General features: G+C 41.7%; 2 protein-coding genes and 1 pseudogene across 5 annotated transcripts; 1 reads left to right on the plus strand and 2 right to left on the minus strand.

The window, feature by feature from the left end:
• Window positions 1-1555: 1555 nt before the first annotated feature.
• On the minus strand, window positions 1556-1999 carry LOC309796788 (peptidyl-prolyl cis-trans isomerase FKBP1A-like; annotated as a pseudogene). Its single transcript has one exon. The product of its transcript is annotated as a peptidyl-prolyl cis-trans isomerase FKBP1A-like (transcript).
• Window positions 2000-47262: 45263 nt separating this feature from the next.
• On the plus strand, window positions 47263-88206 carry ZC3H12B (zinc finger CCCH-type containing 12B; the record flags this gene model as incomplete). Its single annotated transcript, XM_082610131.1, has 5 exons — window positions 47263-47870; window positions 83049-83188; window positions 84617-84851; window positions 85513-85619; window positions 86786-88206. 5 exons carry the CDS (start codon window positions 47263-47265, stop codon window positions 88204-88206), a joined length of 2511 nt encoding a protein of 836 aa, XP_082466257.1.
• An 8995-nt stretch (window positions 88207-97201) lies between these two features.
• LAS1L (LAS1 like ribosome biogenesis factor) lies at window positions 97202-115041 on the minus strand. Of its 3 annotated transcripts, XM_082609476.1 has the most exons (14): window positions 114606-115041; window positions 113705-113830; window positions 112629-112698; window positions 111718-111799; window positions 110984-111268; window positions 110653-110699; window positions 109678-109787; window positions 107855-107940; window positions 107442-107492; window positions 106900-107106; window positions 106396-106543; window positions 102544-103091; window positions 99535-99685; window positions 97202-97596 (listed from the first exon to the last, which is right to left on the minus strand). In XM_082609476.1, exons 1-14 carry the CDS (start codon window positions 114794-114796, stop codon window positions 97464-97466), a joined length of 2235 nt encoding a protein of 744 aa, XP_082465602.1. In that variant the 5' UTR covers window positions 114797-115041; the 3' UTR covers window positions 97202-97463. The 3 variants fall into 3 exon arrangements, with proteins under 3 accessions (XP_082465602.1, XP_082465603.1, XP_082465604.1); XM_082609477.1 differs by lacking the exon at window positions 107442-107492 and having other exon boundaries at window positions 114606-115040; XM_082609478.1 differs by lacking the exons at window positions 106900-107106; window positions 107442-107492 and having other exon boundaries at window positions 114606-115040.
• Between the last annotated feature and the right edge of the window lie 29138 nt (window positions 115042-144179).

The following is a 144179-nucleotide window of genomic DNA, read 5'->3' on the forward strand; positions in this document are numbered from 1 at the left end:
TCCAGAGAGTACCCCAGCATGCTCCTGCTTCTCAGACCAATACTTTAAAATTAGCAAATGAGTCTCCTTAACATACACCTGGGCACTTTTCAAAAGGCTGCTGGACCCTAAGGTAGGTGAATCTGTGCACAAGCCCTTTAAGAGCCATTTCTCAGTTCGCCACAGCAACATGTCTCATGGGCATGAGTTTTCAAAGTTAGATGTTTTGAGGGCTCATCTCTCAGGAGCTGGGTCTTAAAAGATGTGGTGCCCAATGTGGGATATGAACCCTATGCCCCTCAGGGTGAAGTTCTGGGTTTTGAGTTCCCTCCTGATTGAACGTTGCCCCACCAGGGGTGGGGTTTACAGTAAGATTGTTTCTCAGCCTTTCCTATCTGTTTCACTGTGTGTGTGTGTGTGTTTGTTTTCTCATTTTCCCAACGTGAAGGGGTCACGTTGCCAGCCTTTAATTTTTTTCCTGAGGAAATTGTTCTATATATAGCTGTAATTCAGTGTGTCTCTGTGAGATGGTGAGTTCAGGATTTTCCTACATCTCCATCTTGAATTGGAACCTTCAACTGTAATCTTTTGACCTTTTTCTTTTGAGAAAAGCCAGCATAAAGCACTTTTATTGAAATAATAAAACTTGAAATTCATATGTAGTGCAGGCGGAGAGGGGGAGTAGGCAGCAATTTATTTCACCAAATCACTACAAAGGACAGCAAAGGGGTGAGAAGGGGGAAGGAGAAGAAGCCAGGAAACTGTGAGATCAGCAGGGGAAGCTAAGCAACAAAAAACAGGAGATGCTGAAGCTGTGCTGACCAACATCATTTTCTTAAGAAAACACTCAAGGATTTGTCATGATGGCTGGGCTTTCATGGGTGTTAACTGTCTAAGAACAGCACCGCCAATTTAACTTTCGATTAAAGTTCTTAAAATTTAGGAAGTGGAGCTTGGATAGCTATGAGGTTACAAAAATCCTGAATATCCATTAGAAAAACCACAGGATGGAAAAAGCCAGGCCATGAAGAAGTCTTCAGAGGTCCCTGCTGGCCTGGGGATAGACACCTGTAGAGTCCAACATCTCAGTGAAAATGATCTCCTTTCAGAAGGCAGAGGGTTTAAGGGGAGGGTGGAAGTGGGGCAGTGGAGACAAAGGTTCTCCCCCTTCCCACTTTAGTTTTGAGTAGGGCTTTTAATTCAACACAAGGACATCTCTCAACTTGGAGAATAATTCGGCCCTCAAAAGCGCCTCATATCTGCTATGGCTTTGCAGCACAGCAGCAATAATATTTAATATATAGTAGATAAAACTTTCATCCAAAATAAAATAAAATAAAGATTCTTGCACACCCCCCATACCAATTCCTATTCTAAAGTTAACCCATGACTTGTGCTGGTAATACTTGACTAATACTTAACTGGAAATCTAGATCCAAAGGACTGAAACTCAATTTCACCTCAAAACAAAAACAAACTAAAATGAGTAACTTGAGGTTTATGGCATATAGTTCAGGTCAACACACATATGAAGATAAAGGGGAAAAGCAAAGCTGGTGACAGAACACATTGTCAGGGAAGATGTTTATACAGTGTACTGGAACATCAGGAAAAGCTCCGTATGGACTCACTGTGTGCATCTGGAGGCGCCAGATCCTTCCATGGCACATCCAAGAGTGGGGAGCTCAGGGAGGAGGCCATTCTTGTCATTCCAGTTTTAGAAGCTCCACACCAAAGAAGAGAGTGGCATTTGGTGGGAGGATGCTTGGGTGCCCAGTGGCATCATAGGCATAGTCTGGGGAGATAGCTTGGCTCTCTGACCCACGCTCATCTGGTCAACCCCTTCTTCCCAGCCTCGGATCACCTCCTGCTTGCCCAGCACACACTTACTGGACTTGTTTCTGTCCAGGGACGAATAGAATTTCTTTCCATCTTCAAGCATCCCCTTATAGTGCACCACGCAGGCCTGGCCGCACTTCGGGAAGGTAAGCCCATCTCCGGGAGAGATGGTCTCCACCTGCACTCCTATAGCGGCGTCGGCTGTGGACGCTGGGCGAGCTGGCCTGTAATTTTTTGACCTTGACGACTGCATATTTTTCATCCACACTTACAATGTTTTCAAATTATGCCTGCTGCTTTTCCACTCTGAGTTGCAAGTTAGGCGAAACAGATACGAACACTTTGCATCACTCTTTCAGGTAGTCTTCAGGCAGGTTAGAAGAGACTAACACAATAATTTGCAAATGAGATTTTGTCTGCTCCCTCTGCAAACAGGGACCAGGGTCTCACACTGGGAATAGGGGCTTCCATCTTCAAGACTACAGCTGATCTGGGGGTGGGTGAGGCAAGGTGAATAAAAACACTATAAAGCTTTTCCACAATTTTTAAGTTGGCTTTTTCTTGATTCCCCATTTGCTTGGTTACTATAGACATTTGACTATTTTCCACAGTTCTGACAAAGTTAGTTCTGACTGTTTCTACTTATTTTTCAATGTTTCTATAGGGGGATAGGAGTTTGGAGCTGCCTACTTCACCAATTTTACTGATACGACTCCATACATAAATAGCATAATAATTTCCAAATTACTGGCAAAAAAATGGTGGTTGAATTCCCAGTCCAGTCACCACTCTTCCACCACCAAAACCTAATAAACCTATAAATATACCTCAATAGATTCACACCCCCAGGAAAATAATTGTGTCTGGTATATTTTTGTACTTCCAATTCCTAGTATAATGCCTGTAATAAAGCAAGTGCTCAAGAAAAGCATTTTGAATAAATGAATAGTACTATAAAATCTAACTATTAGTAATAACAGCAATTACATAGTAACATGTGAAATGCCAGGGATGCAGAATATTGTATTAGCAAGCAAAATTTATACCCATACACTGCTTTATATTTTCCAGAGAAATTTCATATTTATTACCCCTTCAGACTGTCATAACCATTCTTTGAGGTAAAAATGATAGGGATTATTACTCCATTTTATAAATCAGATACAAGAAATGATGTTCTATGCCATCATCTGTAATTGGCAGTGGTAGGAATGTTGTCTAGGTCTGCTGCATATAAAATCTCTGCTCCTTTTATTTTTTTCCAGTTTCTTTCTTTTGATAATCACTACGGAAGAAAATAAATCTTTTTTCTAAGTTGCCCATCCTGAATGAAGCAACTACACTTCTCTTTTGGAGGTTTTGAAAAATACCAACCACCAACAACTACAAGAAACAGCAAATAAAAGAGTTCCTACTCTAAAGCATTCCGTTTACTTAGCTCTCTCAGAACAACTGAATGTGTGCATATGTGTGAATGGTGGGGCCTGAGTTCTTGGAGAAATAAAGAAGCATTTGTATTCCAGTGGACCACCAGCCTCAGTGTTTGAGGCCCTTATCATAGGAGTGTGATGAGGCTGTGAGGAATTTGAATTCCCCATAGGGGAATGGGAGAGGAGAAACAGCTACACAGGCCTTAAAGGCTTTCTCTCTCCTTGTCTCTGATTGCCTCTCCTATCCCCACTAGCCCCTCTGTGATTTCATTGAAAAATTGGAACCTGGGGCAAGAAAGATTAGGTGTAGGAAGAGGTAGGAGTGACTCCAGGTAACAGTGAAATCCAAAGTGGTAAATGAGAAAGAAAGGGAATATTGTAAGTTATGGCACACAGAAGCATTAAGGGAGTTCTTGTGGTTTCTGTAAGTGAAAGAAACTGGGAAGGCTAATAAAGTTTGGATGTCTGTCTTACAGGAAGCTCTACAAGAAGTATGGCCTGCAGAAACCCAAGAGAACTGTCTACATATCCAGTTTCTCAGCCTGAGCCTTTTTTCCCCTATAAAGAAAGCAGAATAATATAGAGAAATAGAGTCATATAGGCCTAAGTTGAAATTTAGTCTCACTACCATTTAACTACCTATGTGATCTCAACAATTTGATTCACTTTCCTGAATCTTAGTTTACATAGCCATCCTCTAAGAAATGGTGATAATGTGTCTCAAAGTATTATTGTATTACATGAAAAAATGAATTTGGTTTATAAATGTTAGATATTGTCATTATCACCTTTGGATTGCCTGAACTCCAGTGTTAGATAATACTCATTTATCCTGCATCATTTTAGAGTGGTTTTCAAAAGTGAATTTATCAGACAACTTAAGCGTTAGTGTTTAAAAGTTGACCCTCGATGGAAATATTTCTAAAATATATTATACAATTCTATACCTGCTTAAACAGTAAACTAAACAGAATTAAGCATCTTCTCGATGGCTGGGGGGTCATTATTAATGAACATCTCACATTGCTGTCATATAAGATACAATGATAACCCTCAAGAACTAGGAGACTGGTAGTCGTGGGAGTGGGATGAGAGTGAGACACAAGGTTTTTGGCACTTGCACTCAAAAAAATATGTTTATTTCTATGTCTCTCTCTCTCTTTTTTTTTTTTTTTTTTTTTTTTTGGTGTACGCGGGCCTCTCACTGTTGTGGCCTCTCCCGTTGAGGAGCACAGGCTCCGGACGTGAAGGCTCAGCATCCATGGCTCACGGGCCCAGCCGCTCCGCGGCATGTGGGATCTTCCCAGACCGGGTCACAAACCCGTGTCCCCTGAATCAGCAGGTGGACTCTCAACCACTGCGCCACCAGGGAAGCCCTCTATGTCTCTTTTTATAGTTACTGTTTTCCCCCTCATTCTCAGCCTATCAGATGCTGCTTCTTGCTGCTATCAGTATAATGCCTCTGACTACTCCCCTTCTAATTGTTCCTGCTAGTCTAGATTGGACAACCAGATAACTAAACTTGTTAAAATTATGTCCAAGCAGTGGTTCTTTCATTGTGGTCTTTGGACCACTAGCATCAACATCACCAAGAAACATGTTAGAAATGCAAACTCTCCAGACCCACCCCAGACTTATTGAATCACAGAACTCTGGGGTAGATCCCAGCGGTCTGTGTTTTAATAGGCCCTCCAAGTAATTCTGATGCATGCTCAAGTTTGAGATTTACTGCCCTACTACACTTGTTAATAATGCACACTCCCAGGTCCCACTATGAGAGATGTGATTTAGTAGGTCTGTGGTAGGGCCCAAGAGCCTTAATTTTTTAACCAATAACCTGGATTATTCTGATGAAAATAAAGACACACTTAGGCAAACATTTCCCAAGCCTAAACCAGTGCTTCTTAAGCTTACTTAGGGACTTTGTTAAAATGCATATTCTGATTTAATAGGTCTGGGGTTCAGCATTTTAATGGTCTCCCAGGTGAAACCTATACTGTTAGCCGGTGGGCCACGTTTGAGCAGTAAGATCCTAGAACCTTATCTAGTAGGTGATTTATAAGAGTTTTTATTTTACTTTGTTTTTGAATGCTTTTTAACTCGAATTTTTCTATAAACAAAAATAATATGTCTTCCTTGTTTTTGCAAAAAATATCATTTTCTTTAAAATAAAATATTTTTCAATGGTGCATATTCCTAAATTTAAAAAATGATTTGTTTTAATCATACAATATGAGTTGGTTGGCTTTAAATACAGAATGGAGGAACTCTCCATTGAATAAAGTTCTATGAGCTTGAGTTTCTAGACTCAGTGTCATCTTTTCAGGCTTTTCAGAGGGCTTTTATTCTGTCCTTCTATGTTTTAAGTATACCTCCAGTAGAAAAGGGGTGGCAAAGCTTCCCTATCATGAAGGTCAAAATTCTGTGACAGATCACATCTTTCTCTTTGGAGCTAAAATAGATGCTGTCCTTTCTCTAGTCTAAGCTCTAGTGTCAGCATTTGTCTCCTCCCTGAAGGGTATTGATTGATAAACCACGGCTTTTCCCACAGGTGAAACCATTTGTTCCCTCTGAATGAGCATCCTGAATGTTTCATCCTTTCAAGAGGGAATGAGCCTCTGAGGAAGGCCTTCATGCTGACCCCTGGTTTGGGCAATCTCTGGACTTCTCCTTATGTAAATGAAATGCCTTAACAGGGAACCAGTCATGGAAACTCCTTATGTGTCACCTTGTGGATTACTTTATTTTTATTTTTTTTACATCTTTATTGGAGTATAATTGCTTTACAATGCTGTGTTAGTTTCTGCTGTATAACAAAGTGAATCAGCTATTCGTATACATATATCCCCATATCCCGTCCCTCTTGAGCCTCCCTCCCACCCTCCATATCCCACCCCTCTAAGTGGTCACAAAGCACCTAGGTGATCTCCCGGTGCTGTGCAGCTGCTTCCCACTAGCTATCTATTTTACATTTGGTAGTGTATATATGTCAATGCTAGTCTTTCACTTCAACCTAGTTTCCCCTTCCCCACCACCCACCATGTCCTAGGGAGCTTGTGTAGGTTGCTGGCATCCCCACAAGGAGGAAAAGCAAGGTAAAGGATGTTAACCTAGAAATCTTTTTATTTCTCCCATTTGGAGTTGGATAAATGACTCCAAATCATGAGCTCTAAAGTGAAACTAGTACCCCCCAAATATCTCAGTATGGCAATTGTGCCTTCCAAAATAGAGTCTATTGATTTTCAGGATTGATGGAGTTGAAGCTATTTTTATGAAATGGACTTCAAAAATTATTTTAGTTTATTTTCTGGACAATCCAACCTTAAGGCTGTTGTACATAAGCTATAATGTCATGCACTTGTTACTACACTCTCCGTTTTTACTCCTTCCCTCTCTTATTTACATGCTGTTATTATAGTGTAGTGGATCTGGAATCAGACAGACCTGAGATTCAAATTTAAGCATCTGCTCTTTTCTAAGTATATGGACTTGGGCAGATTACTTAAACTTTCTGAGCCTTAGTTTACTAAACTGTGAAAATAGGATAATAACAGCTATATCACAGGGTTGTTGTAAGCACTAGAGATAATATAAGTGAAGCATCTAGCAATGATGTCTGGTACATAGTAAGTGCTTAGTCATTAGAATCTGTCATTATTGATGGTAACTTTATTACCTGCCCTCTTTATTTCACAAAATTTTTATGAGGATGAGCTCAGATATGTGTAAACTCTTTGCAAATTATAAATTACTATACTCAGGATAGTACTATATCTTATTATTACTTAGCCATTATTTTCTATTAATCCATAACATATACTGTCCACTCCAGGTGGATCTGTTCACTGTACGATCGAACAATTTTTCTTATGCTATCTTTATGCTATTCCTCATCTGCTTCATCTTTTTCACCCATCCCTGTGAGTCTCAAATGTGTTCTGACAGCAGAGCACCCAAAGTCATAATTCACTCTGTAGAATATCACAAAATAACTTTATTAAACATAAAATAGCTAACTATGTGATTGTGCTAAATTCATTATTATCGTATTCTGTGTTTTAATTTAGAAAAGCTGTAGCAAGTGTCAAAGAATTAAAGAAATCTGTGGAGGGGAAATTTCAAATTAAGAGAACATTATCATAATTGTTTTGAATATTGAGAAGTGATTACTAGTTCTTTAGCTAAATAGTGGGGCACCCTGGCCCATTGTTCAAAATCCCAGTGCTCTAATAGAGGATTTTGAGATACACTGGAATATCCACTAACGTGAAACTCAAATCCCACTTTCTTCAGGAAAACTTCCCTGATCATTGTAATCCTCTCACTGATCTGTCTTTCCTTTTTTTTTAATCAATTTATTTATTTTATTTATTTATTTTTGGCTGCATTGGGTCTTCATTGCTGCATACAGACTTCCTCTAGTTGCGACAAGCGGGGGCTACTCTTCATTGCAGTGCACGGGCTTCTCATTGTGGTGGCTTCTCTTGTGGGTGGTTGTGGAGCACGGGCTCTAGGCATGCAGGTTCAGCAGTTGTGGTTCTCGGGCTCTAGAGCACAGGCTCAGTAGTTGTGGCACACGGGCTTAATTGCTTTGCGACATGTGGTATCTTCCCAGACAAGGGCTTGAACCTGTGTCCCCTGCATTGGCAGGCGGATTCTTAACCACTGCACCACCAGAGAAGCCCTGATCTGTCTTTTCTGAATGTTTCCCTATGTATAATTTAATACAATGAAATAGACTGACTTGTTCTCTGAGAGTTTCATGGTTACTAATTTCTTCACTGTGATTATAAAAGAAAAGGAAGAAAAAGAACATCTACTGAATATCTACAGTGTTCTAGTCAATGTGCTAGCTCCTTCATATACATTACCTCATTGTCTTCTCATAAGAATACTTTGATGTAAGTTTTATTATTCCCATTTGCAGATGAGGAGCCTAAAGCTACAGATCACACAAGTAGCAAGTTGCAGGTTCAAAATTTGAAGCAGGGTCTATATGATTCAAAATAATTCAAATATTGAGTTAGGGAAAGAAAAGAATTAATGTGTATGTGACAAGCTAAATTATTTTTTATTCAGCCATTTGTAGCTGTTTTTTTAAAGCATTTCATAAACTGTATATTAACATTTGCTTGTATGGCAAGGTGTGATAAGAGTAAGAAATATACTTAACAGATTAGGTTCAAGTTGCTTTCTTCCTTCATAGTATATTTATACAGCTGTTTTTGTCTGACTTTTCAAAGAAAATATTCTGAGTCCCAAGACTTTTTTGCTGACTACAGTATAATTTAATATTTTGGTTTTCCAGGTAGACAAAGGGCTTGGGCACCAGTGAGGTAGCTCCTGTAGGGATCATCAAGAAGCTCAGAGCATGCTTTCTGACTTGATACTGATTTCCTACTGCCACAACTGCCTCAACGACTCTACTTTTATATAACAAAGGAGACATAGAAAAAATATGGAATATCAATTGGAGGAGGGATGGGAGGAAAGAAGAGGCAAGCATCAGGTGGTAAGTGGCAGGGTCTTGGTGAGAACATGGTTAAAAAATCTTGCCCAAGTGTGAAGTTTCCTAGTTCAGTTTATGCCTCTGAGTTAACATTAATATTATTAGTAGAAATGTGAGACTCTTAGTCTCAAGGTTGAGGGCTTGTGCTCCAACTTGGGCACCTCATTTGAAGCCTGGTATAATGGAAAGAACAGGATATTTGAGTCAGATAACCATGTAACTCATTTCACCTCTGTATTGGAGATTTGAATTACAGTTTTCTCATCTGTGAAATGAAAATAATAGTATACTGCCCAGACCCCCTTCCTGGGTTTTTGTGAAGATCACATAACATAGATAGATACAAATGTTTAATAAATTCTGAAGTGTGCTCAATTTGTTCATTGTTTGACATCCATTATGTTCACCTACAAAGGGCACAAGGCTGAGCATCCAGGCACTTGGATTCTAATCTTCTACTTCTGCCCCTAACTAGATAATCCTTGAGGGCTAAGCCTGCTTTAAAGTTTTTTACTATTCTTTTGACACTTTTTGTTATCAAAAGGAGGACAGATCCTAACACTCACCAAAAAAAAAAAGAAAAGAAAAGAAATCAATCAGAAGTCCAATGTATTAGCTTCAAGGGTTATCTTCTACTGCTTGAAATATATATATATATATATATATATATATATATATATATATATATATATTTTAAAATTTTTATTTTGGCTGCACCACGTGGCTTGTGGGATCTCAGATTGAACCCAGGCCATGGCAGTGAAAGTGTCGAATCCTAACCACTAGACCACCAGGGAAAAATATAATTTTTCATTATGAGACAAGTTCACTGGATATAATTTGTTGTTAAGGTATAAAAGAATAGATGGTGCAGGAGTTCTCCTAGACACTTCATTATAGTCTCAATAAATGTAAGAAAATAACTACTTTAATAAATGTGAACCAAGATTGAATATTAAGGAAATAAGCTTCCAGCATAATAGCATGAGGAGCTCTGCTGACCTTCTCAGTAAAACTGGTGAAAACTTTTTTGAAAACAACCTTTTAAAGCCTCTGGAAAGTGTCTTAAGAGCAAGCAGCAAATCAAGAAACATCTATTCAAGAAAATCTATAAAAAATATATTAAGAAAGGTGAGAGATTCTGTGGTATTTGATCCAAGACTGCTCTCTTCCTTTCCCCTCATAGCTCAATGAAGCAGAGACTACTCCAGACTGCTGCAACCAAGAACACAGGGCTACCTCTCCCCAGTTTCCAGCCAGAGGGCTTTCATTCTGGGAAAAGCCAGACCTCAATATTTTCCATCCTGCCCTCAGCTACACATTGTTGTGGCTAAGTCCTAAGCAAGTACAATAAAAAAGAGGTGGGCTCCTTTCTTCTGTCCCACCCCACTCATGGAACAGAGCTTTACCTCGGACATAGTGCAGTAATTATATTGGGGCTCTGATAGCCATTCCACAGCTCATGAGTCAGTGTTTACACAGGAGGAGAAGCAAGCCAAAAGGACCTCAGTCTCCTGCCCCACCACTACTAGGCTACTACAGTGAGAATGTCATTCAGAAAGAAGTTTGCTATTTTTCCCCACCTCCAGCTCCACAGCCCTGGCACAGAGATTTTGCCATAAAACAGATAGCTTGAATCTTTTCCTAAAGGAGCTAACTTCATTTGCAGCAAAGTGAGGAGAAGTTTAATCCTGAGGGTAATCTCAACAACAGTGGAGGTTGGTGAAGGACAATTGGAAAGAAATGTAGATCTAATGAAAATACAGGCTAGACTGTAGGCCAACAAGCTCACAAGAGGAAAACAGGGAGTAAGACAGCTAAAAAGAGGCCTGCTAGTGTGAGAACAAGTGTCAAACATTGACCTCAGACCCTATTTCATCAAAGGAGCTATAATTTGATTGGATTTATTTGTAAAGTAACTTATGCCCCAGGGCACTATTAAAAACAATAAGGCAATCAGCGAGCAATTAGTGGAGTCTAACCACTCGGTATGTGGTCAGGGAAAGAGAAGAGAACCCTGCCAGTACCACTGGCATCCCAGGGTGACTATGGATGTACCAAAAGCTGTGCCTACCTGAGGAATAATATCAGAGGCTTGACATTGGGAGTGGAGGTATAGACTTCACTAAAATAATCCAGTCACTCAATAAACAAATAAACAAGGAAATAACAATAAAAGCCCCTGGAGAGGGGACCATTATCCAGATTTGCTACAACATATTATCTAAAATGTCCAGTTGCCAACAAAAATTATGAAGCATACAAAGAAACAGAAAAGTATGACCCATATACAAAAAAAAAAAAATCAAGAAACAGAAGCTGTCAGTGAGAGCAATCAGATGTTGGAGTCAAAAGAAAAATATTTCAAAGTAGCTTTTGTTATGAGATGAATTGCATTCCCCAAAATTCATATGTTGAAGTCCTAATCCTCAGTACCTCATAATGTGACTATTTGGAAATAGGGCCATTAAAGGTGAAATTAGTTAAGATGAGATCATACTAAAGTAGGGTGGGTCCCAAATCCAATATGACTCATGTCCTTATAAAAATGGGAAACTTGGACAGAGACAAGGCATTATAGGAGAATTCCATATGAAGACTGGAGTTATGCTGCCACAAACCAAGGAACTACCAGAAGCTAGGAGAGAGGTCTGGAACAGGAACATTCATAGCACCTTCAGAGAAAGCATGGTCCTGCCAACACGTTAATCTCAGACTTCTAGACTCTATAATTGTAGACTATAAATTTCCTTTTTTTAAGTGACTCTGTTTATTGTACTTTGTTACAGAAACCACAGGAAACTAAGACATCTTTATAAATATGTTCACAGAAATAAAGGAAATCATGATTAAAGAAATAAAGGAAGGTATAATGCCTCAGAGAATATCAATAAAGATAGAAATTATTTTTTAAAAAGGATAAATAGAAACTATGGAGTTAAAAAAAATAAAAGTAATGAAAACAATCACTAAAGGAGCACAACAGATTTGAACTGGCAGAAGAAAAAAATTAGCAAACTTGAAAATTGATCAGTAGAGATTATGCAAGCCAAAAACAAAGAACAAAAATAATGAAGAAAAATGGACAGACCTTGAAAGAAATGTGGAATACCATTAAGCACACCATATAAACACAATGGGGGTACTGAAAGAGTGGAGGAAGAATGGAAAGGAGAAGAAAAAATATTCAAAGAAATACTGGCTGAAAATTTTCCAAATTTATTGAAAGATGATAACCTATAAATCCAAGAAGCTTAATAAGTTCCTAGAAGGATAAACACAAAAAGACCTATAAATTAACATATCATATGAAAATTTCTGAATGTCAAAGCAGAAAATGTTGAAAGCATCAACAGAAAAATGACAGGTCAGAACATAAGAAACCCAATACGATTTATGGCTGACTTCTCAGCAGGAGAGGCTGGGAGGCAGTATTATCACATATTTAAATTGATCAAATAAAAAGCAGTCAACCAAGAATATTATATCTAACAAAACTATCATTCCAAAATGAAGAAGAAATAACAAACTTTCTCAGATAAACAAAAACTGAGATAATTTGTTGTTAGCAAGACAACTTTACAAGAAATACTAAAGACAGTTTCTTCAGAATGAAAGCAAGTGATCCCAGGAGGTAACTGGAATCTACATGAACAAACAGCACCAATAAAGGTAACTGTGTTATTATAAAAGACACGATGGGGGAGGAGTCAAGATGGTGGAATAGGAGGACAAAGAATTTGTCTCTCCTCACAAGTACATCAAGAAACACCTACAAATGGGACAATTCTCACAGAGAGCCTGATGAATATTAGAGGAAGACTTTGTACACTTAAAAAGACAAGAAAAATCTCATCACAACAGGGTAAGATGAAAGAAAAAAAAAAAGAAAAGAGTAATCAAAAAAAGGACCAGCAACCCTGGTGGGAAGCTGAAGTTGAAGAGAGGTTACCACACTCAGAAAAACCCCCTCATGGTTGGGAAATCAGCTAGGACATAAAGGGAACTTTGGGGGATTGAAGGGGAACACAGTGGACAGTCTGTGGAAGGCAGGACAAAGTAAGAACTGAACACATGGTCTGTGCCACAGCCCTGCACACCCCAGCTTGAGTCTTGAGTCTCCTGTTGTGGAAGGGGGCTGGGTGCTGGAAAGTGAGTTCAGAGTGCAGACCCAGGGAGGGGACAGCTGTTGGCTGTGAAAAGACAGCCTGAAGGGACAGGAGTAAGGAGCTCCACAACTGGGAAGGTTTGCAGAAGAAACCCAGGAAAACATAGAAGCAAGGTATCATTGCTGAGTGGCACACAAGGGGCAAGGACACCATTGCAACCCCCTTCAGCCTCCATGGGCACTGGGAGGGGCACCCATCTGAGCAGCCTTGCCCCCCACTCAAGCCAAGGCCTCCTCTGTCCCTGTAGGCTCTGGGGTCTTGAGCACCATCCATGCCAAAGCCTTCTTGGGAATCAGCACTGGGCATCCCTGCCTGAGACAGGAATCTGCCAAAGTGGTGTGGCTGAGTGCTAAAGCATGGGGTTAAGATAGTGGATCCAAGAAGAGGAGAGATGTTGGCTGTGCAGAGACAACCTGAGGGAACAGGAGTGAGGGACTCCATGGCAAGGAATGCCCCTAGAGGAAGCGTGGTCTGCTTAGGAAATGAGGTGAGATTGTTGAGTGGTGTGCAAGGGGCAGGACTGCCACCACCACCACATGCCAGCTCCTGCTTCTGTGGGCACTGAGAGGGACTCCCACCATAGTGAGCACACCCCAGTCTGTTGCAACTGCCTACTGGTCTCCACTGCCACAGGAACTGTGTGCACATCCCTGTAATGGCTGCCGTACCCCACCCCAGCCTGAGTGCATAAGTGTGCCCCAATCAGCCGCTTCTTTTTGCTCCCTCTAGCCTGGGTGGGGAAAAGACACCTGAGGATGGTACACATGCAGAGTTGGGGCTAAAACCAAAGCTGAGTCCCAAAGGTGGTGCAAATAAGGAAGAGGAATAGAAATATCTCTGTGCAGTGGCACAAGCAGTGGATTAACTCCCTCACATTGGCTTGGTAATCCCTGCAACTGTGCAATATCTGAATAGACAATGAGAGTTCCCACAACTGAGACTGGTCTAGCTATAGCAGCAATGGACTTTGGGGGCAAGTACACGCAGGAGTTGGGCCAGATCAGAGACTGAGCTGCCCCCACAGTGCCCACAGCAGGTCCAGAGACATACTTAGAGGTATAGGAGGGCCTCCTGGAGAGGTGAGGGTTGGCTGTGGCTCACTGTGGCAGGAAGAAAACTGAAAGCAGAGGCACCAGGAAAATATTCTTATTATTATTTTTTGTTTGTTTTGTTTTGTTCAGTGGTTGTTGTTGTCACTTTTATATTTTTATTTATTTATTTATTTATTTATTTATTTATTTTTTGCAGTACATGGGCTTCTCACTGTTGTGGCCTCTCCCGTTGCGGAGCACAGGCTCCGGACGCGCAGGCTTAGCAGCCATGGCTCACAGGCCCAGCCGCTCTGCAGCATGTGGGATCTTACCAGACCAGGGCACAAACCAGTGTCCCCTACATCAGCAGGCGGACTCTCAACCACTGCGCCACCAGGGAAGCCCCTATTACTTTTTTATTTTAAAAAATTTACTATACATTTTTATTTTTTTATTTTTACTTTGTTGTTGTTTTGGGTCTTTCTTGTTTTTGTTCTTTGGGGTTTTTTTAAATCATTTTTGTGGGTTTGTTTTATGTTTGCTTTTTTAGTTTGCTTTCTATTTTTGTTTACATTTTTATTTTTTTGTTTTTCTTAGTTCAATTTTTATTGCCTGTTTTCATTTTTGAGTTCTCTTGTTTTTTTGTTTGTTCTCTTGTTTTTTGTTGCCTTTCTTTTTTATTGGTTTCTGTTTGTTCGTTTTGTTTTTATTATTTATCCTGCATTTGGTTTGTCTGTTATCTTTCTTCTTTTTTTGTGTTGTTGCTGCTCTTTGCTTTTGTTTTTCATATTTGTCTTGTGTTTTCTTTGTATGTTTTCTTTCTTTTCTTTTTCTATTTCCTCTGGCTGCACTTCACAGCTTGCAGGCTGTCAGTTCCCTGGCCAGGGGTCGGGTCTGGACATCCAGAGTGGGAGTGCCAAGTCTAGGAGGCTGGACCACCAGAGTATTTCCAGGCCCAGGGAATATTAACCACCATGTGCTCCCCAAGAAGGTATAAATCTCAACACCAAGATCTGGCTCCACCCAACTGCTTGAAGGTTCCAGTGCTGAAAATGTCATGTCAAACAACCAGCAAGACAGGAAAATAGCCCCACCCACCAGCAGACAGGCTGCCAAAAGTCATACTAATCTCACAGATACCCCAAAAGACACCCCCTGATGCATCCCTGCCCATCAGAGGGAAAAGATTCAACTCCACGTATCAGAGTGCAAGCACCAGTCCCTCCCACAAGGAAGCCTACACAAGCCCCTGGACCAACCTCACCCACCAAGGGGCAGAAAACAGAAGCAAAAGGAACTACAACACTGCAGCCTGAAGAAAGACCATAAATGCAGTAAGTTAGGCAAAATGAGATGACAGAGAAATATGCTGCAGATGAAAGAGCAAGGTAAAAACCCACAAGACCAAATAAAAGAAGATGAAATAGGCAATATACCTGAAAAAGAATCCAAAGTAATGATAGCAAAGATGATCCAAGATCTCAGAAATAGAATAGTGGTACAGATCGAGAAGGTACAAGAAATGGTTAACAAGGACCTAGAAGAACTAAAGAAAAATCAGTGATGAACAACACAATAACTGAAATGTAAAATACACTAAAAGGAATCAATAGCAGAGTAACTGAGGCAGAAAATGAATAAGTGAGCTGGAAGCTAGAATGATGGAAATAACTGCTGTGGAGAAGAATAAAGAAAAAAGAATCAAAAGAAAAGAAGACATTCTCAGAGACCTCTGGGACAACATTAAGTGAAACAACATTTGAATTGTAGGGGTTGTAGAGAAGAAGAGAAAGAGGAACAGTCTGAGAAAATATTTGAAGAGATTATAGTCAAAAACTTCCCTAACATGGGAAAGGAAATAGTCACACAAGTCGAGGAAGCACTGAGAGTCCCATACAGAATAAACCAAAGGAAAAACATGCTGAGACACATATAAATAAAACTAACAAAAATTAAATACAAAGAAAAAATATTAAAAGCAACAAGGGAAAAGCAACCAATAAAATACAAGGGAATCCCTGTGAGGTTATCAGCTGATTTTTCAGCAGAAACTCTTCAGGCCAGAAGGGAGTAGCAGCATATTTTTAAAGTGATGAAAGGAAAAAAGTACAACCAAGATTACTCTACCCAGCAAAGATCTCAATCAGATTCAACAGAGAAATCAAAAGCTTTACAAACAAGCAAAAGCTAAGAGAATTCAACACCACCAAATCAGCTTTACAACAAATGCTAAAGGAACTTCTCTAGGTGGGAAACACAAGAGAAGAAACAGACCTACAAAACCAAACCCAAAATAATTAAGAAGATAGTAATAAGAACATACGTATTGATAATAACCTTAAATGTAAAAGGATTATATGCTCCAACTAAAAGACACAGACTGGCTGAATGGATACAAAAACAAGACCTGGATATATGCTGTCTACAAGAGACCCACTTCAGACCTAGGGACACATACAGACGGAAAGCAAGGGGATGGAAAAAGATATTCTGTGCAAATGGAAATCAAAAGAAAGCTGGAGTAGCAATACTCATATCAAATAAAATAGACTTTAAAATAAAGACTATTACAAGAGACAAGGAAGGACACTGCATAATGAATAAGGGATCAATCCAAGAAGATGATATAACAATTGTAAACATTTCTGCACCCAACATAGGAACACCTCAATATATAAGGCAAATGCTAACAGCCATAAAAGGGGAAATCAACAGTAACACAGTAAGAGTGGGGGACTTTAACATCACACTTATATCAATGGATAGATCATCCAGACAGAAAATTAATAAAGAAACAAGTGCCTTAAATGACAAAGTTGACCAGATAGACATAGTTGATATTTATAGGACATTCCATCCAAAAGCATCAGAATACACATTCTTCTCAAGTGCACATGGAACATTCTCCAGGATAGATCACTTCATGGGCCACAAATCAAGCCTAACTAAATTTAGGAAATCTGAAATAGTATCAAGCACCTTCTCCAACCACAACACTGTGAGACTAGAAATCAATTACAGGGAAAATATCTGTAAAAAACACAAACAGATAGAGGCTAAACAATATGCTACTAAATAACCAAGAGATCACTGCAGAAATCAAAAAGAAAATCAAACAAAGAAAAACTTAGAATCAAATGATAATGAAAACACAATGACCCCAAACCTATGGGATGCAGCAAAGAAGTTCTAAGAGGGAAGTTTATAACAATACAATCCTACCTAGAGAAACAAGGAAAATCTCAAATAAACAACCTAAACTACACCTAAAGCAAATAGAGAAAGAAAGAAAACAAAATACCAAAGTTAGCAGAAGGAAAGAAATCATAAAGATCAGAGCAGAAATAAATGAAATAGAAATGAAGAAAACAATAGCAAACATCAATGAAACTCAAAGCTGGTTCTTTGAGGAGATAAAAAAATTGATAAATCTATAACCAGACTCACTAAGAAAAAAAGGGAGAAGACGCAAATCAATAAAATTAAAAATGAAAAAGGAAAAGTTACAGCCGACACCACAGAAATACAAAGGATCATAAGAGACTACTACAAGCAATTATATGCCAATAAAAAGGACAACCTGGAAGAAATGGACAAATTCTTAGAAAAGTACAACCTTCCAAGACTGATCCAGGAAGAAATAGAAAATATGAACAGACAAATCACAAGTAATGAAGCTGAAACTGTGATTTTAAAAATTCCAAAAAACAAAAGTCCAGGACCTGATGGCTTCACAGGCGTATTCTATGAAACATTTAGAGAAGACCTAACACCTTTTCTTCTCAATCTCTTCCAAAAAATTGAAGAGCAAGGAACACTCCCAAATTCGTTCCATGAGGCCACAATCTCCCTGATACAAAAACCAGACAAAGATAAGAGAAAAAAAGAAAATTACCAACCAATATCACTGATGAACATAGACATAAAAATCTCAACAACACACTAGCAAACAGAATCCAACAACACATTAAAAGGATCATATACCCTGATCAGGTGTGATTTATCCCAGCAATGCAAGGATTCTTCAATATACACAAATCAATCAATGTGATACACCATATTAACAAACTGAAAAATAAAAATCATATGATCATCTCAATAGATGCATAAAAAGGTTTTGAAAAAATTCAACACCAATTTATGATAAAAACCCTCCAGAATGTGGGCATAGAGAGAACCTACCTCAAAAATTAAAGACCATGTATGACTAACCGACAGGAAACATCATTCTCAATGGTGAAAAATTGAAAGCGTTTCCCCTAAGATCAGGAACTAGACAAGGGTGTTCATTCACTACTATTATTCAACATAGTTTTGGAACTCCTAGCCAACACAATCAGAGAAGAAAAAGAAATAAAAGGAATCCAAATTGGGAAAGAAGTAAAACTGTCACTGCTTGCAGATGACATGATATTGTACATAGAATATCCTAAAGATGCCACCAGAAAACTACTGGAACTAATCAACGAATTTAGTAATGTTGCAGGATACAAAATTAATACACAGAAATCTCACATTCCTATACACTAACAATGAAAGATCAGAAAGAGAAACTATGGAAACACTCCCATTTACCATTGCAACAAAAAGAATAAAATACGTAGGAATAAACCTATCTAAGGAGGCAAAAACCTGTATGCAGAAAACAATAAGACACTGATGAAAGAAATCAAAGACAATCAAAGAACACAAACAGATGGAGAGATATACCATGTTCCTGGATTGGAAAAATCAATATTGTGAAAATGACTGAATTACCCAAATTAATCTACAGATTCAATATAATCCTTATCAAATTACCAATGGCATTTTCCACAGAAAATCTTTAATGATATTTAAATGTTACATATAAAAATATTCAATAAATGCAAAAGAAAGCAGTAAGGGAGGAATAGAGAAGGAAAAAGAGGTGAGACATAGAAAACAAAAAGTAAAATGGCAAATGTAAATACAACTATATCAGTAAGCATTACAGGTGTATGAATTAAGCAATTCTATCAAAAGGCAGAGATGGTCAGACTAGATAAAAATACATGCTCCAACTATTTATTGACAACAGGAAATATACTTTATTTTTTTAGATCAAGTATTAGTATGTATTTATGCACAATAATAAAAACAGATTTACAAGTTGAACTGGAAATTGAAACATAAGAAGTTTAACAGCTTTTGTTTATTATATTAAATAACCAAACTCCCTTTATTCCTAAAATGGGTAAAGAATAAATAATATAATTTACAATATGGTACAAAAATAATCAGGAAGGACAGGCATTCTGCTTTATACAAACACTGCATATGTATGTATATATATATATAGATAGATAGATAGATAGATAGATAGATAGATAGATATAATCTATAAAACAAGTTCACTTCTCAAACAAACCAAAAACCTTAGATGAGATGGCTTAACGATTAAAAAAAAACAGCAATAAGTTCTGCTGTCCAGAAGCTCTAGAGCCAGTTATCCTGTTATAGAACAAAGGGCACAGGCTGCTGTAGTGCTTCCAAGACTTACCTCACGTAACATGACTTACAAGTTACTGTAGGATTAGGAGAGTTTTGACAGTCAGGAAAGGTTTGCTGTGGGTTTCTTTCTTTCTTTTTTTAGGAAATACACTTTAAATTCAAAGACACAAATAGTTTGAAAGTAAAAAGTTGAAAAAAATATTTCATGTACAGAGCATCACAGGGAAACGAGTAGCTATAATAATATAGAATATAGACTTTTAAAAGAAGGTTACTAGAGGTAAAGAGGGACATTTTATAATGATGAAAGGATCAATCCATCAGGAAGATATAACAATTATAAACATATGCATCTAACAAGAGAACATGAATATACATAAAGCATAAACAGAAATGAAAGAAGAAATAGAAAATCTACATTACATTCAGCAAGGTTAGAATAACTAGACAGAAGATGAAGATCACTAAGGAAATCGAAGACTTGATCAACATAAAAAATGAACTAGACGTAGCAGACATTTATAGACCACTTCACCCAACAACAATATAATGTACATTCTCTTAACTGCGTATGGAACATTCTTCAGGATAGACTATATTTGTGGCCATAAATAATAATAAAAAATATGTTCTCTGAACACAAAAGAATAAAATTAAAAACCAACAACAAGAAAAAATTAGGAAACTCACAAATATGTGGAAATTAAACAGCACACTCTTAAAACAACCAATGAGTCAAAGAAGAAATAAAAAGGGAAATCAGAAAGTGCTTTGAGGTGAATGAAAAGGAAGACACAAAATGCCAAAGGCTATGGGATGCAGCTAAAACAGTGTTCAGAGGGGAAATTATAGCCATAAATGTCCATAGTGAAAAAAAGGAAAAATCTAAGACACTGGAGAAAAAACAGCAAACTAAATGAAATGCAGGAGGAAGAAATGAAATAATAAAGATTGTAGTGGAAATTAATGAAATAAAGAATAGAATAACAATAGAGAAAATCAATGAGACCAAAAGCTGGTTCAACAAAATTAACAACCCTTTGTCTAGTTTGACCAAGAAATACTCAGATTACTAGAATCAAAGATGAAAGAAGGAATGTTGCTGTCAACTTTACAGAAATAAAAATGTATTATAAAGGAATCCTATGACAATTGTATTTAAAGAAATTAGAGGACTTAGATTAAATGGGAAAATTCCTAGAAAGGCACAAACTACCGAAACTGGCTCAAAAAAAAGACCATCTAAATAGACATTTAACAAATGAAGAGATTTCATCAGCAATAATAATAATAACAATATCAAATATCATCATAATAATAACTATGCATGAAGAAAAACCCAGACCCAGATGGCTTCTTGGCTAAATTTATCAAACACTCAAAGAAGAATTAATACCAATTCTTCACACACTTCCAAAAAAATAGAAGAGAAGGGAACACTTTACAATCATTTTATGAGGCCAATATCATTCCCCATATGAAAAGCAGACAAAGACATCACAAGAAAACTACAGGCCAATATATCTTATGAATATGGGCACAAAAATCCTCAACAAAATACTAGCAAACAAAATCCAGAAACATTTTTAAAAGAATTATATATTATGATTAATTGGGATTTATTCCAAGCATTTAAAGAACACTTACAACTTAATAAAAAAGACAACCCAATTTTTAAATGGGCAATGAATCTGAATAGACATTTCTCAAGATATACAAATGGCCAATAAGCATATGAAAAGATGCTTGGCATCATCAGGGAAATGCAATTCAAAACCACAATGAGATACTACTTTGCACCCACAAGGATGGCTAGATTTTTTTTTAATCAGGTAACAACAAATGTTGACAAAGATGTGGAGGAATCAGAAGCCTCCTACATTGCTGGTGGGAATGTTAAATGGTGCTGCCCCTTTGGAAGACAGTATGGCAGTTATGCATTCTATTAAACATAGAATTACCATAAGACGCTGAAACTCCATTCATGCATTTATACCCAAGAGAAATGAAAAAATGTGTTCACACAGTCACTTGTATGTGAATATTTATAGCAGCATCATTTTCAGTAGCCAAAAGATGATAACAACCCATGTCCATCAGTAGATGAATGGATAAGCAAAATGTGTTACATCCAGACAATAAAATATGAATATCCACACATATTCAACCATAAAAAAGATTATGTACTGATGCATGCTATAGCATGGATGAATCTTGAAAACATTACACTAAGTGAAAGAAGCCAGTTACAAAAGAATAGATATTACATGATTTTTTTCATATGAGAGTCAGAACAGGAAAATCTATAGAAAATTTATTAGTGGATATTTAGGGTTTGGAGTGAGGATGTGGGAATAGGTGTGTGAAAGCTAAAGGTTTCAGTGTATATATATATTTTTTATTTTTACTTGTGGTTAAAAGCACATTACATACATTTTACCATCTTAACCATTTTTTAAAATTTAAATAGACTGTCTCTTTCTCATTCTGTCATAACAAGCCATGTGCATTGGAATTTTAAAATTTTATTTAAATATTTGTTTCTGGTAAAAACCACATAACATAAAATTTACCATGTAACCCATTTTTATATGTACAGTACACTACTAGTACCTATAAACATATTGTTGTGCAGTAGATCTCTAGAAGCTGTTAATCCTGCAAAACTGAAACTCTAAATCCATTGAACAACAAATCCCCTTTTCTCCCTTCCCACAGTCCCTGGCAACCACAATTCTACTTCCTGTTTCTGAATTTGTCTATTATAGATATCTTATATAGGTGGAATTATGAAGTATTTGTCTTTTTGTGACTGGCTTGTTTCATTTAGCATAATGTCCTCAAGGTTCATCCATGTTGTAGCAGGTGTCAGAATTTCCTTCCCTTTTAAGGCTGAATATTCCATTATATGTGTATACCACAATTTGCTTATCCATTCATCCACTGATGGAGAATTTGGTTGCTTCCACCTTTTGGGTATTGTGAGTATGCTGCAATGAACATGGGTGTACAAATATGTCTTTGAGAGCCTGCTTTAAATTCATTGGTGTATATACCCAGAAGTGGAATTGCTAGATCGTATGATAATTCTTTTTTTTTTATTTTTTGAGAAGGCTGCATACTGTTTTCCATGGTGGCTGCACCATTTTACATTTCCTGAAACAGTGTACAGACTTAGAATTTCTCCACATCCTTGTCAACACTTATTATTTTCTGTGTGTGTGTGTGTGTTTGTGTGTGTATTTTGATAATAACCACCCTAGTGAGTGTGAGGTGGTATCTCATTGTGGTTTTAATTTTCATTTCCCTAATGATTAGTGATGTTGAGCATCTTTTTTGTGCTTATTGGCCATGTCTCTATCTATGGGAAATTGTCTATTCACATCTTTTGTCCATTTTTAGTTTTTTTGTGGAGTTTTAGGAATTCTTTATACATTCTGGCTATTAATCCCCTTTCAGATATGTATTTTACAAATATTTTCTTCCATTCCATAGGTTTCTTTTTTCACTCTGTTGATTGTGTACTTCGATGCTCAGAAGTTTTTAAGTTTGATAGAGTCCAATATATTTATTTTTACTTTTGACGCCTATTCTTTGGTGTCATATCAAAGAAATTATTGACAAATCCAATATCATGAAACTTTTCCTATATAATTTATTCTAAGAATTTTATAGTTTTAGCTTTTACATTTAGGTCCATTTTGAGCTAATTTTTTGTATGTTATTTGGTAAGGGTTCAAGTTCATTATTTTTTATGTAGCTATCCAGTTTCTCCAATACCATTTGATGAAAAGACTGTCTTTTATCCCATTCAATGGACTTGGCACCCTTGTAGAAAATAGTTTGACTGTATATGTGAGGGTTTATTTCTGGGCTGTATGTTGTATTCCATTGGCCTATATGTCTGCCTTTATCCCAGTGCCACACTGTTTTTATTGTATAACTTTGTAATAAGTTTTGAAATCAGGAAGTGTGAGACCTCCAACTTTGTTCTTCTTTGTCAAGATTGTTTTGGCTATCCTGGGTACTTTGAGATTCCTTATGAACTTTAGGGTGGATTTTTCTTTTTCTGCAAGAAATGCCATTGGAATTTTAATAGGGGTTGCCTTAAATCTGTAGATCACTTTGAGAAGTAATGATGTCTTAACAATATTAAATATTCTAATCTATGAACACTTGGGGGTTTTTTATGAGGTGATAAAATGTTCTAAACTTTACTGATGATGGTTGCACATATCAGTGAATATACCAAAAATCATTAAATTAAATAATTTGAGTGAATGAATTGCATGGTATATGGGTTGTATCTCAATAAAACTCTTTTAAAAAAGGAGGTTGAATATAGTTCCCACACCAACATCTACTACACCTATTGCTTTTATGTATGTAAAGACATAGTGACAGTTTAGTGTGCTGTAGATGAACTCAGAATATGCTACTTAACTTTCATAATAAAAGTGGTTTTATTATTATAGTTTATATCAACTTACCTTCAAAAAATCAGTTTCACAATGTAGGGAATTTATCATTATCTCTACCTAACATCAGGAAACTAAAATGCAATGAATTTAGGGGAATTATATAAGATCCTTTGCCTGAGGAATAGCAGAGCTAATAAGACTTAAACATAGTCTCTGACTACAGTGTCTGTGCTATTTGCACTCCACTTGTAAAGATTCATTAATTTTGTATATTTTTTGAGGTCAGGGGCTGTTTATACATCTTTGTATGACAAATAATGCCTGGCCTATATCAAGTACTTCATAAATATTTATTGAACTTTTAAACTGATTCATGATTTATAAATTTCATTACATTTTTTGTCTTATTTACTCTTTACCATGAGGTAGTATTATCACCACTTTACAAATGTTAAAATTGAAGCTCAGAGAGGCTAGGTAAGTTTTTCAGTTTCATAGCTAGTAAGTATAAGTAAAACTATACTTTTGTAATAACAATTTTCTAATTATGTTCTTTTACACATTGTTTTGGCTATTCAGGCTTGCATTTCCATATAAATTTTAGGGTCAGCTGATTAATTTCTGCAAAAGATATTCCTGAATTTTGATAGGAACTGCATCATGACTGTAGATGTTTTTTTGTAGTATCACCATATTAACAATAAGTCTTCCAATCCATAAACAGAGGATGACTTTTCATTTATTTAGGTCATTAATGTCTTTCTATGAGGTTTTGGAATTTTCAGAGTCTATGTCTTGCACTTACTTGTTAAGTTTATTCCTAAGAATTTTATTATTTTTGAAGATATTATAAATGGAATTTTCTTAATTTCATTTTAAGATTTTTTATTGCTAGTGTATGGAAATATAATTAGTTTTTGTATACTGATCTAATATTCTGCAACACTGCTGAATTTAGTTATTAATTCTAATCATTCATTCATGGATTCCTTAGATTTTTCTACATAAAATATATCATCTGTAAGTGGAAACAGTTTTACTTCTTCCTTTCGAGCTTGGATGGTTTTTCTTTCTTTTGCATGTGTAACTGTCTTGGCTATAACTTCAATAACAATGTTGAATAAAATTACCAAGAATATTAATACTTGTTTTCTTCCTGGTATGAGGGGAAAGCTTTTGGCCTATCACCATTAAGTATGTTAACTGTGGGTTTTTCTTAGAGTCCCTTTATCAGCTTGAGGAAATCTCCATGTATTCCTAGGGTATAGTTTAATTTTATCATGAAAGAATATTAGATTTTATCAAATGTTTTTTATTTGTCTATGAGACTATCCTGTGGTTTTGTCCTTAATTTAATCAATATGGTATATTACACTGATTGATTTTCATATGTTGAACGAAACTGACATTCCTGAGATGATTCCCATTTTATCATGGTGTGCATTTTTTTTTTAATGTTCTTGGGTACATTTTTGTTGCGGATTTTTGCACCTGTATTCATAAAAGACATTGGTCTGTAGTTTCCTTTTCTTGATATATCGTTTTCTGGTTTTGGTGTCAGAGTAATACTGGTCCCATATTTGGGAAGTATTTCCTCCCATTCTATTTTTTGGAAGAGGTCTTAAGACATTTGGTGGTATTTACCAGAGAAGATATCTAAGTTAGTTTTCTTTTTTCTTTTTCTTTTTTTTTTTTTTACATTGGAGCATATTTGAGTTACAATGTTGTATGAGTTTCAGGAGTACAGCAAAGTGATTTAGTTATACATTTACATATCCTTTTTCATATTCTTCTCCCATATAGGGTATTGCAGAGTATTGAGTAGAGTTCCCTGTGGTGTACAGTAGGTCTTTGTTGATTATCTATTTTATATTGATATATAGTAGTGTATATATATTAATCCAACCTCCTAATTTATCCCTCTCTCCCCCCAGTCTCCCCTTTGGTAATCATGTTTGTCTTCTAAGTCTGTGAGTCTGTTTCTGTTTTGTAAATGAGTTCATTTGCATCATTTTTTAATATTCCACATATAAGTGATAGCATATGTTATTTGTCTTTCTCTGACTTAACTTCATTTAGCATGATAATCTCTAGATCCATCCATGTTGTTGCAAATGACATTATTTCATTCTTTTTTATGGCTGAGTAATAGTCCATTGTATATATGTACCACATCTTCTTTATCCATTCATCTGTTGATGGACATTTAGGTTGCTTCCATGGCTTGGCTATTGGAAATAGTGCTGCCATGAACCTTGGGGGACATGTATGTTTTTGAAGTATGGTTTTCTCCAGATATTGCCCAGGAATGGGATTGAAGGATCATATGATACCTCTGTTTTTAGTTTTTTAAGGAACCTCCATACTGTTCTCCATAGTGGTTGTACAATTTACCTTCCCACCAACAGTGTAGGAGGGTACAATTTTCTCCACACCCTCTCCAGCATTTATTGTTTGTAGACTTTTTGATAATGGTCATTCTGACCAGTGTGAGGTTTGATTTGCACTTCTCTAATGATAAGCGAATTTGAGCATCTTTTCATGTGCTTTTTTGGCCGTCGGTAAAGTCTTCTTTGGAGAAATGTCTATTTAGATCTTCTGCTGATTTTTTGATTGGGTTGTTTGTGTTTGTTTTTTGCTATTGAGTGGCAAGAGCTGTTTTTGTATTCTGGAGATTAATTCCTTGTTGGTTACTTCTTTTGCAAGTAATTTCTCCCATTCTGTGGGTTGTCTTTCCGTTTTGTTTATGGTCACCTTTCATGTGCAAAAACTTTTAAGTTCAATTAGGTCTCATTTGTTTATTTTTGTTTTTATTTCCATTACTCTAGGAGGTGGATCCAAAAAGACATTGCTGTGATTTATGTCAGAGAGTGTTCTGCCTATGTTTTACTCTAAGAGCTTTGGAGTATCCAGTCTTATATTTAGGTTTTTAATCCATTTTGAGTTTGTATTTGTGTGTGGTGTTACAGAATTTTCTCATTTTATTATTATACATGTAGCTGTCCAGTTTTCCCAGCACCATTTATGGACGAGACTGCCATTTCTCCGTTGTATATTCTTGTCTCCTTTGCCATAGATTAACTGACCATAGGTGTGTAACATCATTTCAGGGATCTTTATCCTGTTCCATTGATCTATATTTCTGTCCTTGCACCAGTAACATACTGTTTTGACTACTGTAGCTTTGTAGTATAGTCTGAAGTCAGGAAGCCTGATTTCTCCTGGTCCATTTTTCTTTTTTGGGTTTTTGGCTTTTCTTTTTTCTTTTTTGGATCCATTTTCTTTTTCTTTTTTTCTTTTTCTTTTTCATTTTTCTTTCTTTCTTCTTTGGCTACTCATGGTCTTTTGTGTTTCCACACAAGATTTAATATTTATTGTTCTAATCTGTGAAAAATGCCATTGGTAATTTGATAGGGTTGCATTAAATGTGTAGATTGCCTTGGATAGTATATTCATTTTATCAATATTATTCTTCCAATCCAAGAACATGGTATATCTTTCCAACTGTTTGTGTAACCTTTGATTACTTTCATCGGCATCTTAGTTTTCAGACTACAGGTCTTTTGTCTCCATAGGTACAAAAACTTTCAACTAACAAAGTCCAGGACCAGATGGCTTCACAGGCGAATTCTACCAAATATTTAGAGTAGAGGTAACACCTATCCTTCTGAAACTCTTCCAAACAGTTGCAGAGGCAGAAACAATCCCAAGCTTGTTCTCTGAGACCAACACCTCTCTGATACCAGACAAAGATACCACAAAAAATAAAAAAATCAGTATCACTGATGCACATAGATGCAATAATCCACAAGAAAATACTAGCAAACAGAATCCAACAATATAATAAAGGATCAATCCACCAGGGGACAGACAGCAGAAGCAAGAACAACTACAATCTTGCAGCCCACTGAATGAAAACCACAATCACAGAAAGACGAAATGAAAAGGCAGAGAACTATGTCCCAGATGAAGGAAAAAGAAAAAAAAAAACGGAAAAAAACTAAATGAAGTGCAGGTAGGTAAGCTTCCAGAAAAAGAATTCAGAATAATGATAGTGAAGATGATCCAGGACCTCAGAAAAAGAATGGAGGCAAGGATCGAGAAGATGCAAGAAACATTTAACAAAGACAAACAATAATAAAAAAGCAAACAAACAGAGATGAACAATACAATAACTGAAATGAAAAATCCACTAGAATGAATCAATAGCCAAATAACTGAGGGAGAAGAACAAATAAGTGACCTGGAAGACAGAATGGTGGAAATCACTGTCGTGGAACAGAAAAAGAAAAAAGAATGAAAAGAAATGAAGACAGCCTAAGAGACCTCTGGGACAACATTTAATGCAACAACATTCTCATTATAGGGGTCCCACAAGGAGAAGAGAGGGAGAAAATACATGAGAAAATATTTGAAGACATTATAGACAAAAACTTCCCTAACATGTGAAAAGAAATAGCCACCCAAGTCCAGGAAGTGCCTAGAGTCCCAGGTAGGAAAAACCCGAGGAGAAACAAACCTAAGCACATAGTGATCAAATTGACAAAAATTAAAGACAAATAAATATTATTAAAAGCAACAAGGGAAAAATGACAAATAACATGCAAAGGAACTCCCATATGGTTAACAGCTGATTTCTCAGCAAAAATTCTTCAAGCCAGAAGGGAGTGGTATGATATATTTAAAGTGATAAAAGGGAAGAACTTAAAACCAGGAATACTCTACCAAGCAAGGATCTCCTTCAGATTCGATGGAGAAATCAAAAGCTTTACAAACAAGTAAATTCTAGGAGAATTCAGCACCAAAAAACAAGTTCTACAACAAATGCTAAAGGAACTTCTCTCGGCGGAAAACACAAGAGAAGAAAAGGACTTACAGAAACAAACAAAAAACAATTGAGAAGTTGGTAATAGGAACATACATAAACATAATAACCTTAAATGTGAATGGATTAAATGCTCCAACCAAAAGACAGAGGTTCACTGAATAGATACAAAAACAAGACTCATATATATACTGTTGACAAGAGACCCACTTCAGACCTAGGAACACATACAGACAGAAAGTGAGGGGAAGGAAAAAGATATTCCATGCAAATGGATATCAAAATAAAGCTGGAGTAACAATACACATATCAGACAAAGTAGACGTTAATATAAAGAATGTTAAAAGAGACAAGGAAGGACACAACATAGTGACCAAAGGGTCAGTCCAGGAAGACAATATAAAAATTATAAATATATATGCACTCGACAAGGCAAGTGTTAAAAACTATAAAAGTGGAAATAGACAGTAACATAATAATAGTGGGGGACCCTAACACCCCACTTACACCAATGGACAGATCACCCAGACAGAAAATTAATGAGGAAATACAAACTTTAAATGACACAATAGACCAGATAGATTTCATTGATATTTATAGGACATTCCATCCAAAAACAATAGATTAAACTTTCTTCTCAAGTGCACACGGAACATTCTCCAGGATAGATCACATCTAGGGTCACAAATCAAACCTCGGTAACTTTAAGAAAATTGAAAGCATATCAAACATCTTTTCTGACCACAACACTATCAGACTAGAAATAAATTACAGTAAAAAAAAAAAAAACGTAAAAAACAGAAACTCATGAGGCTAAACAATATGCTACTAAATAACCAAGATATCCCTGAAGAAATAAAAGAGGAAGACAAAAAATACCTAGAGACAAATAACAATGAAAACAAAATGACCCAAAACCTATGGGATGAAGCAAAAGCAGTTTGAAGAGGGAAGTTTATAGCAATAAAATCCTACATCAAGAAACAAGAAAAATTTCAAATAAACAATCTAACCTTACACCTAAAGGAATTAGAGAAAGAAGAAGAAACAAATCCCAAACTTAGTAGAATGAAAGAAATCATAAAGATCAGAAAAGAAATAAATGAAATAGAAACAAAGAAAACAATAGAAAATATCAATAAAACTAAAAACTGGTTTTTGAGAAGATAAACAAAATTGACAAACATTAAGCAAGACTCATCAAGAAAGGAAAGAGAGAGGAATCAAATCAATAAAATTAGAAATGAAAAGGGAGAAGTTACAACAGACACCGCAGAAATAAAAGTAGCATAAAAGAATACTATAAGCAACTATATGCCAATAAAATGGACAGCCTGGAAGAAATGGACAAATTCTTAGAAGGGTATAACCATCCAAGACTGAACCAGGATTAAATATAAAATATGAACAGACCAATCACAAGTAATAAAATTGAAACTATGATTAAAAACCATCCAACAGGGCTTCCCTGGTGGGGCAGTGGTTGAGAGTCCACCTGCCGATACAGGGGACACGGGTTCATGCCCCAGTCCGGGAAGATCCCACATGCCGTGGAGCAGCTGGCCTGTGAGCCATGGCCATTGAGCCTGCACTTCCGGAGTCTGTGCTCCTCAATGGGAGAGGCCACAACAGTGAGAGGCCCACATACTGCAAAAAAAAAAAAAAAAAAAAAAAAAAAAAAAACATCCAACAAACAGAAGTCCAGGCCAGATGACTTCACAGGTGAATTCTATCAAATATTTAGAGAAGAGCTAATACCCATCCTTCTCAAACTCTTCCAAGAAATTGCAGAGGAAGGAACACGCTCAAACTCATTGTACAAGGCAACCATCACCCTGATAACAAAAGCCAACAAAGATACTACAAAAAAAGAAAATTACAGACCATTATCACTGATGAATATAGATGCAAAAATCCTCAACAAAATACTAACAAACAGAATCCAACAATACATGAACAAGATCTTACACCATTATCAAGTGAGATTTATCCAAGGGCTGCAAGCCTTCTTCAATACATGCAAATCAATCCATGTGATACACCATATTAACAAATTGAAGAATAAAAACCATATGATCCTCTCAATAGGTGCAGAAAAAGCTTTGGACAAAATTTAACACCCATTTATGATAAAAAAAAAAAACTCTTCAGAATGTGGGCATACATGGAACCGACCTCAACATAATAAAGGCCATATACAACAAACCCACAGCAAACATCATTCTCAATGGTGAAAAACTGAAAGCAATTTCTCTAACATGAGGAACAAGACAAGGATGCCCACTCTTACCAATACTATTCAACATAGCTTTGGAAGTCCTAGCCATGGCAATCAGAGAAGCAAAAGAAATCCAAATAGGAAAAGAAGTAAAGCCGTCACTGTTTGCAGATGACATGATACTACACATAGAGAATCCTAAAGATGCCACCGGAAAACTACTAGAGCTAATCAAAGTATTTGGTAAAGTTGCAGGATACAAAATTTATGCACAGAAATATCTTGCATTCCTATACAATGACAGTGAAAGATCAGAAAAAGAAATTAAGGAAACAATTCCATTCACCATTGCAGCAAAAAAATAAAATACCTAGGAATAAACCAACCTAAGGAGATAAAAGACCTGTACTAAGAAAGCTATAAGACACTGATGAAAGAAATGAAAGATGATGCAAACAGATGGAGAGATACACCATGTCCTTGGATTTGAAGAATCAATATTCTGAAAATGACTATATTACCCAAAACAATCTACAGAGCCAATGAAATCCCTATCAAATTACCAATAGCATTTTTTACACAACTAGAACAAAAAATCTTAAAATTTGTTTGGAGACACAATAAACCCAAATAGCCAAAGCAATCTCTTTTTTTTTAACATCTTTATTGGAGTATAGTTGCTTTACAATGGTGTGTTAGTTTCTGCTTTATAACAAAGTGACTCAGCTATACATATACATATATCCCCATATCTCCTCCCTCTTGCGTCTCCCTCCCACCCACCCTATCCACCCCTCTAGGTGGTCACAAAGCACCCAACTGATCTCCCCGTGCTATGCAGCTGCTTCCCACTATCTATTTTACATTTGGTAGTGAATATATGTCAATGTCACTCTCTCACTTCGTCCCAGCTTACCCTTCACCCTCCCTGTGTCCTCAAGTCCATCCTCTAGTAGGTCTGTGTCTTTATTCCTGTCCTACACCTAGGTTCAGCAGAAACTTTTTTTTTTAGATTCTATATATATGTGTTAGCACACAGTGTTTGTTTTTCTTTTCCTGACTTATTTCACTGTGTATGACAGACTCTAGGTATATCCGCCTCACCACAAAAAAACTCAATTTTGTTTCTTTTTATGGCTGGGTAATATTCCTTTGTATATGTGTGCCACATTTTCTTTATCTATTCATCCATCAATGGACACTTAGGTTGCTTCCATTTCCTGGCTAATGTAAATAGTGCTGCAGTGAACATTGGGGTACATTACTCTTTTTGAATTATGGTTTTCTCAGGGTATATGCCCAGTAGTGGGATTGCTGGGTCATATGGTAGCTCTATTTTTAATTTTTTTAAGGAACCTCCATAATGTTCTCCATAATGGCTGTATCAATTTACATTGCCACCAACAGTGCAAGCACGTTCCCTATTCTCCACGCCCTCTCCAGCATTTATTGTTTGTAGATTTTTGATGATGGCCATTCTGACTGGTGTGAGGTGTTACCTCATTGTATTTTTGATTTGTGTTTCTCAAATGATTAGTGACGTTGAGCATCTTTAAATGTGTTTCCTGGTCATCTTTATGTCCTCTTTGGAGAATTGTCTATTTAGGACTTCTGCCCATTTTTTTATTGGGTTGTTTGGTTTTTGATATTGAGCTGCATGGGCTGCTTGTATATTTGGGAGATTAATTCTTTGTCAGTTGCTTCATTTGTAAATATTACCTACCATTCTGAGGGTTGTCTTTTCTACTTGTTTCTTGTTTCCTTTGCTGTGCAAAAGGTTTTAAGGTTCATTAGCTCCCATTTGTTTATTTTGTTTTTATTTCCATTTCTCTAGCAGGTGGTTCAAAAATTATCTTGCTGTGATTTATGTTATAGAGTGTTCTGCCTATGTTTTCCTCTAAGAGTTTCATAGTGTCTGACTTTATATTTAGGTCTTTAATCCATTTTGAGATTTTTTTTTGTATCGTGTTAGGGAGTGTTCTAAGTTCATTCTTTTACATGTAGCTGTCCAGTTTTCCCAGAACCACTTATTGAAGAGGCTGTCTTTTCTCCATTATATATTCTTGCCTCCTCTAACAGAGATAAGGCTACCATATGTGCATGGCTTAATCTCTGGGCTTTCTATCCTGTTCCATTGATCTATATTTCTCTTTTGTGCCAGTACCATATTGTCTTCATTACTGTAGCTTTGTAGTATAGTCTGAAGTCACAGAGCCTGATTCCTGCAGCTCCGTTTTTCTTTCACAAGATTGATTTGGCTATACAGGGTCTTTTGTGTTTCCATACAAATTGTGATATTTTTTCTTCTAGTATTGTGAAAATTACACTGGTAGTGTGATAGGGATTGCCTTGAATCTGTAGATTGCTTTAGGTAGTATATTCATTTTCTCAGTGTTGATGCTTCCAGTCCAAGAACATGGTATATCTCCCCACCTGTATCATCTTTAAGTTCTTTCATCAGTGTCTTATAGTTTTCTGCATACAGGTCTTTTGTCTCCTTAGGTAGGTTGTGGGGTTTCTTTTAACATCTTTACTGGAGTATAATTGCTTTACAATGGTGTGTTAGTTTCTGCTTTAAAACAAAGTGAATCAGTTATACATATACATATGCTCCCATATCTCTTCCCTCTTGCACCTACCTCCCTCCCATCCTCCCTATCCCACCCCTCTAGGTGGTCACAAACCACCTAGCAGATCCCCCTGTGTGATGTGGCTGTTTCCCACTAGCTATCTATTTTACGATTGGTAGTGTATATATGTCCATGCCACTCTCTCACTTTGTCACAGCTTTCCCTTCCCCCTCCCAATATCCTCAAGTCCATGCTCTAGTAGGACTTTGTCTTTATTCCCATCTTACCCCTAGGTACTTCATGACTTTTTTTTCCCTTTAGATTCCATATATATGTGTTAGCATAAGATTTTTCATTTTCTCTTTCTGACTTACTTCACTCTATATGACAGACTCTAGGTCCATCCACCTCACTACAAATAACTCAATTTTGTTTCGTTTCATGGCTGAGTAATATTCCATTGTATATATTTACCCTATCTTCTTTATCCATTCATCTGTTGATGGACACTTATGTTGCTTCCATGTCCTGGCTATTGTAAATAGAGCTGCAATGAACATTTTGGTAAATGACTCTTTTTGAATTATGGTTTTCTCAGGGTATATGCCCAGTAGTGGGATTGCTGGGTCATATGGTAGTTCTATTTGTAGATTTTTAAGGAACCTCCATACTGTTCTCCATAGTGGCTGTATCAATTTACATTCCACCAGCAGTGCAAGAGTGTTCCCTTTTCTCCACACCCTCTACAGCATTTATTGTTTCTAGATTTTTTGATGATGGCCATTCTGACTGGTGTGACATGATATCTCATTGTACTTTTGATTCGCATTTCTCTAATGATTAATGATGTTGAGCATTCTTTCAGTGTTGTTGGCAATCTGTATATCTTCTTTGGAGAAATGTCTATTTAGGTCTTCTGCCCATTTTGGATTGGATTATTTGTTTTTTATGTTACTGAGCTGCATGAGCTGCTTGTAAATTTTGGAGATTAATCCTTTGTCAGTTGCTTCATTTGCACATATTTTTGCCCATTCTGAAGGAGGTCTTTTGGTCTTATTTGTGGTTTCTTTTGCTGGCCAAAAGCTTTTAAGTTTCGTTAGGTCCCATTTTTTTATTTTTGTTTTTATTTCCATTTCTCTAGGAAGTGAGGCAAAAAGGATCTTGCTGTGATTTATGTCATAGAGTGTTCTGCCTATGTTTTCCTCTAAGAGTTTGATGGTGTCTGGCCTTACATTTAGGTATTTAATCCATTTTGAGTTTATTTTTGTGTATGTTGTTAGGGAGGGTTCTATTTTCATTCTTTTACATATAGCTGTCCAGTTTGCCCGGCACCACTTATTGAAGAGGCTGTCTTTTCTCCACTGTATATTCTTTCCTCCTTTATCAAAGATAAGGTGACCATATGTCCGTGGGTTTATCTCTGGGCTTTCTATCCTGTTCCATTGATCTATCTTTCTGTTTTTGTGCCAGTACCATACTGTCTTGATTACTGTAGCTTTGTAGTATAGTCTGAAGTCAGGGAGCCTGATTCCTCCAGCTCCATTTTTCGTTCTCAAGATTGCTTTGGCTATTCGGGGTCTTTTGTGTTTCCATACAAATTGTGAATTTTTTTGCTCTAGTTCTGTGAAAAATGCCAGTGGTAGTTTGATAGGGATTGCATTGAATCTGTAGATTGCTTTGGGTAGTAGAGTTATTTTCACAATGTTGATTCTTCCAATCCAAAAACATGGTACATCTCTCCATCTATTTGTATCATCTTTAATTTCTTTCATCAGTGTCTTATAATTTTCTGCATACAGGTCTTTTGTCCCCTTAGGTAGGTTTATTCCTAGGTATTTTATTCTTTTTGTTGCAATAGTAAATGGGAGTGTTTTCTTGATTTCACTTCCAGATTTATCATCATTAGTGTACAGGAATGCAAGAGATTTCTGTGCATTAATTTTGTATCCTGCTACTTTACCAAATTCATTGATTAGCTGTAGTAGTTTTCTGGTAGCATCTTTAGGATTCTCTATGTATAGTATCATGTCATGTGTAAACAGTCACAGCTTTACTTCTTCTTTCCCAATTTGGATTCCTTTCATTTCCTTTTCTTCTCAGATTTCTGTGGGTAAAACTTTCACAGCTATGTTGAATAAGCATGGTGAGAGTGGGCAACCTTGTCTTGTTCCTGATCTTACTGGAAATGGTTTCAGTTTTTCACCATTGAGGACGATGTTGGCTATGGGTTTGTCATATATGGCCTTTATTATGTTGAGGAAAGTTCCCTCTATGCCTACTTTCTGCAGGGTTTTTATCATAAATGGGTGTTGAATTTTGTCAAAAGCTTTCTCAGAATCTATTGAGATGATCATATGGTTTTTCTCCTTCAGTTTGTTAATATGGTGTATCACATTGATTGATTTGCGTGTATTGAAGAATACTTGCATTCCTGGAATAAACTCCACTTTATCACGGTGTATGATCCTTTTAATGTACTGTTGGATTCTGTTTGCTAGTATTTTGTTGAGGATTTTTGCATGTATGTTCATCAGTGATATGGGCCTGTAGTTTTCTTTCTTTGTGACATCCTTGTCTAGTTTTGGTATCAAGGTGATGGTGGCCTCATAGAATGAGTTTGGGAGTGTTCCTCCCTCTGCTATATTTTGGAAGAGTTTGAGAAGGATAGGTGTTAGCTCTTCTCTAAATGTTTGATACAATTCGCCTCTGAAGCCATCTGCTCCAGGGTTTTTGTTTGTTGGAAGATTTTTTTTTTTTTTTTTTTTTTTTTTTTTTTTGCGTTACACGGGCCTCTCACTGTTGTGGCCTCTCCCGTTGCGGAGCACAGGCTCCGGACGCGCAGGCTCAGCGGCCATGGCTCACGGGCACAGCTGCTCTGTGGCATGTGGGATTTCCTGGACCGGGGCACGAACCCGCGTCCCCTGCATCGGCAGGCGGACTCTCAACCACTGCGCCACCAGGGAAGCCCTGTTGGAAGATTTTTAATCACAGTTTCAATTACAGTTCTTGTGATTGGTCTGTTCATATTTTCTATTTCTTCCTTATTCAGTCTTGGCATGTTGTGCATTTCTAAGAATTTGTCCATTTCTTCCAGGTTGTCCATTTTATTGGCATAGAGTTTCTTGTAGTAATCTCTCATGATCCTTTGTATTCCTGCAGTGTCAGTTGTTACTTCTCCTTTTTCATTTCTAATTTTATTCATTTGAGTCTTCTCCCTTTTTTTCTTGATGAGTCTGGCTAATGGTTTATCAATTTTGTTTATCTTCTCAAAGAACTAGCTTCTAGTTTTATTGATCTTTGCTATCATTTCCTTCATTTCTTTTTCATTTATTTCTGATCTGATCTTTATGATTTATTTCCTTCTGCTAACTTTACGGGTTTTTTGCTCTTCTTTCTCTAATTGCTTTAGGTGAGCGGTCAGGTTGTTTACTCGAGATGTTTCCTGTTTCTTAAGGTGGAATTGTATTGCTATAAACTTCCCTCTTACAACTTCTTTTGCTGCCTCCCATAGGTTTTGGGTCGTCCTGTCTCCATTGTCATATGTTTCTATTTATTTTTTTATTTCGTCTTTGATTTCTTGAGTTATCACTTTGGTATTAAGTAGTGCATTGTTTAGCCTCCATGTGTTTGTACCTTTTACAGATCTTTTCCTGTAATTTATATCTAGTCTCATAGCCTTTGTGGTTTGAAAAAATACTTGATACAATTTCAATTTTCTTAAATTTACCAAGGCTTTATTTGTGACCCCAGATATGATCTATCCAGGAGAATGTTCCATAAGCACTTGAGCAAAAGATGTATTCTGTTGTTTTTGGGTGGAATGTCCTATAAATATCAATTAAGTCCTTCTTGTTTAATGTATCATTAAAAGCTTGTGTTTCCTTATTTATTTTCACTTTGGAAGATTAGTCCATTGGGGAAAGTGGGGTGTTAAAGTCCCCTACTATGAATGTGTTACTGTCTATTTCCCATTTTATAGCTGCTAGTATTTGCCCTATGTATTGAGGTGCTCCTATGTTGTGTGCATAAATATTTACAATTGTTATATCTTCTTCTTGGATCGATCCCTTGATCATTATGTAGTGTTCTTCTTTCCCTCTTGTAAAAGTCCATTTTTTCTGATATGAGAATTGCTGCTCCAGGTTTCTTTTGATTTCCATTTGCATGGAATATCTGTTTCCATCCCCTTACTTTCAGTCTCTATTTGTCTCTAGGTCTGAAGTAGGTCTCTTGTAATTAGCATGTATATGGGTCTTGTTTTTTTTATCCATTCAGCAGGTCTGTGTCTTTTGGTGGGAACATTTAGTCCATTTACATTTAAGGTAATTATCTATATGCATGTTCCTATTCCCATTTCCTTAATTGTTTTGGGTTCGTTATAGTAGGCCTTTTCCTTCTCTTGTGTTTCTTGCCTAGAGAAGTTCCTTTAGCATTTGTTGTAAAGCTGGTTTGGTGGTGCTGAACTCTCTCAGCTTTTGCTTGTCTCTAAAGCTTTCAATTTCTCCATCAAATCTTAATGAATTCCTTGCTGGGTAGAGTAATCTTGGTTGCAGGTTTTTCTCCTTCATCACTTTAAATATGTCCTGCCAGTCCCTTCTGGCTTGCACAGTTTCTGCTGAAAGTTCAGCTGTTAACCTTATGGGGATTTCCTTGTGTGTTTTTTGTTGTTTTACCCTAGCTGCTTCTAATATGTTTTCCTTGTGTTTAATTTTTAACAGTTTGCATAATATGTGTGTTGGCGTATTTCTCCTTGGATTTATTCTGTATGGGACTCTCTGTGCCTCCTGGACTTGATTAATTATTTGCTTTCCCATATTAGGAAGTTTTCAACTATAATCTCTTCAAATATTTTCTCAGTCCCTTTCTTTTTCTCTTCTTCTTTCTGGAACCCCTATAATTCATATATTGGTCCATTTAATGTTGTCCCACTGGTCTCTGAGACTGTCCTCCGTTCTTTTCATTCTTTTTTCTTTATTCTGTTCTGCAGCAGTCATTTCCTCTACTTTATCTTCCACGTCACTTACCCGTTCTTCTGCCTCAGTTATTCTGCTATTGATACCATCTAGAGTATTTTTTATTTCATTTACTGTGTTGCTCATCATTGCTTGATTCATCTTTAGTTCTTCTAGGTCCCTGTTAAATATTTCTTGCATTGTGTCTCTTCTATTTCCAAGATTTTGGATCATCTTTACTATCATTATTCTGAATTATTTTTCAGGTAGACTGCCTATTTCCTCTTCATTTGTTAGGTCTGGTGGGTTTTTATCTTGCTCCTTCACTTGCTGTGTGTTTTTCTGTCTTCTCATTTTGCTTATCTTACTGTGTTTTGTGTCTCCTTTTTGAAGGCTGCAGTTTCATAGTTCCCGTTGTTTTTGGTGTCTGTCCCCAGTGGCTAAGGTTGGTTCAGTGTGTTGGGTAGGCTTCCTGGTGGAGGGGACTAGTGCTTGTGTTCTGGTGGATGAGGCTGGATCTTGTCTTTCTGGTGGACAGGTCCACATCTGGTCGTGTGTTTTGGGGTGTCTGTGGACTTATTATGATTTTACGCAGCCTCTCAGCTAATGGATGGTGTTGTGTTCCTGTCTTGCTAGTTGTTTGCCATAAGGTGTCCAGCACTGTAGCTTGCTGGTCGTTGAGTGAAGCTGGGTGCTGGCATTGAGATGGAGATCTCTGGGAGATTTTCGCCATTTGATATTATGTGGAGCTGGGAGGTCTCTTGTGGACCAGTGTCCTGAATTTGGCTCTCCCACCTCAGAGGCAAAGCACTGACTCCTGGCTGCAACACCAAGAGCCTTTCATCCACACGGCTCAGAATAAATGGGAGAAAAAGTAGAAAGAAAGAAGTAGTAAAACTAGAAAGAAAGAAAGAAAGAAGGAAAGAAAGGAAGAAAGAAGGGAGGGAGGGAACGAGGGAGGAAGGATTGAAGGTAGGAAAAAATGAAAGAGAGAAGATAAAGTAAAATAGAATAAAGTATGATAAAATATAATAAAGTTATTAAAATAAAAAATAATTATTAAAAAACTACAGACAGATGGAACCCTGGGACAAATGGTGGAAACAAAGCTATACAGACAAAATCTCACACCGAAGCATATACATACACATTCACAAAAAGAGGAAAAGGTGAAAAAATCATAAATCTTGCTCTCAAAGTCCACCTCCTCAATTTGGGATGCTTCGTTGTCTAAAGGAGAGAAGGAAGGAAAGAAAGAAAGAAAGAAAGAAAGAAAGAAAGAAAGAAAGAAAGAAAGAAAGAAAGAAAAAAGAAAGGAAGGAAGGAAGGAAGAAGATAACACAAAATAAAATAAAGTAAGATAAAATAAAATAAAGTTATTAAAATAAAAAGTAATTATTCAGAAAAAAAACGGACGGATAGAACCCTAGAACAAATGGTGGAAGCAAATCTGTACAGACAAAATCTCACACAGAAGCATACACCTACAGACTCACAAAAAGAGGAAAAAGGGAAAAAAATCATAAAACTTGTTCTCAAAGTTCACCTCCTCAATTTTGGATGATTCATTGTTTATTCGTGTATTCCACAGATGCAGGGTACATCAAGTTGATTGTGGAGCTTTAATCTGCTGCTTATGAGGCTGCTGGGAGAGATTTCCCTTTCTCTTCTTTATTCTCACAGCTCCCGGGTCTCAGCTTTGGATTTGGCCCCACCTCTGCACGTAGATCGCTGGAGGGCGTCTGTTCTTCTCTCAGAGAGGACGGGGTTAAAGGAGCAGCCACTTCAGGGACTCTGGCTCACTCAGGCCTGGGGGAGGGAGGGGTACGGAGGGCAGGGCGAACCTGCAGTGGCAGAGGCCAGCATGACATTGCACCAGCCCGAGGCACGCCGTGCACTCTCCCGCGGAAGCCGTCCCTGGATCCTGGGACCCCGGCAGTGGCGGGCTGCACAGGCTCCCCAGAAAGGGGCATGGACAGTGACCTGCACTCGCCCACAGGCCTCTGGGTGGTGGCAGCAGCAGCCCCAGCGTCCCACGCCCTTCTCTGGGGTGTGCGCTTTTAGCCGCATCACGCGCCCGTCTCTGGAGCTCCTTTAAGCAGCACTCTTAATCCCCTCTCCTTGTGCAGCAGGAATCAAAGAGGGAAGAAAAAGTCTCTTGCCTCTTCGGCAGCTCCAGACTTTTCCCCTGACTCCCTCCCGGCTAGCCCTGATGCACTAACCCCTTCTGGCTGTGTTCACGCCACCAACTCCAGTCCTCTCCCTGCGCTCTGACCGAAGCCTGAGCCTCAACTCCCAGGCCCGCCCATCCCGGCGGCTGAGCAGACAAGCCTCTCGGGCTGGTGAGTGCCGGTCGGCACCGATCCTCAGTGCGGGAATCTCTCTGCTTTGCCCTCCGCACCCCTGTTTCTGTGCTCTTCCCCGTGACTCGGAAGCTTTCCCCCTCTGCCACCCACAGTCTCTGTCCATGAAGGGGCTTCCTAGTGTGTGAAAACCTTTCCTCCTTCACGGCCCCCTCCCACTGGTGCAGGTCCCATCACTATCATTTTGTCTCTGTTTATTCTTTTTTCTTTTGCCCTACCCATGTACGTGGGGAGTTTCTTGACTTTTGGGAGGTCTGAGGTCTGCCAGCGTTCAGTAGGTGTTCTGTAGGCGTTGTTCCACATGTAGGTGAATTTCTGGTGTATCTGTGGGGAGGAAGGTGATCTCCGCATCTTACTCTTCTGCCATCTTCCGAAGGGTTACCTCCTTGTCTGTTTTTTCACCCTACCAGCTAACATGTCTCTTGGTACATAGCACTAAGTAGATGTTAATTAATTAATTAGTCAGAAAATTACTCCAATTATTGTATCTTTCTTGAATTCTTCATAATCCCTTCAACCACTACACTCATCTCCCACCCTGTGGATAGAATTGAACATTCCCACTTCTGTATGTCAATGGAAATTTTCAAGTAACTTGAAGGACCAACCATATATCCATATTTGCCTGTGACTTCCCCAGTTCATGCCTATTGTTCTGACATAATTATTAGTAATGATCTTTCATTCTCAAAGTTGTCCCAACTTGAACTAAAATTGATATGATCACCTTCTATAGAATTGTGTTTCAGCATTCCCTAGGGACATTTATAGCCATTTTAAAAATTAGTTTGAGAGTTCTTTGAGGACAGGATCAATTCTGATCTCTCCTTCTAGACCCAGAGCTTATCACAGTCTCTGGCGCTCAGTGATTGTTCTTTTGAAGGAAAAGACTTTCCTGCTATCTTTGCCTCAAGAAGTTTGCATTGTAAAACAACACACACAAAAAAACCACATGATACTTACATACCTATGTAGCTCTTAGGACAGACAACCAGCATTTCTCTTAAAAACTTGCTTAAGGCTTTAAAAAGTAAATCAAAGTTTATGTCTGCCAAGTCATTTATTTCTCTTCTACATTAGGTTATTGAGTAAGAAAATTTCACAGTAATAACTAGACATTTGGTCTCCTTGCTAAGAGCAGTCAAGTTTGTCTTTTACAGGTACCTGTCATTTGCCAGGAAAATACACATTTAGTCTTACAAACAGTTGTTAAGTGACTTTGGAGCTTTGAATAAATGCAAGAGGAAATTTCTCAATTTCCTGTGTGCACTAGAAATTATTTTCAAGAGAATAAAATGTAAGTCAGTAGTAAATATGGAACTTATAAGGGAAATAGGATTTAAAATTTATATAACAAAGATTAATGGAGAAGTGACAGTGAAATGGGTGTCTATGTGTCTATTCATTAAGGGAAAAATTTGAAGTAACAAGTGGTGATATAATCATTAGAGAAGTCACTGTATGCTGCCTGAATGTCAGGTCTGAGATGTCAATTCTGTGTGCATATATTGTTTCCAAACGTGACTTTCCTAAGATAAGTATGCAGTTATCTATATTATTCTTAGATAAAACTACTGATTAATTTTCTTCTTGTTTAAATGAATAGAATTAAAGTGTAACTGGAAAATCCTAGTACACTAGTTACACAGATAGTCTGGTTTTAGATTAGTGAGCACAGCTGCTACCTGAAGAGCTTATCAATGCTCACAGGTCTATAGTCTTGCCGCACTGTCAGTCTTCTCTTTTTTTAAACCAAACTTCTGGTGGTGTCTGTTGTACCCTTTACATATATTGAGAGCCTACTATGTTCTGTTCACTTTTCTAAGCACTTTCCTTACTCATTTAATGTAATCCTTGTTCTGTGAGGTAACTATCCATATCCTCACTTCATATATGAGGAAACTGAGGCTCAAAGTAAAGGAAACACCTTGGACAGGTTAGAACTCAAACCTGAGGGGACAGATGATGTAGGTGAAAGGAGTTTAGAAATAAAACACTCCTATTTCTCTTCTGTAATTAATGTTCTTTTAAAGTATTCTAGTTTCTCATGCAAAGTGAGTTGATTTTCTCCTTTTTACAATATAATAAATAAAATTACAATAGATAAAAGAGGCTGAAGATACAACTCATGAGTGTGCACACACCTTTTTTTCTTATCTGGAGCACACGTCTCTATTTGTGACCCTTATAGCCAGCTTCAATTGCTTTAAAGCAATTTTAATGGTTTACCAGTCTCCCCAGTAGATGGGGACCCTGATATTTTGGAAAAAGTAATGCTAGAGGAGTTGTCCTCTTCAGGAGTGGAGTTCAGCTTTAGCTAGAAGAATATGGTGTGGTATTCGGAGAATTTACCTGGCAGAAAGTAAAAAAGAGTTCTTAAAAGATGTATATGTTTCTGCACCCTGTTGAAATACCATGTTTCTCTTCCTTCGTTTTTGTGATAAGCAGTTAACTTTAGATATGATTTTTGTTGGGGGGGGTCCTTAAAGCACTATGGCCACCACTGAAAATTTTGTGTCTAGATTTAGAGGAGAATTAGAGACCCTTAGGTGGCTCTGTAGTGCAATGGATAGAACATTGGACTTCTCGAGACTCTATTTTTTTTAATGTGAGTCCAAGCATTTTTTTATTGAATTATAGTTAATGTTCAATATTATGTTAGTTTCAGGTTTACAACGTAATGACTTGACATTTAAATACATTACAAAATTATCACCCCAAAAGTCTAATAACCATCTGTCACTATACAAAATTATTATGACATTGTTGACTATATATTCCTTATGCTGTTTATTGGATCCCTGTGACATTTATTTTATTATTGGAAGTCTGTACTTCTTAATCCTCTTCACCTGTTTCACCCAACACCTCACTCTCACCACCCAGCCCCAACCAGCAACCACGAGCTGGTTCTCTGTATCTATTAGTCTGTTTCTGTTTTGTTATGTTTATTCATTTGATTTGTTTCTTAGATCCCACATATAAGTGAAATTTACAGTATTTGTCTTTCTTTGTCTGACTTATTTCACTTAACATAATACCTTCTAGGGAATTCTCTGGAGGTCCAGTGGTTAGGGCTCCATGCTTTCACTGCCAAGGACCCAGGTTTGATCCCTGATCAGGGAACTAAAAACAAACAAAAAACAACAACAACAAAAATAATACCTTCTAGGTCCATTCATGTTGTCTCAAAAGGCAAGATTTCATTCTTTTTTATAGCTGAATAATATTCTGTGTGTGTGTGTGTGTGTACACAAATATATCTCACAGCTTTTTTATCCATTCATCTATTGATAGACACTTAAGTTGCTTCCATAGCTTGGTTACTGTAAATAATGTTGCAATGAGCATAGGGGTGCATATATCTTTTTGAATTGGTGTTTTTGCTTACTTTGTGTAAATATCCAGAAGTCGAAATGCTAGTAGTTCTATTTTAAATTTTTGGGGGAACCTCCATGTTATTTTCCATATTGGCTGTGCCAATTTACATTCTCACCAACAGTGCAGGAGTATTCTCTTTTCTTCACATCCTCACCAGCACTAGTTATTTGCTGTCTTTTTGATGATAGCCATCCTGATAGGTGTGAGGTGATAGGTGTGAGGTGATATTGTGGTTTTGATGCGTTTTGTTGATGATTAATGAAGTTAGGAATATTTTCATATCTCTGACCAGTTTTTAATCAGAAAGTTTGGGGCTTTTTGTTATTGAGTTGTATGAATTCTTTATATATTTTGAATATTAAGCTCTTATCTAACATGTCATTTGCAAATATCTTCTCCTATTCAGTAGGTTGCTTTTCTTTTGTTGATAGTGTGCAAGTACTTTTTAGTTTGATGTAGTCTCATTTGTTTATTTTTTCTTTTGTTGCCCTTGCCTGAGGACACAGATCCAAAAAAATGTTGCTAAGACTGATGTCAAAAAGCATACTGCTTATGTTTTCTTCTAGGTGTTCTATAGTTTCAAGTCTTACACTTAAATCTTTAATCCATTTTGAATTTATTTTTGTATATGGTGTAAGAAATTAATCCATTTTGACTCTTTTACATGCAGCTGTTCAGTTTTCCCAACACCATTTATTGAAGAGGCTGTCTTTTCCTTATTGTATATTCTTGTCTCCTTTGTCATAAATTAATTGACCCAATAGACTTCAGTTTATTCTTCAGCTCTTTATTCTCTCCCATTGATCTATGTGTCTGTTTTTGTACCAATACTATACTATTTTAATTACTATAAATTTGTAGTAAAGTTTTAAGTCAAGGAGCATAATACATCCAGCTTTGTTCTTTTTTCTCAAAATTGCTTTGGCTATTCAGTGTCTTTTTTGGTTCCATATAAATTTTACAATTATTTGTTCTAGTTCTGTGAGAACTGCCATTGATGTTTTGATAGGGATTTCATTGAATCTGTAGATTGCTTTGTGTAGTATGGACATTTTAACAATATTAATTCTTCCAATCCATGAGCAAGGTATATCTTTCATTTGTTTGTGTTGTTTTCAATTTCTTTCATCAGTATCTTATCCCGTTCAGAATAGAGGTCTTTCACTGCCCTGGTTAAATTTGTTTCTAGGTATTTGATTCTTTTTGATGCAATTGTAAATGGGATTGTTTTGTTAATTTATCTTTCTGATAGATGGTTTTTAGTGTATAGAAACACTAGAGATTTCTGTATATTAATTTTGTATCCTGCAACTTTATTGAACTCATTTGTCAGTACTAATAGCTTTTTTGGTGGAGTCTTCAGGGTTTCTATATATAGTATAATGTCATCTGCAAGAGGTTTTACTTTTCTTTCCAATTTGGATTATATTTATTTCTTTTTCTTGTATGATTGCTGTGGCTAGAGCTTCCAATACTGTGTTGAATAAAAGTGGTGAGAGTAGGCCAACTTGTCTTGTTCCTGACCTTAGAGGAAATGCTTTCTGGTTTTCACAATTGAGTATAATGTTCGTTGTTGGGGTATATATGGCCTTTATTATGTTGAGGTATCTTAACTCTATACCCACTTTCTGGAGAGTTTTTATCATAAACAGGTGTTAAATTTTGTCAAAAGCTTTTTCTGCATCAATTGAACTGATCATATGATTTTTATTCTTCAATTTGTTAATGTGGTATATCACATTGATTAATTTGCAGATATTGAAAAATCCTTGCATCCCTTGGATAAATCCCACTGGATCATGGTGTGTGAACCTTTTAACTTACTGTTGAATTTAGTTTGCTAATATTTTGTTGAGTGTTTTTGTATTTATGTTTATCAGTGATTTGGGCCTGTAATTTTTTTTTTTATGCTGTCTTTGTCTAGTTTTCTTGTCAGGGTAATGCTGGCTTGGAAGCAGCATTGAAAGCATTCCCTCCTCTTCAACTTTTGGAATAGTCTGAGAAGAAGAGGCAGTAACTCTTTTTAAAATGTTTACCTGTGAAGTTTACCTGTGAAGCCATCTTGTGCCGGACTTTTGTTTGTTGGGAGGTTTTTAATTACAGATTTAATTTAATTACTGGCAATTGGTCTGTTCATATTTTTATTTCTTCCCGATTCAGTCTTGAGAAACTGTGTTTCTAAGAATTAATCCATTTCTTTTATGTTGTCCAATTTTTGGCATATAATTGTTTGTAGTAATTTCTTATAATTCTTCATATTTCTGTGCTGCCAGTTGTAACATCTTTTTCATTTCTGATTTTATTTATTTAGGCCCTCTCTGTCTCTTTTGTTTGATGAGTCTGGATAAAGTTTTGTCAATTTTATATATCTTTTCAAAGAACCAGGCCTTACTTTCATTGATTTTTCTATTGCTTTTTAGTCTGTATTTCATTTATTTCTTCTCTAACCTTTAGTATTAATTTCTTTCTACTAACTCTGGGTTTTGTTTCTTCTTCTTCTTTTTCTAGTTCCTTTAGGTTAGATTCTTTATTTGAGACTTTTCTTGTTTCCTGAGGCAGGCTTGCATCACTATAAACTTCCCTCTTACAACTGCTTTGTTTCAGTTCCATAAATATTTGTATCATTGTGTTTACATTTTTATTTATCTCAAAATATTTTTTATTTTCTGTTTGATTTCTTCAATGACCTATTTGTCATTGAGTAACATGCTGTTTAGACTCCATGTGTTTGATTATTTTCTTTTAGTTGTTTATGTTGTAGTTGATTTTATAGTCTCATATTGTTGTGGTCTGAAAAGATGCTTGGTATTATTTCAAGAGTCCAATCATTTTAAGCAGAAAAATATAATGTCAGACAACTGTAGTTTCTTAGGAAGAAAACACTGTACTCTAAAATACTTTTTCATAAGTTTACTAAACATGATTATGGTATGTGTGTTTATTTGTAGGAACTGGTAACATCTAAACATAACAAACCAAACAGGCAAACCCTTGCGCCATCACTACCACCCCATTTTACACAAAGGGAGGCCAATGTACATGGATTGCAAGAAGGCTAAAAAGAAAAAGAGCTGATTAGACCTCAGATTGCCCACTGAACGGGATGACGGCCACCGCTGCAGTGGAAACACCAAAAATGAAGAAGAATGCCTCCAAGGAAGAGAAGCAGCAGCCTAAGCAAGAGAACACAGAGCAGCATAATGCTGATTCTGAAGAGTTGTTGAGCTCTGAGAGTGACCCTGAACAGATGATCCTTAAAAGCAGCAGTAATGACAACAGCTGCCAACCTGGAGATGTTCAGTTGAAGAAAAAGGAGATTCCCTCTAAGCCACACCGCCAGCTTTGTAGATCACCCTGCCTAGATCATCCAAGCTTCTCCCAAAGTAGCATTCTACAGGATGGGAAGCTTGACTTGGAAAAAGAATACCAAACCAAGATGGATTTTGCTTTAAAGCTGGGCTATGCAGAGGAACAGATTCAATTAGTGCTGAACAAGCTGGGTCCAGAATCGCTTATTAATGATGTACTGGCAGAGCTTGTCAGACTTGGAAACAAAGGTGATTTGGAAGGGCAAGTCAACTTGAGTTTGTTAGTGCCTCGGGGTCCCAGCTCCAGAGAAGTTGCAAGCCCTGAACAGTCTCTCGAAGATGAAATAGACAACAGTGACAATTTGAGGCCAGTTGTCATAGATGGAAGTAATGTGGCAATGAGGTAAGACTGGTATATTTTCTTTCTCTTTCTTTAAAACTTCCCTGTATGCAGGCATTGCTTAGCAGGCTATCTGGAGGTACATTTTAATATATAGTTCTATATAATCTTCATAGCAACTTTATTTCACAAATGAGAAAACTAGAGTTCAGCAAGGTTAAATGACTTCCTTGAGAACACTTGATATAGGTAATATGTAGCAAAGTGAGGATTTAAATTTAAGTTTTCTGGCTTCAGATGAATGAAATAAAATTAACATTTGTAATCTATTTTGTGCAAAGTACTTTGCATATATGATTTAACCTGCAGGTGTGCCAACTCAAGTTCAGAGGTTGAGTAACCGCCAAGGTTACACAAGTAATAAATGGCAGTTTGTATTAAAACCTGAATCTGACTCCAATGCTCCTTCTGCAATATCATGCAACAGTATGTGGCTATTAATGTTATTAAGAATATTTGACATTGGGCTTCCCTGGTGGGGCAGTGGTTGAGAATCCGCCTGGCGATGCAGTGGACATGGGTTCGTGCCCCAGTCCAGGAGGATCCCACATGCCGCGGAGCGGCTGGGCCCATGGGCCGTGGCCACTGGGCCTGTGCGTCCAGAGCCTGTGCTCTGCAGCGGGAGAGACCACAGCAGTGAGAGGCCCGTGTACCTCAAGAAAAAAAAAAAAGAATATTTGACATAATTTCTTTTTTCTTTTAACATCTGTATTGGAACATAATTGTTTTACAATGGTGTGTTAGTTTCTGCTTTATAACAAAGTGAATCAGTTATACATATACATATGTTCCCATATCTCTTCCTTTTTTTTTAAATAGTAACCTTTTATTTAATTATTTATTTATTTTTATTTTTGGCTGTGTTGGGTCTTCGTTTCTGTGCAAGGACTTTCTCTAGTTGCGGCAAGTGGGGGCCACTCATCATCGCGGTTCATGGGCCTCTTCACAATTGCGGCCTCTCAGGTTGCAAAGCACAGGCTCCAGACGTGCAGGCTCAGGAGTTGTGGCTCACGGGCCTAGTTGCACCTTGGCAGGTCGGATCTTCCCAAACTAGGGCTTGAACCCATGTCCCTTGCATTAGCAGGCAGATTCTCAACCCCTGTACTACCAGGGAAGCCCATCTCTTCCCTCTTGCTTCTCCCTCCCTCCCTCCCTATCCCACCCCTCTAGGTGGTCACAAAGAACTAAGGTGATCTCCCAGTGCTAGGCAGCTGCTTCCCACTAGCTATCTATTTTACGTTTGGTAGTGTATATATGCCCATGCCACTGTCTCACTTTGTCACAGCTTACTCTTCCTCCTCCCCATATCCTCAAGTCCACTTTCTAGTAGGTCTGCATCTTTATTCCCATTTTACTCCTAGGTACTTTGTGACATTTTTTTTCTTAGGCTCCATATATATGTATTAGCATAAGGTATTGGTTTTCTCTTTCTGACTTACTTCACTCTGTATGACAGAATCTAGGTCCATCCACCTCACTACAAATAACTCAATTTCATTTCTTTTTATGGCTGAGCAATATTCCATTGTATATATGTGCCAGATCTTCTTTAAAGATTCATCTGTTGATGGATACTTAGGTTGCTTCCATGTTCTGGTTATTGTAAATAGAGCTGCAGTGAACATTTTGGTATGTGGCTCTCTTTGAATTATGGTTTTCTCAGGGTATATGCCCAGTAGTGGGAGTGCTAGGTCGTATGGTACTTCTATGTTTACTTTTTCAAGGAACATCCATACTGCTCTCCATAGTGGCTGTATCAATTTACATTCCCACCAACAGTGCAAGAATGTTCCCTTTTCTCCACACCCTCTACAGCATTTATTGTTTGTAGATTTTTTGATGATGGCCATTCTGACTGGTGTGAGATGATATCTCATTGTAGATTTGATTCACATTTCTCTAATGATTAAAGATGTTGAGCATTCATTCAGTGTTGCTGGCAATCTGTATATCTTCTTTGGAGAAATGTCTATTTAGGTCTTCTGCCTATTTTGGATTGGATTGTTTGGTTTTTTTGTTATTGAGCTGCATGAGCTGCTTGTAAATTTTGGAGATTAATCCTTTGTCAGTTGCTTCATTTGCAAATATTTTCACCCATTCTGAAGGAGGTCTTTTGGTCTTGTTTATGGTTTCTTTTGCTGTCCAAAAGCTTTTAAGTTTCATTAGGTTCCATTTGTTTATTTTTGTTTTTATTTCCATTTCTCTAGTAGGTGGGTCAAAAAGGATCTTGCTGTGATTTATGTCATAGAGTGTTCTGCCTATGTTTTCCTCTAAGAGTTTGATGGTGTCTGGCCTTGCATTTAGGTCTTTAATCCATTTTGAGTTTATTTTTGTGTATGGTGTTAGGGAGTGTTCTAATTTCATTCTTTTATATGTAGCTGTCCAGTTTGCCCAGCACCACTTATTAGAGAGGCTGTCTTTTCTCCACTGTATATTCTTGCCTCCTGTATCAAAGATAAGGTGGCCATATGTCCGTGGGTTTACCTATGGGCCTTCTATCCTGTTCCATTGATCTATCTTTCTGTTTTTGTGCCGCTCCCATACTGCCTTGATTACTGTAAAGTTGCAGTATAGTCTGAAGTCAGGGAGCCTGATTCCTCCAGCTCCATTTTTCGTTCTCAAGTTTGCTTTGGCTATTTGGGGTCTTTTGTGTTTCCACACAAATAGTGAAATTTTTGATTCCAGTTCTGTGAAAAATGCCAGTAGTAGTTTGATAGGGATTGCAGTGAATCTGTAGATTACTTAGGGTAGTAGTATCATTTTCACGATGTTGATTCTTCCAATCCAAGAACATGGTATATCTCTCCACCTTTTTGTATCACCTTTAATTTCTTTCACCAGTGTCTTATAATTGTCTGCATACAGGTCTTTTGTCCCCTTAGGTAGGTTTATTCCTAGATATTTATTCTTTTTTTTTGAAATGGGAAATGGGAGTGTTTTCCTAATGTCACTTTCATATTTTTCATAACTAGTGTATAGGAATGCCAGAGATTTCTGTGCATTAATTTTGTATCCTGCTACTTTACCAAATTCATTGATTAGCTCTAGTAGTTTTCTGGTAGCATCTTTAGGATACTCTATGTATAGTATCATGTCATCTGCAAACAGTGACAGCTTTAATTCTTCTTTTTAGATTTGGATTCCTTTTATTTCTTTTTCTTCTTGGATTGTTGTGGCTAAAACTTCCAAAACTATGTTGAAGAAGAGTGGTGAGAGTGGGCCACCTTGTCTCGTTCCTGATCTTACTGGAAATGCTTTCAGTTTTTCACAATTGTGGACGATGTTCACTGTGAATTTGTCATATTTGGCCTTTATTATGTTGAGGAAAGTTCCCTCTATGCCTACTTTCTGCAGGGTTTTTATCAAAAATGGGTGTTGAATTTTGTCGAAAGCTTTCTCTGCATCTATTGAGATGATCATATGGTTTTTCTCCTTCAATTTGTTAATATGGTGTATCACGTTGATTGATTTGCATATATTGAAGAATCCTTGCATTCCTGGAATAAACCCCACTTGATCATGGTGTATGGTCCTTTTAATGTGCTGTTGGATTCTTTTTGCTACTATTTTGTTGAGGATTTTTGCATCTATGTTCATCAGTGATATGAGCCTGTAGTTTTCTTTCTTTGTGACATCCTTGTCTGGTTTTTGTATCAAGGTGATGGTGGCCTCATAGAATGAGGTTGGGAATGTTCCTCCCTCTGCTATATTTTGGAAGAGTTTGAGAAGGATGGGTGATAGCTCTTCTCGAAATGTTTGATAGAATTCGCCTCTGAAGCCATCTGGTCCTGGGCTTTTGTTTGTTGGAAGATTTTTAATCACAGTTTCAGTTTCAGTGCTTGTGATTTGTCTGTTCATATTTCCTATTTCTTCCTGGTTCAGTCTCGGCAGGTTCTGCATTTCTAAGAATTTGTCCATTTCTTCCAGGTTGTCAATTTTATGAGGATAGAGTTGCTTGTAGTAATCTCTCATGATCCTTTGTATTTCTGCAGTGTCAGTTGTTACTTCTCCTTTTTCATTTCTAATTCTATTCATTTGAGTCTTCTCCCTTTTTTTCTCGCTGAGTCTGGCTAATGGTTTATCAGTTTTGTTTATCTTCTCAAAGAACCAGCTTTTAGTTTTATTGATCTTTGCTATCAATTCCTTCATTTCTTTTTCATTTATTTCTGATCTGATTTTTATGATTTCTTTCCTTGTGGTAACTTTGGGGTTCTTTTGTTCTTCTTTCTCTGATTGTTTAAGTACAAAGTTAAGTTGTTTATTTGAGATGTTTCCTGTTTCTTAAGGTAGGATTTTATTGCTATAAACTTCCCTCTTTGAACTGCTTTTGCTGCGTCCCATAGGTTTTGGGTCATCGTGTCTCCATTTTCATTTGTTTCTAGGTATTTTTTTTATTTCCTCTTTGATTTCTTCAGTGATCCCTTTATTATTAAGTAATGTATTGTTTAGTCTCCATGTGTTTGTATTTTTTACAGATTTTTTTCCTGTAATTGATATCTAGTCTCATAGCATTTTGGTTGGAAAAGATACTTGATATGATTTCAGTTTTCTTAAATTTACCAAGGCTTGATTTGTGACCCAAGGTATGATTCATCCTGGAGAATGTTCCCTGAGCACTCGAGCAAAATGTGTATTCTGTTGTTTTTGGATGGAATGTCATAAATATCAATTAAGTCCATCTTGTTTAATGTATCATTTAAAACTTATTTTTCCTTATTTGTTTTCTTTTTGGATGATCTGTCCATTGGTGAAAGTGGGGTGTTAAAGTCCCCTACTATGATTGTCTTACTGTCGATTTCCCCTTTTATGGCTGTTAGTATTTGCCTTATGTATTGAGGTGCTCCAATGTTGGGTGCATAAATATTTACAATTGTTATATCTTCTTCTTGGATTGATCCCTTGATCATTATGTAGTGTCCTTCATTATCACTTGTAATAGTCTTTATTTTAAAGTCTGTTTTTTCTGATATGAGAATTGCTACTCCAGCTTTCTTTTGAGTTCCATTTTCATGGAATATGTTTTTCCATCCACTCGCTTTCAGTCTATATGTGTCCCTAGGTCTGAAGTTCGTCTCTTATAGACAGCATATATATATGGGTCTTGTTTTTGTATCCATTCAGCCAGTCTGTGTCTTTTGGTGGGAGCATTTAATCCATTTACATTTAAGGTAAATATCGATATGTATGTTCCTATTCCCATATCCTTAATTGTTTTGGGTTCATTATTGTAGGTCTTTTCCTTGTCTTTTGTTTCTTGCCTAGAGCAGTTCCTTTACCATTTGTTGTAAAGTTGGTTTGGTGTTGCTGAACTCTCTCAGCTTTTGCTTGTCTGTAAAGTTTTTAATATCTCCATCAAATCTGAATGAGATCCTTCCTTGTTATAGTAATATTGGTTGCAGGATTTTCTCCTTCATCACTTTAAATATGTGCTGCCAGTCCCTTCTGGCTTGCAGAGTTTCTGCTGAAAGATCAGCTGTTAACCTTATGGGGTTCCCTTGTGTGTTATTTGTTGTTTTACCCTCGTTGCTTTTAACATGTTTTCTTTTTATTTAATTTTTGATAGTTGGGTTAATATGTGTCTTGGCATGTGTCTCCTTGGATATATCCTGTATGGGACTCTCTGTGCCTCCTGGACTTGATTAACTATTTCCTTTCCCATATTAGGGAAGTTTTCAACTATAATCTCTTCAAATATTTTCTCAGTCCGTTTCTTTTTCCTCTTCTTCTTCTGGGATGCCTATAATTCGAATGTTGGTGCATTTAATGTTGTCCCAGAAGTCTCTGAGACAGTCCTCAGTTCTTTTCATTCTTTTCTCTTTACTCTGCTCTGCAGTAGTTATTTCCACTATTTTATCTTCCTGGTCACTTATCCGTTCTTCTACCTCAGTTATTCTGCTATTGAGCCCTTCTACAGTATTTTTAATCTCATTTATTTTGTTGTTCATCATTGCTTGTTTCCTCTTTTGTTCTTCTAAATCCTTGTTAAACGTTTCCTGCATTTTCTCTATTCTACTCCCAAGATTTTGGATCATCTTTAGTATTATTATTCTGAATTCTTTTTCAGGTTTACTGACTATTTCCTCTTCATTTGTTAAGTCTGGTGGGTTTTTATCTTGCTCCTTCATCTGCTGTGTGTTTTTCTGTCTTCTCATTTTGCTTATCTTACTGTGTTTGGTGTCTCCTTTTTGCAGGCTGCATGTTCGTAGTTCCCGTTGTTTTTGGTGTCTGTCCCCAGTGGCTAAAGTTGGTTCAGTGGGTTGTGTAGGCTTCCTGGTGGAGGGGACTAGTGTCTGTGTTCTGGTGTATGAGGTCATATCTTCTCTTTCTGGCGGGCATAGTCACATCTGCTGGTGTGTTTTGGGGTGTCTGTGGCCTTATTATGATTTTATGCAGCCTCTCTGCTAATGGATGGGGCTGTTTTCCTGTGTTTCTAGTTGTTTGGCATAGGGTGTCCAGCACTGTAGCTTACTGGTCGTTGAGTGATGCTTGGTGTTGGTGTTGAGATGGAGATCTCTGGGAGATTTCCACTGTTTGATATTACGTGTACCTGGGAGGTCTCTTGTGGACCAGTGTCCTGAAGTTGGCTCTCCCACCTCAGGGGCACAGCACTGACTCCTGGCTGGAGCACCAAGATCCTTTCATCCACTTGGCTCAGAATAAAAGGGAGAAAAAATAGAAAGAAAGGAAAAAAAGAGGATAAAATAAAATAAAGTAAGATAAAATAAAATAAAGTTACTAAAATAGAAAATAACTATGAAGAAAAAACATTTTTTTTATTTTGTTTTTTGTTTTTTGTTTTTTTGTGGTACACAGGCCTCTCACCATTGTGGCCTCTCCTGTTGCGGAGCACAGGCTCCGGAAGTGCAGGCTTAGCAGCCATGGCTCACAGGCCCAGCTGCTCCGCAGCATGTGGGATCCTCCCGGGCCGGGGCATGAACCCGTGCCCCCTGCATCGGCAGGCGGACTCTCAACCACTGCGCCACCAGGGAAGCCCGAAAAAACAATTTTTGAAGGAAAAAAAACGGACTGATAGAACCCTAGGACAAATTGTGAAAGCAAATCTATACATACAAAATCTCACACAGAAGCATACATATACATACTCAGAGAAAGAGGAAAAGGGGGAAAAATAAGGTATCTTGCTCCCAATGTCCACCTCCTCAATTTAGGATGATTCACTGTCTATTCAGGTATTCCATTGATGCAGGGTACATCAAGTTGTTTGTGGAGCTTTAATCTGCTGCTTCTGAGGCTGCTGAGAGAGGTTTCTCTTTCTCTTCTTTGTTCGCACAGCTCCCGGGGTTCAGCTTTTGATTTGGCCCCGCCTCTGTGTGCAAGTCGCCTGAGGTCATCTGTTCTTCACTCAGAGAGGACGGGGTTAAAGGAGCAGCTGATTTGGCGGCTCTGGCTCACTCAAGACGGGGGAAAGGAGGGGTACGGATGTGGGGTGAGCAGAGGCCGGCATAATGTTGCAGCAGCCTGATGCACACCATGCGTTCTCCTGGGGAAGTTATCCCTGGATCATGGGACCCTGGCAGTGGCAGGCTGCACAGGCTCCAGGAAGGGGAGGTGTGGGTAGTGACCTGTGCTTGCACACAGGTTTCTTGGTGGCTGTAGCAGCATTCTTAGCATCCCATGCCCATCTCTGGGGTCCGTGCTGATAGCCACGGCTCGCACTGGTCTCTGGAGTTCCTTTAAGGAGCGCTCTTGATCCCCTCTCCTCACGCACCAGGAAACAAAGAGGGAAGAAAAAGTCTCTTGCCTCTTCGGCAGCTCTAGACATTTTCCCAGACTCCCTCCTGGCTAGCCATGGTACACTAGCCCCCTTCAGGCTGTGTTCACGCCGCCAACCCCAGTCCTCTCCCTGTGATCTGACTGAAGCCAGAGCCTCAGCTCCCAGCCCCGCCCACCCCGGTGGGTGAGCAGACAAGCCTCTCGGGCTGGTGAGTGCTGGTCGGCACCGATCCTCCATGTGGGAGTCTCTCTGCTTTGCCCTCCACACCCCTCTGGCTGTGCTCTCCTCCATAGCTCTGAAGCTTCCCCCCTCTGCCACCTGCAGTCTCAGACTGAAAAGGGGCTTCTAGTGCGTGGAAACCTTTCCACCTTCATGGCTCCCTCCCACTGGTGCAGGTCCCATCCCTATCCTTTTGTCTCTGTCTTTTCTTTTTTTCTTTTGACCTACCCAGGTATGTGGGGAGTTTCTTGCCTTTCGGGAGGTCTGAGATCTTCTGCCAGCATTCAGTGAATGTTCTATAGGGGCAGTTCCACGTGTAGATGTATTTCTGATGTATCTGTGGGGAGGAAGGTGATCTCCACATCTTACTCTTCCACCATCTTCTCAAATCCATCTGACATAGTTTCTAGTATCAGGGAATACATTTACAGAATTCTTTTTTCAAATAGTATATTTTATTTTTTTATTAAAGTACAGTTATTTACAATACTTTGTTAGTTTTAGGTGTACAACTTAGTGATTCAGTGTTTTATAGTATTGAATCAGTATAGTAAAATTCAATATTTTACTACATTTAAAGTTATTTTAAAATATTGACTATTTCTCTATGACTGTTCTCTGTGCTATACAATAAATCCTTGTACCTTATTTATTTTATACATAGTACTTGGTACCTCTTAATCTCCTACCCCTATATTGCCCCTCCCCCATCCTTCTTCCCAGTGATAACCACTAGTGTGTTCTCTATATCTGTGAGTCTGTTTCTGTTTTGCTATATTCATTCGTTTTATTTTTTATATTCCCCATATAACTGGTAGCATATAGTAATTGCCTTTCTCTGTCTGACTTTTTCACCAAGCATAATACCCTCTAGGTTCATCCAAATTGTTGCAAATGACAAAATTTCATTCTTTTTTAAGGCTGAGTAATATTTCATTGTATATATACCACAGCTTCTGTATCCAATCTTCTGTTTATGGACACTAAGGTTGCTTCCATATCTTGCCTATTGTAATTAATGGTGCTATGAACATTGGGGTGCATATATTTTTTCCAAATCAGTGATTTTATTCTCTTCAGATGTATACACAGGGATGGAATAGCTGGATCATATCATAGTGCTATTTTTAGTTTTTTGAAGAATCTCCTTAGTATTTTTATAATGGCTACACCAGTGTACATTCCCACCAACAGTACAGTAGGGCTCCCTTTTCTCCACATCCTCACCAACACTTGTTATTTTTTGTGGTCCTTTTGACAATAGCCATTCTGACAGGTGTGAGGTGATGTCTCACTTTAGCTTTTATTTGGATTTCGGAGATGATTAGAAATGTTGAGCATCTTTTCATGTGCCTGTTGGCCATCTGTATGTCTTCTTTGGAAAAATGTCTATTCAGGTCTTCTGCCCATTTTTTAATTGAGTTGTTTGGATTTTTAATGTTGAGTTGTATGTGCTGTTTATATATTTTTGACATTAACCCCATAACAGTCATATCACTAACAAATATTTTCTCCCATTCAATAGGTTGTCTTTTCATTTTGTCAAAGCTTTCCTTTGCTGTGCAGTAGCTTTTAAATCTAATTAGGTGCCATTTGTTTATTTTTACTTTTATTTCCTTTGCTTTGGGAAACAGATCCAAAAACATATCGCTCTGATTTATGTCAGAGTGTTCTGCCTATGTTTTCCTTTAGGAGTTTTATTGTTTAAGGTCTTACATTTAGGACTTTAATTCATTTTGAATTTATTTTTTATGTGGTGTTAGAGAATGTTCTAATTTCATTTTCTTATATGTCACTGTCCAGTTTTCCCAGCACCACTTATTGAAGAGACTGTCTTTTCTCCATTGTATATTCTTGCCTCCTTTGTTGTACATTAATTGACCATAAGTGTGTGTTTTTTCCTAGGCTCTCTATTCTTTTCTATTGAGCTATGTTTCTGTTTTTGAGCCAGTACCATACTGTTCTGATTACTGTAGCTTTGTAGTATAGTCTGAATTCAAGTAGCATTATTTCTCCAGCTCTGTTTTTCTTTCTCAAGCTGTTTTGGCTATTAGGGGCCTTTTGTGTTTCCATACAAAATTTTTAAATTATTTGTTGTAGTTCTGTGAAAAATGTCCTTGATACTTTGTTAGGGATTGCATTGAATCTGTAGGCTGCACTGGGTAATATAGTCATTTTAACAGTATTAATTCTTCCAATTTAAAAACAGGGTATATCTTTCAATCTGTTTGTGTCCTCCTCAATTTTTCTCATCAGTGTCTTACAGTTTTCTGAGTACATGCCTTTTACCTCCATAAGTAGCTTTATTCCTAGCTATTTTATTCTTTTTGATGTCATGGTGGAAAGGATTGTTTCCTGAATTTCTCTTTCCAACAGTTCATTTTTAATGTATAGATATGTAACAGATTTCTTTACATTAACTTTGTATCCTGCAACCTTACTGAATTAATTTATTAATTCTAGTAGTTTTTTGTGGAGATTTTAGGGTTTTGTATATATAGTATCTTTTGATTTGGAGCATTAATCCATTGACTTTTAAAGTGATTATTGATAAGTATGTACTTATTGCCATTTTGTTGCTTGTTTTCTGATGGTTTCTGTAGTTATTCTCTATTCTTTTCTTCCTCTTGTGGTTTGATGATTTTTTTAATGGTATGCTTGTGTTCCTTTCTCTCTAGTTTTTGTGTATCTATCATAGGTTTTTGTTGTTGTTTATAAATTTATTTAGTCATTTTTGGCTGTGTTTGGTATTCATTGCTGCATGTGGGCTTTCTCTAGTTGTGGCGAGTGGGGATTACTTTTCGTAGCAGTGTGCAGGCTTCTCATTGCAGTGGTTTCTCTTGTTGTGGAGCACGGGCTCTAGGCGCGCGGGCTTCAGTAGTTGTGGCACATGGGCTCAGTAGTTGTGGCTCATGGGCTTTAGAGCACAGGCTCAGTAGTAGTGGCACCTGGGTTTAGCTGCTCTGCGGCATGTGGGATCTTCCCAGACCAGGGCTCAAACCCATGTCCCTTGCATTGGCAGGTAGATTCTTAACCACTGTACCACCAGGGAAGTCCCTATCATAGGTTTGTGATTTGAGGTTATCACGGGGGTTGTATATGTTGACCTATAACTAAATGTATAGGTCATGTTTTAAACTGATAGTCATTTAAGTTCAAACACATTCTAAAAAAATCTACATTTTATAATCCCCTTCCCCACAGTTTGTGTTTCATGTCATATTTTATATCATCATGTCTACCCCTTAACTCTCTATTGTAATTATAGTTTATTTTACAACTGTTGTCTTTTAATCTCATACTTGCTTATGTAAATTGTTGATCCACCACATCTACTATATATTTGCTTTTACTAGCAGGACTATTTCTTTCCTATAAACTTTTACTTCTTGTTGTAACCTTTTATTTTCTACTTAGAAAATACCTTTTAACACTTCTTGTAGGGTCAGTTTAATATTGATGAACTCTTTTAAAAAAGTTTTTGTTTGTCTCAGAAGTGCTTTTTCTCTTCTTCAATTCTGAATATCTTTTCTGGGTATAGTATCCTAGGTTGTAGGTTTTTTGCTTTCAGCACTTTAAATATATCATGCCACTCCATTCTGACCTGCAAAGTTTCTGCAGAAACATCAGCTGATAGCTTTGGGAGAGTTCCCTTGTATGTGACTTTTGATTTTCTCTTGCTGCCTTTAAAATTCTTTCTTTGTCTTTAACTTTTGCCATTTTAATTATGATATTCCTTGGTATGTGTCACTTTGTGCTCCCTGTGAATGGAAATCTCTTCTTCTTCTTGAATTTTTCAACCATAACTTCATCAACTACATTCTTTTTTTAAAAATAAATTTATTTATTTATTTTTGGCTGTGTTGGGTCTTCGTTTCTGTGTGAGGGCTTTCTCCAGTTGTGGAGAGAAGAGGCCACTCTTCAACGCGGTGCATGGGCCCCTCACCGTCACGGCCTCTCCCGTTGTGGAGCACAGGCTCCAGACACGCAGGCTCAGTAGTTGTGGCTCACGGGCTTTGTTGCTCCGCGGCATGTGGGATCTTCCCAGACAAGTGCTCGAACCCATGTCCCCTGCACTGGCAGGCAGATTCTCAAACACTGCGCCACCAGAGAAGCCCCTCAACTACATTCTTTACCTCTTACTCTCTCTCCTCTCCTTCTGGGACCCTTATGTGAATGTTAGTATGCTTGATGTTGTCCCATAGATCCCTTAAACTATCCTCATTTTTAATTTTTTTTTTTCTATTTGCTGTTCTGATTGGGTGGTTTCCATTAGACTATCTTCCAGATCACTTATGCCGTCTTCTGTATCACTTAGTCTGCTGTTAATTCCTTCCAGTGTGTTTTTCATTTCAGTTATTGTATCCTTCAGCTCTGACCAGTTCTTTTTTATATTTTCTAGTTCCGTGTTAAAATTCTCATTTTGCTTGTCTATTCTTTTCCCAAGTTCAGTTAGCCTCCTTATTACTAAGGGTTTGTACTCTTTATCTAGTAAATTATTTACCTCTGTTTCATTAGGGTTTTTTTTCAGAGGCAGGTTCTTTTTCTTTCATTTGAAACACATTCTTTTGTCTTCTCATTTTGTTTAACTTTCTCTGTCTCTATAGAATTAAGTGAAACTGTTACTTATCCTGATCTTGAAGGGGTGTCCTTCTGTGGGAGTGTCCTTATGCAGTCTGTGTGTGCCCAGTGACTTTGGTGGGAGAGCTGGATCTGAAATGAACACAGGTCACATCTTCCCCTGGGGTGTGCTGACAGCTACCACCCTAGTTGGTGGTAGGGCTGGATATGGAGGAGCTAGAGCCAGAGACAAATGTGAGCTGGGGCTTCTCCTATGATCAATGGTTGTCACCACCTTATTGGGCATAAGGCTGGAGTCCAAGATGCTGGAGTAGAAGCCCTAAGGTTTGGGTCCAAGCTAGTCCCATACCCTCTAAGTGTGCATTCTCCCCCAGCAACAGCACTTTCACCCTAGTGGAGAGCAGAGCCAGAGCAAGTGGATTTGGAACAGTAGCCCAGTGAGAGCTGGAGTGGATGCTGGGACAGTTGTGAGAAACCAGCCAGAGTCCCAGGCTGTTTTCAATATGCTTTCTTTGCCTTGTTCCTGGGAGTAAGGAAGTGTGCATGCATACTGTTCAAGATGGAGTCTCAGTTTCTCACAGCCCCTCTAGTAAGTCCCACCAGTTTTCAAACAAGGTAAGGGGACTCATCTTCCCAGTGTGAGACCCCAGCGCTGGAATGCCAAATATGTGGCTAGAACCATATATTTGGCATCCACTCACTTCCTAGGAAGTATCTCTAAGCCTATGATATACCCCTCTTCTTCTGTGTCCCCCGCTAGTAGTGCAGGTCCCAACCTGATCACTTCTCCTCTCTGTCTGACTCCTTGCAGATCTTTCTTTATAGCCTTGGTTGTAGAAGAGCCTTTCTGCCAGCCTCCAGTTAGTTTTCAGTGAGAGTTGCTACACATGTAGATATATTTTTGATGTGTTTGTTGGGGGAGGTGAGCTCCCACAAACGTCCTCCTACTCTGCCATCTTGATTCCCCCCTTTTAAAATATGTTTAAATATCACAGCATCATAATAGTCTGTGTGAAGGAGGCTAGACATCTCCCCTGTTTTAATGAAGGGAAACTAGAAGCATAGTAACAAGAAAGTTAAGTGACCTGTACACAATATTCCAGGAATCAGATTGATGCAATGGGTGGTGAAAAGCAGAGAGTGATTTCTGTGTCCAAAGGACCAAAGGTAACTTCGCCCCCCTCCCTAATAGGCATAAACTAGAGTGATTCTTGAGGGGAAGAGGTATGGATCTGCTAAAATCAAATTTTTACCAGATCAGGCCACCCAAAACACTTTAGATTGGACCCATTTCCCAAGACCCACTCTTCTTTGTGTTTTGTGTTTTGGAGGTGGGGATGAGAAGAACCCAGAACTTCTTTGAGAACTTTGAATTCATGGTGATATAAGATCTTCCTTGTATTTGGAGTTCTGTTCAAGGATTGCTGATTATAAAGGACACTTTATGGTTCTTTTTCTTTGTAAGGAATAATGAAGAGATTAATTACCAAGGTAATTAGTTTCAACATATCTAGTCTTTGCCAATAGTAAACTCTCATGCTGATAGGAAGATAAACTTTTGTCTTTTATAGTAGTTGATTTACTATATTAAAGATACCTCACACAATTTGAAGAAAGCAAAAAAAAATCAGCACTCAACCTTATTTTTAAGAGCAGGTTAAAATAGTGCATAATGGACAACATGATTTTTTTTTAAATTGACAAATGTGTCCTTGTTAGCATCTCTTCCTTGTCTGACTAGGAAAGTTACTGATGAGTCCCATTTATTCTGCAATCACATTTCACACGGTCAAAAGTTCAGTGCCATAGTCTGTTCATGATTTTTTAGTGCCATTAATCCAAATTCATTTTGTTTTCCCCATTCTCATGTAACTTTATCATGAGACTGGTACTTAAACAAACTACATATTGATTTCTGTTGTTCCTCAGTGTATTGGATGAGACTGCATTGAAATAATGATGCTTTGTCGTTAATAGCATTTGTTTAACATTTGCAATAGTGGTGTACCTGTAATTCACATACTGATGTATGGTAAAATCCTAAAGGGTTTGTTCATTCAGAGAGCTGTTTCCTTGGGGGTTGGGGGGGATCCATTTCAGTGGAGTTAAGGCTTTCAAATGTAAACGCCACCATTTTTTTTTTCTTAGCTGTGTTGGGTCTTCATTGCTGTGCATGGGCTTTCTCTAGTTGCGGTGAGTGGGGGTTACTCTTCATTGTGGTGCACAGGCTTCTCATTGTAGTGGCTTCTCTTGTTGTAGAGCATGGGCTCTATGCATGCAGCCTTCAGTAGTTGTAGCACTAAGGCTCAGTAGTTGTGGTGCATGGGCTTAGTTGCTCTGCAGCATGTGGGATCTGCCCAGACCAGGGCTTGAACCTGTGCCCCCTGCATTGGCAGGTGGATTCTTAACCACTGGGCCACCAAGGAAGCCACCCCACCATATTCTTTTTTAAGTCTAGGAGAAGCCCAAATATTTGAACCCTACAAAAAAAAAAGTCAGAGAGAGAGGTCAGTGACCCATCTGCTAGACAGAATTTGGCTTGGAACCTAGATCGTGAGACATATCTAAGCCACTTGACAGAACAAAGTGAGTTGTAGTGTCACTAAAACATTCTGTAACTTTCAGGTCCTAGGTTTTATATTGCTTTTTAGATAGGATTTTAGGTCCTAGCTTTTTAAACTTGCAAAAGGACATTTTGCAGGTTCAGGCTAAAACAGGTCATCTTGCAGGATTTGTTTATTTTCCATTTTTTATTTCATTTATTCCTTAAATATTTATTGATCTCTAAACTTTGCATACTGGGCCCTTATGTCGTGTTACTGGGTTGGCGTGCTTTGTGTCAAATAGCTTCAACTAAGGAGGTCAAAGGAAGACCCAGACCAGCAATCTCTGTCCTTGTGATAGCAAGCAAAGAATTACAGGCTACCACTTTGGGCTTAAGTGCAAAGCAAAGTTTACTAAAACATAGTTACACTCTCAGAGAGAGAGTGGGCTATTTCTGTGAAGTGAAACCAGCACTCCTGTACAGGCTTAAGAGTGTTTGTAAGGAGCGTTCTGTGAGGAGGTGGGTCATGATCATGGGTGAGTGACAGGGGATCATTATTTGATTGACAGTCCTGAACTATGTAACAAGTTCATTATTGTGCATGCCCTTACCCTTAATTCACTAAGAAAAGCCTACCCGGAAGCGGGGAAGCAAAACTACTTACAGATTTTATTATAATGACGGTATAACGAGTTTGGATTTACTGTAGGTTATACGCCTGTCTGGTCTGGGCATGTTCAGCCCAGAGAAGTTCCTTCGTGTTATTGGGTTCCCTCATTATCTTTATCAGGACAAGTTGCCCACCACCTGACCATAGTTTCACCCATTCTGGGTGGGGTCAGGGGAGGGTCCTCAGATGATTGGGGTGTAACTTGACTATTCCCCACTTGTCTTTTTACCACTGTCACCTCCTTGCTGCTAATGTCAGGGGAGGGTCCTCAGATGGTTGGGGTGTGACTCAACTACTCCCCTCTTGTCTTTTTGCTACTGTTGCCTCCTTGCTCTTAATGTCAGGGGAGGGTGCCCAGAGGGTTGGGGTGTGACTTGATAGTTTCCTTCTTGTCTTTTCACCACTGTCACCTCCTTGTTGCTAATGTCTGACTAACTACCTAACATTCCCCCCTCAAGAGTATGGGACCCGGACTTCCGGGGAAGATGGCAGAAGAGTAAGACACAGAGATCACCTTCCTCCCCACAGATACACCAGAAATACAGCTACACGTGGAACAACTCCTACAGAACACCTACTGTATGCTGGCAGAAGACCTCAGACCTCCCCAAAGGCAAGAAACTCCCCACGTAACTGGATAGGGCAAAGCGGAGAGATTCCCACACAGACGATCGGTGCCAACTGGCACTCACCAGCCTGAGAGGCTTGTCTGCTCGCCCACCGGGGCGGGTGGCACTGGGAGCTGAGGCTTGGGCTTCAGTCGGAGCGCAGAGAGAGGACTGGGGCTGGTGGCGTGAACACAGCCTGAAGGCGCTAATGCACCACAGCTGGGAGGGAGTCCGGGAAAAAGTTTGGACCTGCCGAAGAGGCAAGAGACTTTTTCTTCCCTCTTTGTTTCCTGGTGCACGAGGAGAGGGGATTAAGAGCACTGCTTGGAGGAGCTCCAGAGACGGGCGCGAGCCGCGGCTGAAAGCGTGGACCCAGAGACGGGCATGGGATGCTGGGACTGCTGCTGCCGCCGTGAGGCCTGTGAGCGAGCGCAGGTCACTGTCCATGCCCCCCTTCTGGGGAGCCTGTGTAGCCCATCACTGCCGGGGTCCTGGGATCCAGGGATGGCTTCCCTGGGAGAAAGCACGGCATGCCTCGGGTTGGTGCAATGTCACGCCGGCCTCTGCCGCTGCAGGCACCACCCGCACTACGTGCCCCTCCCTGCCCCCCGGCCTGAGTGAGCCAGAGTCCCTGAAGCGGCTGCTCCTTTAACCCTGTCATGTCTGAGCGAAAACAGAAGCCCTCCGGTGACCTACACGGAGAGATGGGGCCAAATCCAAAGCTGAGACCCGGGAGCTATGAGAACAAAGAAGAGAAAGGGAAATCTCTCCCAGCAGCCCCAAAAGCAGAGGATTAGAGCTCCACAATCAACTTGATGTACCCTGCATCTGTGGAATACATGAATACACAACGAATCATCCCAAATTGAGAGGCAGGAGTCAGTGCTGTGCCTCTGAGGCGGGAGAGCCAACTTCAGGACACTGGTCCACAAGAGACCTCCCAGCTCCACATAATATCAAATGGCAAAAATCTTCCAGAGATCTCCATCTCAATGCCAGCACCCAGCTTCACTCAATGACCAGCAAGCTACAGTGCTGGACACCCTATGCCAAACAACTAGCAAGACAGGAACACAACACCACCCATTAGCAGAGAGGCTGCCTAAAATCATAAAAAGTCCACAGGCACCCCAAAACACACCACCAGACGTGGACCTGTCCACAAGAAAGACAAGATCCAGCCTCATCCACCAGAACACAGGCACTAGTCCCCTCCACCAGAAAGCCTACACAACCCACTGAACCAACCTTAGCCACTGGGGACAGACATCAAAAATAACGGGAACTACGAACCTGCAGCCTGCAAAAAGGAGACCCCAAACTCAGTAAGATAAGCAAAATGAGAAGACAGAAAAACACACAGCAGGAGAAGGAGCAAGATAAAAACCCACCAGACCTAACAAATGAAGCGGAAATAGGCAGCCTACCTGAAAAAGAGTTCAGAATAATGATAGTAAAGATGATCCAAGATTCTATTTCTAAGATCCAAAATCTTGGAAATAGACTAGACAAAATGCAAGAAACAGTTAACAAGGACCTAGAAGAACTAAAGATGAATCAAGCATCGATTAAAAACACAATAAATGAAATGAAAAATACTCTAGATGGGATCAATAGCAGAATAACTGAGGCAGAAGAACGGATAAGTGAGGTGGAAGATAAAATAGTGGAAATAACTGCTGCAGAGCAAAATAAAGATAAAAGAATGAAAAGAACAGAGGACAGTCCGAGACACGTCTGGGACAACATTAAACGCACCAACATTCGAATTATAGGGGTTCCAGAAGAAGAAGAGGAAAAGAAAGGGACTGAGAAAATATTTGAAGAGATTATAGTTGAAAACTTCCCTAATATGGGAAAGGAAATAGTTAATCAAGTCCAGGAGGCACAGAGAGTCCCATACAGAATAAATCCAAGGAGAAATATGCCAAGACACATATTAATCAAACTGTCAAAAGTTAAACACAAAGAAATCATATTAAAAGCAGCAAGGGAAAAACAACAAATAACACACAAGGGAATCCCCATCAGGATAACAGCTGATCTCTCAGCAGAAACTCTACAAGCCAGAAGGGAGTGGCAAGACATAATTAAAGTGATGAAGGAGAAAAACCTGCAACCAAGATTACTCTACCCAGCAAGGATCTCATTCAGATTTGATGAAGAAATTAAAACCTTTACAGACAAGCAGAAGCTGAGAGAGTTCAGCACCACCAAACCAGCTTTACAACAAATGCTAAAGGAACTCCTCTAGGCAAGAAACACAACAGAAGGAAAATACCTACAAAAATGAACCCAAAACAATTAAGGAAATGGGAATAGGAACATACATATCAATAATTACCTTAAATGTAAATGGACTAAATGCTCCCACCAAAAGACACATATTGGCTGAATGGATACAAAAACAAGACCCATATATATATGCTGTCTACAAGAGACCCACTTCAGACCTAGAGACACATACAGATTGAAAGTAAGGGGATGGAAAAAGATACTCCATGCAAATGGAAATCAAAAGCAAGCTGGAGTAGCAATTCTTAAATCAGCCAAAATAGACTTAAAATAAAGACTATTAGAAGAGCAAAGAAGGGCACTACATAATGACAAAGGGATTGATCCAAGAAGAAGATATAACAATTGTAAATATTTATGCACCTAACATAGGAGCACCTCAATACATAAGGCAAATACTAACAGCCATAAAAGGTGAAATCGACAGTAACAAACTCATAGTAGGGGACTTTAACACCCCACTGTCACCAATGGACAGATCATCCAAAATGAAAATAAATAAGGAAACACAAGCTTTAAATGATACATTAAACAAGATGGACTTAATTGATATTTATAGGACATTCCATCCAAAAACAACAGAATACACATTTTTCTCAAGTGCTCATGGAACATTCTCCAGGATAGATCATATCTTGGGTCACAAATCAAGCCTTGGTAAATTTAAGAAAATTGAAATTGTATCAAGTATCTTTTCCGACCACAATGCTATGAGACTAGACATCAATTACAGGAAGAGATCTGTAAAAAATACAAACACATGGAGTCTAAACAATACACTACTCAGTAACGAAGAGATCACTGAAGAAATCAGAGGAAATAAAAAAAATACCTAGAGGGCCTCCCTGGTGGCGCAGTGGTTGAGAGTCCGCCTGCCGATGCAGGGGATACGGGTTCGTGCCCCGGTCTGGGAGGATCCCATATGCCGCGGAGCGGCTGGGCCCGTGAGCCATGGCTGCTGGGCCTGCGCGTCCGGAGCCTGTGCTCCGCAACGGGGGAGGCCACAACAGTGAGAGGCCCGCATACCGCAAAAAAAAAAAAAAATAAAAATAAATAAAAAAATACCTAGAAACAAATGACAATGGAGACATGACGACCCAAAACCTATGGGATGCAGCAAAAGCAGTTCTAAGGGGGAAGTTTATAGCAATACAATCCCACCTTAAGAAACAGAAAACATCTTGAGTAAACAACCTGACCCTGCACCTAATGCAATTAGAGAAAGAAGAGCAAAGAACCCCCAAAGTTATCAGAAGGAAAGAAATCATAAAGATCAGATCAGAAAAAAAGTGAAAAAGAAATGAAGGAAATGATAGCAAAGATCAAAGAAACTAAAAGCTGGTTCTTTGAGAAGATAAACAAAATTGATAAACCATTAGCCAGACTCATCAAGAGAAAAAGGGAGAAGACTCAGATCAATAGAATTACAAATGAAAAAGTAGAAGTAACAACTGACACTGCAGAAATACAAAAGATCATGAGAGATTACTACAAGCAACACTATGCCAAAAAAATGGACAACCTGGAAGAAATGGACAAATTCTTAGAAATGCACAACCTGACAAGACTGAATCAGGAAGAAATAGAAAATATGAACAGACCAATCACAAGCACTGAAATTGAAACTGTGATTAAAAATCTTCCAACAAACAAAAGCCCAGGACCAGATGGCTTCAGAGACGAATTCTATCAAACATTTAGAGAAGAGCTAACACCTATCCTTCTCAAACTCTTCCAAAATTTAGTAGAGGGAGGAACACTCCCAAACTCATTCTACGAGGCCACCATCACCTTGATACCAAAACTAGACAAGGATGTCACAAAGAAAGAAAATTACAGGCCCATATCACTGATGAATATACATGCAAAAATCCTCAACAAGATACTAGCAAACTGAATGCAACAGAACATTAAAAGGATCATACACCATGATCAAGTGGAGTTTATTCCAGGAATGCAAATATTCTTCAATATACGCAAATCAATCAATGTGATACACCATATTAACAAACTGAAGGAGAAAAACCATATGATCATCTCAATAGATGCTGAAAAAGCTTTTGACAAAATTCAACACGCATTTATGATAAAAACCCTGCAGAAAGTAGGCATAGAGGGAACTTTCCTCAACATAATAAAGGTCATATATGACAAACCCACAGTCAACATCGTCCTCAATGGCGAAAAACTGAAACCATTTCCACTAAGATCAGGAACAAGACAAGGCTGCCCACTCTCACCACTCTTATTCAACTTAGTTTTGGAAGTTTTAGCCACAGCAATCAGAGAAGAAAAGGAAATAAAAGGAATCCAAATTGGAAAAGAAGAAGTAAAGCTGTCACTGTTTGTAGATGACATGATACTATACATAGAGAATCCTAAAGATGCTACCAGAAAACTACTACAGCTAATCAATGAATTTGGTAAAGTAGCAGGATACAAAATTAATGCACAGAAATCTCTGGCATTCCTGTACACTACTGATGAAAAATCTGAAAGTGAAATCAAGAAAACACTCCCATTTACCATTGCAACAAAAAGAATAAAATATCTAGGAATAAACCTACCTAAGGGGACCAAAGACCTGTATGCAGAAAATTATAAGACACTGATGAAAGAAATTAAAGATGATACAAATAGATGGAGAGATATACCATGCTCCTGGATTGGAAGAATCAATATTGTGAAAATGACTCTACTACCCAAAGCAATCTACAGATTCAGTGCAATCCCTATCAAACTACCACTGGCATTTTTCACAGAACTAGAACAAAAAAATTCAAAATATGTTTGCAAAAACAAAAGACCCCGAATAGCCAAAGCAATCTTGAGAACGAAAAACGGAGCTGGAGGTATCAGGCTCCCTGACTTCAGACTATACTACAAAGCTACGGTAATCAAGACAGTGTGGTACTGGCACAAAAACAGAAAGATAGATCAATGGAACAGGATAGAAAGCCCAGAGATAAACCCACGCATATATGGGCAACTTATCTTTGATAAAGGAGGCAGGAATGTACAGTGGAGAAAGGACAGCCTCTTCAATAAGTGGTGCTGGGAAAACTGGACAGGGACATGTAAAAGTATGAGATTAGATCATTCCCTAACACCATACACAAAAATAAGCTCAAAATGGATTAAAGACCTAAATGTAAGGCCAGAAACTATCAAACTCTTAGAGGAAAACATAGGCAGAACACTCTTTGACGTAAATCACAGCAAGATCCTTTTGGACCCACCTCCTAGAGAAATGGAAATAAAGACAAAGATAAACAAATGGGACCTAATGAAACTTCCAAGCTTTTGCACAGCAAAGGAAACCATAAACGAGACCAAAAGACAACCCTGAGAATGGGAGAAAATATTTGCAAATGAAGCAACTGACAAAGGATTAATCTCCAAAATTTATAAGCAGCTCATGCAGCTCAATAGCAAAAAAACAAACAACCCAATCCAAAAATGGGCAGAAGACTTACATAGGCATTTCTCCAAAGAAGATATACAGACTGCCAACAAACATGAAAGAATGCTCAACATCATTAATCATTGGAGAAATGCAAATCAAAACTACAATGAGATATCATCTCACACCAGTCAGAATGGCCATCATCAAGAAATCTAGAAACAATAAATGCTGGAGAGGGTGTGGAGAAAAGGGAACACTCTTGCACTGCTGGTGGGAATGTGAATTGGTACAGCCACTATGGAGAACAGTATGGAGGTTCCTTAAAAAACTAAACATAGAACTACCATATGACCCAGCAATCCCACTACTGGGCATATACCCTGAGAAAACCATAATTCAAAAAGAGACATGTTAGTACATGTTCATTGCAGCTCTATTCACCATAGCCCAGAGATGGAAACAACCTAAGTGTCCATCATCGGATGAATGGATAAAGAAGATGTGGCACATATATACAATGGAATATTACTCAGCCATAAAAAGAAACAAAACTGAGCTATTTGTAATGAGGTGGATAGACCTAGAGTCTTTCATACAGAGTGAAGTAACTCAGAAAGAGAAAGACAAATACCATATGCTAACACATATATATGGAATTTAAAAAAAAAATGTCATGAGGAACCTAGGGGTAAAACAGGAATAAAGACACAGACCTACTTGAGAATGGACTTGAGGATATGGGGAGGGGGAAGGGTAAGCTGTGACAAAGCGAAAGAGAGGCATGGACATATATACACTACCAAACGTAAGGTAGATAGCTAGTGGGAAGCAGCCGCATAGCACAGGGAGATCAGCTCGGTGCTTTGTGACCGCCTGGAGGGGTGGGATAGGGAGGGTGTGAGGGAGGGAGACGCAAGAGGGAAGGGATGGGGGAACAGATATATATGTATGACTGATTCACTTTGTTATAAAGCAGAAACTAATAAAAAAATTACACTCTTTAATATCACCTCTAATTGCATCAGAAAATTCTGTAACTAGTATGAAGTTGTCAAACTCATGGAGGCAGCTATAACTTTACCCGAATTCTAATTTTTGCTTGCAAACTCAAATTTTATCATTGGCAACATATACTGTCAGTTTTCTTCCTTGAAGTGACAGGCTCACTTCATTCTTTGAGAAAATATCTGCCAAATTCCCAAGCCTGAATAATCACAGTTTGTCTGTCAGTTGTTCTTTCAAATAAAACTATTGTTCTACAATAATAATAATAATAATAATAATAATAAGGCTAGCGCAGCGTGCAACTCAAATAGTATCACAAGTGCAGTTCCTCACTTTATAAGTAGCAGAGGCACTTTTTGCATACTTCTAATTTCTTCACATAGAATATTAAAAAGACTTGTATTCAAGAATTGAAATTTAATAAAAGTGGACATTCTTCAGTAAAAAAAAAAAAGAGTATGGGACCCAATTCTTTGGGACATGGGCAATGACTGCTCTGGCTGCTTCCTGCTTTTAAAGGGTGGAGTCTTGACTGGGCCCCTCCTTTTGCTCTCCTTCAGCTAGGAGGTAGGTTTGAGTGATGACCATCAAGGGGTCCCATGTAGATCTTGGTCTCAGGGCCAGGCTGAATGGGCTGGTAGCTACCTCGCAGAACCATTTGGAATCGAACAGCCTGTATGCATTCTGAAATGAGTCGAACAAGTAGGTTTATGATACAAGGGCCTAATAACAAAACAAAGGCTGTCAGGACTAATGGTCCCAACAAGGGCAACAGCCATGTCCATATCTGAGTCTCTATAGAGGAGAGGAAGGTAGAAAGCCAGCTAGGGCCCTGTCCTGCTCTCTCTTTCAGATCTTCTATTATTTTGATGTTTTGCTTTAAAACCAGAAGGTTTTCTTCAACCTGGCTGGAGGTATTAACATAGAAGCAGCATGTTTCATTTAACAGGGCACAGACACCCCCAGCCTCAGCTGTTATAACAGGGGTCCCCAACTCCCTGGCTGTGGATTGGTACTGGTCTGTGGCCTGTTAGGAACCAGGCCACACAGCAGGATGTGGGTGGCAGACAAGTGAGTGGAGCTTCATCTGCTCCTCCCCATCACTCACATTACTGCCTGAACCATCCCTGCCCCCAACCCGGTCTGTGGAAACATTGTCTTCCATGAAACTTGTCCCTGATGCCAAAAATGTTGGGGACCACTGTGTTATAACATTGAGGGCCCTCTTATTTTGTAAAACCACCTCAGCCAGAGAATCTAGGGCTGACTGTTGCTCTTCAGTGGCTGCTACCATAGCCTTCCAGGATTCCTGGACCATGATGGTAAGATTGAGAATGCTTCTCTCAAAGAGGTGTATACCCGCAAACCAAAAAAATTCCTCTAAAGACACTGTGGATCACTTCAGGCTGATCCAACTGGCGATTCCTGGTACTTTAACAGCTGTAGGAGAAGAGAGCAAGACTGGATAGGGTCCCTTCCAGGTCAGCTGAAGTTGAGAACCAGGGGAGCCATCCTTCCAAGTTTTGATGAATACTTGTGTTCCTGGAGAGTAGAGAAAAGGAGAAGACTCTGGGGAAGGAAGCCTTTTTACCACATATTTCTGGAGGGCTTTTTGGAATTGTCCAAAGGAGGTAACAGAGTACATCAGTAGGTCCCCTCATAAGAAAGGCCTACCATACAGCATTTCATAAGAGCTAAGGTTAAGTAAGGCCTTTGGGGATGTTCTGACCCTTAAAAGAGCAATAGGGAAGGCTTTCTTCCAACTGAGGGAGGTCTCTTGGGTTATTTTTCTTAAGGCATTCTTTAAATGTTGGTTGGCCCTTTCTACGTTTCCTGAGGATTGGGGTCTCCAGGAAGACTGAAGGTGGTACTCAATATCTAGAGCCTTGGATATCTGCTGAATAATTTGGTAAACAATGGCAGGACCATTATCACTCTGAAGAGACAACTGGAGGTCAAATCTAGGGATGATTTCAATTAAAAGCATCTGGGCTACCTCCAAAGCTTTTTCTGTCCTGGTGGGGAAAGCTTCCACCCAACCAGTAAAGGTGTCCACAAACACCAAAATGTACTTATATCCTCAGTAGGGAGGAACCATTGTAAAGTCCATTTGCCAGGCTTCCCCTGGATATGTTCTGTGTCTCTGAGATAGAAGGGCCAATGGGGGTGGCTTATTTCCCTGAGGATTGTTAGTCAGACAAATAGGGCATGATGAGGTTACCTTATTAACTACATTGTAAAGTCCCTTCCCAGAGAAGATAGAAGAAACAATCTGGTATGAGGCATCTCTCCCTAGGTGACAGGCCTCATGCAAAAATTTAATAATTTTCCACTGGAGTGATTGGGGCAGGTGAGTTAAGTCCTCTCTCCAGTACCATCCATCTGGGTCAAGGTGGTACCCATGATTTATGACCCATTTGATTTCCTTAGGCAGGTAAGACAGGGAAGGAAGAGAACTAAGGGAAGGAACTAAGGCACCCTCTATCACAAGGGGCTGAAGGGCTGCCTGTCAGGCAGCCTGATCAGCTAGCCGATTTCCCTTTGTTATTTCATCATCACCCTTCTGGTGACTTCTGCAATGAATCACTGCTACCTGGAAAGGCTTGAGGACTACCTCCAAGAGGGAGAGAATTTGAGGTCCATACTTAACTGGGTTGTTTTGGACCGTCAAGTAGCCACATTACTTCCAGATAACAGCATGAGCATGCAGAACCAAAAAAGCATATTTAGAGTCAGTATATATATATTAAGGGCCTTATTTTCAGCCACAGTTAAGGCTTGGGTTAAAACAATTATTTCTGCCAACTGGGCTGAGGTCCCTGGGAGAAGAGTCCGGGCCTCAATAACCTGTGTCAAGGAGACCACCACATACCCTGCCCTTCTACATCCTTCAGAAACAAAATTACTTCCATCAGTAAACCAAACCTCCTCAGGTTTTGTAGTGGAATATCAGATAGATCTGGTCGGGGCAACAATGAATGATATATTATCTTCACATTGGTGAACTGGTAGACCTTCTTCAGATAGGGGGAGCAGGTTAGCTGGATTTAAAGAGGAACAGACCATGACATGTAAGTCTGGATTCTCCAACAGTAATGCCTGATATTTGAGGATCCTGCTATCTGTGAGCCAGAAATGGTCTTTCTCTTCTGAGAGAGGTAACCTGATGGGAGGTATATACTGTCAGGGGAGGCTTCTTCCACTAATAAGGCCAAGGCAGCAACTACCCTAAGAGAGTTGGGCCATCCAGTGGCCACCAGGTCCAGTCTCATTGACAGATATCCTACAGGTCTCCAGACAGGGCCAAGTTCCTGAGTTAAGACTCCTAAAACCATCCATTGTTTTTCTGCCACAAATAGTTGGATAGGTCTATCAGTTCTTGGGATTCCCAAGACTGGGGCCTGAGATAGTAATGTCTTTAGCTGTTAGAAATCTTGGGTTTGGTTAGGGCCCGAGAGCCGAGGTTTAGAGTCAGATTTTCCTTTCGAGGCCTCATAAAGAGGTTGTGCTTTTAATCCATAGTTAGGAATCCATAGTCTGTAATATCCCATGAGGCCTAAAAAGGCTCAGAGCTGCTTTCAGATAGTTGGTTCCAGCAGATCTAAATCCCTTGTATTCTATCTGGGGAGATACTTTGTTCCCCTGGGAAGAGGGTTACTCCCAGATATTTGACTTCCTGCTGTGCCAATTGGACCTTAGACTTAGAAACTTTATAGCTTTTTTGGCCCCAAAATTGAAGGTCAGGGTAGCATGAGTTAAGGCTCTCTCATGGTCTGGGGAGCAAATAAGAAGGTTATCCACATGCTGGATGATAGTCCCTTCCTCCAGGTGTAGATCTTGGAGGTCCTTGGCCAGGGCCTGGACAAAAAGGTGAGGGCTGTCTCAGAACCCTTGAAGTAGGACTGTCCAGGTGAGTTTTTGTCCTCTATGCCCTTCCTCATGCCACTCAAAAGCAAAGAGGTAGTAGGACTGGGGGTCCAGAGGTATGGAAAAGAAAGCATTCTTTAAGTGTGACACAGTAAACCAGGAGGCTGTGCCTGGGATGGTCCCCAACAAGTTGTATGGGTTGAGGACTACTGGATGGAGTGGGACAACTGCCTCATTGATAGCTCTTAAGTCTTGGACCAGTCTGTATTCTCCGTTTGGCTTCTTAACAGGTAAGATAGGGGTGTTGCAAGGAGAACTGTAAGGAATACGTAGCCCGTGTTGTAAAAATCTGGATATGAGAGGCTGCAGTCCCCTTTGGGCTTCTGGGCAAATTGGATATTGTTTCTGACTGGGGAAAGAGGTTGGCTCCTTTAAGGTGATAAGCACTGGGGAGGCGGTTATAGCTCTCCCCGAGATTCTATCAGCCCAGACCTGGGGGTCTACTGGCAACTTAGCTAAGGCTGGTGTGCCAGTTCTCAGAGGGGGCTGTGTCTCTAAGACTAAGAACTGCAGAGGTGTTACTGGGGCGGTTCCCCCAAATAGCAGTCTGGTTCCCAGCTTGTTCATGATGTCCCTACCTAACAGTAGGAGGGGACATTCAGGTATGACCAGGAAGGAATGAGAGAAAGTGTATCCTTCCCAGTAACAACACAAAGGGACAGTAAAGGACCTAGTAGTAAGCTTACCTGAGACTCCTGTAACCTGACAGGAGTCGGAGGAGAAGGGTCCAGAGAAGGAAAACTAGGACAGAGTAGGTGGCCCCCGTATCCAATAAGAAAGATATGGTCCTACCTGCCACATCCAGGTTCTCCCTTGGTTCCAATCCAGTAATACTGACGTTAAACAGGGGGTTCATTTGGAGCGGAGGGTCCCGTCAATCCAGGGTCATCTGAGGGGCTTCCCTGGCCCCTGAGCCCTTTGGACCAAGGGGCAGTTGGCTCCCCAATGACCACTTTTTTGGCATTTTGGACAAGGCATCTTAGGAGGCTTGTCCTTGTGGGAGCATTCCCTCGCCCAATAGCCAGGCTTTCTGCAGACCCAGCATCGGTCTTGGCTTCTGCTGGGACAGGTCAGGGTTTCTCTGGATGGGGGTTGCCCCTGTAGGGCTGTCAATAATTGGGCCTGCCTATTTTCTTTCCTCTTTTCCCTCTCTGGGTAAGGAACATATCTTTTAAGAGGCTGGATTAAAGTTGGGTTTCTGGCAGATGGAACAAATCAAGCTCGCTTGTCTAGATGGCTAAACCCTTTTTACTAATATTTATGGAAAACAAGTCAAGTTCTAAATTACTTTACCCTCTTTTTCAAAATTTGCATTTTAAAACGATGACAGAGATAAGGGGTCCTAGAAGACCAGATAGCACATTGGCATCTCAAAGATACAGGCAAGTTTCTCTTAGGATGATTTTGTTTCCCCTTTGTTTAATACTTACAAGCCTCTTAAGATAAATAGGGAAGGTTTGGGAGTGGTAAAAGGATTGGTGGACTTTGGATTATTTTTTGGAGCCACACTCCTGGTCTTGGAAAGACAACATTTGTAAAACAAGGACAGTTTTGTTTTTCTTTTTTCAAAGAATTGGGTGGCTACCTCAATGATATAGAAGGACTAACATACCCATTTACCTATGTTGGAAAGTTTTACTTTTCCTCATTTAGCTTAGGGGAGAAGGCCTCTTCCAAAATTCCGATCAGGCTCTGAATATCAGCTATGGTTAATTTAGTCAGACCAGTGGCCTCCTATTTTGGTAATCTATGTACAAACATTTTTGAGGATCTTTCCTGGGTTTAAGAAATTTGTGAGGGTGGCTTCCTTGCCCCTCAAGAAACATAGTGACCCCTAACTTAGTTAATAAACTTCTTCCCATTAAAGGGATGGGACAATCAGGCACAAACAGAAAGGAATGTAAAAACAACTGGCCATTGATGTTGCACAAAAGGGGTTCCAGGAAAGTGTGCCCCTGCCTTTTCCCTGACACCCCCATTACATACTCTTTATGGTTACTAAGTTTTCCAATACTTTGGATTAAGACCGAAAAGGTTGCACCAGTATCTATAAGCAACATTCTATCAGGAGGCCTGCCACATCAATGACCACCCAAGGCTCAATATTTATTATGTAGACGGTATCTCTAGGCAAAGCCACTTTTGGCCTCGGGCCCCCTCAGTCTTCTGATTGTGAAACCGTCAATGGCCGAGGGGCCCCCATCACTCTCTGGTGTCTGGGGCATTCCTTCTTCCAGTGCCCTGGCTGTCTGCAAAGGGCACATCGATCGCAACTCTCCTTCCAGTGCCCCTTTTGTCCACACAGGGTACATTGGTCCTGTCTGGGTATCCATGGGCATAGTGGTCCAGGAAAAGCCAGCCTCGCAGTTAGTGGTCTCTGAGCAGACAAAACCACTGCAATCATTTGGGCCTTTTGCATATTTCTCTCCATGCATTCAGCATTTTTGGCCATATACCTATTATTGAAAACCAAATAAGCCAATTGGAGCAAATCGTTCTTTGGAGTCTGAAGACCAGCAGTTGCTTTCTGAATTTTGCACCTGATGGCTGGGGCAGACTGGGCCATGAAATTCATAGCCAAAAGGGCCTGTACCTAGGGGGAGGAGGGATACACGTTCATTCGGGATCCATGGCCCTGTAGGGTGAGGCCCCCTAGTTGGCATTCTAGAGGTTGTAAGAACAAATGGTTTTGTACTTCTACAGAAACTCCCATGACCGGAATAGACTGAGATGTTTTCTGTGCCATTATGGTGTTTACAACAGAATATGTGACACCGTATCTATTAGAAAGTCAATCAACTTATTCCTCACTGTCAATGTTACCTGGGCGCTCTTGTGGGAAAGTTAGAATCGGGCGCCTCAAATCCAAGGGAGTCCCCGGGCCTCTTAGAGGATATCAGAGGAAGGGAAATTGCCCTGCTGCAGAAACGGCTCCCGGTCCAAATTGGGTGCTCTGTCGGGTCTTAGATGGTGATACTAAACCAGGTTCCTGTGCTCCAGGGGTTAACATAGAAACTACTATTTGATCCCCATGGGTAAGGAAATTAGGAGGTGGTGAATATGTTGGCAGCATGGGTCGGAGGGCAGTTGGAACAACTGCCGGGGCAGCTTGCTCAGCTGTTGGGGGAGCTGGATAAGCTAGAGAGAGGTTTAAGTTTTGAAATAACATACCCCCACTCTCATTTTCTCCCTCTTCCCCTTGTAGAATAGGTTCCCCCTTAGGTTTTCTTTCAGACCGCTGCACCATAAGGTGGCAGCCCTCTGACTCCTTTTCCTCCTGATGCAATGCTTCTACATATGGAATCTCATCTCTTTTCCCTGTCTTTTGCAAAACACTTCTAACTGAGATATCATATAATAATTGAGTGAGCCATTCAGGGGTCATTGTTCTTCTGTTCCTAACATATATTGGATCCGCACCCTATTACAATAGTATATCATATCTTTCTTAGTCATAGGCTCACAGTTATGTTTTGCCCATTTATCTAATATACGCCCCAAAGGGCTCTCCTTTGGGATAGATGGAGTATTTCTTTTTTTTTTTTTGAATGAGTAAATCAATTTGTTTTAATTACTGTACAGCAATTTACTCTATGAACATCCACCCAATGTGAGAAAACAGTTACAAATCATATATCTGGTAAGGGATTATTATCCAGAATATATAGAGAACTAAAATCCTACAACAACAACAAAAGGCAACCAATTCAAAAATGCGCAAAGGAGTTGAATAGACATTTATTCAAAGAAGATACATAAATGGCCAACAGGCACATGAGGAGATGCCCAACATCAACAATCATTACAGAAACCCATATCAAACCTTGTACCACCTCGTACCCATGGAGAGGCTAAATCAAAAAAAAAAAAAAGAAAATAGCAAGTGTTGATGAGGATGTGGAGAAATTTGAACGCTTATGCACTGCTGGTGGGAACGTAAAATGGAAACTGTTGGTGGGAGTGGAAAACAGTATGGAGGTTCCTCAAAAAAATTAAAAATAGAACAACCATAAGATCCAGCAATTCCACCCCTGGGCATACACCCAAAAGAACTGAAAGCAGGATCTCGAAGAGATATTTGTACACTCACGTCCATAGCAGCATATTCACAATAGCTAAGATGTGGAAGCAACCCAAATGTCCATCAGCAGACGAATGGATAAGCAAAAGAAGTATATACTTAGAGTATACTTAGAATTATTCATCCTTAAAAAGGAAGGAAATTCTGACACATGCTACAATATGGATAAACCTTAAGGGCATTATGCTAAGTAAAATAAGCCAGTCAAAAAAAGGCAAATATTGTACAGTTCCACTCATATGAGGTATTTAGAATAGTCAGCATCATAAGAGATGGAAAGCAGAATGGTGGCCTCCAGGGGCTGTAAGGAGGGGAGAATGGGGAGTTATTACTAACGATGGGGACAGTTTCAGTTCTATAAGATGAAAAGGTTTCTGTGGACGGATGGTGGTGATGGTTGCACAACAATGTCAATGCACCTAATACCACTGAACTGTACACCTAAAATGGTTAAGATGATAAATTTTGTGTGTATTTTACCACAATAAATTTTTTTTTTTTAAAAAGAGAGATCTAGTCAAACAACATAAAGTCATTTGTGGTTTAAGTACTGAAAAGGTATCACCCAGCTCTCTATACGCCACCAGAAGTGAAGATGACGTGCAGATGCAGCAGCCTTGGTGAGGGAGTCATTGGCTGTGACGACTAACGCCGTAGAAAACTCTCCAAGCACAGGGCAGAACGTAACCAGAACTGCTGAAGCGGCAGACCGGGCCCCAGCTTCCTCCTGTACGACGCTCCGGGGTTATCTCTCTTCCCTTCCTGCATCCAGTGTCAGTGTTTACCTTAGCACGGTCACTTGGCGCGCTTTCAGCAGCATCGAGTTGGCCAAGAGGTTCTCGAGCTCCATTGACGACCGCCGCCGCCGCGACCAGGCTCTGCGGACGCGAGGAGGCGAGGGGGCGGCCGGGGGCGGCGGCGGGGCAGCCTCCGCGCATCGCTCGCCCAACGCCGGGTCCGGTCCTGCACTGGGCCGCCGCTCCTCCTCGCCCTCCTGCTGCTGCTGCTGCTGCTTCTGCCGCCGCCACGGCCACCACCCGCGCCGCCGCCGCGTCGGACGCTGCCGGCGCCGCGACGCCTCGCCCTCGGGACCCGGGGCTGCAGTCCAGGAGGGGGCGGGCCGGGTCCCCGCGGTCACCCCCGCCGCGCCGTGGCCCGGGCTGTCGGCCCCATCGCCCGGGGAGGGGCTCACTGGTCGGGGAACCATCCCCCGGCGGCGACGGTTCTGGCCAACGGCTTCCCAAACGAGGGAGCCAGAGCGCTGCGCTCCGCGGGCCTCGAGTATTTCTCATTTTCATAAGTTTGATAACACCAGAACACAAAAGACACATATTCCAACACAAAAAGCACACGTTCCAACATCAACACACACAAAACCAAAACCAAACCCACCAAACCGGTTCCCAAAATCAGGTAGAGTCCCACAACAATTCCCCTCTCCAACAGGGTACCCCAACCAAACAAACTGGTTTGTCCCGTAAAGGAAAAGCCCAAATTGAGGGGGGAATATGTTCTACTGTGCACGGCAGAGTGACTTACTCTCCAAAATCGAGTCTGTCGACTCATAGAAGTTTGTCGGTTCCTTGCTTCAACTGCCAAGAGCTGGGGTAGCTGGTGCCGCTTCAGGGAATTTCGAAGGGAAGATCCTCAGGACAAATGGTCCCCGCAGCTGCTAGGGCCTTGCCCCATTATTCCCTGACTGGCGCGGCCTAGCCACGAGCAGCAAGGCTCCTGGCTGGCTAAGCTAAATTTGTTAGCGAGTCCAAGATCGCTCTGCTCGCCGCACAACAGGCCAATGAATTGGGAGACGAGGTGTTGAGACAAGGAATAGCGACTGTATTCGGAAAGCTGGCAGACTGAGAAGATGGCAGACTAGGGTCCCCCCAAAACCCATCTTATTGGGGTCTGGATGCCAGTTTCTTTTGTAGAATCAGAGAGGGAAGTAAAGTAAAAAGGCAGAATAGAGAGGGAGAGGTGGGGAGGAAGTAAAGTAAAAAGGGCCATCAGTCTTGCAAAACATCTCCTGGAATGGCCAGGCTTGGGGAATGGATGTGTTAATTTCTTTTTTCTTGCAGCCATTCACAGGTGGGTAGGGTTCTCTGAGGCAGGCCATTATGTATGATTATAGTAACAAAAGCAACGAAAAGCAAAGGCTAAAGTCAAAGAAACAGATCCAAACTGGAGTCAAAATTGGCTCTTCCCTGCCACAATAGTTTTTCTAACTTTCTACAGTAGTCCCCTGTTATCCACGTGGGTTACGTTCCAAGAAGCCCAGTGGATGTCTGACACTAGGGATAATACCAAACCCTGTTTGGTATATACTCTGCTTTTTCCTATACATATATACCTATGATAACGTTTAATTTATGAATTAGGCACAGTAAGAGATTAACAACAATAACTAATAATAAAATAGAACAATTATAACAGTATATTGTAATAAAGTTGTATGAGTGTGTCTCTCTCTTAAATATCTTATTGCACAAATTCGGTGTCTTTTCCGTCTTAACTTTTGCAGTTTGAGGTGTGACAGCAAAACTAGCATGAATTTCTTCTTTCTTCACAATTTCATGGATAGAAGATTCGTTCTTACAGTAGACCTTAGTAACCTCAGCATATGATTTTTTTTTTCTTTCCTTAAGTCAAGAACTTTCACTTTTTCACTTAAGGGGAGCATTTTATGGCCTCTCTTCAGTGTATTCAAATTGCAAGCACCACTACTCTTGCACTTTGGAGCCATTATTAAGTAAAATAAGAGTTACTTGAACACAAGCACTATGATACTGCAACAGTCAACCTGATAACAGAGATGCTACTAAGTGACTCACAGATGGGATATGCTGGACAAAGGGATCATTCACCTCCTTGGGTGGGATGGAATGGGATGGCACCAGATTTTATCACTCAGAATGGTGCACAATTTAAAACTTATGAATTATTTATTTCTGGAGTTTTCCATTTAATATTTTTGGACTGCAGTTGACCGTGGGTAAGTGGAACTGCACATAGTGAAACCAAAATAAGGAAAGAATACTGTACATAGACTTTCTTCTATAGAATTTGGATTACATTACATGTAATCCAAATCCTTTCTTTTCTCTTTTAGCATTACACTGTGAGCATTTCCCACATCTTAAAATTTTCAAGACTGTGACTTTTTGTGGCACATCATATTTAATTAAATGTGATAACTATTTTCAGTCAGCATTTATGTGTGTCTTTTTTGCTATCAGTTATTTTTTAAGCTTACTATATGTGCTTAAAATTCATCTCCAATTAATCCTCAATATAAACTTTATCTAAACCTCTGGTGACACCTCTTCTTTTTTCATCTGATAAATATCTGAATCTTTGAAAAGAAAGTGGTAATAAAAACAGAAAGAGGGCTTCCCTGGTGGCGCAGTGGTTGGGGGTCTGCCTGCTGGTGCAGGGGGCACGGGTTCGTGCCCCGGTTTGGGAGGATCCCACGTGCCGCGGAGCGGCTGGGCCCGTGAGCCATGGCCGCTGAGCCTGCGCTCGGCAATGGGAGAGGCCACAGCAGTGAGAGGCCCGCGTACCGCTAAATAAATAAATAAATAAATAAATAAATAAATAAATCCAAAAAACAGAAAGAGATGAGAGAAAATGGAAATAATGATAGGAAATAGTCACTAAGGCTGCTATAAGTTGGGAGGTGTTACCTGTGGCCTTGAATGAATGTGTAATAATAACGGCAATATTTGTAATGATGGAATAAAAAAAATAATTTGTTTTTTTTTAAATACATTTTTGGGGCTTCCCTGGTGGCGCAGTGGTTGAGAGTCTGCCTGCCGATGCAGGGGACATGGGTTCGTGCCCCGGTCCGGGAAGATCCCACATGCCACGGAGCGGCTAGGCCTGTGAGCCATGGCTGCTGAGCCTGCTCGTCCGGAGCCTGTGCTCCGCAACAGGAGAGGACACAACAGTGAGAGGCCCGCGTACCGCAAAAAAAAAAAAAAAAACATTTTTGGCATCCTCAAGAACTAATATGTCTGTCGTTAATGCCTTGGTGCTAAGAAAAAGCCTGTTCAGAGTATTTCTTTGCTACCTGTTGTCAATCTTCTCTACTCTCATTCTCTATCTTCCTGAAGCCATGGGAATAAAGAAGAGTTCTCCTGCAGAGGAATACAACTTGCTGTGGAATGGTTTCTAGATAAAGGCCATAAAGACATTACTGTATTTGTGCCTGCATGGAGAAAGGAGCAATCCCGCCCTGATGCACCAATTACAGGTACCATTTCAAATAAGACATTTCTTCTCATCCAGAGGCAAGGCTGGCAAGATAGTTTGGGGAGAGCTTGATGTTCCCAAATTAGATAATTACTCTTCTAAATTTATTAAGTATACTTAAAATGTTTTTTATTAAGTGTATTTTAAAGCATATTTTTCCTGATCCAAATAAACCATTGTGCTGTGGCATACAGCAGTTAAATAGAGACTTCAGTTTCAAGCAAAGAATAAAGCACACAGTTGAAAAAAGGGAGTGTTTTTTTTCTATTTGACCACAGACTTCAGACTAAAGGGGGATGAATCTGAGTTTTCCAAAATACTAAAGAAGCCATGGTAGACAATGGATCTTATTCTGTACCAGATAAGTGACTGTGGGATTTGCAGATTAGGGGGTAGAATAGAAAAAGAGAAAAGTCCCATGGCATTCAGAGCGAACTTATCCATGAGGCACAGGAGGCCCAGTGCCTAGGGCCCATGATAGATACTTTTAGGGTCCCATGTAAAAGTTTTAATTTTATTATTTTTTTAACATCAGAGGGGAAAATTGAATATAACAATGAATGTATAATAATGTACCTAACTGGATTATTTGTTTTTATACCAACCCAGTTGTAAAGTATAAATTTTAATATTTCTTTAATGGAAGAAGGGACCCATGAAGGCAAAAGTGCCTAAAGTCCACAAAAGTCATGATGTGGCCCTATTGGCAGGAGGATCACTACATTCACTTGTAGCAGTATATGAAGCTAGCTCTTTACAGCATTTGAGAGCATAAATAGCCCAGTCCTCTGAGTATCAGCTCTTGCCTGTTGTGCAAAATGAGAAGGTTCAGTGAATGGCTGTTAGAACTGTGTCATGGAGCTATCTGCCAGCTGCTGAACAGGCTCCCAGCCTCAGTGTGAGAGTGGATCCTGGCTTCTTTCCTCAGTAATTAAGAAGCTAAAAGGAAAGGGGTCAGTACTCACATGCTACAGCTTAATGTTTTTCCTTAGTCATGGCTTTCCCTCAGGCAGAAGGCAAAATGTTGTCCCTAGGAGGGATGCTTTATTCTCCTCCTGGCAGACACATCCTCAGCATACTGCCCTGGTTTCTTCAGCAACAAAAAGCTGGTGCTTCAGCGAAAGGGCAAAACAAGCCTCAAGAGTGCTAGGATATTTCTCGCTGTTTATGGTAGGTTTTAAAAACTTAGATGTCATTGAATCTATTTCCTTCATTTTATCAGAAAGAAAACTGGAATGCAAAGGGGAAGGTAACTCGTCTAAGGTCACAATCCAACTTGGTGCCATAGCCAGGAATAGAGGCCACTTTCTCTCTAAGGGCAAATAATATATTAATCTAGTACCAACTTTTGTATTTGTAATATGGGGATAATGCTGTTGATTTCCAAAGGTTATTTCTACCCTCTGGCATATAATCCATATTTCAACAGATCAAGATATCCTACGTAAACTGGAGAAGGAAAAGATTCTTGTCTTCACACCATCCAGAAGGGTCCAGGGCAGGAGAGTTGTTTGCTATGATGACCGGTTCATAGTCAAACTGGCTTTTGATTCTGATGGCATCATTGTATCCAATGATAACTACAGAGACCTTCAAATTGAAAAGCCAGAATGGAAGAAGTTTATAGAGGAGCGGTTGCTGATGTATTCTTTTGTGAATGACAAGTATGTTTCTTTCCTGTAGGCTCTGAATAGCCTAAATCCGAGTTACTACTAGGGATAGATTTCATTTCATTTCAATAAACATTTGCTGGACACTTACTGTGTACAGTGCATTATGCTGGTCACCATGGGGGTAAAAGGCTGAACGAGTAACAGGACTCACCCTTAAGAGGCTCAAAGTGTACTGGAGAAGAGAGAGAGATTCCCACAATGTGTCATGATATGTGCTATGGTTAGAATTTTTTCAAATTGCTTTGTCTATGTGAAATGATAGGAAAAAGCCTCACAGAGGAGATAACATTTGAGATGAAGTTTACTGCAGAGGAAAGAGGGCTGCTGGGCATTTCAGGTAAAGAAGACATCATGAATAAAGCTGTAAAGATGTGAAAGTGGGTTGCATGTTGGGGGAAGCAGCAGGCATGCCAGTATGGCTGGAATTTATAATCCACAGAAGAATGATGCACGGGAAAATCATTCCTTTTTTGTGTTCAAGTGGAAACAGAGGGAAGAACTGCTGGCTTAGCAGAAGATAGACTTGAGGCAAGAAGGGCCATTAGAAGGCTGTGACAACCGTATAGGCAAGAGGTAGTGATGGTCTGAACTCCTGATAAGGGATAGTGGGGACAGAATGGGAGACGTTTGCCTCTTGCTTGCTTGCTTTCAGATTTATGCCTCCAGATGATCCTTTAGGACGCCATGGCCCAAGCCTTGAAAACTTCTTAAGAAAGAGACCCGTTGTTCCCGAACACAAGAAGCAACCATGCCCTTATGGTGAGTACCTACGTGCAGAACAAAGTTCTGTACTGAGAGAAACATAAGAACTCTGTGAATACTTTTCTCTTCAAGGTTTCCCTTCCAAAGGGAAAATCCTGGCTTGTCCACTTTCTGAGTTAAAGTCTGTGTCTTCATGTATTATCAGTTAGGCATTTAAAGAAACATCTTAGAAATTACATGAGGAAAAGGTAACTAGAATTGAAGGAAAGAATAATTGTCACTAGTTAGCTGCCTCTGTCCTGAGCAGGGTTGCTGGGTGTAGGGAAGTGCAGAAACCCACTTGGCCTATGGAATCAGAAAGGGCAATGCCAAGTTGGGTTTGGCCTGAAGAAGGACGTGTCTTTCAGGCAGGTGACTGCACACTCTATCAACCAATAATACCCTTTTCTCCCAATCTGTACTTTCCAGCTTGCTTCCAAACTTTATTTTCATTTCCTTTTTTAAATATAGTTTTCTAGAGTGCTTTCATGATCTTACCCAAGTCCCTAGGATACAAAGTTTGTGAGCCTAATAGTATGACATGGGCTCCCTGGTCTGAGGCTACTTTGAATGTTCACTATTTTTGGATAGTCATTTATTTATAGGATGACTAGGTGTTTGTTCTCAACTATCATTTATTCATATCATAGAGTATTTCATGTTCATTATTTTCATTTAATCCTCACAATGACCCTGTAATAAAGGCATTATTATGAACCTTGTTTACAGAATAGGAAAATGAGGCACAGAAAGTAAAATCGCTTACCAAGGTCACGGGGCTAGTAAGTGACATAGCTGGAATTCAAACTCAGGTCTGACTGGCCTCCAAGCCGGTGCCCTTTGCACTGAACCACCCTGCCTGCTGCTGCCCTACACTGCCTCAGCATGTGGGTTATGCCTAGGCAAAGCTGTGAATTACAGGAAAATGAAGGCTGTTCAATGGCTCAACTCTTAGCTTTCGCATTGCAGTTTCCTCCCTAGGTTTCCACTTCTTCTCTCTCCCCTCACAGTGTGTGATGCCACCATGGTGTTGTCTGTCTCCCATCTTTATGAACAGTTAATTTTCTGCCTTAACCCCAAACAGTAAAACTCTAACTTGAGTGACCAGATTGTTACGACAGCTTCTGGCACAGAGAGTTGCACCACTCTGAGAGAGAGTCTTACCACAAGGCGTTATTTTTCAGGCAAAAAATGCACCTACGGCCACAAGTGCAAATACTACCATCCGGAGCGGGCCAACCAACCGCAGCGTTCGGTGGCTGATGAGCTCCGCATCAGTGCCAAACTGTCCACAGTGAAAACCATGAGTGAAGGCACCCTGGCCAAGTGTGGCACAGGGCTGTCTAGTACCAAAGGTGACATAACCTCAGAAGTCAAACGTGTGGCCCCCAAGCGCCAATCGGATCCCAGCATCCGTTCCGTGGCTGTGGAGCCTGAGGAATGGCTGTCCATTGCCCGTAAGCCTGAGGCCAGCTCTGTCCCCTCACTTGTGACTGCTCTAAGTGTCCCCACAATCCCACCCCCCAAAAGCCATGCAGTGGGTGCACTCAACACCCGTTCAGCCAGCAGCCCGGTGCCAGGATCCTCTCATTTCTCCCACCAGAAGTCCTCACTGGAGCACATGACCAGCATGCAGTACCCCCCGATCCTGGTTACCAATAGCCATGGGACCCCTATTAGCTACGCTGAGCAATACCCAAAGTTTGAGTCATTGGGGGACCATGGCTACTATTCAATGTTAGGTGACTTCTCCAAACTGAACATCAACAGCATGCATAACAGAGAGTACTATATGGCTGAAACAGACCGGGGGTTGTATGCCCGGAATCCCAACCTCTGTCCTGACAATCGTATGAGCCATAGCAGGAACGACAGCTATTCCTCTTACAACAACCTGTATTTGGCTGTAGCCGATACTCATCCTGAAGGTAGTTTGAAGCTGCATCGCTCAGCATCTCAGAACCATCTTCAGCCTTTTCCTCATGGTTACCATGAAGCCTTAACGCGAGTGCAGAGCTATGGCCCAGAGGACTCTAAGCAAGCCCCCAACAAGCAATCAGTCCCCCACTTAGTTCTGCATGCCCAGCACCCGACAACTGGAGCACACTCCAGCTGTCCTGGAGACTATCCCATGCCTCCCAATATCCATCCTGGGGCAACTCCCCAGCCAGGACGTGCCCTGGTGATGACTCGGATGGACAGCATTTCTGATTCCCGCCTGTATGAGAGCAACCCCATGAGGCAAAGACGCCCTCCTCTGTGCCGGGAACAACATGCCAGCTGGGACCCACTGCCCTGTGCAACTGACTCCTATGGCTACCACTCCTATCCCTTGAGTAACAGCCTCATGCAACCATGCTATGAGCCAGTCATGGTACGGAGCGTGCCTGAAAAGATGGAGCAGCTTTGGATGAATCCTTGGGTTGGAATGTGCAATGATTCCAGGGAGCATATGATCCCAGAGCACCAGTATCAGACCTACAAGAACCTCTGCAATATTTTCCCTTCAAACATCGTCCTTGCAGTGATGGAGAAGAATCCCCACACAGCAGATGCCCAGCAACTAGCAGCCTTGATTGTTTCTAAGCTTAGGGCTGCACGTTGACATGACATAGGACTTATTTCATTATACAAATATAAATATGAATACCAATAATGCACTAATACTATGATAATAGTAACTAATAATTTTGCGTTACACTTTACAAGTTATAGAGTGTTTATGTCATTGACGTGCATAACAACCCTGTGAGGTAAGTCTTACTAATGTCTTGCTTTCTAGACAAGGAAACTGAAGCTCAGTGAGATTAGGTGACTTGCCGAGGTCACACTGCTAGCAATTGACCAAGTCAAGACTCACACCCAAGTCCTCTGACTCCAAGTCCTATGCCCTTTTGCACTGCACCATGCAGGTAATGGAGGACAAAGCCCAGGGGAAGGGCCCAAATGCAAGAAACTCCAAGGGATTCCATTACCAACTGTTTTCTTAGTCACACATTCTATATCACAAAGTATCGATGATATATTTAATTTTAGAGAGCAAGAGCATCAGGATCAATCCATATGTTGAATTAACCTTTTAGGATTTTTAATAGGAATATTTAAAGCTATTTAAAAGTAAATGCATACTTTATTGCATGGATATCTGACCATTCAATACCTTTATTAACCGAGGTATAGGGTCACATAGAAGCTTCTAGAGCTATATTTCAAACTTATTGTTAGCAATTACATTGCATGTATGACTGTATGTATTTGTTTGAGAGGTGTGTGTGTATATCTCTATATAACCTTTTATATAGTGATGATAAAAAGATAGGCTCTGCACAGCCCTTAGTCTACAGCTGTGTAGATCACAAATCAGACTTGATTTTATGTCACGTTTCATAGTTTCAACTAGTTTTGAAAGTGAAACTACATCCTAATGTTTGAACATTGCTTTCTTAGGCACCAGAGCAAACTGGTTCTATTTCCTTTGCACTTTTTACTTGTCAACATTTATTGACAGTTCTTAGCTTTTAAGTCTCTTCACCTCAGTAAATTAGGGATCAGATTGCAGCCTTCTTCTGCAGAGGAGCTGATGGATAAGCTCAAGTTCCAAGCATAGTAGATGCGTGCGCTAGACAAGCACAGAAGAGTTTGACCAGGACCAAGGGATTTTCTACCAGAATCCGCTTCCCTTAATCCCAGGAGAGATGGCCAAACTCATTTGGCGTTAAATGATGAACACAAAAGCTGCATTCAAGGAGGGTCTAATGGATGCTCTTTGGACTTCTGACCTATGCAGTATTCAACACTACAGGATGAAATGTAATGCACAGCCATGTAACCCACTTTGTCCTGCCATCCACCCTTTGGGCAATAAGGTTGATCATTGGTGGAGCAGAATTTCTTTAGGAAACAAAATTAGGGGATTTTCTAGGTGGAAGAAAGGTAGCTTCCAAAAGGGGATGCTACATCTTTGCTAATAGCTGGCTCAGTTACACACTTCAAATGCATACAAAGAGTGTGCACTTGACCTTAGGTAATTCTTAAATGCATTACTAAAGAAGGCAGGACTTTGTGTTGATGGTACAATCTGTGCAACTTGTATCTTGCTCAGGGTGGGAACCTTTGTAGCTAAATGCCTCTAGAAGAGGCGTTTATCGTTTTTGGTTTTTTAACAGCTGCACTAAATGAACCCCTTTTTGAATCCATTGTATATTGCAACATTTTGAACCATGACCAGCTCAGTATTTCTTGAGCTGGAACTTGCTAATTTCTATGGTCGTTTTTTCATGAAAGTTGAGAAGGCCTGGTCTTGGCCTTTTGTTTCTTCATGAGAAGGTGTGACACTGCCTATAAATGTTTCTTACTGTGAAACACTCCGAATGTGAGACTGTAGTCAGGGTTGTTTCTGGTGGTTTGAAAATGGCTTGCATGCTGCTTTCTGGCTTCGTGTCTCTGTCCTAGTTGTTCAAAACTTCATCTCAGTGTTTCTCTTCAGTTAACCACAGTTCACATTCATCCCCTACCCTCTGATCTTTCTATCCCCCAGCATACTGAGATGTAAAATTATTTTCTGTCAGGTAGGTCCATAGAGAGTGAAGCGCTTGCTAGTTCACACAAACAGCATTTCATACCTTCAGCTTCTTGGACCTTCTAAATCTGTCCCATGTCTAAATCAGGGTGTTTGACAATCTTAGATGACTTTGTGCCAGTTAGTTCATCTTCCTACCATAAACCATCAATGACACCACTGTATCCACTAGCTGCACAACGTACAGGGAAGCACAAGATTAATCTTGTCAGCTGCAATTCATCTGGAACATGTTCATGTTTAGTACTCAAAAAAAATTGTAAGCTCCCCCAAATACAGGAAATATTTTTAGGGCAGCGTATGTATTTCTTATTTCCAAAAACAATTGTCATTCTTCTCATAAAATGTGTATGAATCAAAGCGGCTAGGAGCAATGTCTCAAATAACCAGAAATGACCTTCTGTTGATACAAATTGTATCTCTTTTTTTCCTGATTGTATAGAAGCAAATGTACAAAACTCATCTTAAACTAGGTTTGGTATTGACTTTTCACTATGATGTGTGTGGCACTGTGTGTCACAAGGGAGTAGCCCAGGGGTCATGAGAGAGCTTTTATTTCCAAAGGGCAGCAGTTTATAGACAAAGACAATTTTTCAAGGCCTCTTTATTACTATGTCCAACAGCTATTGTGCATACAGTTTCAAGCACTATATTGCATAAGTTTCTCTTTAGCCTATTAAGTTTAATATATCCTTGCAAAAGAGACTGTGTAAAAAAAAGTGTCAGTATTAGTGGTTCATCTGCAAGAATCTATAAATCAAGCTGGGGACTCCCCTGGTGGTCCAGGGGGTAAGACTCCATGCTCCCAATGCAGGGAGCCTGGGTTCAATCCCTGGTCAGGGAACTAGATCCCACCTGCATGCCACAACTAAGAGTTCACATGCCACAACTAAGAAGTCCGCATGCCACAAATGAGTCTGCATGCCACAACTAAGAAGTCCATGTACCGCAACTAAAGATCCTGCATGCCACAATGAAGATCCTGTGTGCTGCAACTAAGACCCGGTGTAGCCAACATAAATAAATAAATAAATAAATAAATAAATAAATAAATAAATAAATATTTTTAAAAAATATATAAATGGAGCTGTACAATTATGAATGCATTGAGGTCTGCACACTTCTTGACTTCCATTTTGTCTGCAATTATAAAACAGCAAATACAAAGAAACCCTGGAACCCCTTTGGCTCCCTTGATAATAAAATCAAGCTTCCTTCCTAGGGCTAAGTGTGTGTCCTTCAGGATACTTACCTCCAAGCACTAAGCAGGGGTTACTGCACAGTGTTTTGTGTGGTTTTCAAGAAGTATATTTTGCAAGAGGTGCTTTGTAATTTTAATCCTTTCACTGAGTTTCTGAACTCATAGCAAGTCTGTGCTTGTTCAGGCCTTATATTTTGTAGATTTTGTGAGTTGTTTTTTCTTTTTGTGATTTTGTTGTTGTTGTTGTTATTTTTATTTTGACTGAAGAAGTGTGACTCTGGAGTGGCATGGTCAATCCAGGGCACTATTTCTGTAAAACTGCTCAAAGGAAAGTGAGCTTTTTCAAAGGTAACATATAGCCATTGCACTCTCTCTTAAGGTGCAAGAAATGGGAGGATGACAGATGCTTTATGGAAATGGTATATAAAACTTTTATTCTATGTAATGAAATATACATCTATATATCTATATCTATATCTATATCTATATCTATATATCCTGTCTCTCTCTCTCTCTCTCTTTCTGCTAGTTTCCAGGAGAATACTTCTAAATCCATTTTTTCTATTTTAGAATAAATTATCTTTATACAGTAATTCAAACACTGATATCCATTAACCTTTGGCACTGGGTTTTCTTCTAATATAGAAGAGTTCATTTTGAGAGGCGCTCAGGTACTGTGTCTCTATGCTTTAAGTATGGGACTTTGTATAAACACCCTTTTTGAGGGCCAACAATTTCAATACACTTTAACTCTGTGAACCAGGTCTGGAACTGCACAGGGAAAGTAACGCCAAGCTGTCCAAAGAGCCCTGCTCAGGTGTCCTCCCAACCCTTCTCTGCCTTCCCCTAGTTTGCTTCTCCTCAGGTCTGACACTGAGGTGTGAATAATCTTCAACTGAAAAGGCACTACACTTAGTTCTCATTGGAAACCAAACTAGTATATTTTGGGAACCTGCTTATCTAAATAGCTGATGCCAAAAGACTCAGCATAGTCCATATCTATCATAGTGTAGCTAGCTATATACATAGGCAGACTGACTAATTTTAGTCCTGGTTTGTGTATCACTGAGCTATAGTAGTTTGCTTTATCCATTTGTGGGGTTAAATGATACTGTATAATGGCTGTAAACTTTTATAAAATCTCTTTGGGTTTTTTGTTTGACCCAAACATTATGTAAGTCTCAACGACAAAATACACAAAGCTAACCTGAGGTGAGTGAAAATATACTGTGTCCCCAGTTTTGTCTGCCCCTCCAATGCATGTGCAAGGCTTTGCAATATGTTCTCACTAGCATGACTGTGCTACGACTACTTCATGAGGTTTTAATTTGTTTCATCTATCATCATGATGGAAAATGCTGTGTCATTGACAACAATGAACTGTAACCACACTTAATTACTGCATAAATGTTTTGTTTACTAACCACTGAGGGCTCTGTTTCTTTAAGAATATCACCAACAAAAGCCATACCACACCTATAAATACACACACTTAGCTCCTAAGAAATTACATTTCTGTCCTTGGGATTTGCATCTTGAGATAAGCTATAATGGGAGGGATCTCCCCCAATGAGTTCATCTGAATCTCGTCACAGTAAACATACGCCCTCTAATTTTTGTATACTAACACATCTATAAGTGCTAATCAATCGGTGTTTCCTGAAGGGCTGGGCTGGACCAGGCCTCCACTGGTGGGTCAGAAACTGGTGGAGGGCTCAGGGCTCAGGTTTATTTCTGTAAAAACCTACTGTTTCCCCCCTGAATAGCCTCGGGGCCACAGAGACATCATCTGCCGAGCCTTAGCCAGAATATCAGAGCTAGAAGCAGCCTGGCACCCTACAGTTCACAGAGAAGTCACGTGGGGAGTGCTCAGTTGCATGGACTCAATCAAGTTATAGGTATGAGAACTGAGGCACCAAGAACTGAAGAGATTCGACCAAGGCTTAACAGGGAGTTAATGGCAAAGCCAGGACTGGAACCCCAGGCCTCACTGCTCTCAGGCCAGTGAGCCCTTTATCACAGTGGTGTCTGCTCTTCCCTTAGGCCTCTCTGAAGCCTCATCCTTACCCCTGCACTCCTCCTCCCCTCCCCGACACAACAGGCCAGTCTCATTCTAAAGGCAGAGGTGGACACAGTGGCTGCAGGGGACCCCAGGCTAGGAGACTTCAGAAGGGGTTAGTATTTGTGAATCTTCTTTTCTTTTATCATCCTTCTTGGGACTAAGTGTGTTCATCTCTCCCCATCTTTTTCCTCTTCTGTCTGTTTACTCCTGCCGCCTCCTCTCACATTTCTCAGACATACATACAACAAATTCTTACTGAGTACCAAATAGGAGCTTGGTCTATACTGGGCTAGGGAGAGACTGAAGAGGAGGAAACAGTTCCTGTCTTCTGGAACGTGCACTGCAGTGAGGGAATGAAACATGCTTAGAAAATAAATGAATTCCCTTTCTTAGAGGGCAGTGACAGTGTGAGGATAGAGGAAGTGATAAGAATAATTAGAATTCTAAGAAGGGACAATTCAATGTCCAATGTTTCTCCCTAATCACAGGCAGAAAATCAATGAGTCTGACAATATCCCTCTCTAGCTTAACCTCTCTGGCCTCAGGACCTCCCACGTTCTTCGCTTAACCCATATTCCAATTATTCTGGACCCCTCACTGGTGCCCCAACATGCCATGGTCTTTCTTATAACCCTCCAGACCTTTACCTTCCTTCTACTCTTTGTTTTGACTAGTAAAGTCACCTCCTTATTAAGCTGTCCCACCTCCTTGTCCAGACATCGTGAGTCCTTTCCCCCTGGGGGCCTTGCAGGCATCTTGATCAGTATGTCTATTTTAGCACTTGCCACTCTGTTACAATCATGTTGGCATGCAGATCCCATACAAAACGTGAAGCTCCTTAGGGGCAGGAACCATGTTCTTCATCACTGATGAAATTAACTCCTATCAGAAGGGGTGCGTTGACTTAAAAAAAAATACACAACCTGAGAGTTGCGAGTTAAGTTTTATCTGGGGCAAAATGAGGACTGAAGCCCGGGGAGACAGCGTTTCAGATAGCTCTGAGAAACTGATCCGAGGATGCAAGGGGAGGAGCCAGGATATAGAGGAGTTTTGCAACAAAGGACAGGTAGTCGGGAACATCAAAAGATTACTGTTAATTAAAGAAAACCAGATAGCTCAAGTTAAGGAATTTAGCGCTTTTCTGTGTATGGGAAGATGCAAGAGTCTGGGCTCACTGAAATCATTCCTTTGACATGCACCTCAACCATCTGGGGCCAGTATCCTGTATTTTCACATCCTGAGTTTCCTCAGGGCTCACCAGCTCACGTTGGAGGGCTGCAATCGTTGATAACTGTGACATCCTTGGTTTATTGATAAGGCAGGAAATATTCCATTTATGAATATTCCATTCCACTTATATTCCATTTATCAGGTGACTCTCATTATTGTTGTTGAATAGCAATATAATCAGTGCTCCCTTCCCTTGACCCCGAACCCTGCTCCTCGGTTAAATGTGTGCAGTTCAAAGACTTTTTCTAATCAGTCTCTGGCCTCTAGTCAGAAGGAAAAGGTGCAAGGGTACTGAGCTAAGGTTGCTTCCTGGCCTGTCCTCCCCTACACCCCCCTCCCTCCCTTCCTACCCCCAGCCCCCGCCATCTAAAGCAGCCCTTCCCAGGGACCTGGCTTCACAAATCCCAGGTTTCAGGAGGACTCTAGCCAACAATAACGCTTGGTTCTTACTCTCCCTGGACCTGGACTAAAAATGGCTCTGACAGCCTACTGCTCATCTTTAGATCAGTCTTTGAGGGCCAGGGGAGAGCTCTTTGTCCTAGGTTATATGGAGACCTGAATCCTGAGTTCAAGGCCTGTGAACCCTGGCATGAATCCACACCACTCACACATACAAAGCATGAAAAGCTTTAGAAAGCAATTGCACATCTATTATCTTATTTGATCCTTACAAGCCCATGAGGCAAATATCCTCCTTCTACAGATCAAGAAACTGTGACATGATTTGCCCAAGGCTGTTCTCATTAAGTGGTGGAGCTTGCCTGGAATCTAGGTCTTTGGGTAGCTTTTTCCTCTATACCAGAGCATCTCAGACTTCAGTGTGCATCAGAATCGTGTGAAGGGCTTGTTAAACCAGATTGCTGGCCACCCTCAACATTTCTGATCCAGGCCAGGAGTGGGGTTCAATAATTTGCATGTCTATCAAGTACCCAGGTGATGCTGATATTACAAGAAACTCGTTCTACACCAAGCTGTTAACTTGTTCTCTCCTTAGGCAAATCCCTTCCCTTTTTCTCTGCCTTCGTGTCTCAATGTATAAAACGAGGGGGCTAGACTAGAACTATGATTTCTAAACTTTTTTTTAGCAGCAAAGCCCACTTTGAAAAAAAATCTTATATACAATACCAATACATACACAATAGATAAAAATCCAGGCTGCTTTAGAGAAGCGCTGGACAGAACCAAGAGCTTGCAGCACCCATCTCCCCACAGGGCAGATGCTGAGGCTATGTCCCAGAATACACATTTGCAAATCCCTTTAGGTGTGGCCTAGATACTCCTTGAGGGCTCAGTTAGATCTGACATTCCTGGATGCTAAGACTTAGCATTTGGCAGGAGAGGGAAGAGTTGGACGGAAACTGACTTTGCATTAACCTGTGCAGGAGACTGCTTGGCCCATGCCTGGTGCTTGGGTCCACACAGGATAGGAAATTGTAACCTTTTCAGCTGTTGGGCTCCTGGACCACTTTGATAATCTGATTAAACCTGTGAACTGGCTCTAGAAAAATGATTACACATACATACCCACAAAGATATTCAGGGTATCTTTTAAGAGGTGTTGGGGACTCCCTAGAGTCTTAACTAGTTGAAACCCTTGACTGGGCTCTGGCAGGACACTTACACTCAATTCCTCCTTGGCATTTTATAGCACATGCCCTCTCCTTCCTTTCACCATTCCTTGGCTCAGCCACTTCTAGAGCCAGCTTCTTGGCTGGAACGTGGCCTGGTTCTGTCCCTTGTTTCACCTTGTCTGGGCCCAAACGGGCCCCACAGATGCCCACTCTCTCACCCAGCTATCACTTTCCCAAGTTGGGGTGGGAGATACTGTAGCCAATGTTAACCTCAGTCAACCACCACCCTGGAAATATCACCCTGCCTGAGAAAAACAAACAACTTGTGTACACTGGGGCTTTCTTAAGACACTTAGCAAAGGCATCAGATTACCATAATTGGTGGACTTTGTCCTTTTTCGCCCGGCAGAGGGCTCTGACGGGTGAGACATATTTTATTCATCCCTGTCTCTTGGCAGCTCAGGGCTGACAGGGTAAGTAAGGCACTCTGAGTGTCTGAAGGAGTTGGGTGGCCATAGAAGAACTCTGGTTCAGTCCCTTAGACATTTCTGTGTTCCAGTGCATACCACAGGGAAGTCCACTTCATCTTTTCTAGGCAAAAAGGTGACAAAGAAAGGTTTCTCTTTGACTTTCAACTGCTGTTTGGTGCCCAGTGAGGGCAGGCAGGTAAATGAGTCAGAAGCCTGCTGAATAGCAACTGGAAGACCTGGGTCTTCCAGCTGTCAGGGAGGTTCTGAGCAGATTCCCCTGATGCTGGCTGGGCTTCATGGCCAACAATGCCTCTTCTGGGGCCTGATGCTTCCTAGTGAGCTGGCCCCACACTACATTCCCGTGAGGGGAGTGAATATGGTTTGAGTCAGAAAAAAGGCGTAAAAGGGGCAGTGGACCCAGATCCCGCTCTGTTATGATCCCACCTTTTCCGGAGCCCCCAGAATAAAGGAAGAAGCACACAACCCCTCATCTCACAAACACCAGAACAGCTGCCTGTTTATTGTTTTTCAAAACAAAAAACAAAATGAAACAAAGCTAAACAAAACCAAACATATTCAAAAACCTACTGTGATTTTGGATCCTACTGTGATTTTGAAAGCTGAGCTGATATGGCTGATGCAGGCTGTCTCCCAGCTTGTTTTCTGGAGCATTAGGTGCACTGGGGGAGTGGGGGAGAGTGGGCTGTTGCCCCAGTAGCACTGGATGAACACCTGCACCAGGGCTGGCATCAGAAGAGCTGTAGGCCACTTTTGAGCCCATGCAGCTGGCCCTGGCTCCAGAGAAGGCCGTCCAAGTTGCCACCGTCATTGCTGCCGTTGCTGCAGTTGCCACTGCCAATGCTGCAGCTCAGGCCCAGGGTGCTGCAAAGAGAGGGGAGAGGGGACGTCAGTCAGGGAAGGAGGCAGCTTTAGGCTCTGGAGGGGCTAAGGGTGCTTGATATGTGTGTGTCTATGGGAAGGGCCCACCCTCTTGCTTGGCTTTACAAAGAGACTGGAACACATCTGAGAAACCACTTCAAGATGGGCCCCAGGGGTGGCTCTGCCCTGCCCTCAGTTGAGGGAGGAGGGAGAAAAGGAGTGGAACTTTTCAAATGAAACTTTATGTAGAACCCCAGTACAAAAACCAGATTAAAGCAGAGCTATTTGGGTTGAGGTAGGAAAGGGAGACCCGCACCACCTTACCCCCAGGAAGGTATTAAAAGTGGCTGCCTTAATAGGCTTTCTTCTAAGGCCCTAGATCTTGGGGGCCCAGAGGACCCTGGGCTGGATCCTTCCCACCCCAATAGCAGGTTAAGGGGCCCAAGGCCAGGCTTAGGCTGCAGGGCTAGGCCCAGCTCCCATCTCAGGATTGCAGAACTGCCCTAGGGAGAAGACTGCCCTCCTCTTCCCTGGCGCTGCTCAGAACACTCTTGCTTCCCCTGCTTCCTGCAGGTCAAAAGTCCTTCCAGGTAGATGAGGGTGACAGCTGAGAGCAAAGCCATCATCTTTCCTCTCAGGGAGATCCACGGTTACACTAATGCAGTTGAAAAAACCCTTAGAGATGATCTAGCCCCATCCCCTCCCATCACTCACCATCTCACAGACAAGGGAACTGAGGCTCAGAGATGAAAAGGGACCTGTTCAAGGCCACACAGCCAAGTCGGGGTGGAGCTGCGACAAGGAGCAGGGGCGGGCACACTGGCTCCAGCTGAGGAAGTCTCCCTACTACAGGGGGTGTGGGAGTGGGCCTCCTTCTGGATATAACAGCTCTACCTACCCACACTTCACCCTTGATACCTTGATGTTCATCAAGACAGCCCTACTCAAGGGAGAGGCGGTCTCTCTCTCAGACATGTGGGCCCCACTCCCAACTACAGACAGCCTGGCTTCCCCCACTGCCTCCTCTCCTCTCCAAGAGGCCTGCTGCCCCGGCTTACAACAGAGAGTCCATGACACTGCCTTGGGCCTGGCCTGCTGCTGGGGTCCCTGGGTTCCGTAGCCCTCTCTCTGAATGTCCAGAGGAAGAGGGGCTCATCTCCCATGAAGTGGGCAGGCAGCACAGGGACAGACTGTTTCAGGGGCCCACAGAGGTCTCTCTCTGGTACTCACAGGATTGTCCTGGTCACAATGGCCCTGCATTCCAGAATGTACAGGCCCTCTGGACGGGCTCCTTTGTGTTACCAGCAGAGCCCCTCAGCAAGGGCTGCTTGGTTCCTGCCTCCTTGATGACCCAAGGGCTCCTATGCCTGTGATCCAGAGATGAGTTTCGAGGGACAGCATGGAGCCCTGCATAGGCCTTGCTACCAAGATGCCTGGACAGTGCAAGGAGGCCTACTGATTACTCTGTGCACCTTTGGACAAATCCCTTCCCCTTTCTGGGCCTCAGTTTTCTCCTCAGGAACATGAAGAAGTTAATTAGAGCACCCGTTCTTGACTTTTTAGGAGTGGTGGATCCTTTAGAGAATCTGTTGAAAGCTATGGACCTCTCCCTTCCCCATACACACACACACACACACACACACACACACACACATACATACCCACAAACACACACACACATGCACGCATGCACAAACCAGATGCAATCTGAGAGGGATGCCAAGCCAGTTCTATGTGGCTGCCTCACTGGTCCCCCACACTAGGGGCTGGGACTCCTGGCAAGGGCCCAGCCAGGGACTGGAGCTTATATTTCACTCATTTAGGCCCTGACTGGGGACAGTTACCTCCCCCATCCACTCCACTCTGTGTTCTTCCCTTCCTCCCTCCCTCCTGTGGGAGGCAGAGAAAGGGGTGAGAAATCCTGCTGCTATGGGCACTCACCTAGTCTTGCATGTTGGGGGTTCCAGCCGCTGGTCTAACACTGGCTGGTCCAAAAGATACATGGTGTCATAATTCTCCAGCATAAGCTCTGATGGGTCCTCGGTCTGACCTGGCATTCGGCCTAAGGGGAAAGTGTCCCATCGTACATCTTCTGTGGAGCAAAGTGAGGAGGCAAGAGAGGGCTGATGAGCTAGTTCTCATATGGGTGCACAAGCCCACCTACTCTGTCCATCCACCCACCTTACTTAGCCTGCTCGGCACAGGCTGTGTATCTTCATCCTCACTCCTCTCTTCATCATTTCTCATCATTTCTCCTCCCCACCTTAGCACTCCCCGTCCCTTCCATACTCTCCCATACACTCTTCATGGTCCTTCTATGTGTTCACATGCAGCACCTCTACCACAGCCACCCCCAACCCCCGCATACCATGCACACAACTATCACAACTGTAGACATTTTTGTTCCTCTCCACTCTTCTTCTCCCATTTCCCCAAACACGTCCCTACACAGATACAGATGACACCTTCTTCAGACCTGGCTGTATCACTGCCTCAATCGCTCACCCTCACCGCTGTTTTCACACACGCATATATATATATATCCTGGAGAGTCTGGATGCCCCAGAATTCCCACCGCAACTCCTCCCCAAACTGAAAGATACCTCTGCATATCTGAATGACCTAGATATCCTACACATCTATGCACAACCACCCCTCCCCTCCCAACGTGTTTGAGCGCCACATCATCTCTTAGTAGCCTTGCCTTGAGAGATATACATATAGGCCCACATACCACCTCAGGGTGAACACTCTCTCAGCAGTTATCATGCTCTCCCTGCCCCCTGCAAGGTCTTGTTGCCCCAGATGTGCACACAAAGAACATCCCGCCTGTCTCATTGCATATCCCACCCCCTATAGATGCCTCAATATACATACATAAGCACACAGACCAAACCCTCCACTCAACAAATGTTTCCAGTTTTACTCCCTGCCTCTCATACTTCTCATGCACAGGCACACGAACCAGAGATATTAACGTCCCTGCATCTCCACATATGTGTATACACATACAGAGGAAGTAACAACAAGGGGGTGAGGGAAAGATTTCAGTGCCCTAGCCTTTCCACGTTCACAAGCCCTCCCCGCCCCTGCCATACTCCACTTCGGAATGGACCATGTCAGGCACTCCCCACCCACTCTGTCCTATCACTTAAGTACCCTCCACACAGTATTATATTAAATTCCTTCCCCATCCTTACACTAGTGCATCCAGTGTTTTCAGGTGAAGCCTTCGCTGGTGAGCTCCTCCAAGTAGATCCAGTTTCTGGCCTCCCGCATCTCCCTGGTACCCAAAGAATTCTCCCTGTCATTATGCACCTGGCATTCTGGAAAGTATCAACCCTGGACTAGAGTCTTATGTTACTCAAAGAACCCCCGCAGGAAGGGCTGTACCTCTGCTTGCCCATCTCCCCATCCCTGGCTCTCTTACATGAAGGAAGTTGTGACTCTCTTAACACCCTGCATTGCCCTATGCATACAAAGACACCTTTGTACACAGGGACCATTCCCCCATGTCTGTCGCTGACCTGACCATCCTCCATACTCCCAACCCTGTCTACATCACTGCCCTTGGCTCTCTAGCCTGATACCTTTGTACATGTCCCCTCAGTGATAGCACAGACCACATAGGCAATCTCAAGATGGCTGTTTCACTGCCTGTTCTCAGGCCTTTCCATATCCCCCCACCTCTTATTGTTTCCACTTCTCTCCCTCATACAGATGCCTCCTGGTCCCCATAGGTCTTAGCAACCCCGCCTCCTCTTCCAAAAACATATATGACCATGTGTGCATGTGTGCACGTATGCACAGATGCACATACAGCCCACTTCACACCTTCTCTTTTCACAACCCCTACTCTCTCTCTCTCTCACACACACACACACACACACACACACAGTTCTGCCTGTCACTGCCCCTTCCTTCGAATATTTACAAACACAGCCCTCCTTGCTCTAAGAGATGCAAGCACATACCCATTCACACACACACACACACATAAATATGTTCCCCCATCCGTAGCACTCAGGGTCTTTATGTCCCAGCCCTTCCACACACACGTCCATATAAGGGCAAAGACTTCACTTTCCCCCTAAGCTCTTTCACTGCTTCCCCTTTCTCTCCCTATTGTTCCCCACCATGCCTACCCCACACCATACCCAGTCCCAGCCCCAGGCTCCATCACATGGGCTGTGCCCCGTGTCTAACCCTGTCTCCAGCATGTACACATACACACATGCCCCTGTGCACACATCAGACTGTTCATTCCTGCAGAGTCCCCCTGCCTTAAGGTTCCTGCTCCCCAAGCCAAATGAGGGCATTCAAAAAACCAACCTCAGGAGCTGACTCATGTTCCCCCACCTACCATTCAACCCCCTGCTCCCTCCTGGCTTTGTCTCACTAACTTGTATACTCACCAAAAAACTGCACTGCTCCTTATTCTCCCCCTTCTGATCTCATTTCCACTTCCACTGACTGAACACCCCTGGGTTCCTTCTTTCTCATACACACAGAAAAATCCTGTCCTATCACCAACCAGCCTCCAAGTGTCCATACACATTCACATATACACAGAAAGCAGTATTCCTTGGCTCCTTGCCCTGATCACTGCACATGAAAAACACACGCAGAATCATACATATATCAACCACCTAACTCTAGCTTTCTGTGTTTTGCTGCCCAGTGCCCACACCCACACCAACCTCTCTGAATGTGCTCTCTGCATGAGGCAGCTGGCAACATGACAGTGCTAAGGTCCCTGGCGCTCACATGCTCCATCTTAAGGGGGAGGGAAACCAGCTGTCATCCACACACCAGGCTGTCTCCCAGGCTTGCCTCATGCTGGCTACCTCCTGCTACGTTCCATCCTTTCTCTAGGGTGAAGGGAAGCCTCAAGAGCCAGCCAGAGAGGGAAGATAGATGTGGGGAGAAAGTGGGTATCAGGCTTCTTACCTGAGCTAACTTGCCACGCAGAGCCCTCCAAAGCTCCTCTTTTCTGGGCCAGGAGCCTGGCATTCTCAGCAGTGGGGGACTCTTCCTCCATAGAGAAAGGCCCCACTTCCATCCTGTCTTCCTCCTCCTCATCTTCGTCGTCGTCGTCATCGTCGTCGTCGTCGTCATCGTCATCGTCGTCGTCATCATCACCTTCCTCCCCCTCCTCCCACTTCTGGTCATCATTTTCCTCTTCCTCCTCCTCTTCATCATCCTCTTCCATCTGGTCTTCCAAGGCCTCTTGCTTCTCCTTCTCATCTTCCTTGGCATCATTAAGGCTGCCCTGTTCCTCCTGCTGCTGGGCTTCTCCTTCAGGTCCAGAGCTCGAGCCAGCTGGTTTGAGGCTCCAATACAGGCTGTCCAGTGTGTATGGAGACTTCCCAATGGGGGAAGCCTCTGAGCCCTCCTGCACCAGGTTGTTTTCTCCACTCTGGGTATAAATGGAACAGATGCGCAGCAGCTTCTCCTGCTCCTCGTCTGGCAGGACCTGCCCCATGGCTTTGAAGATGCTGAGCAGAGGGATGAAGTAAGAAAGATTCAAAATCTCAAGTCATTTTATATCCCAAAACTCCAGTTTGAATTTGGTCTCTGAGCTTCCAGACCTGCCTCTGAAATGCAGTGCAGTAGAGCAGACAGAACACAGATACAACAGGACCATGGACCCTGAATGAGCTCCGTAATTCATCTCTGTGGCTCACTTCCACTCTCAGTAAAATGAGGACAGTAAGGGCACTGTATGTGCAATCTAATGGGACACTGTAGAAAGAGCGCAGGAGTAAGGACAGTATATCTGGATTCTGCTTTCTGGCCCCAGCTCTGACTTGCAGACTTGTTACTGACTTGCAGCCTAATACCTGGGGAAATCCCATTTCCCAATCTGTGTAACAGGATGGTTAGGACTAGATTCACTGATTATCTGCGAAAGGCAGGATCTGTGCACAAGAAATCGTACCCAAGTGAGCTGCTGTTACTGCTGGCATGTGTCCCATCCTGCTGGTATGCTTGGGTTGGGAGAAGACCTCTGTGGTCCAGACTTCTCCAAGACCAGCAGCTTCCCCTCTGTAGGCACTCAGGATTGGAAAGTACCTTGAAGGCCACTTATCCAACCTCTCCATGCTGCTCTTTTCATTCCCTCCCCCCATTACATACACATGCCATGTTCCTTCAGAATTTTGAAGTTTCCTTTACTCTTTCTCTTGCTGGAACTGCTCAAATGCCTCTAGGATTTTTTGGTTCTCCTCCCAGTTTCCCACCCATCCATATCACTTCCAGTCTAGAGCATACACATCTGGAGATCTGGCTGTTTGGTTCAGTCCCATCTCCTGGAGGTCTTGCACTGGCTGTCTTTTGTCAACAAGGCTACTTTTTTTCTCTTATAAGTTACTTATAAGATACAACTGTGCCCCAAATGTCATTAGGGTTCAAGAAAGACTTTCTGACTCCATGGGAAAGATCAGGGGACTAAGACGGTCTTAGCATCCAGACTCCTACTTCATTTATTCCTCAAGCATGGAGTCAGCTCCCACCAAAGACAGCACTGCTGGCAATGAGACAGCAGAGTACAGTTCAGTTCAACAACATTTACTGAGGTTTGTTTGGGGCCTGGACTTGCATGGCGTGCTGGGGCACAGATGGCTAATGCAGAACCCTTGTCCTTGAAAAGCTTAGTCTGATAGAGGGAAGGAGACACTAGGGGAAATAGACATGGCAAGACAGAATCTCAGACTTGAGAAGTACTTGAGAGAATCAACATGACACAGTAGGTAGTGCCACCAAGTCAGATAGGGAGCAGAGGAGGAAGTTCACTTTGGGGCTGGGGTGGGGAGTAAGATGACCCATGCTCTTTCGGTCACAGTAAGGTGCCTGAAGGCCGTCTAAGGGGAGATATCTGGCATGCGGTCAAAGGCAGGACGCAGGATGTTGAATCTTAGGGGAAAGGCCTGAGCTACGTAAAGAGATTTGAGCTTTGGTATTTTACTGGAACTAGTAAAAAAGCACAGGCATTTGAAGGAGGGAGTGGTAAACAGCATCAATGCGGCAGACAGGCAATGGACGAGGGCCCACTGGATTTGGTAATCAGGTCAAAGCAGCTCTGGGGATGAATGCCAAATTGCAGCAGCTTGAGGACTAAGAAGGTAGTGAGGAAATTGAGACCGCTGAGTGCAGACTACTCTTTTGAGATGTTCTGATAGGAGAGGAAGGCGTGATAGGCTAGTGCTAACCCAACAGAGGGGTGCGGGTCAAAGGAGACTTCGCTTGTGTTGTTGTTATTGTTGTCTGGTTTAAAGATAAGAAAAACTCAGGCACTGTTCACAGGTTGAAGCGTAAGAGCCAGTAGAGCAAGGGAGAGGCTGGGGTGAGGCCCCAGTGATGCTAGCAGAGGTAGCTCCAGAGCACAGGTGGAGAGGAGGCTTTGAGGTTGGGGCAAGGCCACCTCACACTGAGACTGGCGACAACGTTGAGGGTAGCCGAAGATCAGTTCACGAGGGCTGGACCTCAGGTCAAGGGGGCCCTGCTGGAGGCCTCCATGTGCTTGAGGAAGCTAGGGTGAAATGGGAGGGGGGGTCGGGCTGGAGATCAGTGGTAAGGGTTTTCAGAACAGTCAGGAAACAGGAGAGGAAGTGGGCAGAAAACAAGTAAAAGTTCAGACAAGCAGAACTGAGGCCTGGCTTGAGATTAAAAAGCATACCTCTGCAGTGGCAGCAATCCGCAGGGCTATGTGGTTTTCTCCAGCAGAGCTCAGCTACCCAGACTGAGGAGTGGGAGAAGCAGAGCGGGGAGGATCACTCCCAGCTCGGGGGTTTGCAAGTCAGACATGTCAAAGGATGGGCAGAGCTGAGGATGCTGATGATGGGTGGCTGAAGTGATCAACCACAGATAGGACTGAGGGGAAGCAAAATTGAGGCGGGTAAGAAATGGAGGGATGGAGGTCTGGAGGCAGGCAAAGAGCAGATGTTGTGGGATGCGAGGGTGAGAACTGGTAGGACAAGAGGTGGTGGTCACTGAGTGGGATGCTGGGATGTAAGCTTTCAGAGGTGGAATAGCTCAGAGTGATGGAAATGGGCTGCTGAGTGTAGTGGAGAATGAAGGTCACTGGAGGTGAGAGCCGCAGTGTCAGATGGGTCACTCAAATGAAACAGATATCATTCCAGAAAGCAGGAAGAGAATTGGGTGCTAAAGCCTTCCATGAGTATGAGGGAAGTGGCTCAGGGTCAGGAGATGACAGAAAAAAAGGGAGATAACCACAGATATTTACAGGAACCAGCACAATATTCAGTTTGACCACAGCGCCCAGAGTAGACTGGGTAAAGGGGAATCACAGGAGGTATGGTTATCATGATAGGTTGGGGCAGAATCGGAAAGATCTTTGAATGTCAGGCTAAGAAGCCTAGACCTCATTAGGAAGGCAGTAAGGAGCCACTGAAGGTTGTTAAGCACCTCTGAGAGGTATACTTTGGGAAGATAATAGAGACAGCACTGGGCGTAAAGTCAGAAGAATGGGTTCAATAATAAACAGCAGCTACCATTTATTGTGCACTTACTCTGTACAGGCCACTGTGCTAACCGCTCTAGGGGGGGTTCTTGTCCATTTTCATACTGGACTCAGTTCGGCCACGTCTTAAGCTCTGTGATCTTAGGCAAGAATACCCTACCCCTCCCCTCTCTGGGACTCAATTCTCTCATCTGTTAGTAGGACGGGGACAGGACTAGGTGTCCTTGCAAGGGCTCGTCCAACTGTGCCATTCTAGGGCTGTGTGGCCCTGAGGCCTGCAGGGTCTCACCCTCTTACCGGATGGAATTCAAGAGACTTACAGCTGAAGGAGTTGGGGGCTGGCCCAGCAAGGTGAGCCCAAGCAGGACTCAACCACCTGGGGCCAGTCAAGGGAGGCAGGGCAGTTGAACAGCCTCCAGTTCTTCCTCGCTTCCCACTGGCTTGCAGAAAACCGGCGGGCGTTCCGTCCTGAGAGAGAAGAGAGGGCCTGAGGAGAAGGAACTAGAAAGCCCCCCACCCAATCTTGCACCTCGAAAAGCTTGGCTCTGCCCATCCCTGTCCCCCCAGACTCCGACTCCCCATTCTATACCTCCTAACTGCTCAAGGTATTCAGGACCCTTTGCCCCAGTCCAGTTTACTTGGCTCTGAGAAGAAAAATGTGAAGGGAGATTTGTCCACTGCTGCTGCGGGGCCTTCTTGGGCAGACCTAAACCTTTCACAAGGGATGTGTCCTCCTGGTGCTATTCAGTCGAGAGCTGAGCACAGTGGCAGATGCTCTTGCCTGGGCTGCATTAGGTCCTGGGGCTAGGGCTAGTCTCCCTCACCAGTCTTGGTGTTAGCCACGATCAGTTCAATGGTCCATCTGAGGATGTAGGTGGGCCGGATCCCGGTGTCCCCCAAGGCTGGCAGCTCAGAGAGCATCCTTTCCAGCAGGGCCTGCGTGAAGGTCTGGGAGTGCAGGCCCCTGAGCAGGGGCTGCCAGAATTGAGAGAACGGCCTTGGCACCAGGACATCATTCAAGTCCACGTTTTCTGGTTTGTGAGAAACACCCGTTGACAGGAAAAGGGGAGGCAGGGAGGGAGAGAGAAGGAGGGAGGGAGGGAAGAAGGAGAGGAGAGAAGAGGGCGAGAAAGGGAAAGAGAGAGAGAGAGAGAGAAGGAAGGGAGGAAGAGGAGGAGAGAGAGAGGGAGAAGAAGAGGGGGTCCCACCAACAATAACAGAGTTGCCACCGCAGAACAGGAGGAAAGAGGAAAGTAGAACAGCGGGGAGAGAAACCAGTTAGTATCTGGTAAACAACAACTGACTCAAAATAGAATATAAAAGAAAAAGAGCTCTGGTTCTAGCTTCGGCTTTGTCAATAACTCACTGTGTGACTTTGGGTCAGTACCTTCCCCTCTCTGGACCTCAGTCTGCCCATCTGTAACATGAGGATGTTGGACTAGATGACCTCACAAGGCCCTTCCAGTTCTGCTGTTCTAGCTCTCTAGCAAGTGGCTAGATCACAATTAACATGGCACAATAATGGCATTAAGACCCCCACCCCCACCCCAGCCCACCCCAGCCCACCTCACCCCACCCAATTCCAGGCCACCTAAGGATAGCCCAACAACTACTTATCAGTGGTGCTACATGTTCTGCTCAGCCAAGAGGGCTTCCAGTAGCTATGGAACAGCAGTAAACAGCCCTTACCTCCCAGTCCAGAGCCACCCAGCCCACCCCTGGTGTTCTTGCCCAGGATACACAGTACCCTAAGGCTGCATCGAGCCTCCAGGACCCTACCTTCATAGTCTAACTGCAAAGCTGCCAACTGTTCAAATGTGGGGATGAGAAAGCCGTCATCCAGAAAAGCATCTAGCAGAGCCTCCCTGGAGCAAGAGGACACTAAATTAAGTAAACTGAAACAGGCAGAAGACCCTCTCCTACTCCCCTACCCACTCCCAAGGCAGCTAATGCCTCTGACTCAAATGGCCAAACCAGCATGGGGGAAAAGGAAGGCAGCTGACAGTTGGTTCTCAGGCCTCAGCCTCCCTGAGTCAGGGTCTGAGCCAAAGACTGGGATCTGTGGGTTTTGAACAAGCATTTACCAAGCACAGGCAAATCTAAGGCCCATAACAAGGGCAGCAGTGGCTTAACAAGCCCGAAAGCACAGATGAAGAAAAGTCCCAGGCCCACAAAGGAGTTAAATGCCTGAGGTTATAGGGTCAAGGGCTTTTAGACTTTAGTTCCTGCTCAGTCGTTGTTTCCCTTGACAGTCCTCCAGTCTCCTACCCCTCCCCTTCGCCCTGGTTACCTTCTTTCAGATCTTACAAGCAGAAACTTTGGGGACTCAATTGCTGGGCCAAATATTATATTATCCTCATTCCTATGGACCCCAAGAACCCAGAACTAAGATACAGAGTTTAAAAGTATAAGCTATAGGGGTAATCTCTCAACCCCATCAAGCTCAAACCAAAACCAGCAACACCCAGCTGTCTCCTCCAGAGCTAGCAGTTCCCTATAAGAGGCTCTCCTAGCTGACTGGGCTGAGGGGGAACAAGAGCTCCCAAGGTGTCTCAATGTCTGGAGGGTTGTCATGCTCAGATCCCTCCCTCTACCAGGCTCAAGGAGGAAAGAGTTGTCCTTCCGTCCATCTCCCATCTCCTCAGGTCAGTATGAAGAGCACTTAAAACAGTCAGCCAGTTGCCTGCTCAGCATGACCAGGCAGACACTACTGTATAGCACAAGCATAGTTTTCCAAGCTACTGAGGGGGCCACCACTCACCCCGTTACTGAAGGGTACAGCTAAGAAGCCTAGGCTGGGCAGACACTGATAAAACACCTTTGGAACTGCTGGTATCCCGGGAATAAAGAAGACGCCAGGGACAATCTTAACCTGCACTGCAGGATCCCCACCCAGGCCCACTCTGCCACATACACCACCTTCCTATACTCTCCGCTCCATCCCAGATTCTTTCCAACCTCTTCCCAAAGCCCTTTCCAGCTGAATGTAGGTAGCAAGACCCAAAGAGCCAGGGAGGAAAGGAATGGATAGACACTGTCTGCTCTGACTGAACTGAGTAGTATTTTGAGGGGAAAATAAGGCTCATGGCCATACTGGGTGGGTCAGTGAGGACTTAGTCTTTGGAGGATCCAGGCCCTGGGAAGGCCCCTCCTCTCTCTCCTCAACCACAATTATCCAGGGGATGTTGATCCCCTCTAACAGCAGCTCAAGAGACCAGCAGTGCCTACCATATATCTTTTACCTCAAACTCGGACAAGAGATCGGCAGTGAAAAAGCAAAAGATTAATGGCTTTTCCTAGTTGCCAAGAGCTCCACATACCACTGGACAAACAGGCACAAAGCTGGCCAGGGGATGGATGACAGTAGACATTCCTGCCTCTGGCCATTTCAGTTACTCAGAGTAGGCAAACCCCACCTGGTAGCTGGCGGGGCTTGGGGAAGAGGATCATGTGAAATGCAGGGTCACCCGTGGGGGGGTCAAGATTATCCCTGGGATTTCCTACAGCAGAGGTTGGCAAGCTGGGATATGAAAACCAATTTCAGTGAGGCTGCTACGCTCTACCCTAGAGAGTAGGCAGCCCCTGATTACCTAGTTACACACCTGTTCTCCCATGTAATGCCCTTGAGCTCTGCCAGGATGCATTCTACAGGTGGGGACAGGTTATTCCACGCCTTAATGGCCTGAGGTAAATATCTAAATTTCTCCAACACCTGCCAGCAAAGAGGGTCCCATCAGAAGGCTGGTTCAGCCAGGTAACACCCCCCCACCCCTCCAGGATTCCTTCTCATAGGACCTCTCAGCATGTCCCTTCAGGGGATATGGCAGGGTATGCAGAGGTGAGCCCACGATGTCCCTATTGGTCCTGCAACTAAAAATATCCTGACCCTCAGACTCCATCCAGACTTTCTCTTCTTCCTCCCTCCCCACCCCCCAAATTCCCTTGTTATTGTGGCTGTCAATAACCAGATAATCCAATACATAGATATCCAATGGGGGCATTTGGTTGGAGCTGGGCAGAGACCCTTGGACCAAGGGGTGAAAGGAAGCAATGGGTTATGGAAGAAAGTGAATCAGGAGACTCAGGTTCTTGTACTGGTTCTATCACTAACTGCATATGTGACCTTGGGCCAGTCATTTCACTCATCCATGCCTTCAATTTCTTCATCTGTGAAAAGGAAGGGTTGAGGTGAATGGTTTCTAAGCTTACCTCCCTTCCTGCTAAAACAGCACCCCTCAAGCTCACCTGATCTAGGAAGGTTCTTGGACGCCATCTGCTGATCGGTTGTAGTACCGCAGGTCTATGCAACCACCTAAGCCCTGTTGTTCCCTACCACCCGGTGGGACCGATTATCCACAAACTTCCAGTGATGTGGAGGATCAGCCAACTGGACTCTTCTCCTCTTGTCTCCTTCCTATTTCCCCCCTCTCTCTTTCCAAGAAGAGCTTTGGAAGAGCTTTCCAAGCTTTGCCACTTTTCTTTCAATTTCATTCTCAAGACTTCTCTCAGGTAGCTGGCAAGAGGGAAGAAATGGCTGGGGCAGATGAGAACAGGCCAAGTCAAGGGCACTTTCTTACCTTATACTGCTCCTCTTCATAGGATACCAGCAGTTCTCGGGCTCTTTCTGAAAACAGAATAGGGAAACAGATAGGGCAGCCAGCCCTGTGCCTTGCTCCTGATGGAATTTTGAGCCCTCTGACCTCATTTCTTGAGTTGTAAATTGGGAACTAGAATTCTTGGCTCTCCTGCCTCACGGGGCTCAAGGAAGATGATTTGTGACAGTAATTGTTTTAAGCTAAGCCTCACTACAACCCCAGAGGAAATACTGAGCCAGGGAAATAACCAGAGTCAACCGTAAGCCTGAGTCTTCCAAGCTCATGGGCCCCTTTCTGTAACAAGGACACCTACCATACAACTCTTTATGTCTCAGAGCCTTTTGCCAATGCGGATCAACCTCTTTGTTGCCTTCGCTGTCTCCATCAGCCTTAACATCCAGCTCTGCACCTTTCTCCTCAACCTTAGGCTCTGGTTTCTGTTCTGTGATGTCATCAATGACAATGTTCTTATCTTCCTCTTGGTCTTCTTCATCTGTCTCTTCCCTGTCCTCCTCCAACTCCCAGGTCTCTCTTAGGCTGTTCTCCAGTTGGCGGCACCAGTAGGTCTTCTGGAGCCAATCCAGGACAAAGTAACAGCCTAAAGGAGGGGAGGAAGGAAGGCAGTGCCATAGTAACAGCCCAGGCAAGCAGCTCCTAGCAGGCCTCCAGCCTCATCTTGCAAACATTATGGGGAGGCCCCAGGTAAGAGGCTTGGCTCCAAGGAGGCACAAATCTCAAATATCTAGAAGCAGTCCCTCTTGCTCTGGGTTATCCCCCAGTCCTTTGCTTCCTCCCACTCACCAGCACATTTCCTAGAAAAAACTTATACCAGACTTGAAGATGGGATGTCAAAAATGGCACGGGGCTAGCAAGTGGGAGAACAGAGACCCCTTAAAGTTTGTGTCCAAGGCAAATGCCTCACTCACCTCACCCTAGTCTCAGCTCTGACCCCAAGTGAAGACCCTCCTCCCTCTCTCTCCCCCAACAGTGCCACCTAGCCCAGGCCTCGGGGCTTAACTGTGATAGGTATACTCCCTGGGGACTCACCCCTGCGGCAGTCATTTATATGGGGCATTTTCTTGTGGGTCAACTCATGGCGAAGTTCAACAATCCAATCTGGAATGTTCACCTGATTGTGGGGGAGGGTGTGAGTGCAGAAAGTAGAAAATATTAAAGCAGAAAGGGCCACAGAGATGAATTAACCTGGCTTCTCCCCATTTTACAGATAGAGAAACTGAGCTCCTGAGAGGAGGTTCCGTTCTTAGTGGCAGAGCCAAGATTAGAAACCAGGTCTCCTGATTCTCTTTACGCTCTGTGGAAGTGATCTTGAAAATCGGAAGACACTCGCCTCCCCCAACCACCAATTACCCTCCTCCAATGAAGAGATTCCTGTGAATGAGCATTAACAATCACCTTCTTCAGCCTCCCTCTGCCCTTGTCTGGACCAGTTGCTCTCCCAGGGTACCCTTTACTCTCCCCTCTCTTCCTCCCTTCCTCCTTCTCTCCCAGACCTCCTCCAGGAAGCTTCTTTTGATGGCTGAGAACTTGTTTGCCATCTGGGTCTCTACACACCTCCCATACTCACTCAAGGCAGGAATGTCTTGCATTTTCACCCTGCTTGTCTGAGTTTGTCTCCTCCTTCAGACTGTCAACCAGAGGGCAGGCACTTTAACTGCCACCTCTTTCCTGTCCCCACTCAGGGGTGCATTGGGGTGCTTCAGCCTCACCTGGGCCACTCCCAGCAAGCTGGGCAGGCCAAGCCCACTGAAGATAGCAGCCATGAGCAAGGGAGCAACTCTGCTTCTTTCAAGCTGGAAGCTGAGGCTCCGGGGTTCTTGCTGGGCTTGGCTGACAGTGGTGGGATGAGCTAGTCTGACTGTACCCACATCACCCCATGCCCCATTTAGTGAGTCCTCCTGAGAAGAGAGAATTTAGCAAGGCCACTTTATCATACACACCTCCTGAGCCAGGAACTTGAGAGGGAGCTTGGCAAACTTTGTCTTCCTCTCCGAGATAAGGTTCACAAACCTGAGTGTGCGGGAGAAATAAGTGGCATAGCCCAAGTAACTGTTTTATTCAAAGCAACGGGGCTTTAAAACACCTTGCTGAGTTACTGACACCTTGCATTTCCACAACCTTTCCAATGACTGTTCTGTCCTGTTCTTATGGTTGGTGTCAGCCAGAGCAGGAATGGTTCCATCCAGTCTAACATTTACTGAGACTCTGCCCTGTACTGAAGCCATACAAATGAATAAGACACTGCTCTGGCCTTGAAGAGTTCAGTCTAGGATAAATAATCATGACATAATATAACATATTATGCTAGAACATAATACGTTATAAATGCTACAACAAAGGACTACATCAAATGACACGGGGAGCACAGCTAAACAATGGAGAAGGTAAGAAGAGCTAGGGAGGACCTCAAGGCAGACAAGGCAAACAGTATGAGCTAAGCAAAGACTCTGACAGATGAGAAAACTCAGAGGCAATCTTTTTCCTAATGTACATGATACAGCTAGAACCACTCTGAGTCACTTTGTAAATCAGGAACTCCTGGCCCATGTCTCCATTTCCACAACTCAGTAACCGTTCAGTGTTCGTGGAGAGAATGGAAAAAAGGTGTAGATAGGGGTAGGATTAGAAAATCCACATTAAATCATGGCCAAGGACATTGAACCATGCAGAAAAGTTCCTCTGGGTTAAAGAGTAAAAGGGGGAAAGTAAATCAAACTGTCAAGGCTGGAAGAGACCCATAGAGACCACTTGGTCTGAACCACTCCCACCCAACATTCCAAAGAGAGGGGAAGAAAAACGGAAGAAAGAAGGCTCTCAGGAAAAAAGAAGAATGTGTGTTAACAGGGGGTACCAAAATCTGTCACATCAAGCAATCACAAGGTGACCCATACACAGGGACACACAAGGCTTTTTGCTTCAGGTAGAACCCAAAGCCAAACTTTGCTTATCATGTGCTAAGCCCACGCCCCGCCCCTCAAAAAACCACCCCCCACACCCCTACCCATGTAGGTCTTACCTGACCAATGCCATGCCATAGAGCAGTCTAAGTTCATCAGTGCCCAAGCCACCAGTTACATCCATGAGCTTACAGCGTACCAGGTCAGCAGTAGAAGCCACTGCCAGGGGGAGTTCGTTGCCTAACCTAAAGGGCCACAGTCCAGCACCATCATAAAGGTCCTTTACACAGGCCCACCCTCCATCTCAGAACCTAGGTTGTAGGTTATTGCAATCATATACTGGCTCAAGAGTGTGTGGATAGACACAAATCAAGAAGCTGGGAAGAGGGAGGGTAATGTCCCTGGGATCCAATACTACACAGGACATGAGAGGCTGGTTTAGGGCATACAAAGGATATCTAACTGCTACACAGCCAATCAATAATTAAGCGTGGGCACACCCCTTTCTTTCACCCTGAAACCTTCAACTCATTCACCTAGAAAAGACCTTATTCTTGGAGACATTAGCCCCTTGTCTGCTCCCAACTAAATCTTACCAACTGGACTTAAGTGCTCCATTCAAACATGCTTTTGCAGGCAAGCTCCCCCCACCCCCTTCCTATTTCGAATCAGAAATCCACCCTAGAGTGCTACTCTTTAAGACCAGGCTGGCTCAGCCACAGCGGTGCCCTCTCATCGGCACCCACCCCAAGATGCGAGAAGGTAAGGGTCAAAGCTCACAGACTTGACAAAAGGGCTGTTGAGGCACATCCCGTTTCTTTCCGCAAAAGGGATTAGTGCACGAGCTTGGCTGCGACCTTCCCCCGGGCACTTGGGAGACAAGCAATGGCCAAACCACGCGTAGGGGGGCCATTAGGCATTTAGGAGAAAACTGGGTAATAAGGCCTTACGGAAATTCTACAAAGGAAGAGGTGAAGTGCCACCAGCACGCAGGCAGGAGGGCTAAGCCTGCCGCCTTACCTGCTCCTCCACACGGTGATGCGATTCAGCGCGTACCGCTGCAATTTATGGTCATCAGAGAACAGATACACTGTCACCTGATCCCACTCGGCTCTACTGAGCCAGGCGACCACGATGCGCTGGGCCCAGAGTGGCGGCGACCCTTTCTCTTTGATGCACTTCCCGCACCACGCACTCCACACGCGATCCATCCCCCGGGGACTCAGGCCTGGCTCAATCCCGGATTCCTACCAGACACCGGGCTCGTTGTCAGGCTTTGGGCCACCGCACTCCGAACAGCCTCCAGCTCAACGTGCTACCCTCACTCCAAACCGCCGCCGCACCAGCAACCAGTGGGAGTGTGACCCAAACGCAAGCCCGCCTCCCACCGTTAGCACGGCAAATCGAAACGCGAGAGCTAGAGGCTGACCTAACTACAAATTTCTGGAACGGCCTCTCCGACCGGAAGTGTTCTTTCCTCAAAGCAACCGTACCAGCTGCAAGCGTTCAGCCTCAAGGTTCCTCTAATTTCCTGGTTGCTAACGGGATTCTGTCCCAGACTCGGAGGGACGCTTCTGGACTGCAGGAGAAATTTTAGTTTGAGCCCCCTGGCGGGAGGGGGAGGGATTGTGGTCGTCCAGTGTACTGGAAATGCGCTTATGTTTTCATTGCCATGAATCAATACCTGATCCAGTAAAACACTATGGACTCTAAAGCAAGACTGCAGAGCAAATATCTAGTATCTAAATATCTAAAGTTGGGTTAAAAAAATCTGCTGGGTTTCCCATCTGTACAGTGAGGAGCTTAGACTGAGTGATCTCTAGGTTCTTTCCCATAACTGAAAATTGTAGGATTTTACTCTGCCAGCATTCCACTGCTATGTTGGTTTCAACATCCACAAAGGTATACTTAGTTTTTATGCACAATTCCTTGGGATTCTGGAGTTCTGGAGGGGAAAGCAATATTATGAAACCCTTCTGATTTTATGGGTTGGCTAAAATATGTTCAAGACTCTGTCCCAATCTTTCTCACAGAAGTTATTTTCCAATCTAACACATGAGAGAGAACTGTTGCTAACACTCTAACAGCATTGCTGGGAGTAACTCTTTTCCACTTTACAGCAATAAATTCCAATCCATTCTCTATATGTGCTTCTTTCTCCAGCCATCTTCTCCTAAGATCTAGTCTGCCCATGGTTCTTGAATGATAGTTACTCTGTCCTGAGTAGCCATGCCAAACAGTAGGCCAGGTGTCTTCCAGAAACCAGATACCCTCTCCATGTTCAGGCTCTTAGCTGTGTGCAGGCAAAGACAGGGAGATGGCTTATATGACCCCTTAAGATTCAATCCAGTCAGAGGAGTTGCCAGGTCTACAGGAATCATTCATGAACATTTTGGTTTAGAGGATATTTTTGGATAGTACTTTTCAGGTAAAGGTCCCTATCCTTCCCCATTCCTTCCCTATGAATTTGAGGGTCTCCCTATTCCATGTGTTCCAAGAAAACTTGACAAAGTACATAACAGAGTACCATGCCTAATATGTGGCAAATGAGGCCTGACACCTATTGAGAATTAGGAATTACTGGATCAAGTCTGTTAAGTAGTGATAGCTTTGAGGAGGCACTGTATTAGTTTCCTGTGGCTGCTATAACAAATTTCCACAAACTTGGTGGCTTAAAACAACAGAAGTTATCTCACAGTTCTGGAAGTCAGAAGTCTAAAATCAGTACTGTTTGGCTGAAATCAAGGTACTGGCAGGACCAGAGTCCCTCTGGCTGCTCTAGGGGGAAATCCATTCCCTGTCTTTTCCAGCTTCTGGAGGCTACTGGCATTCCTTGGTTTATAGCCACATCACTTCAATCTTCAAAACCAGCATCTTCAAATGTCTCTCTGCTTTGTCTTCACTTCACTTTTTCTTGGTGTGTGTAAGATCTCCCTCTGCGTCCCTCTACTACATGTGATTGTATTTAGGGCCCACCTGGATAATCCAGGGCAATCTCCCCACTTTAAGAACTTTAATTTAATTATATCTGCAATTAAATTTATTTTTAAAATTAATTTTACTGTATAAAATAGCATTCTTTTATTTATTTATTTTACCATACAAAGTAATGTTCACAGGTACCAGGGATTAGGATGTGGATGTTCTGCCAGTGTGTGGGGGGGTGCAATTCAGCCTACCACAGGCACTATGGAATCTATCCTAGCACATGCTCAAGAATCCTAGGAATCCCTAGACATTTGATGCTGCAGGACACCTCTAGCTGTACCAGTGGGCTTGAATTAAATGAGCACTCTCCAAGTCTAAGGCATTGTTTGTAAAATCTTAAAGTGGATCAAATTTGTCTTCAAGCTACTGCTTCCCCTTATATGTTTCACCATTTCCCTCCCTCTACCCACCCCCAATTTGTGCATCCCATTCACCTAAGGCAGTCCTAAGGCCCCTTCTGAGCACCTACCTATAAGTAGATGCCCTTCAAATCTCCAGCTCTGATCCTAATCTTTCTCTGGAGCTCCAGACCCATTTAATCATTGCACTCAATATCAACCTGTCCAAAACTAAAATATTTTCCCTGTAAGTCTGCCCCCATCCAATAGCCTTCAATCCCAGTAAATGGCAACACTATTCACACAGTCATCCAAAGTTCAGTCTCTGCACTCAGACAGCTTGGGCTTGAATTCTAGCTTCACCACCTACTATCTGTAAAAATTGAGCAAGTTATTTAACTTCTATATGCCTCATTTTCTTCATTTAAAAATTGAGAAAAAAGAGCACTTACTTCATAGGACTCTTATGTGGATTAAGAGAGATAAGTGTAGAGCCCTTAGAACTGTGCTCAGCACATTGTAAGTACTTGAAATATTAGCCTATACTGCTTTTAACAGTATCATCATCCACTATTCCACTTCCTCCCTCACCTCCATGCTGACCTTCCCCACAACTACATAATCTGTCTAGTAAATTCTACTTACTATTTTTTAAAATTCAGTCCTCTCCTTGACATCCTCATGGCCATTGCTCTAGTTCAGGCCTTGATCCTCTCTGGATCATGTACTACTTTCCTAACTGGTCTCCCTGCCTCCATCCCTTACACGGCAGGGAAAGGGTTCTCATAAACTGGAACCTAATCTTGTCAGAATCATAAATTCCTGGACTATTTTCCTGAAACAGCAGGCATTAAATGGCTTTTGAAGCGTTTTTACAATTTGGTTCTAACATACCTTATGTCTCGTTACTCCTTGTAGCACATTGAAGTTACAGCTGGTCTCTGAACATGCAAATCTCCTGTAAGCCTCTATGCCTTTATCTCTTACATTAGCACTATCAATAATGTTCTTTCCTCCCTCTTTTTGGCAAACAATTATTCATCCTTTAAGACTCAACATCCTTTGTCAAATCTAGTTCTCTCATGCAGAGTAAATCTGTCAGGCCCTTCTCTGAACCACCACACCACTATCCACATCCTTCTGTTGGAGGAAGAGAAGGAAAGAAACATTTGCTGAATGCCTACCACGGGCCAGGCCCCATGCTAAGTGCTTGATAACATTAAACTTTATCTGAGCCCAGGGCTCCAAGAAAGCAGCCACAGTTGAAAAACTCCCTCACCCTTTCTTGTTCTAAAAATGATGCTAATTGTATAGTAACACACTGCCCTGGCATATTCCAAGATCAGACCCTCTCCATACTTTCTCATGACTCCCATAGACTTGTGAAGATGCTTTTGTTTACTTACCTCTATAAAACTCTAAATTTACTTTCTTTTCTTTGAGCCTTCTCCCTATGGCTATAACCTGAATAAAATCATCTCCTTAACTGCCCTATGCATTTTATCTTTCACGTAGTGCTCACAATTCTATGAAGTTGGTTTTATTCTCATTAGTTTACAGATGAGAAAACCAAATCTCAGCTGCATGGCTTTAAGTGGTGCCATTAAGAAAGGAGGGGAGGTGGGTTTAAGGAGGCGGCTCTCGGGAGTGAGGCGTTTAGCGTGAGGTAACACAGACCTTGGAGGCAGATTTGCTGGGTTTGTACCCTAGCCCCAACAGTTAAGCGCTCTATGGCTTTGGGCAACTCAGGTAGCATGAATCTCATCAGCACAGAGAGAAAGCTTCACTGAAAACTCATTGCAGGTGAAATCCTCTGATGCCTGGGACTGGCTTCCAGTGAATACCAGGAGAGCAGAGTGGAAGGAGCATTTAATAACTTGTCCTGGGGAAGATGGTGGAAGAGTAAGACGCGGAGATCACCTTCCGCCCCACAGATACATCAGAAATTCATCTACACATGGAACAACTCCTACAGAACACATACTGAACGCTGACAGAAGACCTCAGACCCCCCAAAAGGCAAGAAACTCCCCACATACCTGGGTAGGGCAAAAGAAAAAAGAATAAACAGAGACAAAAGGATAGGGACGGGACCAGCACCAGTGGGAGGGAGCCGTGAAGGAGGAAAGGTTTCCACACACTACACGCCCCTTCGCGGGCGGAGACTGCAGGTGGCGGAGGGGGAAGCTTCGGAGTAGCGGAGGAGAGCACAGCAACAGGGGAGTGGAGGGCAAAGCGGAGAGATTCCGGCACAGAGGATCGGTGCCCTCAGGCACCGTTCAGGACATGTGTTGGTAAGTGTGAGTGTGTGGGTATGGAGAGTGGGAGGTTAGTTGGGCAGCCCTAGTTATACCCCTTAGTTCATACTGCTCAGTGAAAGCCTTCCACTGAATTCCTTTCAGCACCAGTCTCTGGGATGTGGACACTCTAGGTTTAAGAAAACTGTCATTTCTTCCCTCAGGCCCTGTGCCAAAGGGTACCCTCATTTAGCTTCATACACATTCCATGAGTACTTACTGTGGCACAAGGCACTGCTCTTATATTTCTCCTGGCAGATAAGAATAACTTCTGAGGAGTCATATCTCTTGACACTGTCCCAAATTCCTTTCTCTCATTGGATTCTCTTAAGAGCTTATTCTCTTCATTGTATGAGCAGAGGAAGCAAGAGCTGCTCAGAACTTGGGCCTGGGGGAGGGGGTGAGTGGTAAATTCCTGGCTCTGCTATTTCCTAGCTGTATTAGTTTGCTAGGGTTGCCGTAACAAAACACCACAGGCTAGGTGGCTTAAAGAACAGACATTTGTTTTCTCACAGTTCTGGAGGCTACAAGTCCAAGATCAAGGTGTCGTCAGGTTTAGTTTCTTCTGAGACCTCTCTCTTTGGCTTGAAGATGGCCACATTCTCTTTCTGTCCTCACATGGTCTTTTCTCTGTGCATGTGCATCCCAGGTGTCTCTGTGTCCAAATTTCCTCTTATAAGGACACCATCCAGATCAGACTAGGGCCCACCCTAAAGGCCTCATTTTAACTTAATCACCTCTCCAAATACTCTCACATTCTGAGGTACTGGAGGTTAAAGTTTCACATATGAATTTTGGGGGAATGCAATTCAGTCCATAACACTAGCTGTGTGACCTTGGCCACGTCATTTCACCATCTGAACCTCAGTTTTTCCCCAGAACAAATGGAGATAATCAGAGATGATATTTAAAATATTTAACACCTGGCAGGGACTCTGACCAGGCTCAAACTTTAGTGACCTTAGTACTACAGCAGAGTCCTAGAGGTCCTTTGCTAGGCCAGACATTAACCCTTTGGTTGCTGGATTGTATCAGGAGGTCTGAGGGAGGAGGTGTCCCAAGGGAGGGTTCAGGGTGGCAGTGGTGGGAGAGAAGGGTCATATCAATCAATACAGAGGTTTTTCAATATTTTAACAACCTGTACAGCTCTATCAGTGCATACCACCCAAATATTAGTCCCAAATATGCCTACATGCATAGTCTAATTCCACACACACTGGAATGCTGACCTCCTCCCTAAACACTCAACTTGGTTTCTCTAAGGAAATTCCACAGGGCTCAAATGTAGGGTCTCAAAAACCCTGCCACCCTAAGACTGAGGAGATCCTCTCCTCTCTTTAGTATACTATGGTGTTCACCAAGGTAAGGTACATGGTGGCTGCTTGGGGCATGCTCTCTGGGGATTCTGAGGAAGACACCCATCTATATGCCTTGGAATGAGTGTTTTATGTTTACACCATTATGGTGCAGCAGAAGGGTCAGATTCCAGTCTGGGCTTAGCTACCTTCTCACCCTTGATGGGCTTCACTCTTCCCTCTGTCATAAAAGGAGTTGGATAGTTCAGTGTTCTGTGAAAATCTTTGCTGGGAAGCAGAAAGGAACTTGAACAGTAGTTGTTGAGTTAGAGGACACATACATCTCCCTCATAGCAGACTATCTTGACCCTGGTGTCTGTTCTTTCCCACCTCCTTTTCTTTCTCCGCGTCCAGACGTGACTCATCCTTGGGCAAGGAAGCCAGAGCAGGGTGCCTCTTGTTACTTGACTGAGGGCCACAGCTCCATATCTCCAGACCCGTGTCCCACCTAATCTCTGACTGGGTGGTATGGTCAAGGGGAGATGGAGGCAGAACCTTTCCTTGGGGTGGGGGCTCCTTAATGGGAACTCAGGCCAAGAGAGGGTAATGGGAGATTTCAGGGCAAGCTGTTGATCCCAAGCCTCAGGGTTTGACAGGACCTGAGTGAAGGGTGAAGTCAGCTTCAGAATCTCATCACTCCTGGGCTATGTAGCAGGGCTCTTCTGGAAAGCTGAGGCCAAACGGAGAGAGAGAGAGAGACAGATACAAAGACAGAGACAGAGGAAAAATCCTCATCATAGTGGTAGCCAGTCAGAGGTGGTTTTAGCTCTGTGCATTTGTGCCACCAATGGTGAGAGTCCAGAAAAACAGGACTTTCTTGCCTTTTAGAATGTATTCATAAAGGATACTAGGTGCAGTGCTCTACCTCCAGCCCCTGCTAAATTACACTGTTTGACCCTGGCAAGAAAATCTCCTGTTTGGGTTTGACCAAGGTACGTTCACACTTAGACTTTAGCCTGACCCATCTCCCAGTGGAAGTGTCAAAAACTATTGTGACCACCTAGAGGGGTGGGATAGGGAGGGTGGGAGGGAGGGAGATGCAAGAGGGAAGAGATATGGGAACATATGTATATGTATAACTGATTCACTTTGTTATAAAGCAGAAACTAACACACCTTTGTAAATCAATTATACTCCAATAAAGATGTTAAAAAAAAAACTATCTCTGAAACACTTTGGCATGACTGTACTCACCTTAAAAAAATTGCAGTAGGTAAAAGTTATTTTTAAATTAACTAGTTTTTTTTTTATTTAAAAGCAGTATGTTCACAAAGTAAAGCATTTAATCAGTGCAAACAGCCAGACTGCCAAAGTTCACTACCCAGTGGTACCCACTGGTAACAGTTTATCGTGTGTTTCTTCCAGAAAATGTTAATGGTTTATACAGAGCAACATTTTTTTTTACACAAATGAACTCATACCATACCTTGCTTTGTTTACTTAACTGTATTTGGAAAGCTTTCCATATCTGTACAAACATATTTACTTCATTCTTTTTAATGAAGGTATAGTTGGAGGTAGAGTTTATACCTTAATTTAATTGACCAGCTCCCAAATGATGAATATTCAGGGATTTTCCCCATTTATAGGGGAAAACTAGAAACAACACTATACTGATTATCTCTGTACACTTGTCCATGCACAGGTGTGATGCATCTGCAGGCTAATCCCTAGGCATATAATTGTTGGGTCAAAGTGTATACACACCAGAATTTTTGATAGATATTGATGAACTGCCCCTGAGAGAGATTGTCCAATTTACACTTCTACTAGCTATGTACAAGAGTGATTGTTTCTTCATACTGTCACCCACACTGAATATTATCAAACTTCTTAATCTTTGTCAGTCTGATAGGTGAAAATATCTCACTTTAAATTAAATATTTTTCATTATGATTGAAGATGAGCTTTTTTTTTTTTTTTTTTTTTTTTTGCGGTACACGGGCCTCTCACTGTTGTGGCCTCTCCCATTGCAGAGCACAGGCTCCGGACGCACAGGCTCAGCGGCCATGGCTCACGGGCCCAGCCACTCTGAGGCATGTGGGATCTTCCCGGACTGGGGCACGAACTCACGTCCCCTGCATCGGCAGGCGGACTCTCAACCTCTGTGCCACCAGGGAAGCCCGAAGATGAGCATTTTTATTATTCATTGATATTTCTCTTTCTGTACACTCCCTCTTCATGCTCTTTTCCCATTTTGCACTATTAGTCATCTTATTCTTATTGATTTATAAGATCTCTTTGTTATTGAGGAAAGTAGTCCCTTCCTTCCCTGTTTTATGTAAATATACATTCCTAGTTTGCTGCTTGTGTTTTCATTTTATGTCCTATGTATTTGTGTGGTGCAGAAGTTGTAAATGTTATGTAGTAAAATGTATCAATCTTTTCTTTTATGGCTTTTGAATTTTGTATGGTGTTTGTTTAGAAAAGGTTTCTTCACTTAGAGGTTATAGAAATTTTGCCTGGTTTTCTTCTTGTACTTTAAATTCTCTTTCTTTTTCTTTCTTAACATTTAAATCTTAGAATCTGGAAATGTCCTAACTTTGTACTTAACTTTACAAACTTAGCACCTCTAAATCTGTTTATTTCCCTCAAGCTAGTACTTTTCAAACATTTCCACAAAACATCTCAGAGGAGAGGGAATTGTCCTTGAGCCCCTGGGGATCTGGGGAGGAAATTTGGTGCCAACTGAGGGTCAACATTTTTTGAAGCCTCATGTTTTATCGTAAATAGCCATGCCAGTTTTGCGTTATATGTCATGCTATATCCATGTTTCCTTTAGTACAAAAATAGAGATTTAAATTATTTATCCACTGAGTGAAATCAGTGCCCTAAGAAGATGGGTTGTGCCATATTTAGTCTGTGATTTCATTGCCCTGCTCTAGCCTGCTATGCACACACAGTACTGCTGTGTTCTCTGAGAGGTTTGTTGGCTACACTTTGGAGAAGCAAAGCCTCAGGCTGTTGGTCTGCAGTCAGGGTATACCGCCATCAGGGGAGCATATGCAACCAGTGATGTCTGTGTTATTTTTCTAGGGCTGCCGTAATCAAGTACCACAATCTGAGTGCCTTACAACAACAGAAATTTATTCTCTCACAGTTCTGGAGGCTAGAAATCTGAAATCAAGGTGGAGATTCCTTCTTGGGGGCTTAGAGGGAGAATCTGTTCCATGCCTCTCTCCTAGCTTCTGGTGGTTGCTGGTAGTCCTTGGCGTTCCTTGGTTTGTGGTGGCATAAATCCATTTGATGTCTCTGTCTTCATATACATATGGCATTCTCCCTATGTGTCTCTGTGAGTCTTTTCTTCACTGCTTAAGGACACCAGTCATATTGGATTAAGGGCCTCCCTTACTCCAGTATGACCTTATCTTAAATAATTACATCTGCAATGACGCTATTTCCAAACAAGATCACATTCAGAGATTCTGGGATGTATATGAATTTGTTTTTTTGCTATTGAGCTGTATGAGCTGCTTATAAATGTTGGAGATTAATCCTTTGTCAGTTGCTTCATTTGCAAATATTTTCTCCCATTCTGAGGGTTGTCTTTTGGTCTTGTTTATGGTTTCCTTTGCCGTGCACAAGCTTTGAAGTTTCATTAGGTCCCATTTGTTTATTTTTGTTTTTATTTCCATTTCTCTAGGACGTGGGTCCAAAAGGATCTTGCTGTGATTTATGTCATAGAGTGTTCTGCCTATGTTTTCCTCTAAGAATTTGATAGTTTCTGCCCTTACATTTAGGTCTTTAATCCATTTTGAGCTTATTTTTGTGTATGGTGTTAGGGAGTGATCTAATCTCTTACTTTTACATGTAACTGTCCAGTTTTCCCAACACCACTTATTGAAGAAGCTGCCCTTTCTCCACTGTACATTCCTGCCTCCTTTATCAAAGATAAAGTAACCATATGTGTGTGGGTTTATCTCTGGGCTTTCTATCCTGTTCCATTGATCTATCTTTCTGTTTTTGTGCCAGTACCATACTGTCTTGATTGCTGTTGCTTTGTAATAAAGTCTGAAGTCAGGGAACCTGATTCCTCCAGCTCCATATTTCGTTCTCAAGATTGCTTTGGCTATTCGGGGTCTTTTGTTTTTCCAAACAAATTTTGAAATTTTTTGTTCTAGTTCTGTGAAAAATGCCAGTGGTAGTTTGATAGGGATTGCATTGAATCTGTAGATTGCTTTGGGTAGTAGAGTCATTTTCACAATATTGATTCTTCCAATCCAGGTACATTGTATATCTCTCCATCTATTTGTATCATCTTTAATTTCTTTCATCAGTGTCTTATAATTTTCTGCATACAGGTCTTTTTTCTCCTTAGGTAGGTTTATTCCTAGATATTTTATTCTTTTTGTGACGTTAATTGGGAGTGTTTTCTTGATTTCCTTTTCAGATTTTTCATCATTAGTGTATAGGAATGCCAGATATTTCTGTGCCTTAATTTTGTATCCTGCTACTTTACCAAATTCATTCACTAGCTCTAGAAGTTTTCTGGTAGCATCTTTAGGATTCTCCATGTATAGTATCATGTCATCTGCATACAGTGACAACTTTACTTCTTCTTTTCTGATTTGGATTCCTTTTATTTCGTTTCCTTCTCTGATTGCTGCGGCTAAAACTTTCAAAACTATGTTGAGTAAGAATGGTGAGAGTGGGCAGCCTTGCCTTTTTCCTTATCTTAGTGGAAATTGTTTCAGTTTTTCACCACTGGGGACGATGTTGGCTGTGGGTTTGTCATATATGGCCTTTATTATGTTGAGGAAAGTTCCCTCTATGCCTACTTTCTGCAGGGTTTTTATCATAAATGGGTGTTGAATTTTGTCAAAATCTTTCTCTGCATCTATTGAGATGATCATATGGTTTTTCTCCTTCAGTTGGTTAATATGGTGTATCACACTGATTGATTTTCGTATATTGAAGAATCCTTGCATTCCTGGGATAATCCCCACTTGATCATGGTATATGATCTTTATAGTGTGCTGTTGGATTCTGTTTGCTAGTATTTTGTTGAGGATTTTTGCATCTATATTCATCAGTGAATTGGCTTCTAGTTTTCTTTCTTTGTGACAACTTTGTCTGGTTTTGATATCAGGGTGATGGTGGCCTCATAGAATGACTTGGGGAGTGTTTCTCCCTCTGCTATATTTTCAAGAGTTTGAGAAGGATAGGTGTTAGCTCTTCTCTAAATGTTTGATAGAATTCTTCTGTGAAGCCATCTGGTCCTGGGGTTTTGTTTGTTGGATGATTTATTTATTTATTTATTTATTTATTTATTTATTTATTTATTTATTGTGGTACACGGGCCTCTAACTGTTGTGACCTCTCCCGTTATGAAGCACAGGCTCTGGACGTGCAGGCTAAGTGGCCATGGCTCACGGGCCTAGCCGCTCTGCAGCATGTGGGATCTTCCCAGACCGGGGCATGAACCTGTGTCCCCTGCATCAGCAGGTGGACTCTCAACCACTGCGCCACCAGGGAGCCCTGTTGGATGATTTTTAATCAGAGTCTCAATTTCAGTGCTTGTGATTCATCTGTTTATATTTTTTATTTCTTCCTGGTTCAGTCTCAGAACATTGTGCTTTTCTAAGATTTGTCCATTTCTTCCAGGTTTTCCATTTTATTGGCCTATAGTTGCCTGTAGTAATCTCCCATGATCCTTCGTAATTCTGCAGTGTCAGATGTTACTTCTTTTTCATTTCTAATTCTATTGATGTGAGTCTTCTCCCTTTTTTTCTTGATGTGTCTGGCTACTGGTTTGTCAATTTTGTTTATCTTCTCAAATAACCAGTTTTTAGTTTTATTGATCTTTGCTATCATTTTCTTCATTTCTTTCTCTTTTATTTCTGATCTGATCTTTATTATTTCTTTCCTTCTGCTAATTTTAGAATTTTTTTGTTCTACTTTCTCTAATTGCTTTAGGTGTGACTTTAGGTTGTTTATTTGAGATGTTTCTCATTTCTTGAGGTAGGATTTTATTGCTATAAACTTCCCTCTTCAAACTGTTTTTGCTGCATCCCATAGGTTTTGGGTCATCATGTTTTCATTGTCATTTGCTTCTATGTATTTTTTTACTTCCTCTTTGATTTCTTCAGTGATCTCTTGGTTATGAAGTAGTGTATTGTTTAGTCTCCATGTGTTTGTATTTTTTTACAGATTTTTTCCTCTAATTGATATCTAGTCTCATAGCATTGAAGTCGGAAAGGATACTTGATATGGTTTCAATTTTCTTAAATTTAGCAAGACTTGATTTTTGACCCAAGATATGATCTATCCTGGAGAATGTTCCATGAGCACTTGAGAAGAAAGTGTATTCTGTTGTTTTTGGGTGGAATGTCCTATAAATATCAATTAACTCCATTTTGTTTAATGTTTTATTTAAAGCTTGTGTTTCCTTATTTATTTTCATTTTGGATGAACTGTCTATTGGTGATAGGGGGGCGTTAAAGCCCCCTACTGTGTTTGTGTTACTGTTGATTTCCCCTTTTATGGCTGTTCGCATTTGCCTTATTTATTGAGGTGCTCTTATGCTGAGTGTATCAATATTTACAATTGTGAATTCTTCTTCTTGGTTTTATCCCTTGATCATTATGTAGTGTCCTTCTTTGTCTCTTAATAGTCTTTATTTTAAAGTCTATTTTGTCTCATATGGGAATTGCTACTCCATCTTTCTTTTGATTTCCATTTGCATGGAATATCTTTTTCCATCCCCTCACTTTCAGTCTGTATGTGTCCCTATGTCTGAAGTGGGTCTCTTGTAGACAGCATATATATGGGTCTTGTTTTTGTATCCATTCAGGTAGTCTATGTCTTTTGGTGGGAGCATTTAATCCATTTACATTTAAGGTAATTATCGATATGTATGTTCTTATTGTCATTTCCCTAATTGTTTTGGGTTTGTTATTGTAGGTATTTTCCTTTTGTTGTGTTTCCTGCATAGAGAGGTTCCTTTAGCATTTGTTGAAAAGCTGGTTTGGTGGTGCTGAATTCTCTTAGCTTTTGCTTTTCTGTAAGACTTTTAATGTCTCCTTTGAATCTGAATGAGATCCTTGCTGGGTAGAGTAATCTTGGTTGTAGGTTTTTCTCTTTCATCATTTTAAATATGTCTTGGCACTCCCTTCTGGCTTGTAGAGTTCCTGCTGAAAGATCAGCTCTTAACCTTTTTGGGATTCCCTTGTGTGTTTTTTTATTTTTTTTTTCCTTTGCTACTTTTAATATTTTTCCTTTGTATTTAATTTTTGATAGTTTGATTAATATGTGTCTTGTTTCTCCTTAGATTTATCCTGTATGGGACTCTCTATGCTTCCTGGACTTGATTAACTATTTCCTTTCCCATATTTGGGAAGTTTGCAACTATAATCTCTTCAAATATTTTCTCAGTCCCTTTCTTGTTCTCTTCTTCTTCTGGGACCCCTATAATTCGAATCTTGGTGCATTTAATGTTGTCCCAGAGGTCTCTGAGACTGTCCTCAGTTCTTTTCATTCTTTCTGCTTTATTCTGCTCTGCACTAGTTATTTCCACTATTTTATCTTTCAGGTCACTTATCCGTTCTTCTGCTGCAGTTATTCTGCTATTGTTTCCTTCTAGAATATTTTTAATTTCATTTATTGTGTTGTTCATCATTGTTTGTTTGCTGTTTACTTCTTCTAGGTCCTTGTTAAACGTTTCTGGTATTTTCTCCATTCTATTTCCAAGATTTTGGATCATCTTTACTAGTATTATTCTGAATTCTTTTTCAGTAGACTGCCTATTTCCTCTTCATTTGTTTGGTTTGCTGGGTTTTTACCTTGCTCCTTCATCTGCTGTGTGTTTCTCTATCTTCTCATTTTGCTTAACTTACTGTGTTTGGGGTCTCCTTTTTGCAGGCTGCTGATTCATTGTTCCTGTTGTTTTTGTTGTCTGCCCCCAGTGGCTAAGGTTGTTTCAGTGGATTTTTTAGGCTTCCTTGTGGAGGGGACTGTTGCCTGTGTTCTGGTGGGTGTGGCTGGATCTTGTCTTTCTGGTGAGCAGTACTACATCCAGTAGTGTGTTTTTGGGTGTCTGTTACCTTATTATGATTTTAGGCAGCCTCTCTGCTAATGGGTTGTGTTGTGTTCCTGTCTTGCTGGTTGTTTGACGTAGGGTGTCCAGCACTGTAGTTTGCTGGTCATTGAGTGGAGCTGGGTCTTAGCATTGAGATGGAAATCTCTGGGAGAGCTTTCGTCATTTGATATTATGTGGAGCTAGGAGGCCTCTGGTGGACCAATGTCCTGATCTCGGCTCTCCCACCTCAAAGGCACAGGCCTGCCACCCTGCCGGAGTACCAAGACCCTGTCAGGCACACGGCCAGGTATGTGGGGTGTTTCTTGCCTTTTGGAAAGTCTTAGGTCTTCTGCCAGCATTCAGTAGGTGATCTGTAGTAATTGTTCCACATGTAGATGTATTTCTGATGTATTTTGCAGGAGGAAGGGGGTCTCCATATCTTACTGCTCTGCCCTGTTGAAGGTCTCCTCAGCCTATATTTCTGCTTCTTCACAAGGATATCATGGAGATGTTGTCAAGGTCTTTTTGAAACCCAATTAAACTCCAAACTCCAGAACTCCACACTCCAGGTGCCCTCCTTTCCATGTGCTGCCACTTCCCTTCTGCACAGGTCCTAGCTCAACTAACAATTTTATCGGTAACACCCCCCACCTCGATTGTCCTAGACATCATAATTCTGCATCCATAAACACTTCAGTATGTATTTCTAAACGAAAAGGACTCATTATATATATATATATATATATATATATATATATATGTATGTATCTCACACACACACATGTATATATACACAATGACACTGTCACATGTTAAATAATAATCAAATAGCATATCAGTGTTCACATTTCCCCGATATAAAACATCAACTTAAGACAGTGTAATTGGGGACTTCCCTGGTGGTCTGGTGGTTCAGAATGCTTCTTGCAATGCAGGAGGCCCTGGTTCCATCCCTGGTTGGGGAACTAAGATCCCAGATGCTGCAGGGCAGTTAAGTCCACGTGCCACAACTGGAGAGCCCACGTGCTGCAACTACAGAGCCCATGCACTCTGGAGCCCATGTGCTCTGGAGCCTGCACACCACAACTAGGGAGCCTGTACACAGCAACTACTGAGCCCGTGCATTTTGGAGTCCATGCGCCACAACTAGAGAGAAGCCTTCACACTGCAACAAAAGACCCCACGTGCCGCAACTAAGACCTGATGCAACCAAAAAAATAGATAAATAAATAAATAAATAAATAAATAAATTAATTAAAAAGACAGTATAATGAATTGATGCTTTTACTAACATGAGTAATTTGTGAGGAATGTGCATGGAAATTACCAAGCCCTAGTACCTTCCTCACAAATCCTTAACTAATAGCACCTAAGCTTAAGGATTCTTCCAACCTCTCCTTGAAACCTTATCTTTGAGTCAGACTGTTCCCTTAATTAACTTTTTTACTTCCTTGTTAGGTCTTGTAAGAAATGAAGTCTTCCTTATTAATTCTCTTCAGAACTAGCCACTCTCAAAAAGTTGCTTCTGACAATAAGCATAGAATTCTGCCACTTTCAATTTATGCAAGAAGCTTTTATAGAAAAAAAAATTCTCTTTAGGAGAAAAAAAACCCTCACTTTTTCACAGGAAGAACTGTTTTAAAAGGACTTCATTTATTTTTTTACAGCAATTTTTGGTTCACAGCAAAACTGTGAGGAAGGTACAGAGATTTCCCCAGTCCTCACACATGAATAGCCTCCCCCATATCAATATCACTCACCAGAATGATACTTTTTTTTTTAACCAGGAATGATATAACATTGACACATCACAATCACCCAAAGTCCATAATTTACCTTAGGGTTCACTCTTGGTGTTGCACATTCCATAGGTTTGGACAAATGTATAATGACATGTACCAATCATTATATTATAGTGTCATACACAGTATTTTCACTGCCCTAAAAACCCTCTGTGCTCTGCTTATTCATCCCCCCCCCTCACAAAGTACATTTGAAAATCCAATTCATGTGGTTTTTCTCAGAGAACTTCAAGACTGAGGGTGGATGGTGAAGAGCTTCTCCCTCAAACCCAGCTCATTCCAGTTGACGTTCCCCCTTCCAAGTGACTAACACTGACAAGCGGATTTACCAACAATTCTCATTCATGCACATCACCAAAATGAAGGAGCTTGTGTTGCAGGCCATCTCCCATCTAGCTTGGTACCACTGCAGGAATTTTCCCCTACCTTTCTGGAGTTTCCTGCCACCATGCCCAGGTACTAGGCTTGGGGTCTGACTGGCCACAGCCTGCAGGAGCAGGCTTCCTGGAAAGAGTTAGATCAGAGATTTCTGGGAATGGGTCTGGAATTCCTCATATCTCAGAGCCTAGGCTTCTAGGGCTATGGTTTTCAAGCTTTTTGACAGAGACACACACTAAGAAATACATTTTACATACCACCCCCCTTCATGGATGCGGGGACACACACACATGTGCACGCGTGCACACGTACATACCTTAAATGAAAGTTTCATGAAACAGTAGCTACTCTCACCATATGTGATATACTCTGAAGTTATCTATTCTTTCCTATTTCATTTTTTTTAAAAGGCTGACCTTTAAAAAATCTATTTCAGAACTCACCATAATTTGAGAAACATTGCTCTCAGGAGGGCATAAGAATACAGTCTTTTATTTATTTATTCATTTAGGCTGCACCAGGTCTTAGTTGTGGCACGTGGGATCTTTTAGTTGCAGCATGCGGGCTCTTAGTTGTGGCATGTGAACTCTTAGTTGTGGCATGCATGTGGGATCTAGTTCCCTGACCAGGGATTGAATCCAGGCCCCCTGCATTGGGAGTGTGTAGTCTTACCCACTGGGCCACCAGGGAAATCCTAAGAATTCAGTCTTGATTAAAGACACTGGAATCCCTTTGCTTAAGGATGCTTTGTTCTAAAAACCAAACTAAATAAAATTTTTTTCTACTGGTTCCTTACTATTATCAGAAAAAAATGTCCAAATTTAGCACGGCATTCAAGGCCCTTCATAATCAAGCCTCTATCAGTCTTTTCAACCTTGGCCCCTACTTCCTACCTCTCCATTCTTTCATATTTTAGCTCCATGGAAACCCTTTTTATTCTGGAAACCACCATCCCCTTTCATGCCTCTGTGCCTGCTTTTGCACATGGCATTTCCTCCAGTTGGACTTTCCATCATCCCCCTTTCCTGGAAAACTACTCATCTTTAAGATCCAGTTGAAATGTCCTCTTGTCTCTGACTCCTGGTCTGTTTCCCCTCTTTTGAACTTCACTAGCACTCTGTGCATCCCTCTAACAGAACACATATTTACATATGCATATACCATATAGTATGTATTAATTCAAACACTGCCACATTCCCAAAAGGACATGCGACAATGATATGAAAGGTATTATGATTATTTTTTCATGTGTTACTGCACTACTCATGGTAGAGACTAGGTCCTAGTCTCCGTTGTGTTCCTGATGCTGGGCACAGTGTCTGGCTCAGAGTAGGAGCTCTGGGAATGTTTGTGGAATGGATTAGTGAGAAAATAAACTAGTGTCCAACAGCCTGTGTGTGTTCCTGGGTGCTCACTGGACCTGGCTTAAACTCACTAGATGGTGCTGTAGACAGAGCTGAGAAAGGCAGTGGATACCAACTCCTGAGTCTGCCCCAAGATCCTCCAGCTTCTGCTGGAGAAACTGGAGAAAAGGTTATCCTGGAGGATATCTAGGAGGCCAAGAGTACCTACTCAAAGTCTCTGGCTTTGGGTTGCTGCCAATGCTCTCTTTTGCTTGGGCAAAAGGGGCTAATTCCTGGGGGAATAGAATTTGGTGGTGATGGGGCTTGGGGCAGGCTTGCCCCCAAATATGCCAAGGTGGCATATTGATTATTTTGAATTAAAATTATTTGAGAAACAGCCAGTTAAAGAAAAATACTCTGACCCTCCTTTGTTCCTCTGAAAGCAAGAAACAAATTTCCCCTGGGAAGGTATCTTCACTATGCTGGGAGGATAGACATCCTTATAGCCAGAGATAGGGAATTCGAGGCCAAGAAAGCTGTATAAACAAACTCTGTTACTTTTCCATTAATTTGCCACCGTAAGCAAAAACCCCTCTCTTTTTGTCAAAACTTCACAAATAATCGATTCTTTGTCTATAAAGTCTGTTTCAGTCACTTCTTAGGTCTTATACCTATGGGCCCTCAGTATGTATGAAATTGAATTTGTTGTTTTTTTCCCTGTTAATCTGTCTTATGTAACTTTGATTATTAGACCAGCCAAAAGGAGCTAGAAGGGTAGAGGAAAATTTTTCCTCCCATACAATGGAGAAGAAAGATACTTGAGCTCTGAAGCCAAGCAAGTCTCTGGAGGAAGGAAGAACCTGCATCTGGGCCAACTCCTCTTATTCTAGCCAGACTTTCCCTTATCTGAACTCCAAGCTCTTCATAGATGTAATTTCCCCACTCTGCATAAGAATTTGGAAAGCGAGGGCAGGGTAGGCAGCAGCTGTTCTTCCTGGATACGGAGAAGACAAGAGAAATTAGGTGTTTTTCTCAAAGGCATGCAGCCCACAAAGATACAACCTACCCTTCTGCTTCCCAGCCCAAGAAAGCCTCACTCCACTGGGTCAGGGAGACTGCCTTACCCTTCTTATTATCTGTCTCTTGCATGTCATGAACACTATGCTTGAGATGCTCTCTGTCCCAGGGTACCAAGAAGCCATGAAGGTTATGTACTCCCACAACATCCTTACTCTGACCACCCAGATTCATTGCATCTTTGAGCTCAATGTTCTGGATAGCTTCCTCCCTCTGAGGGACTTAATAAAGTCCCAGAATTATGTGTCTTGCCTGACGGGTAGGATGAGATACTTAGTGGCCAACTGGCTGGTCAATGGGCACAATAAGGATGAGAGATACAGGGAGGGAGATTTCTTCTGCAGGTCAGGGTTAAGCCCCAGAGAGAGAAAGTGGCTTGCTAAGATCGCTGAGGAACTCAGTGGCAGAGTCTGGACTAGAACTCAAGTACCCTGACTCTCGAACCAGTTCTCTTTCCTTTTCCTAAGGTTCTCTATTCAGAGGACACCTGCACTGCACACTTGCACACTCCTACACTGCACTGCCTGATTTTTACAGTCTAAGTTGAGGTCCATGTCTCCTGGGCAAAAATTTAAAAATCAAGGCAAGAACAGAAGTCTGAGGGAAGGAACCTGGCAAAGGTGGCAGTGGAGCCAGAGACCTCAGGGACTGACTCTTCCACCTTTTGTTTAAAGCTCCCTGATGTCCAAGCTCTTGCCTTGAGACTTGGAGTTGAGCTACCTGCGTAAAGGCACGTCTGACAGGAGCCTGATGGTAAGGGTGGTGAGCCTGCATGCCTTCAGCAACATCTTTCCCACCCTGGAGAAGGTGAGTGAAGAAGGCCCAAATGTAGAATGGGGAGCATAGTAGAAGGAGGAAGGGAAGACTGCTCTAGCACCACAACCCCAGTCCCCTCTTGGCATAGGCCATCCTCTGGGACTGGGGAGGCTGGGACAGGCAGGCTCCTTATCACTCCCCTCTCCTTGTTGGGGGGGGCACTAGAGTGCTTCATGATAGGTTGTATGGCTTAATGGAAAGACACCTGGCTTTTTCATTAAGGCATAGGGGATCTTAGGTAAGCCTCTCTCTGAGCACTTGGGTTAGATGCCTAAACTTGTTTTGAAAGAACACTGATCTGGGATTTAGCCACCCTGAATTTTTGTCCCAGATCTGTCCCTAACATGCAGTGTGAGCCTGAGCAAGTCTCTTCACCTCCCTGGAACTTACTTTCCCCATCTGTAAAGGGTTTGCACTAGATGCCTAGCACTTTGTTTCAAGAGTCAGCACACTTAGGATCTGGTCCCAGTTCAGCCATCAATTTGTGTGAACTTGAGAAAATTTCTACCTCTCTTTTGCCCTTAATTTTCCCATGTGTAAATGGAGATGGATGCATTTAGACCCATGTACCTCTGAGGGGTCTTCCTGATGTAATGTGTCTGTGTGTGGCGACCCAGTGTAATCTTCAGGCCTAGCTGCCAGCCCTCCTGAATGCACTCTTTGAGACCAATGAGAAGGTGATTTGGGTCAGCATGAGTGCCCTGTCAGACATGCTCAACCAGTGGGGCGAGTATGTCATGGGCACCTGGTCCTTGACATCCCTCTCTGAGTAAGGTCCTTCTTCTTTTTTTTTTTTTAATAAATTTATTTATTTATTTATTTATGGCTGCATTGGGTTTTCGCTGCTATGCACGGGCTTTCTCTAGTTGTGGCGAGCAGGGACTACTCTTCATTGAGGTGCTCAGGCTTCTCATTGCAGTGGTTTCTCTTGTTGTGGAGTACAGGTTCTAGGTGCACGGGCTTCAGTAGTTGTGGCTCACGGGCTCTAGAGTGCAGGCTCTGTAGTTGTGGTGCCCAGACTTAGTTGCTCCGCGGCACGTGGGATCTTCCCTGACCAGGGCTCAAACCCGTGTCCCCTACATAGGCAGGTGGATTCTTAACCACTGTACCACCAGGGAAGCCCCAAGGTCCTTCTCTGATGTGGAAAAAATGTGGGAAAATTATGACTGTGTGTGTACATGAGGGTACAGGGAGCTCTGTGAGTGTTCCATGGAGGTTGTAGGTGAGTGAGCCAGCACTTGCCCAAAGGCCCAAATGTGCAGAACATGGCCAGAGTGGAGAGACGGCGACTCACACTCTGCCTCTGAGGTACAGGTCCCTGTGCCACTCTATATGGCTTTATCTGTCCCCCTCCACTACCACCCTCTGCCCCATCCTGGGAAGAATTAAATTAGCTTCCAGAGTCTTTTTCTCAGTCCTCTAGTGCAGGGGTAGTCAAACATTTTCTGAAAAAGGCCAGATAGTAAATAGTTTAGTCTTTGTGGGCTATATGATCTCTACCGCAGCTGCTCAACTCTGCTGTTATAAAGCAAAAGCAGCCACAGACAATATGTAAATGAATGGGCATGGCTGTGTGCCAATAAAACTTTAATTCCAAAAACTGGTGACCAGCTGAACTTGGCCGCTGGTTTGTAGTTTGCCGACTCCTGTTCTAGTGTAACATTGAGCCATACAAATTACAGGCATTTCGTGCTCATATTTGTTGTTTCTACCAGACCACAAGCAGGGACAGTGACTTCATGATTTTTTAATCCCAAAGGTCAGCCCAGTGCCTGAAAATTGTCAATTCAACAAATGTTTATTAAACACATACTATGTCTTTAGCCCCCTACTACGTCTCAATAGCATACACATGCAGAGTACTGGCACGTGGTAAATGTCTGTTGAATTGTTGAACTTAAGCACATATAAGTAATTGTTGAAGCTGGATGATGAATTCACAAGGTTCATTTTACTGTTCTCATTACTTTTTTACTTTTGAAATTTTCTACATAGAAAAGTTTTAAAAAAGAACCAGAAAAATGTACAAGACAAGCAGCAGGAAGCAGGAAACAAGGATATCATGCAAAAGACCTAGGAGTGCTTATGAAGCAATGTAAAAAGGACTAGTATCCACAAACCAGTACGCTGGGTATGTGTAAAGGTACGGCTGGATGTATGTAGGTAAGCACAGAGGGTGAGTGCATGTGTGAATGGGAGGGGTTGTGTGTCTGCATATGTAGATCATCCCGTGGGTGTATAGAGTGATATGGTTGTGTGCATATGCAAAGGAGGTATAGGTGTGACAGACAGTGGTCATATTTATGCCTAAAGGGGATGAGTGTAAACGCTGTGAGTGTGGTTGATGTGCATGTACAGGTTTAGTTAAGTACATGCATATGTAGTTGTGTGAGAGTTTGTATGTCCAGGGGTGTACAATTGTGGATATTTTATGATTCTGTGTATGTACTCTCATATTACCCACACATCTGAGGGGTGCATGTGTGTGATCAAGGAGCAGGTTACACATGAGTATGTAGTGGTAAATTTGGATGACTCAATGTGTGTGCATGCCAGGAGAATGGTGTCACTCAGGGCCGTGAGCCTAAGGATACTGTGTCCTGTTTCTCTGGACTGGTGGGCAGAGGTCGAGTGCCATGGAAATTGCTAGAATGGCTGTGCTGGGGCTGAGGTGCTCAAAGCTCTGGACACACAGCCCTTACTTCTCATGGGAGCGAGACTATGTCTGTGCAAGAGCCACCACTATGTTTGGAAACTTGGTTGGTAGTCAGGGAGGACAAGAAGAACATTACCTTCCTCCACAATCAGGTTTGCTACAGCCTCATTCCCTTGCTCTTCCACCTCATGGACAAGAATTTGAGGTGGTAAAGGTGAGTTCACAGCCCTCAACTAGTTTCCCCTATGGTCCCTTCTCTCTGACCCTTTCTCCTCCTACAATACCCCCAGTGTCTATTAGCAGCAAGCTCCAAGTTGGCCTCTAGAGTCACTGGATGCTTTGTTTCCTGTGGTGGCCCGCAGTCTGTTTCTTCAAGCAGGGAAGGCTGGTGGAGGGTAGAGAGGAGGCTCAGGAAGAGCTCACCCCTCCTCGTGGAGCTCAGTCGGTTAGATAAATTCCTCGGTGAAAACCTGAGTTGTTTGACGCCCACCTGATTGAGACCCACTCTTATCCTCCAAGACCCAAAGGGCTCCTGTCCCATCCTACTCCTTTCCCTCTCTCCCCATCTCACTTCCTCTGGTTAAGCCTGGGCTAGAGGCACACCTTACCCCTTCCTCCCACAAAATGGAGGAGGAGGTCCATGTGTGTCTAGGGAGAGATTGTTTGAGGAATCTCGTAGCCTGGGGCCACAACAGTTGTCCAGCTCCCTCACTTTGGCCCAATTTACTTGCTGTACAAATGCTAAACTCACCTTCTTCCACTGTGCCAATTTCCTCTAGTGGTCAGAACTCCAGAAGCTCCTTCGCCAGATGGCCTGGGATATGGGTCTGTGGTCTCTGTAAAGTGTCTGCAAGTACTTTGTAAGGGTGAATTTAATGGTTGAGACAAGGCTTTGGGTAAGAACCTGAGCTTTGGATTCTCTTACACCTCTCTGGCTCCCTGGGGCCCATGCCAGGGACCCATGGAATGGCAGCTGACACCCTAGATTGACTCAAAGGTAGCTGAGCTTTAACCCTGAGTCCAAGCTTATCTTGTTTCCTTCCTGTAGTTAGAGAACATGTTCTGCAAACTGGATATTTTCCTCTCCCAGGCCATCAACTATATCTATTGCAAGCAGCTGAATTTATACAGAGCTGCAACCTTATACATACATAGGTAAATAGGCCGAAGGACTTCTTCCTTGACATCACTTCCACCTTTCAGGTCCTGAGACCCACAACCCTCCTTCTCCTATTCTTTGGGTTGGATCCAAGTTCTGGATGGCCTCATATTCCTCAGCTTCTATGATAGGAGTGAAAATATAGGGGATAGAACACTGGCTTGGGAGTTTGAAAATTTTAGGTTCTTCCCAATTCTGCCACCTTACACAAATCTCTTTGCCACTCTGGTCCCAGTTTCCTCCAGCTGTAAAACTGATTTTTTGTAACTTGTCCTGCCATCTTCCCAAGGCAGTTGGAAGGAGAGGATCTTTCAGGGTTAAATACCAGCATGTCTGCATGCAAAATAAGCTAGATAACCTATAGACCTGATTTTCTGGAGAAATTAGAGTGTGAAAATCAGAGCCCCGAACAATGTATTTGGATGGTGGACATACTTGCAGAGCAGTATGCAAATGACTGCTTTGGTCTTGAGCTGGCAACAGAGCTGAATTTTGAAATATTCCACACAGCTCTGCTCACAGCACATTGCCTTTTAAAGGAAATCCCTAGTTCGATCCCTAAGCCCCTTGTCAAATTTTTACTGCATTCTTTTGGGCTTTTGAGGCTGGATCTGGTTGCTCAAGCAACATCTGGAAACCACTGGCTTGGAGGAAAATGACTAAACACTTTCCTTCCTTGTTTTTATTTTTTTCTTTTCAGAACACACTGTCAACTTGCTGTCCTGTGTTCTTTCCAGGGTTCTAGATAAAAAGGGTATGGCCCTGTGCTTGGAGTTAAATCCTGAGCAGTGGGTAATCTGGATTACTGGGATGGGGACAAGGGGGCTTGCTTTTTCAGGGCCCCCTTTAAGAATTGGGCTTCTGTTCCTTAAAGCAGTCTACTCCAGCATCATCTGAAGGGGCTAGAGGGATATTGAACGAGCCCTTCATCCCCAGTTTATCCCCCACTACCTTACCAGAGGAGGGCCTGAAAATCTACTGTCAGGAAGTGTTCCTTTGTGTTAAGGATTCATGGTCACAGAAAGCCACTGGTAGCCTTTTCCTCCCCTTTTCCCCCAAGTTAGGGGAATAAAGCTGTGGCTAAATTATTGGTGTATCTTCTCTTTAGGTTTCTTTAGTTCCAAGGTGGTGGTGGTAGAGAGGAGAGGGGTGATGGGCTAGATGGGTACTGAGATCCCTTTTCCAGCTATAAGAGTCTATAGCATTAATTTATATTTTAGCAGGGCCGTATTTATTAGGTGTCCTCCTGGTATAGCATTTTCATGGAAATTTGAAAGGAGTCTTCACATTTTGGCTCCCGACTCACTGAGGAGGCAGGACCTATCAATCTATTTGTAGAGGTGCCATCTTCTAGTTAGACTAGATCCAGCTCCACAAGGGGTAGGGGGGTAACCTGCTGTGGGTTCAAACCCATGCTTTTAGCTTCTTCTGCACAAGCTCCTCTCCTTTCCCCCACTTAACTTATTTTGTCCCTTTACTGTTACCCCTTTCCTTCCCCAAAGGCTCTTCCCACCATTCTTTCATTATTAAATTCCTGCCTATCACTCCCTGGCCCTAAGCATCCAAAATGAGTACTCATAAATCTATTCAATTACATCAGCTGTACAAAAGATGGCTCTCTAACTCCTGGGGGAAAACCAAGAAAGGAGAGGATACAGATGTAGAATAATTCACTGTTCCCAGGGCCTCCAGAACTCAACCAAGGTCCCAGTGAGAATCTAAGGATCGAGCTGACCAACCTCACCCCCTTTCTTTTCCTTTCCCTTTCATTTCTCTGTTCTTGCTCCTTAGAAAATCCCTTGCTTTCCTTTAAATTCAACAAAAACTCCCTCACCAGAGGGTGCCTTCCAAGAGGCAAACAGTGTTAAGGAACTAGAAAGCTGCTTTCCACAGCATGGAAATGGCTCTCCCTTCCCCCAGTGTTTCCCTAAGTCAAAAGAAGGAAAGGGAAATCATTTCCATTCCCACTGCTTCCTTGGGTCTCCTCAGGGACAGATGATTACTGCCAAAATCAGTGAGTGGGTGATGAGTGGATAAGATTGCTGGAAAAGATAGAACCCCTGCTAGCAGAGGGGAAGCAGTATATAGAGGGCTGGCCCCAGTGTTAGGAGTCCAGAGCCTTTCTTAGGCCCACAGTAGAGAGGGAAGGAGGGAAGGAGAAAGAGAGGGAGGGAGAGAAGGAAGGAGGAAGGAGGGTTGAGAGAGAGAGAGAGAGAAGCTCCAGGCTATTTTCCATAGGCTCCTGTTCTTGCTTGGAGGTGAGTCCAGGCCTGGCAAAGATAGGATGGGCAGAGAGAACAGCTATGGGCATGGGATGGGCATAAGAGTTCCTCTTTCCTCTGTGCTCTGAGCAACCTGGTGAAGTGAGAACACCTGAAAACGAAGTCAAGCCCAGTGTCTTCATAAATCAAAAATAAGGGGTGGGAAAGCAAAAAGTTCAGTCAAAGAAACTGTTTATTTGGTTAGATTCATGCCAAGAAGCTGTACTAGCTGATTTTTTTTCCACTGAATTAATCAGGTAAATCAAGCTGACCCAAACTGACCAAATAATCTGCTTAGTTTTAATGTTAATGTAGACAATAACTTCCCTCTGGACCCCAGTTTTCCTATTAATAGTAGCTCTATGAATGGTGACTATTACTTATATAATAACAGCACTAACAAAATCATTTCTAGGGCTAGCTTCTCTGGTTCTGGATGACCCCATCCTTACGCCCAACTCCAAAACTAGTTCAGAGGTAGAAGGGAGCTGAGTCTTCTTTCTTATTTCAATCTTTGACATTCTGGCAAAGGGTAAGGAGATGTTTATCTGCAGCACGGCAGCTGCTAACCCAGGTGGTCTTTACAAAGTGGCCCAACTAGTTTAGCACCCAAAATTGGAATCAAACCCCCATGCTGCCACTTCTGACCAGTACCCAAACTACTAATCTCAGGCTATCTGGATATCCTTCGAGTCTTCTAGGTTCCATGGTGTTGGCTAGGCTTCCCTTTTCCCTCACCCCACCCCTCCCATCCTCATCCTGCCTCAGAATAAAGGATTATTTTCAGCACTCCATGGTTTGTTATTTCTTCTATTTGCTCAAGTGGGTTTGCCCCTCTCCCCTCTTGAGTCTTGATTTTGCTACAACATAAGAAGATGACTGATGGAAACCAGCTAAATCTGCATAAAAGCCCCCCAACTTGGGAAATAGCCAGTATGTCAACCTCAGGTGCAAACTCTTCTCTAAACTCAGCCTAAACCTTGGCCCTATACTAATAGTCTGTGGGCTTTTGACAAAGCCTGCCTCAACTCAGATCAGAGTTATTTGCAAGTTGCTAGAGGTGTTCAAGTACTGCTACCCAGTTATTGGACATGGGCATTGGCTGCGTGTGGGGGTGGAGGGTGGAGTTAGGATTTAAGCATCAAAAGGTGATTTTGACTAGAGTGATGTTAGATCCCTCCAGCACTGAGATCCTGAGGCAATTAGCTTCATCTCTTTGAATCTCAATTCCTCATCTGTAAAATGGAGGTAACTCTCCCTGCCCTGCCAACATCACAGAGCTATGGGGCGCTAATTAGATGGCCATCTAGGTAGTAACTTGTCATGGTCAAATTACCCCTGTGTTCTAATTGAGTGTTAGATGTTGAAAGGTAGTTAAAGTGTATGGAATACTCCATGTATATAAAAGGCTTAGACAATGTGTTAGAATCATCCCAGCTCCAGAATCAGCACCCCTCTGGGGTGGAGGGACAACTCCAGGGGACAATGGCATCTTGTGCTCCAGGCCTGAGGAAGGGTGGTAGATGGAAGATGAAATTGTGATCTGATTCCTTGGCTTGGGGAAGGGTGTCTTGCTCTGTTCCTAGGAGTTTCAAGCCAACCAAGATATCAATTTTCAAGATCATTTCATTTAAATATCATTTGGCTGCATAACTTCCACCCCCACCCATAAAATATGCTTCACCCCATGCCTAAGCCCCTGTCACCACAAAGTGTTCTCTATTTTCCATCAATTATTATCGTTTTTGCCCCTGGCCCAGCTTTCTAGGGATCCCTTCCCTTCCCCAGACTGCCAGCAATCAGCTCACTCAGGATCCCATACTTTGGACAGATTCCTGGAACCTGAAACTCGGATGAGAGAGGAATGAAGAAAGATTCATTTATCCCAGAACTCCTGCCTGATTTATAGTCATCTGCCCCTAATTTCATTCTGGAACTAGGCTAGGGCCAGGCCTCATTTTCCTGGCAGCCCAACTCCACCCCATCTTTGCTTCTACCCTGGCATCCAGTCATAGACCAGCTGAGGGTCAAAGATGATGGCTCATTGGAGGGGCCAAGCAGGTGGCCCTGGCCTAGGTTCAGCCTTAGGGAGCTTCTTGTTTCCTAAACTTCCAAGAATCTCCATTTCCAGATGAGGCATGCTGTCAGTTCTTGGCAGATGACACAAAACCTGTCCCCCTTTCCCTCTTTTGCCTGAAACTGAACTTCCCTTTCCTCTGACCTATAATGTAGAAGATTCCTGCTAGGAAGTGGACCAAGAAGGCTTTGGGAGTGAAACTAGGGTATAGTTCTGTGTCCAAAGGGGGAAAGGACTAGTTTCTTAACCTCCAAACTAGCTTGTTTAAACCCCTATTGAAAGAATCTGGGACTACTTTCTCACACCATATACAAAAATAAACTCAAAATGAATTAAAGACTTAAATGTAAGACCCGAAACCATAAAACTCTTAGAAGAAAACATAGGCAGTATGCTCTTTGACATTGGTCTTAGCAATATTTTTTGCATATGTGTCCTCAGGCAAGGGAAACAAAAGCAAAAATAAACTAGTGGGACTACATCAAGCTAGAAAGCTTTTGCACAGTGAAGGAAACTATCAACAAAACAAAAAGGCAACCCAATGAATAGGAGAAGATATTTGCAAACAATATACCTGAAAACAAGTTAATATCCAAAATATACAAATAACTCACATAAGTCAACATCAAAAAAGCAAACAACCTAATTTAAAAATAGGCAGAGGACTTGAATAGACATTTTTCCAAAAAAAAGACATACAGATGGCCAACAGGCACATGGAAAAATGCTCAGCATCACTAATCATCAGGTAAATGCAAGTGAAAATCTTACCTGTCAGAATGACTATGATCAAAAAGACAACAAATAACAAGTACTGGCAAGGCTGTGGAGAAAAGGGAGCCCTTATGCACTGTTGGAGGGATCATAAATTGGTACAGCCACTGTGGAAAATGGTATGGAGGTTCCCTATGAAATAAAAATAGAATTAATCCACCAATTTAACTTCTGGGTATTCACTAATTCCAAAAGATATATGCACTCCTATGTTCATAGTATTATTTATAATAGCCAAGATATGAAAACAACTTAAATGTCCAATGATGGATAGATGGATAAAGAAGATGTGTGTGTGTGTGTCATGGAATATTACTTGGCCATTAAAAAGGACTGAAATCTTGCCATTTGTGACAACATAAATGTTCCTTGAGGGTATAATGTTAAGTGAAATAAGTCAGGCAGAGAAAGACAACACATGATTTCACTTATAGGTGGAATCTCAAATACAAAACAAATGAACAAACAACAAACCAGAAGCAGACTCATAGATTCAAAGAACAATCTGGTGGTTGCCAGAGAGGAAGGGAGTGGGGAGATGAGTGAAATAGGTGGGGGAGATTAAGAGGTACAAACTTCCAGTTATAAAATACATAAATCAAGATTGGGAATATAGTCAATAATATTGTAAAAGCTTTGTATGCTGACAGATGGTAACTAGAATTATTGTGGTGATTAATAATTAAAAGTATCGATCAAGTTAATAAAAGTATTGAGTCACTATGTTGTACACCTGAAAATAATATAATATTGTAAGTCAATTATACTTCAATGAAAGAAAGAAAGAAAGAAAAAGAAAGAAAGAATCTGGGAATGTCCACCTCTCCAGCCCTGAGCCCTGGGTCTTCAAATCTGCAAATTCTGGAATTCTGGATAGGGAGGCCTGTGCCAGTATGTTAAGCCAATCCTTAGCAGGCCAGATGTGGCAAAGAAACATTTGGTTAATAGCCAGCCCAGCAGCAAAAGCCCTGGGATCAGGGAAGGAAAGCCTGAATTCCCTCTTCCAAGTCCCTCCAGGAAGGCCAACTCTCTAGCTCCCAAGATGCCTGTGGCTCCACTTCCCCACCTTTCTTGGTAAAGATGTGGAATAATGTTCGTGTCCTGTTCCTTGCCTGCAGAGGGTGGAGTTATGTGGATATCCTGTGGATTATCCCTGGAAGGTGACCTCCCTGTTCCCTCATCCTTCAGGGGAGAAAGGAAGAGTGGGATGTGGCTGCAAATTCCATTTTCGAGGAACAAGGCTGGTAGATGAAGCT

Source organism: Mesoplodon mirus (genome assembly GCF_964341445.2).
Source record: "Mesoplodon mirus genome assembly, chromosome: X".
NCBI classification, from domain to species: domain Eukaryota; kingdom Metazoa; phylum Chordata; class Mammalia; order Artiodactyla; family Ziphiidae; genus Mesoplodon; species Mesoplodon mirus.

Excerpts from the sequence above, each read along its gene's own strand:
- LAS1L (XM_082609476.1), bottom strand. The coding sequence starts at position 114,796 with ATGGATCGCGTGTGGAGTGCGTGGTGCGGGAAGTGCATCAAAGAGAAA. Across the intron at positions 109,788-110,652 it reads ATGAAGAGGAGCAGTATAAG|GTGTTGGAGAAATTTAGATA; the intron begins GTAAGAAAGTGC and ends CTTTGCTGGCAG. Across the intron at positions 97,597-99,534 it reads CCCCCAACATGCAAGACTAG|CACCCTGGGCCTGAGCTGCA; the intron begins GTGAGTGCCCAT and ends CTCTCTTTGCAG.